The 104,710-nt window shown below is 38.3% G+C and overlaps 8 protein-coding genes and 2 non-coding genes across 17 annotated transcripts in view; 7 read left to right on the top strand and 3 right to left on the bottom strand.

Annotated features, from left to right (window-relative positions):
- The first annotated feature begins 6,783 nt into the window (after positions 1 to 6,783).
- col6a4a (collagen, type VI, alpha 4a) lies at positions 6,784 to 32,588 on the top strand. 4 transcript variants are annotated; one of them, XM_027002631.2, is made up of 41 exons: positions 6,784 to 6,819; positions 10,938 to 11,027; positions 11,174 to 11,782; positions 11,875 to 12,450; positions 12,680 to 13,294; positions 13,703 to 14,320; positions 14,450 to 15,010; positions 15,164 to 15,721; positions 16,202 to 16,777; positions 17,042 to 17,620; positions 17,810 to 18,153; positions 18,402 to 18,480; positions 19,275 to 19,420; positions 19,769 to 19,861; positions 19,954 to 20,007; positions 20,199 to 20,270; positions 20,367 to 20,393; positions 20,826 to 20,870; positions 21,056 to 21,109; positions 21,326 to 21,388; positions 21,714 to 21,779; positions 22,112 to 22,165; positions 22,259 to 22,294; positions 22,669 to 22,731; positions 23,671 to 23,733; positions 23,835 to 23,897; positions 24,432 to 24,494; positions 24,794 to 24,844; positions 24,948 to 24,983; positions 26,139 to 26,201; positions 26,338 to 26,400; positions 26,494 to 26,529; positions 26,616 to 26,652; positions 26,775 to 26,786; positions 26,961 to 27,454; positions 27,560 to 27,656; positions 27,862 to 28,527; positions 28,787 to 28,901; positions 29,966 to 30,114; positions 30,888 to 30,935; positions 31,023 to 32,588. In XM_027002631.2, the coding sequence occupies exons 2-41, from the start codon at positions 10,952 to 10,954 to the stop codon at positions 31,202 to 31,204; spliced, it is 8,202 nt and encodes a 2,733-aa protein (XP_026858432.2). In that variant the 5' UTR covers positions 6,784 to 6,819; positions 10,938 to 10,951; the 3' UTR covers positions 31,205 to 32,588. The 4 variants fall into 4 exon arrangements, with proteins under 4 accessions (XP_026858432.2, XP_026858408.2, XP_026858424.2 ...); XM_027002607.2 differs by having other exon boundaries at positions 11,159 to 11,782; XM_027002623.2 differs by having other exon boundaries at positions 10,938 to 11,033.
- A 22-nt stretch (positions 32,589 to 32,610) lies between these two features.
- On the bottom strand, positions 32,611 to 43,274 carry pik3r4 (phosphoinositide-3-kinase, regulatory subunit 4). The gene is given in 22 exon segments (XM_027002652.2): positions 32,611 to 33,222; positions 33,331 to 33,451; positions 33,829 to 33,917; positions 34,022 to 34,122; positions 34,265 to 34,396; positions 34,513 to 34,724; positions 35,519 to 35,683; positions 35,992 to 36,002; positions 36,004 to 36,158; positions 36,428 to 36,530; positions 36,532 to 36,651; positions 37,606 to 37,703; positions 38,745 to 38,946; positions 39,168 to 39,371; positions 39,513 to 39,658; positions 39,897 to 40,070; positions 40,176 to 40,397; positions 40,596 to 40,730; positions 40,841 to 41,450; positions 41,613 to 41,746; positions 41,829 to 42,591; positions 43,012 to 43,274. Coding segments are annotated over 21 exon segments (4,023 nt in total). The 5' UTR covers positions 42,547 to 42,591; positions 43,012 to 43,274; the 3' UTR covers positions 32,611 to 33,051.
- Positions 43,275 to 43,371: 97 nt separating this feature from the next.
- On the top strand, positions 43,372 to 47,334 carry snrnp48 (small nuclear ribonucleoprotein 48 (U11/U12)). Its single transcript, XM_027002464.2, has 9 exons — positions 43,372 to 43,577; positions 43,927 to 44,040; positions 44,131 to 44,191; positions 44,810 to 44,890; positions 45,646 to 45,831; positions 46,048 to 46,169; positions 46,406 to 46,497; positions 46,838 to 46,978; positions 47,140 to 47,334. The coding sequence occupies exons 1-9, from the start codon at positions 43,431 to 43,433 to the stop codon at positions 47,192 to 47,194; spliced, it is 999 nt and encodes a 332-aa protein (XP_026858265.2). The 5' UTR covers positions 43,372 to 43,430; the 3' UTR covers positions 47,195 to 47,334.
- Positions 47,335 to 47,462: 128 nt separating this feature from the next.
- Positions 47,463 to 62,814, top strand: zgc:113232 (uncharacterized protein LOC541546 homolog). Its single transcript, XM_027002452.2, has 26 exons — positions 47,463 to 47,549; positions 47,910 to 48,170; positions 51,107 to 51,191; positions 51,350 to 51,418; positions 52,493 to 52,764; positions 52,842 to 52,895; positions 52,994 to 53,047; positions 53,137 to 53,190; positions 53,270 to 53,323; positions 54,805 to 54,858; positions 55,262 to 55,315; positions 55,564 to 55,617; positions 55,719 to 55,772; positions 55,871 to 55,915; positions 56,144 to 56,197; positions 56,284 to 56,337; positions 56,492 to 56,545; positions 57,167 to 57,238; positions 58,644 to 58,679; positions 58,904 to 58,948; positions 59,076 to 59,108; positions 59,655 to 59,801; positions 60,729 to 60,905; positions 61,060 to 61,150; positions 61,256 to 61,333; positions 62,202 to 62,814. The coding sequence occupies exons 2-26, from the start codon at positions 48,150 to 48,152 to the stop codon at positions 62,405 to 62,407; spliced, it is 1,971 nt and encodes a 656-aa protein (XP_026858253.2). The 5' UTR covers positions 47,463 to 47,549; positions 47,910 to 48,149; the 3' UTR covers positions 62,408 to 62,814.
- A 5,448-nt stretch (positions 62,815 to 68,262) lies between these two features.
- LOC113573138 (CD83 antigen) lies at positions 68,263 to 70,785 on the top strand. The gene is made up of 5 exons (XM_035531204.1): positions 68,263 to 68,353; positions 68,461 to 68,585; positions 69,214 to 69,445; positions 69,600 to 69,694; positions 69,864 to 70,785. Exons 1-5 carry the CDS (start codon positions 68,317 to 68,319, stop codon positions 69,972 to 69,974), a joined length of 600 nt encoding a protein of 199 aa, XP_035387097.1. The 5' UTR covers positions 68,263 to 68,316; the 3' UTR covers positions 69,975 to 70,785.
- Positions 70,073 to 70,144, top strand: trnae-cuc. Its single transcript has one exon. It is a non-coding gene; the product is annotated as a tRNA-Glu (tRNA).
- Positions 70,442 to 70,523, top strand: trnas-aga. Its single transcript has one exon. It is a non-coding gene; the product is annotated as a tRNA-Ser (tRNA).
- Positions 70,786 to 70,892: 107 nt separating the features above from the next.
- c10h8orf37 (chromosome 10 C8orf37 homolog) lies at positions 70,893 to 75,015 on the top strand. 2 transcript variants are annotated; one of them, XM_027001543.2, is made up of 6 exons: positions 70,893 to 71,159; positions 71,873 to 71,963; positions 72,050 to 72,108; positions 72,306 to 72,371; positions 72,816 to 72,911; positions 74,206 to 75,015. In XM_027001543.2, exons 1-6 carry the CDS (start codon positions 71,149 to 71,151, stop codon positions 74,366 to 74,368), a joined length of 486 nt encoding a protein of 161 aa, XP_026857344.2. In that variant the 5' UTR covers positions 70,893 to 71,148; the 3' UTR covers positions 74,369 to 75,015. The 2 variants fall into 2 exon arrangements, with proteins under 2 accessions (XP_026857344.2, XP_026857336.2); XM_027001535.2 differs by lacking the exon at positions 70,893 to 71,159 and adding an exon at positions 71,173 to 71,554.
- Positions 72,981 to 83,051, bottom strand: LOC113572168 (T-cell differentiation antigen CD6-like). The gene is made up of 16 exons (XM_027001522.2): positions 82,852 to 83,051; positions 81,257 to 81,334; positions 80,270 to 80,560; positions 79,829 to 80,149; positions 79,420 to 79,482; positions 79,101 to 79,244; positions 78,519 to 78,632; positions 78,167 to 78,283; positions 77,629 to 77,712; positions 76,828 to 76,917; positions 76,619 to 76,702; positions 76,447 to 76,524; positions 76,258 to 76,344; positions 76,036 to 76,137; positions 75,501 to 75,627; positions 72,981 to 73,705 (listed from the first exon to the last, which is right to left on the bottom strand). The coding sequence occupies exons 1-16, from the start codon at positions 82,901 to 82,903 to the stop codon at positions 73,693 to 73,695; spliced, it is 1,845 nt and encodes a 614-aa protein (XP_026857323.2). The 5' UTR covers positions 82,904 to 83,051; the 3' UTR covers positions 72,981 to 73,692.
- Positions 83,052 to 91,181: 8,130 nt separating this feature from the next.
- Positions 91,182 to 104,710, bottom strand: part of plekhf2 (pleckstrin homology domain containing, family F (with FYVE domain) member 2) — a 15,922-nt gene continuing 2,393 nt past the window's right edge. For 3 of the 4 annotated variants that reach the window (XM_027002835.2, XM_027002868.2, XM_027002851.2), the window contains one exon: positions 91,182 to 95,897. In XM_027002835.2, coding sequence (XP_026858636.1) covers positions 95,152 to 95,886 — 735 coding nt within the window. In that variant the 5' untranslated portion in view covers positions 95,887 to 95,897 and the 3' untranslated portion in view covers positions 91,182 to 95,151. Of the gene's footprint in view, positions 95,898 to 96,687; positions 96,728 to 104,710 lie in introns of all 4 variants that reach the window. The other variant, XM_027002844.2, reaches the window with a different exon arrangement.

The following is a 104,710-nucleotide window of genomic DNA, read 5'->3' as shown; positions in this document are numbered from 1 at the left end:
ATTCTGTTCTACTTTAGAGTCACATATGGGAAAGTATACATATAGGTAAGACAGATTCCTGGCCAAAGAAAGTTTATATGTAACACTAGTCATCAGAAATTCAGAGTAAACATAAAATGACCATTTACACATGTGTATACCCAATCCTGAATTGGAAAGCATGTCCACAAAATAAATATAGAGATTCTCCTTCACAAATAATTTGCATTTCAATAAGAATGGGCAAAAAGAACAGATTACATTATAATGTATTGCATTATATTTCAAAGCAGTACAAACAGTGAAATGATTGAAACCAGACTGAGAGACAGGTTTATCTGGATGTTGTGGAGCCACTCAGGAAATATGTGTAGAGAAGTGGAAAGAGCTGCATTCAAAGTAGTGGAATGTCTTAGTGTATACAAATAAAGAGAATATATGAGTGCATAAGATGACTAAACTGTCAGAGAAAAGAAGCAGTTCATAAATGTACACAGACATGTGAGTGCTTGCTAAGCTTAAAGAAAAGTACTATCATGCACGTAAATACTGCAGTCCCAAATTCATTAAGTTAACACTACCTTTGTTAGACTTGGAATGTCTAGTTAGGAGGAATGAAACAATCTGCTAGAAGGGTTTCAGATAGTTCTTGGGACGTTCCACAGATTCTACCCAGTCTCTAGAGACTGCTGCAAAGCTCATCTAACTCTCCCTAAAATGTGTTCTAGATGCATGTCTATAGTTACCCCAATTAAAAGGCTCTGCCTCAAAGAAGCATCACCTTTACTACTAGCTCCACCCCTTGGTCACCTCATTATGGAACTTTATTTCAACCCAAAGCTCTACTGGACCTTACCTAGAGTTAACGGATGCTACTTCATCTTTAACCCTTAGTGGTAGGCTCCAGTGCTCGTAATGACCAGCCATGTTTTTCATTAAATATAAAACATATCTATCTACAGTCATGTAATTGTTACGTTTGTTTCCTAGCAAATCCTTTTGCTTATGTGTCTGTTTTCAGATCCTGGTTATAAACCTGTTTTGTATTTGACTGGTTGTGGCCAACTAACCCATATAAAGACAACAAATAAACTCCTTACAAATTACTATTTATGATATCTTCTTGAACAGAAACATCTGTACTGCAAATCCATTTTAGCTTGTTAAGGATCAGAGTAAACTGAAATGGTGATTAGGAAGATACCAAGACTGTGGTATCCGTTTTCTTAATGGTTTCCATAATACATGCACATTGCAGAGAAGTAAAAGATCATTTACAGGCCTTGGCTGAGGTGCTGGCACCGTAGAGCTTTGGCCTGAACTACAGTATGGTGTCATTTTATGCGCAGATTTATATTGAGGTGTGGGAGTCTGGAGCTAAGCACTGAACTGCAAAAACTATGTAAAAAGTCAAAATATCTGTAATGAGTTGGGGAAAAAGGCCAGACATTTAAGTGTAGCCCTGTGAGTGGTTTTTTTCCCCCTTTTTCCTTGGTTGAAATGAGTTCTCACGAATTACCTTTTTGCTAAAGAATATGTGTGCTTTAAACAGTAAATTAGTTTGTTGGTGAAAAAAGTACTAATCCCTTTCCTTTTTGATTTCATTGTATGGGACAGCTTGCTGGATGTCTGTTTAATGTTTTCAGGGGAGCATTTTACTAAAGCTTGGAGTGTAAGGGAAACGAGATAATTAGATAGTAGGTCTAATTACAAGTGGACTATAGTAGAACCACATTATCCCGAGTAGACAGGAGCCTTCATAATCATCATAAATGAAGGCTCCTGTCTAGTAATAAAATAGCCTAAATCACAACATATTTAATGATAATGATAACAGTGCTGACAAAGAAGATGATTTTGATTATATTTACAATTATATCATTTTCTCTGGTGTTTGTAAGATCTTTGCAATTTATCATGAGTGACTTTTTCTGAGACTAGCAATGTTACAATAACCAACAGAAAGTCACTTGTAAATGTATAATGAAGGCAATTCTTTAAATTATCTGGATTAAAACATGCTTAACTCTTCACAACCCTACCCTTTTGTGCCCTATGCAACTCTTCATCAACGGTTGCTCTCTGGTGAGAACAGATATTAAACTGGAGTTATGGCTGAGAGCAAATTTACTATCTGGCACCATGCCATCCAAATGTGAGGGAACTCCAGACCCTAACAAGGAACCAAAATAGGCTTTGGAGTGTTCTGTTACCATATGGTTTATCTTATAGCCTTTCCTGCAAAGTGACATAAAGCATCACTTGCCTTACATTTCATCTTGCAGTAATTCTCCTGTTCCTCTGTGCTGTGTTTCAGACTTTCATTTCAAATTCCATTTGACATGTACCTTTGTCTAGACTAATGCTGTTCTATAAAATGTAATAACGGTGCATAAAATAACATTCTATATGGTTGTCTAAAGATTTTTCTAATAAACACTTCCCTTGAGTATCTACTTATACATGGTGTGACGAGGAGCAATTATGAGGCATTCGCTGAGAAGAGCAAGATTTATTAAGGGCAAATCCAAAATCAAAGTTGTAGGCCTTGTCCAGGGTCATAGAGATAACACGGACAGCATGGAAATGAAAGGGAACACAGAAAAATGGGAAGCAGACTACAACAAATAACTCTAACACAAGCAGAGATATGAACAAACAACAAATACAAGTGATCACAAATGAGGCATGGATTAACAATGACCAGTAACGAGATTGTATAAACACACAGTATATGTACATGTATTAATGAGAATTAAACGAGACAGATGATACAAATGATGGGTGGAGAAAACTAAACTAAGGAAGAACCAAAACAAGACATGAGACAGTGAAACCATGGAGACAGATACGCTAGGGAGGGGACAATCATGACACATGGTGTACCCCGGGCAAGTGAATTGAGCACTGATCAATGTCATCTGAGGCCTGGTGTACTGAGTGCTTGTTCAGGCTGTTTCCTGCTTGTCAGAGACAAACAGGAATCTGCCTGAACAAATCATATAAAGAAAGATATACTTATAAGACACCCATGTCTGCCTCCTGCTTGTTGCTCCCCCTGCAACATGAATAACATGTCCTCCGGCTGCTGCTCCTTGAGGCCACCCCAAAAAATAAGACTATTATGATCTTGTAACTCTACACAGATACACTTGCCCTATCACTGAGTGATCCCTGGTGATCCCTGGCTGGGAGTCCATGATTGGCCTCACTCTCTGGGTAGGTTGGCTGGCTTCAAATCCCCATCCCTCAGCATGGTAGCAACCAATCAGGCTATCTGCTCATCGGTATTATTTGGTGGTTTCATACCACCCCCTACATAAAACATCACATTTTGAATAGTGGTGTAACATGTTTGGCCCGAGTGCCAAAGGGCGAGGAGCAGGACGCACAGGCTCCAGTGATGTGGACGAGCTCCAGTGATGTGCACTCACATGTATTACAAACAAGGAACATGAACATGAAATGGTTAACATTAAAAACAATAGACACAGATACATCTAACAATGACAAGAACAACATTGAAAGCGAGCAGACAGGTGGTCAAGGATTATGTTAAACCTTTGCCTCACTACAGCTTAAAGCATGAACACATGAGAATGGGGAGAGCTGAGCGTGTAACTTTTTTTTTTTTTACTTTTCGGCCCAAAAAAATACTGGGAGTACTTTTCTGCTTGACATACACTTGGGTAACTATTCATAGTCATATAATAAGAACTAACCACAAAAATATCTCTACTATACAAATAATGAGGATATTTGCTATGGTTTATTATAGGGTTTTGAGGCAGTAAGTAGAGTTAATAAAACTGTATGATTAGTTAAATCCATGTACATATCAGGTTACACTTCATGTTTATGCATATGTGTTTATACATATGTGTTTATGCATTAGACTGTTTATTTAGCGTTCCTAGTTGGTGGTCTGAAAATTTGCTTCCCATCATGATGTTTATGCTAAGAAGCAGGTGGTAACAATAAATAACAAGCATTCATATCCACACAGAACACAGGTGTTAACACATTTGCACTTGAGCATATTATAATTACAAAACATTTGGGGAGTTGCTCAGCTTGGTGCCCAGTATTGTAGTACATCTTGATTTAGTGTGATACAGTTGGAGCCCTACAAAACTACACATAGGCTATGGGGTCGCAAGCTAATTTTAAGTTTAATGTTTACTGAAAAAGTCAACGGCATAACGAAGGAAAGGAGGAGAACATATTGCTGTTGTGTGTCAAACTAATATTTTAAGACCTAAAGGCACTGGATTTAACGCTTCAGTGCCTTTAGATAGATCACTGCTTGCATCACTACTTGCAAGCTGATTATAGGTAAGTTCTGTTGCTATGGCATTGAATCTGATGTATACAAATTTTAAAATGTGTGATGAGTTGTCACTGGGGTCTAGATGATATATATTAAAGTAACTAAAAGCACTGCTATCTCTGCGTGGGACTGAATCTACAGCATTCTTTGAGTGAGTGAAATATTTGGAAGACAGTAGCCTGTATGTGCAGATAGATCTAAAAATACCACTGTCAAATCCTAAAAATACCACTATCACAATTTCCAATTCAAGAAAATGCAGGCAATTCACAGTACTAAAAACAAACAATAGATAGGCAAAGGGATTTTTAAAAAGGCATTTAGACACAATAACAAGTCCATCAATGAAAGTGACTCCCATGCAGGTACTGCCATGTGATGGAAACCCTGCAGCAGATATTCCCATGTGTTAGTGAATGAGGATGATTGACATTTTATTATAACATCTCAAAATTACCCTACAGAATGTTTTTCATACAGGTTAAATCCCCATTGAAGGTTATTGGTTTAGTGTTATCCTGCAATAAAAGACAATAAACCAAAACAAGACAATAAACCAAAACAAGTTTTATTCATTCTGGTATTAATGTGCTCACAGTTGTATGAATAAATCCTGGGTTGATTTATTCACTTCTGCAATGTCTTCAGCACTGAGGTTTGATGTTTTGGATTCTGAGCCTAAAGGACCATGAAATACATATAAATCTTGTATGTATAAATCTTATACACATGCCATACACATGTCTATATGTAATAACTGCAGAGACAATACATTTGGAAAGTGCACTGCTCACATCATGCTTACATGCTTACAATAGCCCATGTATGCTCATACTGAATTTTTTCATTTCCTTTCCTACTGCATTTAGCTGCATGTTTGGCTCTACGAATAAATTAAATATAAGAGGATAAAATAAACAAAGAAAAGAAAAGAATGTTCATTGTTGTAAGTTATTAATATTTGCTTTTTATTTCTATGTGAAGAAGAATTGACAGTTCAGGAAACTTAAAGAAGAGTGAAAAGTAAAATGTAGTGTAGATATGTTCTTTTTACATGTGGCTCATTAAAGATTTAAGCAGATAAAGCAATTATTCTCGTGAATTTCTGTGGAACTGCACAAGCTGGAAATCATCAGGCTTTCCTGCTATTTCAATTGTTCTTAGCTTTGGCTAATGTTTCAATGACAGGCTGCTTAATACGACTCTGGCCAACAGTTTCCTTGCTTGTTTTGCTGCTTTATTTTTTGTTGGTGCTGGAAGTTTTCCTGCGTCTCCTGCTGCTTGGCCTGCTGCCTCACCCAATAACCCCACTCAGCCTGGAGACATTTCTCTTGAGGTCCATGTGTAATGTAGAGCAAACGCATAAGCTGAGAAGAGCAACTGCAACTTTTATTGGGAAATAGGCATAGTATTGTTATAGTACCTTCCTCTGCCAGGTGGCTGCAAAGAAAAGTTTTTTTTTTTTTGGGGGGGGGGGGGGGGGGTAGTATCATGTGCAACTACTGGGGCTTGGGGCACGGAGAACATAACACCACCTGGAGCATAGAGGACACCATACCTCCCAAGCTCTGGGAACAGCAACCCCACACATCCCCGGAGCATGCTGGCCATCCTCTTCTCCAGCAGAGGATGTTGCTCCCCCCACCACCATTCCTCCAGACACAGAACATATGTCTACTGCCCAAAAATGACATCATCTACAGACAGTATCTACAAACTCAGCCTCAGTTAGTGGTGGTGAGCCAATGGCTCTTTGCATGTTCAAAGAACTATATACCACCTGTACTGAAAGAAAAAAAAAAATGACGCTGTTTTTCTCATTATCTTTCTTGACCAATGCACATGATATATTTAATGACACTTTAAATGACATAAATTATCCTTCATGCATTCAGAAATGAAATAATAGTTTGCTTGAAAGACTGAGAATGATTCATGTTTCTTTGAAGTACAAAGCAGATTGCAACCTATTATACATTACTATGACCTGAGCACACGTCTACATTTCGACTCAGACCTTAAGATATATTAAATGATGCTAAATTTCAAAAGATACAATATATACTAATATATACGAATAGCGTAGACATCGATGCTGAATAACCTGTTATACTCTTTTTTTAGCCCAGTTTATTTGGCTTGTAATTATCCTAGCGATATCTGGATTAACTACGCTGCTGTGCTATTTGGCTATCGATTCTTCACTTCTGTATATAGTACCTAAACTGTTATGATGAAAAGAGAAATCATAGAAATTTGTGGTTATAGTCTGGAACTACGCACAGAATTTATATGAAAAGGTTCTACATGTTCACAGAAATAACTTAAAATTGTAGAACCTTTTCATATAAATTCTGTGTGTAGTTAAATTCTGTGGGTAAAGAAGGCAAGCTCTTGTCGTGTTTGGAAAGCTTCCAAAAACCATGATTAGAGGAGTGGCTGGTGAAATCAGCAAAGGCGCTAGTGGTGTTCACAGGAGCGAGACTCCGGACTCTGCGCCCTAACTTCATGTAAGTAACCCTTCAATATGCACGGCAATTCATAATCGGTCGTAAGACTTTAACACAGTGAACCCTGGACGGTAATTACACAAAGTTTGCTTAAATTCTCCTTCAAATATATTTTAAGGGACGTATTCAATGAAATAGCTTTGGTAGGCTATATGATACGGAACCTAAAGGATTTATTTTATTCGTTTATTTCTGTATCAAGCGTTTTAAGTAAAAATGTTAAATTGTTTGCGTCAGCACGCTAGATCTTAAATTGTTACACCTCAGTATCTCAAACTGTAGGTGTTATATACATGTTCGGTATGTGACGGTGCTACATTTTGTTTGACTAATGTACATCGATTTAAAGTATAGTATGTGTGAATGGGTATGGTGTGGGTTTGGGTGGGGGAGGTTTAGACTGGTGAACTGATTTAATATTTACTTCAACCATCCCTGTATTTGTTTTTCTATGTTTGGCAGGTTGTATTGCAAATTCTATTGTTTAATCAACTCTTTTACCTTAAATGCACATACCCTAACATGTGTTTACATGGAATGAAGATTTGTCCAATTTTGTGTTTTGTCCAAAAGCCATCCTTGATCTGTTCCTTGGTAATGTGGCTCCATATCAGGACTTGTGGTACTGACTGCATAGTTTACTGTTAATCACCCGGGTTTTGCTTGAGTCTTTAAGAGTGGGGGGGGGATGTTTACAAAAGGTTTATAAACTAAACTGGAGAATGATGTAGAAGTTTCACCCAGCATGATAAACAAAGGGTAAACAGTATTAGTTAAATGTCCATCAGGATAGACCACACTCATTTTCAAAGGCAGATGACAGAAATGTCATGCAGCTGTGAAGAAGTGTGCATTTTGCCTGCATATCTTACTTCTATGTCTAAATATTTATGCCTGTCAATATAGTATTGGCAGGCTCAAATAAAATAAGATCAAAAGTTTTTTAAAAAAGCTTTAAAGCCTTTAAAAGCTTTGCAAAGGTTGTAGAGTGAAATATAAACACTCAGGTCAGTAGAAAAACATGCCAATCTAGTAGCTTTTTAAGTAGAGATGGGTTACCACTTCTCCTCTCTTTGTATTTATCCATTCAATGGTATGCTCCTCTGTACCGATGAGCATAATAATGCATGATGAAGAATTTCCCCCAGAATGATGTCCTGCAGGTAATGGAGATATGGCTGTGTACTGAGGTTGCACAGAACAAAAATATCGATATGCAACACAGTAAAATGATGTCACTTAGTGGTGCATTTTACAAGTATCACAGTGTCTGCCACACTTCCCTCAGTTTTAGCCTACCACCACACATCACCAATGGACCTGGAAGCTCCAGCTCCTTTTAGTCCTCCTATTGTTTTAAGGTGTCTCTGGGAAATTGTTGAATGTCTGCTTGGAGTCTGAGCCTTGTTCTCTGTAGTCCTGTTGTTCGTTTTTTCATATGCTGTTTTTTGAGCTGTCTCTTGGAATTTACCTCTTGTCTACCAAATTTGATCTTTCAAGCCCGAGTTAGCATTATCATGAACTGTTTCCTTGTTTCTGTACCAGTAAAATGTTTTTCCTGCACTACCTTATCATATCAGTCAGTCATATCAGATTGACAAAACCAGTCAGCTCATATATTTATTACATAACAAAATATAATATTTTTACATAATGTTGATCTAATGCAGTAAACCATGTCAGATCACCTAATAAACCAAAGTAATTACACAATAAACCATAGGTGTTGCTTTAAGATGTTTTACAGAATATTTGTAAACTGATGAAGAGTTATCTCATAACATCTGATTTGCAAGTGCTTTTTGCTCTGTACTACTTTATTGTTCTTGTAAATATTTGATTTAAGAATATGCTTTGATGGTTGTCCTTTGAAATGGTTTGAGCTTAATTTGGTTCAAGATTATTTTCTATCCCTGAGCCTCCATCTTTTAAGAACCCTTTGGTTTTTCAGTAATATTGTATACTATCCTACATCGGCTGTCCTGCATTGCAGTGATTATCACATTTAGACACCCACACTGAGATGTAAAAAGTCTTAACTGGGGAAGAATAAGGGTGGAAGAATGTCATGGGTCCCTGATCTGGTTTTTTGTGCATTTAGTATGAGGTGATAGACATGGGTTAAAAGTATAGGAAATTAATGTAAATTCATTAAAGAAAAAAACAGCTGTATTGATACACAAATAAATTATCACAGATATGTCCACAGCCATGCAGAATTTGACAGATTTCCAACAGCTAAACAAAACAAAGAATTTACTGGACTGCTCTAATTAGTCTGAAAATATTTTATTTGGCAAAATTAATTTTGATATCTGTACTCCATTTTATCAAAGGCATAATATATTTCTTCATTTCTCTTGGCCACGGTCAGCTGTAACTATACACAATTCTTCACCTCCTTTGAGACTGGGAGTGAATATTAGCAGCTGTTTGTATCTCCGATGTATAACACATCTTTTGAATGGGCTGTCAGCTCAGGAGACAGGGCTTAAATCTGATCTAAAACAGTTGAGTGTTATTCAGAGCTAGGCACTATTCTTCCATCAGTTTCTAACTATAAAGTAAATGTTGCAGAAATGTTTATAACATTCCACTTCTGAAGATACATCATGTTCAGCTGTTACATTTTTGTGCAAACCACCACCTTATACATGATTGCACTATATGGCTAATAATATGAGAACACCCCTCTTAATTTTCATTTAAAATGTTTCACCAGCACTCATTCCTAAAAGTTGTATAAAATCAAACACATAGATATGCTTGGAATAGATCAAATTTGGCAGTGGAATGTGCAAAATGTATGCCCTGATAGATATGCCCTAGTCTACTGTAAGTGCTAATGTGAAATGACAGCACCTAGGACCAACGGCAAGTCAGCCATGATGCGAAAGACCACACAAATTCACAGAGTAGGGCCGCTGGGTGGTGAAATGTGTTGCACATTAAAAAAAAATTGTCCATCCTCTGTTGCATTACTCACTCTAAGTTTCCAGGCTGCCTCAGTAAGCAATATCAGCACAAGAACTGGGCACTGGGAGCTTCATTGAATGGGTTTCCATGGCTGAAAAGTTGGATGCAAACCTATGCACAATGCCATCTGCAGTGGTAGAAAATATATCACTGGACACAATAGCAGAGGAAACGTGAGCAGTTATACTTGGAGGAATGTGGTTTGGCAGATGCCACGAGACTGCCACCTACCCAGTTAGAGGAGCAGTATAATGGTCTGGGGCTGGTTTTCATGGTTTATGCTAGGCACCTTATTTGAATTAGTCACTGTGAGTTACTAGACTGAGACAATTGCTGTATTTGTCATATTAGCACTTCAGATATACACTATATAGACAAAAGTGTATGCACACCTGGCTTACAGTTGATGTTTCAATTTATCCGGAAGGCGTTCAGTAGAATTAAGGTGAGGAGTTTGTGCTGGCCACTGGAGTTGCTCCACAACAAAATCTTCAAACCATGTCTTTATGGGCCTTGCTTTGTGCACAGAAGTGCAATCATGCTGAAATAGGAAAGGGTCTTCCCTTTCTGTTGCCACAATGCTGGAAACATAAAATTGCCTAAAATATTTTGCAAGCTGTAGCATTAACATTACCCTAATGTAAGACAATACATTTCAAGAGTATGTATAATTAACCACACTTTAGGGCACATTTTGATAGTAAAAGATCAAAAACCCTTTTGTGAACACTGATTGAGGGCAGCTACCATGTTACTGCAGCTTGTTGTTTCAGCTGCAGCTTTTGAAGTTCCACACAAGTTTAGCTCTCAAAGGCATTAGAATAAATGCTGTGAACCCACTGACCAGAGGGAAGGTCATCTAGACAACTGCTCTCAAGTCTGTATTGGAGTCTGTATTTTTAACATCAGTAGTAGTGTTGGAAATCTTAATTACCAAACAATTAACAGAAGCATAGTGAATTTGATATTTAAACATGTTAATTGTTTTGTTATACCAGTTTCTATCCCCTCTTAGGATAATATGCTGGCCTTGTCTAAAATAAAGATTGACATGAGTGCCTGCACACCACATCAAAGGGCTGTAGTTCTCTCCTGTGAGAAGCATGATCTTACACAGTCTTTGTCTGTTTGCCACGCTTTAGGGAACACTGAGGTCATGGAGACAATAAGAGGACTGCTGTTTGTCTGCATTTCTGCATCATGTTTCTTTGCCAGTCAATCACAGAAAACAGGTACAGGTACAGTATTCTTTTAAATTAATGCATGAATTATTAAAAAAAAAAGTTTTAAACTGTCCTTAAGGGGATATTGGGAGTGAACATTTCTGCAAAGTATTCCAAATAATTCATATAATTTCCCCCAGTTATTTCCTTTCCAGTGTGCACACAGGAAGGCTTAGCTGATATTGTCTTCCTTGTGGATGGGTCATGGAGCATTGGCACAGAAAACTTCCAGAAGATGCGGGACTTCCTCATCACTTTAGTACAGAGTTTCGATGTGAGCCCTGACCGGGTTCGAATTGGCCTGGTACAGTATGGCAGCTCACCACACACGGAATTCTACCTTAACAGCTACCAAGACAAGCAGAAGATCCTTGAATCCATCGCAAACCTTCCATACAAAGGCGGTGGCACCAGAATCGGACTGGGACTAGAATTCCTGCTGAGGGAACACTTTGTGGAAGCGGCAGGAAGCCGTGGTAAAGAGGGAGTCCCTCAGATTGGTGTGGTCATCACTGATGGACAGTCCCAGGATGACGTGGAGCCACTTGCACAGGAGATGAAGCAGCAGGGGATTGTCCTCTATGTCATTGGAATCAAACATGCTGACATGCAACAACTAAAGGAGATCGCCACTGAGCCACATGACCATCACATTTACAGTTTGGATGATTTCACAGCCCTGCAGGGGATCTCCCAGAGTTTCATCCAGGTTCTTTGCACCACAGTGGAGGAAGTCAAAGGTCCAGTAGTTCAGGTGCCAGAAGGTAAAATAACACTGTTTAGCAACAGGTAAACATTAGCAGTGTGTTGTGACTTAATCTAATGAAGTAATGTGTTGCATATTTTTAATCTCCAGAATGCAAGGCTAATTTGGCTGACATTGTGTTCCTTGTGGATGGCTCTAGTAGGATCGGTGATGACAACTTTATGCTAGTGAAGAATTTCCTTCTCAAATTTATCATCAGTCGGGATATTAGGCCTAACAAAGTTAAGGTAGGAGTTGTGCAGTTTAGTGATGACCCTCATGGAGAGATTCTACTGGGAGATTATGCAGACAAGAAGGAGCTGCTGGAGAAGGTGAGAAAACTCACCTACCGAAAAGGAGGCCCTGAAACAGGAAAAGCCCTTCGCTTTGTTCAGGATAATTACTTCGCTAAAGGACGGGCCATGCAAAATGTGCCTCAGATTTTGATGGTGATATCAGATGGTGAATCCTCTGATGATATGCAAACACCAGCCAAGAACCTGCGGAGGCAGGGGGTTTTAATCTTCGTCTTTGCGGTACGTAGATCTGAAATCAAAGAGCTGATATCCATTGCCAGCAAACCACATCTACGTTTTGTGGACACATTTGACAACTATGAACACATGCTGGAACTCAGTGCTCAAAGTGTGCTCAAAGTGTGCCACATTATGGAGGACCAACAGCAGGGTAATATTGTGCCCATTAATTTATATTGTTTTAAATGTAAATCCCAACTCATTTCTTGTTTAATATATTTTTAAATTTGGCAGAGGTTTAAGTCAAATAGTGTGCTCCAATGCTTTTTCACTTTATTAGGAAAACATTTTTGTATAATGTTAATCCATTCTTACACTGGCTTTTTTTGGTTATCAATACTGTGTCTAACACTTCCATTTTTGTTTTACCTTTATTTCAGCTCTAGCACCAAAGCTGGCAGATGTGTTTGTCTTAGTAGATAGCTCAGCTAAGCAAACCCAGCAGATAACGGAGATTCTCAGTCAGCTAGCCACACAGCTTAATGTGGGGAGCACATCCAACCAGATGGCTCTGGCTCAGTTTAGTGAGGACGTTTCTGTGGAGTTCCTCTTCAGTGCTTCCAAAAATCGAAATAAGGCTCTTTCACTTATCCACAAATTCCACCCCAGGAGCACTGGGCAGCCACGCAACCTCGGAAAGGCGATGGATTACATCCGTACTCAATTCCTTAATACCAAATCAGGCAGCCGAATCGAACAGGGCTACAAGCAATACCTGCTGGTGCTGAGTTCAGGAGAGTCTGATGACAGTACAGCCAGGGCAGTGCATGCCTTGCAGAATGAAGAAGTGACCATCATCAATATTGACTTACGCAAGGAGACAACTACTGATCTAGATTTTCCATTGGGTGGTCCATCTGGAGCAGATTCTGTGAACAAGACCATCATTACTCCTCCACAAAAAACCTTCTACACTGCAAATAAAACTGTTGCAGAAATAGCAGAAGATGTGAAGACTATAACGGAAACTGGAGATATATTTAACGTAACTGGAGGTTAGTTATTTAAGAAACTACACATTTTTATTAATGAACTACTCACTGAAATGTTCTGTGGAGCCTCTGAAGGGAGATAGTGTAATTTTTTAAAGTAAATATCTAGTGAGCATTTATTACTATATGGTGATCAAATGGTTACTAAATGGTTACTAAGTAGTGAGTATATACAATAGTATATAAAATATATATTGCAACATTAGGCAATTTATAAAATATAACATGTGAGGTAATGTCCATTAAGAATAGAGCAAATTTGGGTGTCGATGTGAAAAATCTGGTCTCTTGGTATTTCTTGATTTCACTGACTGCTTGGTTTGTTCTGAGCCCAGGTTAAACGAGCACTGTGTCTTTCTATTAACACTTCAGATTTTTACAGCTCTTCAAATGTGTTCATTTCTTTCACAGAATGCAGGTCCACACAGTTGGCAGATATTGTATTTATTGTGGATGTGTCAGACAGTATCACTGCACCAAACTACAGGCTGGTGCGCAGTTTCCTGCATCGCATGATCAGTGGCCTGGACATAAAATCCAACGGTGTAAGGGTGGGATTGGTCGAGTACAGTAACTTTTCCAGAGCTGCGTTCTACCTGAACACTTTTGAAGACAAGGAAGAACTCCTGCAGTACATCAGGATTTTGCGTTATTGGGGTGGGTTGCCTTACACTGGCAAGGCCTTGAATTATACAAGAGAGAATGTCTTTAGCGAGAAGCTGGGCAGCCGACGCAACGTTGGGGTGGAGCAGATTGCAATTGTCATCACAGAGGGCACATCCATGGATAATGTCACAACTGAGGCTCTTATGCTTAGGCGCTCTGGGGTCCAGGTCTATGCTTTGGGAGTCACAGGAAGTGATGTAAATCTGCTAAAAGAAATAGCATCTTACCCTCACAGAAAGTTTGTGTTCAGTGTGGAGAGCTTTGCTAAGCTTAACAAAATGGAAAGAATTCTGAGGAAGACTCTGTGTAACAATGTTGTCCAGTCAACTGCTATTAAGACCAGTACATACATCTTAAAGCAAGGTAAGACATTACAATGTCACTGTGATCAGTTAGCAATGTTTAATAAAGTTGACTGTGATTAGTTTGACATTGTTTCATGTAATATGTCAAACAAATCTGTACACTATTTCCACCATGCTGCAATTTTAGGATGTAAACAGACAGAAGAAGCAGACATCTATTTCCTCATCGACCACTCTGGGAGTATTAATCCTGAAGATTTTCAGGACATGAAAAAGTTCATCCTGGAGTTTCTGGTCATGTTCACTATTGGGCCAAAACGAGTCCGTGTGGGTTTGGTCAAGTTTGCCAGTACGCCTACCCTGGAGTTTACTGTGACTAAGTATAAAGACAGAGCTTCCATTGAAAGAGCTGTGAGCAACATTATCCAGTTAGGTGGAGGCACAGATACAGGCAAGGGTCTTACGTTCATGGACCCACTCTTCAAGAAGGCCAAAGAGACACGTGACCATAAAGTTCCTGAGATTCTCATTGTCATCACTGATGGAAAGTCACAGGATGAGGTAAAGGAGCCAGCAGAAGAGCTGAGGAAGCAGGGTGTGTCCATCTATGCCATTGGAGTGAAAAATGCAAATGAGCAAGAGCTCCTGGAAATAGCAGATAACTCTAAGAAGATGTTCTTTGTCACCAGCTTCGATGCACTGAATCCTCTTAAGAAGGATATCATTGCTGATATTTGTTCAGAGGAGGGTAAGGTGTCATATAAGCATTCAATGGTTATGTAGTTTAGTTTTTTGTTTGATATAGCTGATCACAAAGCATTGTCATATACAAAATATTAATTAATCATTTTGTTAGTCATTAATGATTATGATGAGTCTAATTTATTCTTCATTTTCATAGCCTGCAAGGACATGCTGGCAGATATAATCTTTTTGGTTGATGGCTCAGGCAGCATTGCCCCTCAAGACTTCCTAAAGATGAAGAACTTCCTGAATACCTTGGTGTCTGATTTTAAAATTGGAAACAAAAGTGTACAGGTTGGAGTAGTGCAATTCAGCTCAGACCCACATACTATACTTAACCTCAATAACATTTATGACAAACATCAGATACTGGATGCCATTAATGGTATGCAGCAGCTGGGTGGACAGACTATGTTGGGATTGGCACTCAGCTACTTGTTAAGGTCCTTTGATTCAACCATGGGAGGTCGTCCCGGTGCTCCGCAGTTCCTTATTCTGATCACAGATGGCATGGCCCAGGATGAGGTAACCATGCCAGCAAAAGTCCTCAAGGACAGGGGCGTAATCATTTATTCCATTGGTGTGGAAAATGCTGACCATGCTCAGTTGACTGAGATCAGCCAACCTACGGGCCGTGTATATATGGAGAGGGATTTTGATGCCTTGGAGTTCTTACGTGAAGACCTCCAATTAGAGATCTGCATTTCTGCTGATGGTGAGTCATGACAATTTAAGTATAATTGCCTGTATGCAATGTTATAGTTCTTAGGTAGGTAAGCAGGATTTTAGTACACATTAATTACATACACATTTCTTCACAGGTTTAGGGAATTTAATTAGTTGGTAGTTCAAATGACAAATGATGGTCTTGTAGACTATTCCCAGCGACTACCTAGGTTTTTTTGTGTTGAATCATAGTTATATCTGACACATACAGCCTCCCAGTTGCATTTTTCTGATTCGGCTGTTTTAGAGCTGAAATGCCGTGCATTAAATCAAAGATTTTTTATTATATGTTTAAGCAGATTTTATTATTGTTTAAGCAGATTGAAAGCCATATTTCATTGTTAATTTTTTTAATATAAAGCACTTTGAGATGTATTCAGTATATCCAATACATACTTCATATAACCATAAAATGTTAATGTTCCAGGTATAAATCCCCTTTATTTGACACAACTCTTTCCTTATTTAGAGTGTCCAAAATCACAGGTGGCAGATGTTGTCTTCTTAGTGGATGGTTCCTCTAGCATTGCTGACAAAGACTTTGAGAGCATGAAGATCTTCATGAATTCAGTAGTGAAGACCACTCAAGTTGGGCAAGATAATGTCCGTTTTTGTACAATTGTCTATTCAAACACACCTCAAATACATTTCCTCCTTAACCAGTATGACACCACAATACAAGTTCAGAATGCCATCAGTGCTCTGACATCTCCTGGTGGAAACACCAACACAGCCAAGGCTCTGCAGTACTACTTGCAATACTTAGGCCCTGACAGTGGTGGAAGAAGCAAACAAGGTGTTCCACAGTTGCTGTTTGTTATCACAGATGGTGAAGCCACAGACAGTCAAGATTTACCAAAAGTTGCTAATGAGCTTCAGTCTTATGGAGTTAATGTATATGGTATTGGGATAGTCAATGCAAGAAGAAGTGAGCTAGAAATCATCACCAAAGACCCAAACAAGGTTTTCCAGGTTGATGACTATGAAGCTTTGAAAGCCCTGCAGCAGAACATTTCCAAAGTCATCTGCAACACCACAAAAGTGGGTGAGTATATAATGTCATGATTTAAGTCAGTATTAAAACACAAAGCCTTAAAATGGGTTTTTATAAACTTTAAATTTTTTAAACATTGCTTTGTAAAATGTCATTAAAATAAAGCATGCTGCTCCTAATTTGAATCTTTAAGTAGAAAAATGCAACAAGAATTTGCCATGTATGATTATCAAGTATGTATTATATATTCGCCATGTATGATTATGATTACACAATTATCACCTTCTTCATCAGAATGACTTCACTGTTTTACAGAATGCATGAAACAGGCAGCTGATTTGGTTATTTTGATTGACGGGTCTGAAAGCATCAAAAGTGAGCCCTGGAAGATTATGAAAAATTTCTTGCTCAGCCTCATAGACCGTCTTCGAATCAGAGAGGACCTCTTCAGAATTGGTGTAGCTCAGTTCAGTACGGCATACAGAAAGGAGTTTTACTTGAATGACTATAAAGATGCAGAGGCTATAAAGAAGGCCATTCAGAACATTAAGCAGATGAAAGATGGAACATACATTGGAGCTGCTCTCACTAAAGTGCAAGAGTTCTTCCAGGCCGACAAGGGGAGCCGCATGCAAAATGGCATTTCACAGAACCTGCTGCTGATCACTGATGGAGAGTCAACAGACGAAGTCAGAGATGCTGCTGAAAGGTTGAGGGCCAAGGGCATTGGGATACTTGCAGTTGGCATAGGCGAAGTCTCACAAGAACAGCTCCTCCAAATCGCTAAAGACAGGGTGTTTTTATTAAGCAACTTTGACCACTTGAAACTGAACACAACCACGGAGCGGGTGATTGATGTTCTTTGCGAAGAGCCAAAACCTCTTGATCCATCTAGTAAGCATGGAGAAGATTTCATTTCTGAATATAGCTGAACATATATAAAGGTGTAGCCCATTGAATAGTATTAAGATATCTATTAAGTGATACAGTTTCATTGTTATGGTGCGGCATCATTTCCTTCAGCTACACAATATACATTTAATATGTTCCAGTAATTCTTATTGTATGTATTTTTCCTCACAGGTTGCACTATAGAAATTGGCATTGGATTTGATATCTCCCATGTCAGTGCAAGCTCTCAGTACCTCTTCAAAGGCCAACTACAGCTCCGTTTGCCGGAGATCATCGAACACATCTCCAAATTACATAATGTGTGCTGCGTTGCTGAGCACACACTGCATACCCACACAGGCTTTCGATTGGTTGACAGCAATGGGAAGATACTCTATGATACAAACTTTGAGAAATACAGTGACGAAGTGCTGAACAAAGTGATAGCAATGCAAATATCTCAACCACTGGCATTCAACCCACAGCTCCTACAATCTTTTCAGGATAAGTTTGCACACTCCATTGTTGGCACGAAGGTGAGCCATGTCACCAATACTATTAGCGCATGTGAACTATAAAGGTGTTTATGAAACACCATAAAAATCACAAAATCAAATCAAAATCTATCTTCTTTCACAATTTCAAATGAAAATATCAGTTTTCTTCTGTTAAAGGTTAAAACGATTAAAAGCAGCAGTAGATAATGCCTAAACAAATAAAGCAAAATCAAACCACCTAAAGAAAGTCAAATTAAATCTGAATGTACAATCTAAATGGTCCTCAGGTACTGATCATCTTCACTGATGGCCTGGATGCTTCCGTTGAAGACCTAAAACATGCCTCAGAAAATCTCAGGAAGAGTGGTAAGGGAACAAAAGTTTCACAGTGGTATTAACAAAATTTTTATCATTGTATATGAGAAGTTAAAAGGAATTTCTACAGCAATTATTTTGGGGAAGATTAATTTTCCCCCTTTAATGAGTAATATTTAAATATATAGTAATAATTAGAAATAAAATAGTGATAATTTAGTATTTAGTAATGCTTACTTCACGGAAATACTAACATATACTCTGACTCAACTAGGAGCAAGTTATCATATCAAAACACTTGAAATTGTGAAATTGTTTACCCCTGCTGGTAGGCTCCATTATGTGGTGGCAGCTTTGCACATGGCGTTTATGTTCCATCTTGTGTTGCACATTTTTTGTTATGATTTCTCATCACACCTCCATTGGGTGGTGTGTGTGTTATGCCTCATTTGCCACACCACATTATTTTGTTGTGCTTTTTATAAGCCTTTTGTGTTTTGTGACTGTTTGTTGGTCACTGAATGTTATGTTGGCTTCTTTTGTTTCAGTTTATTTTCAGTTTCATTTTTGTTCATTTCATTAAACTGTTCAGTAGGAGACTTGTGTTTGTCTGCATGTTCTATGCCCATGATATTCTGAGTAAACTATAGATTTTTAATGTAACTTTTTTTTAACAAACAGCATACGAGTTGAAGGAAGAGCTGAAGGTTTACTTAATGAACTAAGACAACACACCTGAAAATATTTAAAAGATGCATCTACATTTTACTTCATTGCATATAACTGAGTCACTGTAAATAGTTTCTGTCCACCTCACATTCTTCTCATTGTGATTCACGTGCCAGGAGTCCATGCATTGCTGACTGTAGCTCTAGAGGGGGTCCAGAGCACCTCAGATCTGCTGAAGGTGGAGTTTGGACGAGGATTTGGCTTCGACGAGCCTCTCAGTATTGGAATGCAGAGTGTGGCCAGTGCGGTGCACAAGCAGATTGTGAGTCACTACACTGTCACATGATACATATGAAGGCAGAACCCATATAAATATGATCAGTTTAGATTAAGATTTGTCCTGATTTTCATGTGACTATTTCTTGGTGGGAAAAGAGAATTAACAACAAAAGCAGCTCTTGGGGCACATTACAATCAGCCAACACTAGTACATCAGAAAAACGAAATGAACAGCCAGTGATTATTTGTGTTAGCGATTATCAAATCTGTGCAACTGTTAACAACTTTTTCCCCAGGATGTAATAAATAAAAACTGATTCTGGTTGAAACTTTTCATTATTGCAAATAGAGGATACAAATATTTTACACCCCTCTCTTCATCTGCCTGTAGGACACCGTGGCCTCAAGAGAGTGCTGTAATGTCATGTGTAAATGCACAGGTCATGAGGGGATGAGAGGCTCTCGAGGACCTCCAGGGCCAAAGGTGATGTGCTCATTTTTCAATATCAAACAGGAAGTACAAATATCAAAGCTATGGGACAATTCAAGAAATGTATATTTTTTACATCTAAATAGGGCTCTCCGGGACAAAGAGGATATTCTGGGTTTCCTGGAGAAGAAGGAGGAGCTGTAAGACTTTAACTGGTTTTAAATGCACATCTTACTTCATTCACATTTCCAACAGACACCCAGGTGACTTTGTTTTGAGTCCCCAGCTATGTATGAGTTTGCCTATGCAAAATTTCTTGAGGCAAACTTTCTTTGTGTTTCTGTTTTTTTTTTCTTCCACTTCCACATAAATGTCCAGTGTTGTGTTGCAGGGTGAGAGAGGGCCACCAGGTTTTAATGGCATGCAGGGACATCGGGGCTGCCCTGGAAGAAGAGGCCTAAAGGTACTAGCAGGTTACCTCACTGCATGTGAGTCATTATAATGGAAACATGATCACATTCTTTTGCCTAAAGGATTTTTATCTTAAAATTCTCCACAGGGAGGCAGGGGCTACAGGGGTGATAAGGTGAGCACCTGCAGTTTTTTAACACTATCAATATTTTTTTTCTTTGTCTTTGATAATGTATTTAAGGTCATCAGGTGTGACAGGATCAATGAACATGGTAGGGGCATAGCACTAGACACACACACACACACACACACACACACACACACACACACACACACACACACACACAAACACAAACACTGGGAGGAGCCTAGGAGGAGGGGGCCATGTTGAGACACTCACGTTATATCAAAAGTAAATACTGTACACCAAATAACTTTTCATGGTCATAAAAAAGCAAACACCCAGAGTTGAATGGAAATTATAAGATGAGGTTAAATGAAATGACATTTTAGGTGGACCTTCTGTGAAATATTGCATGCCAATAGTGCACATATCATCATCATAACTTTACTGTATCTGCATGCCTGCTACATCCGTATCTGATAGGGAGAACATGGAGAACATGGTTTGGATGGGGTGAATGGAGAACAGGTAATACCTTTCTGTCTGATTTTAATCACAAAAGATAATAAATCATTTAACATTATCAAGCAGAAGCTAAATAATTTTACTGTAATACCAGTAGCAATTTATTTATCACTATTTAGTCTGTTTTATGATATACAGACATACATAATGGGTCTGATTCACTGATCTTCCGTGTCGGCTGCCTTTAGGGTGAAGCTGGATTAGTGGGACTCCCAGGAGAGCAAGGAGAACCAGGCAGCCCAGTAAAAAAAATTTAAAATTTCTGTCTTGGGTACATGAATGTGCATGTTTTAGTGTATTCCATTAAAGATTTTAGCAATCACAGTCCAGTGTTTGAGTGTATTAAACAGGAATGTATTAAATGAGAATTGTCTAGCTGACATTGTCTAAAATAGTGTAGATTCCATTTGAATCAATTAGCCTTAAGTTTAAGACTAAAGATGAATATTCTGCTAAAGGGCAAGAAGGGGGTCAGAGGAACTCCAGGTATCCCAGGAGAAAAAGGACTGAGAGGAGACCCGGTGAGTGGCCTCTATTAACTTTTATCTATCAGGGAAACTCCTCAACTGAAAGTAGAGAAATGCATAGCAGTAGTGCTTAGCAATATCCTACTGGGCCCTGCCAGGTGCAGGGTTCCACTGCACTACTACAGATCATGCATTCATTGTATGAGAAGCACAGCAAATAGCGTTTCTGAGCTGTATGCCATGACACCAGTTTTTTTTATTTTTGTATTTAACAAATCCCGCAGGTATTACAATGTACAATCTGAATTATTTATTGAAGTGCAAAGCATAAAAATTTGGTTTAGACTGACTGAATATTCTTACACCTTCTTCCATGAAGGGCATTGCAGGTTCTGAGAGCAGCATCCGTGGTCCTAAAGGTGACTATGGAAACCAAGGCCTACAGGTATGTGAATGTGTTCCTCAATAACTCTTCAATGAGTATTTCATTTCTATTCCTGCAGCAGATCTCACTGTATTTAGCTGCCAAAGAAACAGTGTCAGCCAAGAGCCATGCAAATGTATTATGTACATGACTCCATTAATGATCTGATGTACACTGGAATGTGAAGGCTTTATGATAACAGCTGTTTAATGAAGGACATGAAGGCTTTATGATAGCAGCTGTGTAATGTAAAAAACTGTAAATAAACAAATAAATAGATTAAATCACTTTTAGAGTGTCATATGAGGATTTTCACAATAGTATTATAACTCTGTATCTCTCTTCACTGACAGGGGGAGGCAGGGCCAGATGGTAGTCCAGGCACACCTGGAGAAGCTGGCAAGCCTGTACATTTTCAAGAAGCCATTAAGTAACATTATTTAACCATCTGAGACTTCCCTTCACCAAACAAAAACTGTTTCTATGTTTCCTTTTAACAGGGAACAAAAGGTAGACGAGGCCCTGCAGGAATACCGGTATGGAACCTAAATAAAACTGTATCTTTACAAAACTATAAATGTGTATACAGCACACTTAGGAAGTAAAAAATGTTTGAAGGTTCACCCTTCAACCCTTCATATTATTACCATTTTATAGTGCATCGTATTTTTCATATCTTTATTTATTTATTTATTTTGGCTAATATAAATGTAGTTCTTACTAATGAAACTAGTAAAAGTCAATGTTTGCTAGTGAAACATCTGAACCAGCTCAATACAATTTAAAACTAAGCAGTAATGCTACTCAATTAATAAATAAATTATAATAACATGCCATGCAATATGGAATTGGTGAAATATGATTTTATTTTTTTCCCTCAATCAGATGGATGCTTTGGTTTTACTTTCAGGGTGCCAGGGGACCTCCAGGAGCACCGGGATTACAAGGAACCTCTGGGGCTCCAGGGCCAGTGGTACAACTACATTCTGTTTAAAACAAATTGAACCTGACTTTTTAAATTGACATTTTAGGATAATCACAGTATATTGTAATCCTCCTCTGTGTTGGATCTTTGTTTCACTTTACATAAAAATTCACATGCTTTAGTGTAATCTGTATAATTCAAAATAATTTAACAAAAAAAAAAACAGTCGCAAAGGCTTTTTATCATTGATTAATACTGCTGATCTTTGTAAAGAATGTAACATTGTAGACAAGTGTTGACAAGTGCTGAGGTTGTGGAAACAACCATTTTAATAAGGTCTAGGTTAAAAGACAGTGAAGTATCACTGAACAAGTTAAAAGTAAGATTTCTGTGAACTTAGCATTTTGATCCTCATGGGGCACTACCATTAACCTGCTCAGCCCCAAGTCCGCAGACCCAAGTGTTAAAATTCACCAGGTTAACACAACGGCACCATTAAAGAAAAAAAGGGGGGAAACACTCAAAAGACTGACTCTGGGATGTCCACTTGTCTCCCAAGAACACATATTAGCTGTTTTAGGTGTTTTTGACTAGATGTGGTTTTGTGAGCTAATGGCAGAGGGAATCTTTCAAGCACTAGATCATAAAGCAATAAACAGTCTTAAGGTGATTTGAAACTTTCTTGCTTGGTCTAATCCTTCAGGCTCTTAAAACCAAAAAGGTTACAAGACAGCACCTTAAGTAAACTTCATGACCACTCTTTGAAATGACTAAATGGAAACCTAGAGATAGCAGAGATGTCCAAATCCAGTGGAGTTTAAAATTCCAGGAATTACCAGACCATTGCCCTTTACGAACTAGGCATAATAAAACCTTAAACCTAATTAAAACAGGTAAAAAAAAAAAAAAAAAGTGCTATCAGTATCTAAATGTCTTTAGATTTGTACTATAAGTGATCAGAGCATTTACCTCCTTCTTTCTCCTCAGGGGATAATTGGTCCTCCTGGTGGTCCAGGACAGAAAGGGCTTCCTGGTTTACCTGGACCTCAGGTATGCTTCCAAATCCCTACATTGCAGGTACATATACAACAAATATATTTTTCAGTGCCCTAATGCTTTGTTTCCTAATAATGCCATTGACTTACCCTTAGGGAGCCCCTGGCTCTCTGGGAGGAATTGGATCTAAAGGAAGTATAGGACCCAGGGGACCGAAGGTGACTTAGACCACTCTTACATACAGTAGTGTGCACCCCAAGGCACCCCAAGAAATTGTCAGGGGCAATTTTAACAGGGCAGGAAGTGTCTGTTTGCTTTGAAAAAGAGGTCCTCCCATTGTAGATTACTCCCTCCTTTTAACTTGGTTGCTTTGTGTTCTTTACTTCATCCATATGTTCCCCCACAGCTCAATTTTTGTTGAGTGTGGGGTTCTGTTCTGTAAGTCGATACTAACTGTTTTTTAATGTGTTTGTGAATCAAAATGGCAATAAGTTTAAAATTCAGGAAATGGAAATAGCTAGCTGGGTACAACTACTTGTATTCTCTACCTGTACTCTCCATTACAAAACTTCTAAAACTCTAGTTATTTTTATTAGTTATATAATGTCATTATTAACACTTACTGCCCATAAAAATGACTTGGTTATAAATAAATAAATCAATTCATGGGTGACTAAGACTTTTGCACTGTAGATCTGGCTCACAACTAGTACCTTTAAACCACGCCCATGTGAATTCATGTTCCTATGTAGGGTCAGCCTGGGGACCCTGGAAATAAAGGAACTAATGGACCAGCAGGCCCGAGAGGACTTCCAGTAGGTGTCCAGCACACACACACACACACACTCACACACACAAACAACCAAACAAACAGAAACATGATAGTGTTTGTTACATATTTGACAGTAGTCTTGGTTTATTTTTAATGGTTTTATGTGAATATGTATTAAATATGAATTATAATAAAGTGGCTGGTTGGTATAAGTATTTACACAATTTACAGTGGCTTGGTACTTATGAGTAAGGCTAAGAAGAAAATAAGATAAGGCCAAGTTTAATTTATTTGAGTGAATCAATCATCCTATTTCTTGTTTTTGTTTGATCTCCTCAACAGGGCAACGATGGCCCAGATGGATATGGAGCTGCAGGACCTAAAGGACCAAAGGTTTAAGAGGGGCTTATTGTTTTGGTTGCTTTTTCTTTAATTTCTTGATTGTACAGACCGACTTTTTAACTAGATGCTATATTGCTCTTTTGTTCACTCTTAGGGTGACACTGGTTTTCCAGGTTACCCTGGACTTCAGGTAAGTTTTATTTTCATTAAACTACTATTTGGCTCTGTAAGGTTTTCCTCTATCATTGGAGGACTGCAACATTGAATCCTAATGATGCTGTAGGTTGATGATGCCTACATATTAAACTAGTGTCTAATCATGCTGCAGGGTCACCCAGAACTGCAGGGGCTATTGTTACTGTATTTACTTACCCCTACCCCACTTATATACAACAAACACCAGATTAGGTGTCAGTAAAGGGTTAGTGCATGTAAAGCATAATAAATGTGTTTGACTCCAAATTGTAATTACTAATTATGTTGGCAAGTGCACTTTATTGCATAGCCCAGCAAAAATTAAGATAATATGCATAACTAAATATATAAACTTCTTACTTATTTATTGCTAAAATAGTATGCTTTATCAGTGGTTTATCATTCAGCTAGCCTTATTTAGGCTTTACCCAGTAAAAAAGCACAATAGAGACTGGATACTGTACAGGGAAATGGTGTCAGCAATCTATAAAACTATATCTGATTCTTTAATCTAGAGAGAGAGAGAGAGAGAGAGAGAGAGAGAGAGAGAGTGAGTGGTGGAGGATAGAGAGAGAGAGGCAGGCAGCAGGGGAAACAGAAAGAGACAGAGAGAACAAAACTCACTCCTCCAGTTCAGAAGGGAGTTCTCACTCCCCCAGGTCAGAATTCCTTTAGCCTCATTTTAACCTAAGAACTAAGTTTGCCCCTGACCAATAAAAAGTGACAACATACAAGCAGCAAACTGCTCTTTTTGACAGACCACAGATGTGCATAGCTGTGGGGGTAGACGAGAGCATGACTTCAAAGTTTGTCCTGCAATGCCACAGCCATCTGTGGGCAGTGTCTAGTGGAGCATAACTGGCAAGCATGTGTTGCTCCATATACAGTATACACTTGAGCTGAGAAAGAATATATATACACCTCCTTTCTTAGCCACTCCCATCAAAGATGGTAGCTGTAAGTTAGATGGAGTGTTGGAATGGATTTGGAATCGGAAATGACTAAACTGGGAGAAGAATGCCGATTGGTATCACAGTCAAGTCATTACTAGTGCTGATTTTACTGATAAAGTGTATGTAAAAAAGTAGTGAATGCCTTGCTCACTATCAGTGACCCTGTTTGACAAAATTACTTTATTTTTTATGTTCAGGGTGAAACAGGAAATCCTGGCACAAAGGGAGGTCATGGCAAGAAAGGCAACAAGGGAAGAGGGGTAAGATTTATAGTTATCAATGTTATCAATAATGATTAGTAGTTGTTCAAAAAATTTCAATGTCATATATGTAATTAAAATATAATAATTGTAATTCTATTGATTTGCTAATGCTTGTTTTAACATATGTTGACAGGGGAATGCAGGCAGGAGAGGAGAAGAGGGTGATCCTGGCACTGATGGACCAGATGGACACAGGGTTAACAACCATGCATGACACTATCTGAATATTTGGATTAGAAAATATCACAATCAATTTGGTCATCAACAAGACTTCTACTGTCCCTTTTAGGGCCCTAAAGGACCAGGAGGAAGCAGGGGAATGTCTGTAAGCTCCAACCATTCTTTGTTGCTGAATGTTATCATGTTTTCATTTAATGTTTTTCTGGAAAATATTTCCTTGTATTCTTTTAGACTTGTCAACTGATCACCTATGTACGAGACAACTGTGGTAAGGTTTCATAAAACTGAACTGTGTTTGGTTTTTCCATGTCCACTGAAGCAATCATTTATATTTCATAATATGTGTGTGATTCTGTTCTAATTCTAATTTGGCATTTTTCACTCCCACAGCTTGTTGCAAAGGTATGTCTCTTGTTGCCTCTGCTGTAATATATTTTTATATAAATGAACATAACAGTGCAGATAATAGTGTTATGAGACATAGATATGATGCAGTGTTTATGAAAACTTTGAGAGAAAGTCACTCATTAATAGATATGAACATTTCTCTCTCCAATGTCATGGCTATGCTTATAGCTAATACATTGTGCCCTGCTTATCCTACTGAACTGGTGATTGGCTTGGACATGTCCAACGATGTGAGTCCTCTGTTATTCGGGAGGATGCTGTCCACTGTTACTTCCTTGTTGGACAGTATCAACATCGCAGAAAGCAACTGCCCCACAGGCGCCAGAGTGTCTGTAGTCTCGTACAGCTCAAACACCAAGTACCTCATCCGCTTCGCTGACTACCACCAAAAGAAGGACCTGATGGAAGCCGTGAAGAATATTGCTCTGGAACGTACATCTAACCGCCGTGATATTGGTGCAGCCATGCGCTTTGTGGGCAGGAATGTCTTCAAACGTGTGCGACAAGGTGTATTAATGAGGAAGGTGGCAGTCTTCCTCTCTGGTGGACTCTCCAAAGATGTGTCCTCCATAATCACGGCTGTGCTAGAATACAAGGCTCTGGACATCAACCTTGGCGTAATTGGGTTTAAAGATACGGCAAACGTTCGTCGCGCTTTTGAGGTAAAATGGGAACATTTTACCTACAGACAGAGGAGAATTTCACAGGAACTCATGTAGCTACAATGTTACATTTGTGTGGTTTTCTTGTGATGTGTCTGAAAACAGGCTGATGAGACAAGCAGCTTCATTGTGACTGTACTGGAAAGACCACAGGACTCGAGTAGAGCACTACAGAGGATCCAGAATTGTCTCGTCTGCTTTGGTAACACAATTGCCTTCTCATCCATTACCAGTTCTTTCAAGATTTTTCAGGTCTACAACAAATGAATTAATAAATATTATGTGATTTAAAAATACGTGTGTGTTTATGTAATGTAAATAAAAAACAAGACAGACTTAGTGACTGAGAATATATTCATTCTTTCATATATTTTATCTTTTATGCATATCTAACATTCTGTTCTCAGATCCTTGTGAACCAGCTGTGGAATGTCCGAGCACCGGTCAGGCGTCTGTTCCGCAGGAGGTGGATATGGATTTAGCACTACTGGTAGATGGGTCCCAGAGCATACAGGCAGATCAGTATGCTGGTGTGAAGGAGGTCCTGGGTTCTGTGCTAGATCAGCTTGTAGTGAGCAGTGAGCCCAGCAGAGCTGACACTCAGGCTAGAGTATCTCTTTACCAGCAAAGCTCTGCCTACAGTCAAGCCCAGGCACCAGTCAAGCAGGTATTCACCTTCGAGCAGTACCCGGATCGTGAACTGATGAAGCAGAGCATCTTCAAAAACTTAGAGCAGACTGGAGGGTCCTCCAGGCTTGGCCATGCCATGGAATTTGTAGTGATGAGGGGCCTTCTTACTGTCCCCAAGCCTCGCACCAGCAAGATGGTACTCGCTATTATTGGAGAGGAGGATTATTATGACAGAGCAAAGCTGGACCATATCTCCAGAATAGCGAAGTGCCAGGGTGTGGTGCTCTTCACCCTCACAGTTGGGGATCGTTTCAACTGCACTCAGGTGGAGGAGCTTGCCAGCTCTCCTATTGAACAGCACATAGTTAACTTGGGTCATGTGAAGCAAGAAGAACAGGAGTACGCTAAACGCTTTATAAAGACTTTCTTCAACATTCTGAAGAGTAAGAGAGTTTTTGCTACATAAATAATGTATTGGTTTACCATCACATATTCCAGCTCCCAAAGAACTGTACCAATACAAGAACAATGAACACAGGTGCCACAAGTGTGCTGGACACTTGGGTAAAGCTAAAAAATACACACTGTGTGGATGTCCTTGAGGACTTAATAAGGAAACACTGTAAGCTATTGCATGATTAAGCTGAATTAGATGTGTATTACTGTCCTTTTAACACAATGTTAATTTGTTTGCAATTGCAGGACAAATGAATGCTTACCCTCCTCCATCACTCAGAAAACAGTGTAAGTCTAAACAGGAGGAAGGACAAATGAATCATGAGGTCTTTGAGGAAGCTAAACGAATACACATTGAAAGGTAATGATCAATCTAACATAGCCATAATGAATTGTGGGATATCTGTTTAATTAGAGATGGTCACAAATTATTTTGATTGACTATGTCATAATTAGTTAATAAGTTAATCAGGCATTATTTACTCCTTGTATTAACATCTATTCTTAATATTTTGTGAATTTAATCAAGGTAATATCTATTTAAATGTAGGCACTGCATGTGCGTTCAGATGTAATTTCTCAGAGATATTCAGTCTGCCTGCTCCTTTCCAGTTGGTGGAATGCCTGAATTTGTTTAATTCATTCACCTCAAGATCAGCTCTGATCTTAGTTTTGAGATATAATACTGAACTGAAGTATTGAAATACAAAGTTACTCAGAGATCTTGAATATGACTGATTCAGCAGTTACAAGAATGTCCATGTAATCTGGGCTCCTGTCAGTATTGAGAACTACCCCTTTCCCCTTTTCTCAAGAAAGAGTAACTAAGCTGATGGTTCTTCAACTAATGCATCTAGTTCATGCATTTACTGGGTTTAAACTTTAGTAGACAACAGGAAAAGAAAATGACTAAAGATAAACTAAAGATCAAACAAGAAACTAAGTAGATAATAGTTTTTAAAAGCATATCATTCTAGCCAGTGACTACAGTCCAGGTGTTCAGTTTCCTTATTCAGTAAATCCACTGTAGTCTTCTTATTTGTTCAGGTAATATATGTAGAAAATAAAAAGTAAGGCTATTGTAAAACCATCATAACGCAGAGACAGGATGCAATTTAATGCCATATGTAAATGCCTCACAATCTTTTGATACAGTGGTTAAACAAATTGTCATTTTCATTCTTCTCCCAAATGTCATTCTTCTCCCATACAACTTCACATAATATACTTACGTCTTCTGCTGAAAAATCACTAAAATCCACATGTCTGACTCTGGCACTAAGAAGAAAAATCATACTTCATTCTTACAAATTGTCATATCCCAAACATCAACTGCAGATCATCAGTTCAAAACCATGTCTGCTAATTGACCTAAAACTGTCTTGATTTTATTTGGTTTGATTAAATGAGGTGCTTCTTCCTCAGGGTTCCTCTACCACCACTCTCCTACCCAAAGGATGAAGAGGAAGGAGAGGAGGATAAAGTAGAGGTCACAGAGTACACTGATCAGAGAGTGGTGCACCCTGGCTATGAAAATAGCAACCTAGTCCCTGCAGAACAAGGACATTCAAATGGTAAATCAGGCCCAAAATGAAAAATGTCTCAAATACCATGGTGCCCCCCAGTGTACAAAAGTAGAGTCAGTGCAGCCATTAGAACAATGCATTCTCAAAATCTGCCAAAATTCCTTGTGAAGTGCATAAACCATTTTCCAATGTTCTTGTGCTAAAAGAAGTGGACTTCAGCATGTTGGTTAAAAACAGTAAAGATGTGCATGATGCAGTGAGTACTGCAAATATCAGCATTTCTGGTGGATTCCTGCACTCTGCATGCTACCTGCATGTTTCAGCAGTAAATGAGTGTTTTGCTTTCAGCCCAGTGTTTGCTGCATATGGATATTGGCACTGTGTGCTAAGATGGTACTATGATAGTGCAAAAGATGCATGCGCACCCTTCTGTTATGGCGGTTGTGGCGGTAGCAGCAGCCATTTTAACATGAATGCATCAAACGCAGTAAGTTGTCTGTCTTCTATATATCACATAACTGTACTTAAAGCTGTTGATTATGTATTTGGAAAGATGATCATTGCTGCACGGAAGCTGTTAGTGCCTGAGTGCAATGGGTTTTTTTTTTTTTGGTTGTTGTTCCTAAAGTATACTTGCATGATCACTTGCACTGTTTCAGAAGAGACAATCAGGAACTTAAAACACTCCACTTACATTTCTTCAAATATTAAATGTAAACATAATCCTACAACATATTACACCATATAAAAATCCTATTGATTTGTACTCAAAAAGAGAAATATTTGTGTAAAAGTATAGCTTTATGTGAATTTTTCTTTAGGGTCTACAGTTCTAGAGGACACGGAATTTGCAACCAAGGCATATGCAAGTAAAAAAAAATGAAATGTGATTTACAGTATTAGGTGCTAAAACATGTCCTGATTCTTGCTAACTCTCTGTCACATTACACACAAAGATGTCTGTCTCCTGAAGTCTGAAAGAGGGCCCTGCAGAAAGTACATGCTCAAATGGTTCTACGACATGGAGCAAAGTAAATGTTCTCGCTTCTGGTATGGAGGATGTGAAGGAAATGATAACAGGTTTGACACTGAACAGGAGTGCATTTCCCACTGTGGGAGGCTCCGTAAAGCACAGTGAATCTCCAAAACCCTCCCATTAAATACAAGCAAGTTACCCTCCCCTTCCCCCTTTTTTGTAAGCACTCCATTTTTTTCTGTAATAAACCTAGAATTTAGGTAGGTGGCATAATGCTGCTACCACCTCCAGTAAGGTTTGGTTTACCACCACACATGCACATAGAGCAAGTTAAATAGGTTCATCTTTATTAAAGCCTTAAATTCTAATCTTGAAAGTGGTTATGGTAAGCAATTCCTCCAAGGTTAGGCTAGGGAACGCACTCCTAGAAAAGCACTACATACTAAACCAGCAATCTAACTCCCCAATATCCACATTCTTAAAGCCACCACTATAATGCACCATACCACAACCATGTTTAGGGATAAAGCAAAGCTCATAAAGGGTCTGTATACACAGAAATAGCAGCAAACACAAACACCAGAGACCTTTAAATTCTGTTACTTGCATATCTAACCAAACCAATTAGACCTCCCCTCCTGGCAAAACACTACACTCACCACTACCCATCTTTCTCATTGGCAACCCAACCCTTATATACCAACCAGACGTAACTGACAGAGGCCTCATCTCCAATGACTCCAGTCTCTCTGGTGTCTATGGTCTTCCTGGTTTTCATGGTCACTCCTGGCTACACTCACTCCTTTTAAAAGGGAAGTGTTAATTATCCCTCACAGGTGCAACCCCACACTCCACAAATCTGAAGCACTCCCCCTGCTATCTTAGGGCTTTCATGTCCATTCCACCCAAATGACCCATGTCACCTACGTGTTCAGATTTCCTACTTGAATTATTGTTCCATCTTGCACCACATAAAAAGGTTTTAAGACTGTTGTTCATGTATTGGTTAAACATCAACGTAACTGCAAAACTGAACATATGAGCTTGTGGCAAACATGCTTTTCCTGAAAGGGTAAAGGGCTAGTTAATTCTAACTAAAATTAATCAGTTTGTTTTATACTTTAAATATAATAGAACAAATTTTCAGCTTTGGTGCTATAATTTTAAATATGATGCTGTATGTAAAAGGGTCATATGATTTTTTTTTGTTTGTGTTTGGTTTTTTTTAAACCACACTGATTTATTTTTTCTGAAATTAAAATCCCAAAACTTTCAGCATTGCACAAATGTAAAATTATAGCATTGGGTCTACATGTTCTGTTTAAATAATGCTTGTCCATTTAGGATGTGTCTTCCTTTACCACCTATACAGATACCAATGTACATTTTAATATACCTCTGCTTCAGTGCTGTTCTACTAATCATACAAGAATGTGACTATGAAGGTGCTTATGCTTCAAAACCTGTTCAATACCAGATTCCTGTTTAACTGTTTTCCATTCTGTATGTTAATATTTTGTACAAATAAAGCTGGGGACATAATTCACAGTTTGTCTTAAAGTCATGAACATGTTTACTGATCATCTTTATTTCAGAATATCAATGACCAAAACACAATAAATAAATCAGCAGTCCTCAGCTATCCTCTAATCACATCGGTAGACTGTCCTTCCACAGTGCATCTGCTTATTTGCACTTCAGAGAGCTGAAATTCTGATGGCTACCAACCATTCTCTAAACTAAAAGAAGGTCTGTATTTGGTTTACTATGTCTGGCTATGCTGTATATGTCTGGCTATGCTGTATGTCGCAATTACATTTTTCACGTATTCACAAGAAGAAGAAAAAAACATTACACACCTGTATGTAGTAGTATTTGTATTAACTTGCTGCTTCTCCACATGCAAAACTAGTTGGCATCTTGGACAATCCCAATATGATGTGATCTTGAGATGAACATTGCACATTGCACCTTTGAACTCTATGTGACCGGAACATCAGCAGTGCCTCTCACTTCCACACTTTAACTATGCCATCTCTAGAGGAGGTTACTATGAAGCCCTGGGTGGTCTGGAAGGTGGCGATGTCAGTAATGATGTCATGGTGGCCCACAGGCAGAGACTCTGGGCCTCTGCGAGGGGTGTCCTCGGTGGAGCCACTCTTCTGCTTACTATGGATCTCCTGTCAAGGCAGGAGGGGACAAAATGTTAAGTAAAATAATGCCAAATTAACCAGATAAATAGTATAAATGAGGCAGGGAAACCCTTAGAAAATCCAAAGGCATCAAACCTGTACTACTTCTGTTCCCTCAATAATCTTGCGGTTGTAGAACACGGAGGGGCAGTGTAAGGAGTCATTGGCACCACCAGCAACAATGTAGGACCTTTCTGGGTACGCAAGGTCCCAGAATCTGAGGACATCATTCATAAAACAGGATAAATAATCTCAACTGGCATATTAAATGACAAAAAAAAATTTAAAAAAAATCAGCATTTCCCCAGAGCACTTAAGGTAAGATGCTGTATTTCACCTGTCCCAAAGGTGAATGGCCTGTGTTCTAGAAAATGTACAACACTCCACACAAAGACAAACTAGTGTGCCTACCCCAGAGATTATTTCCCAGTCATGCTACCCAACTATGCATCCAACCTACAGCCTCACTTCAAGAAGCGTAACACAAATCATTCCAGTGAAGTGCCCTCTTTTAACTAAAAGCAAATTTTCACTTCAGAATAAGAATCTATTGTGCAATCCACTTCCACTGTTAAAGAGATTAACCCAGCATACCTTATTCTCATGTCTGATCCAGCAGTGAGTAGAAGGGGGTTGCCATCAGCAGGGCTGCAGTATATGCCATGCACGCTGTGAGGTGACGGCTATGAGGGAGGAAGTAGAGTCCAATATGAGCAGCAGGCTAACCTGAACTAAAGTCAATACGAAGAACCTGTGGCATTTGTTAAAGTAAGATTTGACTACATGCCTGCATCTCTGAGAGGGGGGGAGCAGAGCTGGCCCACAGAGTAAACTTTCTGTCTCCTGTCTCCATGTCCCACATGGACACTTCATTGTTCCCTTGGACAGCTGAAGAAAACAGGGAAAACATTATACACTGCAATCATTATTGTCTCTATGGCTATTGCAAAATAGAGGCCTGCTCTTGCTCTCCATTTCAAATTATATAAGTAAGATCAATCATTTAGAACTTTTTTGACCGTTTTGTCACCTGCAATGACAGAGGACTGGTAGAGTGGGTGCATGAGCAGGCGTCTGATTCGAGCTCGGGCTGGATGGGAGTGGTTGGAGATTGGCAGCTGGAACCGCATATCCCAACATGCCATTGTGCCATTACTTGTACCTGTAAATGATTAAGTGTGATTATTTTTTTACCAGGAAAAAAATATGACGGTTAACTGAAAGAAGCCGAGTAGAGCCCTTTAACAGCACTTGGAAGATGCTGGATGGCATACTCACCCACACACAGCCAACACTGGTGCATGTCCACAGCGAAGGAGGTGATGAGGCCGAGGCGCAGGTCATGGCGAAGGGTCCAGGTGTTGGTGTTGCTGCGCAGGTCCCAGCCACACAGGGTGCCATTGACCGTAGCATAGGCCAGCACAGATTGGGCCCCGGAGTTAAAGTGATGCATGTCGACCACACAGCCATCCTCCTTCAGGTCCAGGAACCTGCCAAACACAGACTGGCTTATACACATGACTGTATAAGACAGACAGCTTTGTTTAAAGGTGAGCTAGTTTAAGATTAGATTTTGAGGCATCGTGGCCATCAACAGAGTATTGAGTGGAGTGGACCAGCAGCAGTTTCCACTGCCCGCTCAAAGCATTACCTAATCAGTGCACTCTCACTGTGCTCTGGGTTTTGTAGTTCCCACTCCCCACTTATGTGAGTGAAAACCCTCTCAATGTCTACTGCATAGAAATCTTTCTTCACAAAAATGCTCCTCAATATATGCTTTTGTGTGTGTGTGTGTGTGTGTGTGTGTGTGTTTACTACATGTTTATAGAGGGTTTAACAACTTCTAACATGTTTAACAAACCACTCTTGATGTAGTGCTTAACAGATGCTACCATGCAATTCCAATATGGGCCTTTCTACATGGGCAAAAACACATGCCTTTAGTATGTGTTAAGATCGTGGAATATAGCTGCATCGGAAAGATCTTGGAGAAAGACAGAATACATACTCTATGACTTTCTGAAAAGCCACTCCTCATTCCAGAGCATTCCCCTCTGTTTCATGCATTTGTGACATTATACCAAAAATTAATCATATTATATTCCTCAGATATTTGGAACAAATGTTGGTAATTTAATCCCATTTGATCTATGAAACACTTTTTATTTGATATTTTAAAAACAAATATAAATTAAAAATATACAACTATGAAATGACTATGATATCATTTCACATATGTATGAATTTAACAATGTTAAAAGTATACTTGAAGTAGCAGGCCTACCTGGTCTGACAGGGCTGCACCTTTGGGGATTTGGGCGGTTTGTTGGCCTCGACTGCGAGCAGCTGGATGGAGCCATTGTCTGAAGCGGTAGCAATGTAATGTGATCCCTGACAAAAGGTCAAGGTTTTCACATGACCACCAATACGGGAGTATGTCAGCACTGACCTGAAATGAAAGTTCAGCACACTCCCATTACATTACATAAACCTTTTTTTTCCCCTTGTACAAAAAAAACAAAAACAAACAAATCAAGACATTACTCAATCCTCAGCCCTTGAATAACTGTCATGGAAATATTCCAAATATATTTTTGCCTTGCATATAAAAAAATGAATTACTATGATAAATTACTAAGACTAAAAATTACTAAGAAGCATTTGCTATTTCTTTAAACAAATCAGATTTATTAATGTTACCAAAAAAAAAGTAACCTGATTAAAAAAAAAAAAAAAAATGAGTTTAATTAAGGCTACCGTGTGGTAGTGGGTCTTGCCCTCCATTTTCTGGCTGTCCCAGATCTTCACAGTTCCATCATTAGAGCATGTGGCAAAGATGGAGTGTTCATCAGACACCCGGATTCGGTTCACAGCAGACTTATGCTCATGGAGATGGGCTACTAGCAGACCTTTTGGATGCCATCCTACAAACACAATACTTATGAGCACCACACAGGCAGTAATAAATAACCTTATATGAGACAACTGTAAGAACTGAACTGTGAAATTGTTAATAATACCAACAATAATCATTTTAAAATAAAATTTAATATCTGGAGACATCTACAGCCATAAAAATATAAGCAATTTATTTGTTGGCAGAGAGACTACAATCCATATCTCTTAATCCAGATCAAGATCTTAACTAAACACTCCTAGATGGTAGAAGGCGAGCCCAGTGATAACTGTGAACCTGGCAGTGGAGGTCTGCTTTCCACTCAGCACCTCTCCATCATCTGCTTGGCCATACGCTCGGAGTTACACTGCTCCCTCTTCTGCTGCACCAACTGCTGCAGGCTCCACTTTACATGTGGTCACGCGCCGCTGGTAGGTGGATGCGCCGCTCATCGACTGCACCACCTGAACTGCAGGGAGTGCTATGGGTTTCCAGGGCTGAGGTGCTCCGCTTTCAGGCATCTAAAATAAGGACAGAGGGAGAGGCCTTAGTTTAGTGTTGATCAGGGCTATTTAATTAGATCCTAGGATCCTTCTTTACATGGTTGGCTCAAGAACTTAAGACACAGGGCCTTATAGGAGCTAACTAAAGACAAACTGTACTGTCATTACTGGGCACACTGCAGTCATTGTAGTCGAGACACAGGACAGGACATGTATGGGGGAATTAGGCATGATGTCAAAAACACACTGAGCCAGATGTTCTCAATCTAATGAGCAGCAACAGCCAGATCAGGTTTTTATTCTGTTGCAGCATGTCCTGTATATGAACTGGCCTTGGTATTCAGTAGCTAAACATGCTGCAAAGCATGCCTTGTGGTCACTGAATGCCCTGATGAATGCAGAATGCAGAAGAGAGCATCCTTAGTAGTGGCCCACTCCAGCCCAGGCAGTGGAAGCTGCAGAGCTCTTCATTAGAACTATTATTAAATAATTCAACAATTAAGTTTGCTTTGGAAGCTGAAACAGTAATATGTATGTTGATGGACTGGGGGCTCCATGTCTCAATAGGGAACCTCTGCACTAAGCGGAAAATCAGATTTAATTAGATCTTCAGTACAACTAATGATGCAGCAAGTAAAAGTATTAGAAGGACAATCACTCATTAACGTAGGCTGAAAGCACATGGATGGAGGTAATAAGTGAGCATGAACACACATACACAGCTGTTGGGGGGTGGGGTTTAAAAAGATATAAAAGGATAAAGCAGACACATCAGAATGGAAAGGGATGAGGTGGGTAGTGAGAAGGAGGAGAGGGTGGGGAGAGGGTGCAGTCAGCTCAGCGCTCGACCTGGGCTGAGGATGGAACATGAGGGATGTTAAGAGCTTGTGTGGAACTCTCAGATTTCATGCACCCTCCAGCCAGAGTTCCATCTGTTCGCCCAGCAACACTCAGAACTAGAACTGTAGCTACCATTGCCAGTGATGGCGTCGTGGTAGGCGGGTCCAGGGAACCAAACATGTTCTTCCACTCCTCATTCAGGCTAGAGTCCTGCTTCGTGTGTTTACGGGCTAGTAAAAAACAGATTAAAAATAAATAAATAATCAATTCGAACCAAAAATAAAACTGTTACAAAAATATAACTGAGTCTCTACATATTAAAGCTGATCAACCTCAAATTCCTTTTAATACTTTTCTTTGTTGTTCCGCAAAATAAAACTGAGATTTTACAGTTTAACACATTGTCAAGCAACCAGTATGAAACAATAAACAATGGCCCCTAATCTGATCAGTTCAATTATTCATTGCGTCCAAATGTGATGGTAACCATGGCAAATAAATTATGTAAGCCTTCATATGTACTACAATCTGATGGTAATCATTCCAACTAAACAATGACTAAAATCATTATAAATAGCCAAGCCTGCCTACGCTTTTTTTATAGTTTATGCAGCAATCTTCTTGAAGAATAGAGTGGATATGGGGGCTTCTGAGACAGGATCATACATGATACAGGAGTTAGAGGTTAACCCACTGATTTAATACATAATAAATGTCATTTAACAAGGAATTCAGTGTGAGTAGTGAAATCCAGTACAGACAGGCATCTATAAATAATAAACTCAACAGTGTAGAACTTTATAAACAAACTGAATAAAAGCTCTTACATAGGTCTTGACTGAAAAATACTCATATTTGTTGCACTGTTCAAGAACTTATGCACCAAAATAAGCTTTATGTTTTGAGCTACAACCCACAGAAACTAAACCGCAACTTTAAAAGCAGTCTTTTAAAAAGAGGTTCTGATAGTAATTAGCCTATACTTTAAAAAGAGAAAATCACATGCAAGATTTGGGACAACATCGCATCAGATTGGAGATTTCCATAGCACATCTGTAGGTTTATTGCCAAAACACAATAATAGTGAGTTATTTTTTGTGACAGGATAAAATGATTACTTCAAAGAGAGCCATGCACATCAATATCTAAGTAATACCAGAAACAGCAGAGATGTCTGCAAAGAAGTCTGCAAACAAATGAAGAAACATGATATATTAATCTGCATTCCAAATATAAAAAAATAACTACTCAGCAACTCAAAGGCTGTCTACCTCTCTTGTCCTCAGACTCCTGCTTGGGTCTAACCAGGTCCACCTGTCGGCCGGTGATCCCCAGCGTGGAAAGGTCGATGACTCCACCATGGGCACCATCACTGAGGTGGGTCTGGTCAATGATGGTTGGCCTTGGCCTTGCTGGATTAAGCATGAAGTCCTTCAGGGCTAGAAGCTTGTCCTCCTCAGCCTCCGTCATTCCTAGGAGAGATTCCAGCAGAAGAGGTGTGCTAACACTGGTGCTGACCATGAGAGAACCATAGTAAGACCTAAGGCAAAGGTTGACATCTTTCCAGAGGCCATTAAACTTCTAGTTTGAAAACCTGTTCTATCCAACAGCTGCTAAATAAACCTATGTATAAGACCACCATTTTTTTGTTACAACCCTTCTAGTACAAAGAGGTCAGACAGGACTTCTCTGACCTGCGATAGAAGCTTCTTAAGCAGTTGTGCAATGGCAGGATCCTCAGGAATAGGACACTCAGGAATAGAGCCACCACGTTTCTTTTGACGGAGCAGCAGATGTCGAAAGAGGCTGCTAATGTCTTTGGAGCGGAGTGCATAATCAAAGATAGAACGACTCACAGGCTCTTTAAGCACACTCAGAAGAACTATTTCCTTATCAATCTGTCAAAGAACAAAGAAAATTATTTGTTGCTAAGTAATAAGACTAGAGATTACTCCAGTATAATCATAAATTGGTTTTATTGTAACAATTTGTATTTGTGCATTGATTGATTCATTTTTTGATTGATATGCAAGTCTCACCTGTATAATAGGCTGGGTAATGAAAGGGCTGAGGTGAGGCATGAGCTTGCAGTACACATCAGCAATGTTCAGATGCTGTGCAACCACAGTGATGAAGCCCACAGCTCCATAACGTATCCACAGATTTGGATGGCACAAGAATGGAGCTGGCAGGACAACAGACACAATGTCTCTTTTTTTCTTAATAATTTTAAAAATGTATTTGAATCACAGGGAATTACTTCCCAACCTGGGCTGTCAATTGCACTGCATGCTCACTACTTGTCATAAGTTATAGCCTCATCATCACTGAAATCAGTTCATCCATACATAATTTTGATAGAAATCTACATCTCGCTAATGTCCACTTTATAACTAGTTATGAACATAAACAAGCTCTCTCACCAATGTCACTAACAAACTCATAGATGTGTGGCTTCTGCAGTAGTCCCAGCTGGCACATGCAGGTCAGAGCATTGAGAGCCTTATAGATGACAAACTCCTCCACATCGCTCAGACCCTGCTGTAGCAACGGCTTCAGGATGGATGAGCTTTGCCACCCCACATAGGCAGCTACACCTGCAGCCGAAGTAGACGCTGGAAGTCATATTTGGACTCCTTCCCAGTGTGTGTCTAAGGCCACATTTCAGTAACATCTATCAATAAACATTGATAAAAACTTACCCACAATACTGTCAAAGAAGGCTCCACGCAGATGCCAGTCATTCTTGTCATTAAGAAAGGTGATCATATGAGAGAGGAGCACATCGTTAGCCTTCTGCCTGCCGAAGAACACACAGAGGCGTGTGATGCCGTTCTCCATTAGCGTCTGCTTCACAATGTTCTCAGGGTCGCTGAGGAGTGTCACCACCTTCTGCTGAACCATCTCATGCAATGCCTGCAGCTCTGTGACAAAAGGATAGAGCACATCAATAGCTTTTGTTTGAGAATATTTTAATCTGCAACTGGCTCAGAACTCTTCAGTATAACTGATGTCATTTTTTAATATCACAGGAATGTGAGTAACATGCTCACGTAATGAGAATTATTTAAAATCCTGAAATTTATGTAGATTTAAAAAGTGTCTTCTGAATGGACAGATACCTGAATCATAGTTTTCATTGGGATGAAGAGTTTCCTCAGCATCTTCTCCATTTAGGTCCTGTTCAGAGTTGAGATTATTCTCCTGCACCAGCTCAAGAAAACGCAGTGCTGTCTCAGCCAGGTGGGCGATGTTCTCTAACAGACAAATCATATAAAATCAGTTAAACAATAAAATGGTTGCTCATTTGTTTTAGAAATACAGGATTATGCATTGCATTCATTTCTCTGCCCTAGTTTGCCATTACCTGCATAAGCAAGTCTGACAATAGTGGCCTCATCTTGGGCTAGATGTGCAATGCCAGGCAGTATGTACTCAGGGTAAATGTTGACATCATTGCGGGGAACTTCTTTGACCAGTGCCAGCACTTTGGTCAATGTGCGCACAGCTTCTGCCCTCACACGAGGCACAGAGTCATTGCAGAAATGCAGTAAGTAAGGGGTGATTCGGTCCAGCAGTATCTCCACACTTAGCCGGCTGGCCAAGTGCAGCACCAGCTCCAGCGCTGCCAGCTTGGAGTCACAGGAGCGCAGGGTTTGCAGACAGGAGGTAATGACTGACACAAGAACTACCAGCCCATGTTCTTTGGCAGATCCAAGCTCCTGGGATGCCTTCTCTTGTTTCTCAGCCTTCCCCATGTGCCCTCCTCCACACAGGTTGTGAAGGATATTGTCCAGGTCTTTTCGAACGACTAACACCCGCTCGTCTGCAGACTGGAATGTCTCTTTAGCAAACTGAGCCATATAAGGTTGAAGGAAGGTATAGAAGATATCTGGGAAGGCTTTGCCTCGTTGCTGTTTCAAGTAATCTTCAGCTGTCAAACGTTTTTCAGGTTCTCGTTGCACCATCTGTGCCACCTATGCAGAATGTCATACATACAAACAAACACACAGAAATGTCTGTATATTGATTATGTTAAAAGGTGGCAAAATACTCAAGTTGTTGCATGAAAGGTAGCCGAATTAATAAATGAAAAAAAATGTTAAATATGTGAATGTGAATAAACATATTAAAAGTACCAGTTCTCTAATATTTTGGTCTTCAATTTTCATTAGAACTTGTTCGGTTTGAAAATGTCCCTTGCGATAGGCCAGCAACTGTGACAGATCAAAAAGTGGGACCCCTTCTGTGAACAGTTCAGCGATAACACATCCTAAAAAACAAAAACATAATGAGAAAGCCATACATAGCTTCCAATAAGTAATTAAAGAAATAACTACAAAACTAAATTGTACCAGCAGAGAAAATGTCCATGGGCTGTTTGAGCTCCCCTCTGGTCCTCTGGCTATTACTAGTGAGATCCACAAGCGGAATGGTCTGGTCACTCTCTGTGCCAAACATACTACCATCCACAAACCTCTCTGGTGCTATATAGCATGTCCTCCTCCGGGATGTATCAAAGAAGTAGTTGAAGTCTGCTGGATTGTCCTCAGGTAAATATGTTGGTTTAAAACTAGCAAAGTCTGTAAGCAGCACCCAGTTCCAACTTGTCACCATAACATTCTCTGTCTTAATGTCACCATGCCGCACACCTGATTTATGGGCCTGATCAACAGCATTAAGGATCTGAAATGCAATCCATTTCTTCTCCACATTGTTGAGGAACGGCCGTGTGCTGATTCGATCATATAGGTTGTCACGAACATATTGCCGAAAGAGCATGGCAGCTTTCTCTGTGAGCGTGGCCTTCTGAAAGGGCAAACAGTTTTGACAAGAGTGTAGTCTGATCTTCAGTTCCTCTAGCTCTTGCTTGTAGCTGCTTAAGGGAAGTGAGGGGTCCTGAATGGCAAAGACCTTCACCACCACTAAACCCTCTCTGTGCTTCGCTCTGGCCACCTTGAAAAATCTGGTGCTGCCAAGACTTTTATCATATTCATAATCATGGATGTCTGAGAAGTAGCTGTCAACAGACAATATCTGTGAGGGAGCGATTCCAGCCAACTGATTTCCCATGTTTCTTTTAGGTTTTATATGAATTGTCCAAAGTCGGATCCTAATCTGATGACGAGAAAATGTAAAAACAAACTTTTTATAATTTATTATGATTTCAGACAGAGGTTAGATTCTACTTTAAAATACAAAAAAGGACTATGAAGTCGACTCAACCTTTACAAACGTGAAACGCTGAAATATCTCAATGACTTGCACAGCTTTAAGACCTTCCTGAGCTTCTGAAATCAGCAGGCTAATGGATAGATAGCTATTTAGCTAAATTTATTGTAATGCCTTACCTTCAAAACATAGTCAAGTTCTCTAGCTACGTATGACAAAACGACAACCTGAGAGAACCTGACTCCCTGTTTCTAAACTATAAGCATCTAGTATGTTTATAACATTGCCATTCTGCATGAACATGTTTAACAGCTAGCTAACCAGCTAATGGGAACGTGAGGTCGATAGCCTTGCTCAGTTGTTTACCTTCTTTCAGTTCAGTCCGCAAGATTAGCTAGCTAGCTAGTTAGTTTTGTGATGACGGAGCTGTTATCACCTTGAAAACATAAATTAACGGCTAGACGCTCCCATTTCAACCTAATGCCTGACAAAATATGTCATATCTTAACAAATTTTGAATATTAGATCCAACACACGGGGTGTTGCTTGATGTATTGATATATATAGTCGATAATAGTCGTTGATTGAGCTTCCCCGTCGCTGATCTGAGAATTCTTCAACATACTACCCGTGCTGCTGCATTGGGTCGAATCTTGAAATAAACTGATCCTGGATCTGTACAATAAACCGGAACGCGGAAGTTTAGTTCTTCCGGATCATGCGACGTTCAACGTATCAAAACCGAAACTTTTTGGTTCGTGCTATTGGTTCTGTTCACGGGCGAAATGTGTGAAACGTTTACCACAGAAGCACTAGAGGATCGGTTACGGAGTTTGCACGAGCTGACAGAATTTACGGAAAACTGTCGTACACAACTGGCAGAGCTCTTTAATGCACTGGAATGGAATCCGGATTTGGAGTCATACTCCTTGGTAACGTTAGCTAGCTAACAAGCTAATGCTATCTTACAATGGCAATTGTCGAATGCAGCTAGCTATAGGAATAAATCTAAGTTATGGCTCATATTAGCTAGATTGAAATGTTCTAGATATAGCATCTTATTATGTGTGGAAGAAAATGTACTAATAATGTATTTTTTAAAATTAAACTTAACTCTAGGTTACGTAAGTTAGTAGGTAGCTAGCTAACGCTGCCTTATTAGTTAGATAATCTAGCTACCTAATTAACCAGGTTTGTAATTTTTCATACATTTATTAATTTAGAATACTTAATGTATTGCTTGAAGCAATCTAAAATGTTCCTTTATGGTCTTTGTACCAGGAAAAGATGGAGGTTTGTTCCTACGATACAAATCACACTGTTCGTAGTGGGAGCATGGAAAAACACAAAGCAAACTGTCAGCTCGTCCAGTTAGGATACTCCAAAGAGGAACAGGTAAAATCAACATTTCACTTTGTGTTGCCTGTGTTACGTGCAGACATGTCTCCCCGTCACACTAAATCCTTGCTTCTTGTATGAACACAGGCAGAGATGTACGATCCATCCTTTTGCTATGAGAGGGCAAATGTTCCCAGCATAAATGTAGGTGAGTTGTCCGCTCAAAGGGAGTGACGTTTTAAGGAAGTCTCTCGCTCTTTTTTTTTTTTTTTTTTTCCTCTTGTAATGGAGTAATAAGGGTGGCTGGGACAGAGTGCATTGAGTAAACACACAATGCAATGAACGATACTCTCAAGCAACTTTGACATGTTGATCTGCACAGGCCATCAGCCACCTTATACTCTGTTCTTCACTGGTCGTTTTCTGACAATAAACAGCTGTTACATGGATATTTTTGGGTGGCAGACTATTATCAACATGCTGATATTTTTTTTGCTTGCCCCTAGCTACTGACATGGTGCTATCTTGGTTAGGATTATTTAGCTGTTACAGGTACTGCAGTCTTGCTGGTGTTTTTATGAGTATGTGTCACTGCTGAAATGAGAGCAGTCCACCTCTCAAACACACCAAGCAAGAAGCAGTCCTATGGTCAGAAACTGACCATATATGAAGAGCTACAGGATATCTAATAGACTGTGCCAATAGACTCCAGACCATAACTGTGTACAGACAAGGTATTTCTTATATTGTTAGCGAGTGTATGTTCCAAGTACCAGAGAGAGGTTTACAACCATGCATTGTAATTGTTATTCTAACCTTGTAACAGATAAACATACACAACATGAAGTAATCCTGCAAGCTTGTGCAATTGCCCCTCCCCTTCAGTCTGCAGGAGCATACTGCCAAAGTAAGTTCTAAACCAAGGATCTACTCTGTGATATCTCACTGTGAGCACACAGTTTTTTGGCTACTTACATTTTGAAGTATGAATGTAAATCTACTCTTTTAGGATGAATACAAAAAACCTTACCTCAAAGACCTTTATGATTGTATGACTACAGTTATTCTGGACATGACTGTAGATGAGAGAAACGGCAGGATGCATTTGGAAATTCTGTTGAATGCATGATTTACTGGTTATTGACTTAAGTGATTTTTGAACCTTTTTCAGCCAAATATTTTAGTTGCAGCAGAATTTTTTTTCTAAGACTTTTTGTTTTGCTTTCTCATAGTTAAGGATGTCTTAATCCAGTACTGTTATCATTTATCTGTATTCTGTATTTTTTCTAGTAACAGGGGTGAGTATTAGAGGCTGTCTGGTCAAGACATTTTTCCACTCATACTTGCTGTATCCTTTTGAAAATATCCTTTTTCACATCAGTATTTTTTCCCTGACATTAGGACCATTACAGCTTTATGCTCTCACAAAGGTTGTGAGAATAAGAAAATGTACACACAGATGCAAACAGAGTCCATACTTTTTTGTAAAATCATGATTTGGAGATGCTATTACTTTTTTGTAGTGTTCAGTAAATTATATAATTTTGTGAGCCTTCACTTTGTACATTGCTCATTTGGTGGTTATAGGAAGAAAGTTCTCTGTTCATTTATGAATACTCTCCTTGAAGCCAGTATGTTTAAAACTTCCTGTTTTGTGTTAAGGTGATTACTCCACTGAACCTGTGGAAGTTCCTCAGAACCACAAGCGATCAATATGTGACCTCACTGTTGCTGACCGATTGGCCTTGTATGATCATGTTATACAAGTGGCCATGCAGCAGGGTGCAAAGGCACAATCATCCAGCAATGAGGATCTGTATGTGGATCTTGTTTCTAAGCTTAATAAAGGTATCATTTGAGTGTCTGACCTTTAACACATTAAACTTGATTTCCATGCACATACTGTGAATTTAAATAGTAAACATTTACCAATAACAGACCAAGTACTGAAAAAACTGTCTGAAAGTTTCCTGGGTCTTTGTTTAAAAAAAAAACTGTGGGTTTTATTAAGACATATTCCTGTTTTGTGAAGCCCCCTCTGTAAAATCTCTTTGATAAACATAGATGAGGAGCAAAGTGGCCCAAAGTCTCACCTCGAGGTCTTGGCTGAGATGAGGGACTACAGGAGACGACGCCAGTCATACAGGGCAAAAAATGTTCACATCACCAAGAAATCTTACACTGAGGTCAGAATTCTAGCTCTTCTTTTCCCACCTTGTGGGCCTGATATGCCAAGATACAGCCTGCAAGATCAGTTACATAGTTCATGGCTCGAAAAGTAAGCCAATTAAATGAAGTTTCGTGTTATCAGCCCTGTTTATGTACTTGCAATAAAAATGAGAGTGAGGGAGAAAAAAAGTCTTTGGTACAGCAGAGGTCCATGTAGCAGTCTGTATTCACCTGTGTGCTACTAATTCCACAGGTTATTCGTGAAGTGATTGATGTCCACTCTGGGGAGCTGGCGAGACTGTGGCAGCAGGAAAGAGAGGAAGAGAACAAAATATTACAATATAGGTAACGTGAATTATGCCACACCCTTTCAAAGATAATAATCTTGGTGAAGTAGCCTGAGCTACTTCATTGTCGGATTGTTTTTTGTTTTTTTGTTTTTTTTTAAAGAAGGATTACCACTTTTTTATCCAGTAAAAGTAGCTGCTGCTTCAGCTGTGGTTGTTGTCTGTTCTTAGCAGGCTCTGTGGCAGCAGCCACTACATTAAGTGTAATTGTTACCTGTCCAGCTGTTCCCTGAGCAGGCATTCATGCAAACTGCACACTCCTGCATTGTCCTGTCCTCATAAGATGATGGGTATGCTGTATCCTGTTGGTCACTCAGTTTGACATCTGCGGTATGCAGGAGACCATCAGACGAAGGCCGCGCTGCGTCTGCTGAGTCGCGGGAGTCCCACACAAGCAGCAGGGAGAAGTTCAGCTCCCGCCACAAGCGGAAGCGCAGTCGCCAGCAGAGCCAAGATAAGGAGAGCAGAAACAGGAGGAGGTGAGGCTCAGGGGCCCATCTGCACGTTTAGTTCTTGTCATATATGGAAGCAGCAGTGTTTTTCACTGGTCATTCATTATGTGTCTCTAATCATCTTCCTCATAATGTTATCCCGTGTTGCTAATTTTAATTTCAACCCTTTCCTGTCCTTTTGTATATAGGGGTTCCCGTTCTTCTGAAGAGAGGCATCACAAGAAAAAGAAGAAGAAGAAGTAATGAATTGTGTGTTTGTAATTAGGTCAGAATGCTGGATTTTATTTTTGGTTTTTTTGTGGATCCTGCGTGAACTCTCAATGCAGAAGTTTGAATAAGAATTTCCAGATTATTTGGGTGCATTAAATTAAATCTTAACTGATCTTGTGCTGTTTTTTAAATTTATTTCTCCTCAATTATTCTTATAATTCATATTATATGATGCATGTCATATGACAGTGTTTAGTGTAATCTCTTGGCTGTTGTAGTTGTTTTTACACAATACTAAAGCTCTGGTTTGAATATGTGATGGCACATTTCTCCCAGCCACAAAACCCCTGGTTGAGTGTGCCTGGCCTGGCCATACATATTTTGGGAGGTAAGCCATGGTTACTGGTCCTCCACATTTACATATCTGTCCACTTGCATGTGTGAGATTTTACTTATAGTGGGTGGATTTACTGTCCCATGCTGGCTATGCTGCCTAAAATTAAGTTAATTTTGTTAGCTGATATTGAAAGGAAGAAAAGCTGGTAAAAGCTTTTTCATGAATCATTTTGAATACTGTCCTGTGATTGTGAAAAGTATATCTTAAAAACAAACAAACAAAATACAGATTGGACAATCAGGTTCAATAAGTTACCCTTTTTATCATCAATGTTGAAAATACTATGCATCTCCTGCCCACAGTCTACAAGCATTTCTCATGGGGGCGGGGGGTTTGGTATTTCTCACCCAGCTGAGGAGAGGAGGGAGCCTGGGACACCCTGGTAAGGGCCCAGCAGATCTGCATGGCTGTCTCAGCACAGGGGCACTGGCACCGTGGGTGGGGAGGGAGAATGCTGTGAGAAGCACTGCCAGTCTTACACTCGTGCGCACACAGCCTGAGACTGAGCCTGTGAGCCTGCATTCGGAGTGACAGGCCCCTCTGTGGACCTTGCAGACGTGAGAGAATCCAGAGCAGGAAGGGCCACTGGCCATGGCAAACTCCAGGGTGAAGGTGAGCGAGAGGAGCTCTTCAGTGCATGATCACAAACTGAAGATGTTGCATCAGATTCAAATTCTATTGTTCAAATTAGATGCTTTGCAAGATACGGGATTATTAATTCCACCTTTGCATGTGAAGTGTAGTGTCATGGATTTAACTTTATATGATCTTAAGAGCAAAAACGGAAATGTATGCATGTGCTTGTGTGTACTGTTCATTTAAATTATTCTCACATAATGTTATCAGTGCTAATGTAACAGTGCTTGTCTTATTTTGCCTTAGACAAATTAATGTTATTGTCTGCGTGGAGCGGCATACAAGATCTTGATTGTAAGACATTCAGTACTTTGAGTTCTACTTGTTCCAATACAGGATAAAGTGAAATATTGGCTCAGTCTTTTAAATTAGTTTTTTTTATTCATGGTTTGTCTAATTGCAAAAAGCATCCAGCATGTTCTCAAGAATTGTCTTTTTCTCCAATAATTTTTTACTAGTTTATAGTAGTTGAAGTGTTATATCAGGTTCTGTTGCTGGTTGAATGTATATCGCACAGTTCTGTAAGTGGCTCCTTAGTTTTCAGTAAGGGGTGGTGAGCACTGGCACATAGGTGGAGAACTTAGAGAAGTAAGAGAGTGCATGTATCCCACACTGCACCTCTTTGTCCCAGAGGGCCTGTGGGTTGATGAGAGCCCTTGATGGAGTCCACAATCTCCACCTCTCACTCTAACCTCTTGGACTGACAGGAGTAATGTAACTTAACAGTAATGAATGGACCTCGTAACTTTAAACAGCAAACAAAGGTCTTCATCCTCTACTCTCAACTCAGCTGTTAAATATCAAGAGTTTAAACATAACCTGTCTTTGACTATATGGAAAGATAATATTGGTCAATAATATTTTTTCTTTCAGCAAAAACACCTTTATTGTACATTTTTTTACTCTAAATCCAAATATGTTTTCAAAATTTTTCTATCTCTATTTCTATTAGATTCCCCCCCCCCCCCCCCCCCCCCCCCACTAGTATACTCACATGCCATTATATACTCAATGTAAAGCTTTCCATGAAGCTATGCATGATGGAGCCATACCAAAAACAGTTTTGAGTTGAGTGTAAAAAGCACTGTAAGACATCTATTTTTGTTTGTAAAAGTTCAAATTGTGTTGCCCTGTGTAGTCATCCAGTCTTTGTGCTGCAATGGCTTTCAAATGTTTGTCTGGCAAAACCTCGTTCGCATCTACTATATAATGTAAATGACCCATAGAAACATCAAGAAAATGTAGAACAAATCTTTTGTACATCTCTGTGCACCCAGGAGTGAAAAGCTGTGTGCATGCATGAGAAAGAAAGTGATACTGAAAACAAAAAGTTGTAATGGTGTAGAAATGGGTCCCCAGACATTCTGGTCCGGAATGTAAGAGCAGGCTGAGAATTATTGTAAATCATGAGGGTAGGACTGTAAGACTGCCACTTGGCAGTGATCTAAATGAGATCAGACAAAAATACAAAAGTCTGCCTTTGTTTCTTAACAAAGGAGCATTTTTAAATATTTTAGGCCTGTACTGCATATCTGCTTACTAGTAATGATCTTAATTCTACAAATGGAAAAACTAAAGAAGAGTGTTTCAGTCCTCATTTTCCCCAGTGCTCACATACATAACACTCTTTGTCAATTCTCTGGTGGACTTCCACTCTAAACCTAAATAAAGATGAGCAACATTGTAGGAGGCCATTCATATCACAAACTTCTCTTGGCAAGGCAGTGCATATTACATGTTAGGATACTCATTTTGATGTTATCTGACAGGAATGCATGGAATGACTCAGAGATTAATATTAGCTCTATCCAGTAGGGGGAGACATCCAGTCTTATTTATATCTTCATCCTGCAATGGTCTTTCTTGGAAAAAAAAAAGTCATTCTGGCATTAGTGTTCAAATGAATATTCCAGTATATATTTTCCTCAACCTGTAATTGCTGTTGGATTAAGTTCAGTGGAAGTTGTAGATATCAGTCTAACCAAGAGGTCATTTCCCCAGTTAAATACAGGAATATGTGCCTGTAAATGTCAAAGTGAGCAAATATACACATTACACAGCAATACATTTTACTTACTAATGGCGTAATAGCTGACAATATGATACCATTTGTCAAAATATTGCTCTTATAAGATGTAGTTATATCTGCTGTCAAAATACAGGAAAGCTCTAGTACTGACTTACAGTTACTCTAAGATGAGGCGATATGTTAGCATTTACTCTTCCTAATTATTCCTGCGATAGAATAATATTCAATGAATGTGTCATTTAACGTCATATATATTATACCAACTTTAATTCTACAAATAAACACTATCAGTGTGACAGAATGAAAACAGCTGCATGCATCATTATAGTTGAGTGAGGAAATAGATTCATCAACATTATAATGTTAAAACATTTAACATTTTAGGTCTTGTGGCCAAAATATTGATAAGCTTATTTATAAAATTACACTGTATGATGTGGTTCAGTGTAAGAGCAGTTAATAGGATTAAGCAAGCAATATTTCAAATTAACACTTTTTGTCAACAATGAAAATGGAGACAAATTAATGCATAAATGATTCAATGAAATGAATACAGTATTTACACAGAAGGAACCTTGGTATATCTTATAGCAGCATATAAATGTTTAAAGTGTATAAAATGCCTATGTGCATTATTATATTATATAAAACTATATTAATTAGTCACACATGTAAGTTTTCTGTCTTCTGCTATGTAATGTAGTGGGCATTTTTCTTCTCTCTTTCTGGGGTTTCACATTATAGCTTTGTGTCTTCTGTGGCTGCTCCCAGTTTCCATGTGTCCCAGTTTCCTTAAAACACTGGGTGGGATAGGAGGAGGAGAATGGCCATAGGTGCGTGCTGTGTAAGTTTGATGGTGTCTGTGTTCCTCTGTGGCTGTCAGGTGTGGGCTGTGTCTCTAAGCACAGTGCTACTGCTGTGTGTGCTCCATTGCAAGGCCCAGGATGACTACTCTGGCTACCCCTCAGGTCAGAGTCCACAACAGATAGATCTGCAGAAAATGAGCAAACTAAAGCTTTGTAAACCTGCATAAAATCAAGCTGTATCCACTTAGCATCATTCATCATCATCCTTAACACATGCAATTTAATAAATAAAACCATTATTTCCCCATTGGATTACTTAGGTGATGAACATACATATGAAGGCTCCTTAGTCAATGGATATGATGAACACTCTGGATATACACAGCCTGGTAGGGTCATGCCAACTGTTTGTTTTTGTTTGTTTGTTTTAATCTGCAGAATGTTGGCATAGACATGTGAGTGTTCTAATACTGCATTACAAATAAAATCCATCAACAACTTTACCAGTAGCAATAAATAAATAGCTCAACCATTCTAACATGGCTAACAGTGACTTGTAGCTACTAATAAGCATGTCATTTGAATAATGCTAATAGGCAGCTATTTTTTATTCATCATTTTTAAACTATTAAACTCCTTTAAAGCAGTATTCTCTCACTGCCTGACTATATCTGTTTTAGCCTTTGTTTCAGATGACCAAATATATTTCCATAGCTACTGTTATCATTGCATTTAATATTCCTAATATTTTGTCAAGTTTTGATGAAAATTTGAACTTGATGTGCATAATAAGACACAATGCAGATAGACAACATCCATCAATTCCGAATATATGTCTTGTTTATTGGAATTAGACAACTCTTTCATAAAGGTTCTGTAAAGAAACATAAAAAATCATTCCACAAGGTTAAATTTTATTCACAAACCAAATATTGGGGCATATGTATGTCACATTACCATTTCATCTTAACAAATGAGTATTGAAACTTATTTAAGGCAGCAGCTATTTAGGACTAAATGTATCACAGAAGTCTGTTTTGATTGATGTATATGTTTGTTCTTTGATCAGTGCCAATATTTCAGCTGTATATGTATTCATTTAATTAATTATAGCAAAAAGAAGTTATGATCTCTAGGCTAATATATGCTTTATCATGATGTATGTATTTGAAATCAAAATGTACAGTGTGGGCTATTATTGCAAAGGATTAAAGTATATGGAAACTCCTTTTATCTCCACTCATGATATGGAAGTAGCCTGCACTTGCCTGTTACTCAGTAACAACTGCATCTGTCTCTAAATCTGATGGGTATTGATGCCCACAACTTATTAACTCCTACCCTTCTGTTTATTATTTCACTTGTATTTGTTCTGTATTAATGGACCTAGTAATCTCTTTCTGGAGAGTAATATGAGCCAGCCAGTCTACCAGTCTCACAGTCCCTTTTCAATGCATTTCAAGTGGACTACCCTCCAGAGCCCACACACACCTACGAGGACGAGCAGTCTGCATCTGCATATGACCCCTATGGCCATGCTCCAACAGTGGTCACCATGCTCACAGAGGAGGCCTACCCTTATGCCACTACCACAGACACATATGGCTATGCCAAAGAAGTGACCACCCTGACCACGGAGGTGCCATTTGAAGGGGATGCCTCATTGGTGGAAGGACCCACTGAGTGTGACTGTGAGCCAGGAGAGCCTGGGTTTGCGGGCTTTGCTGGGCCGAAGGTAGGTCATCTCAGTAACAGCAGGTTTGGCAGCTCTGGTTTTGTCTTTATACATTATTAATAGCTTTTTGTTGTTAGGGGTCCAAAGGGCCTCAAGGAAAACAGGGATTCCCAGGGGCTCAAGGAAGAGAGGTAAGTGGTCTGAACTTTGATCTGCTCTGTACATCAGACCCTGATTTAAAAAAAAATCTTTAGTAGCTTCCGATGACTATCCTTTGTCGTGTTGTTAGGGCTACAAAGGAACTAAAGGTGTTCGAGGCCGGGGGGGTGACACAGGCCCCCTGGTGAGCTGCTTACCCTCCATATCCTTTTTTAAGAGTTGAGTCATTTGTAGATACAGGCTTCCTCTCCAATTCCTGCTTTCTCTCTTTAGGGTGACCCTGGGCCTGATGGAGAGGATGGTGAATCTGGTTTCTCTGGTGCAATGGTGAGTGGAGAAGAGTCCAGCACCATAGACTTGTATTCTTTTGGAGTGTCTTACACATGTTCTAATTCCCTTTCTGTAGGGGTTACCTGGGCTGCCTGGAGACCCAGGTGAGAGAGGAGAATCTGGATTAAAGGTAATGCAGTTACCTTGAATCACTCTTGTGAGGAGGTAACCCCATTAGTAAAGCTTGTATGTAAAAAAAATGTATATGTGTTTATGAACACTGGGTGAACATTTATTAGAACACCTACTACATGGCTGTGCCTAATTGATAACCCTACATTGTTACAGTCAATTAAAAATTGTAATCCACCATTTGTATCACTATTGCACTTTAAATTTAGGTGACTGTGCTGTCCTTTTTCAGGAGTGACCTTGATTTGGCCAAAGGGCAAGTGTTAGATTTAAGATTGTAATTGTCCTTATAAATAATGTTTGTGCAAACAGTTATGAATACCGTGGCATTGTTGTTTATGTCAAACAGGCTGGTTTGAGTATTTCAAAAACTACTCATCCTGTAGGAGTTACACAGATAATAGTTTATAAGGTTTATACAAAATGGTGCAAAAAAAAAAAAAAAACATCCACTAAGCTTAAGTTCAGCAGGCAGAAATATGTTGATGAGAGAAGTCAGAAAAGAATGGCCAGACAGAAATGCTGATAGGAAGGCTATGGTAACTCAAATTAACACTGTCTCCAACCCTGGTTAGCAGAAAAGCATCTCAGAACAAATAGTATGTCAAACATTGAGGTGGATGAGTTACAACAGCAGAAGACCAAACCACATTTCACTCATGTCACCTAAGAACAGAAATCTGTTGTTACAGTAGGCACAACCATACCGAAACTGGACAGTTAAAGATCTGAAATACATTGCCTGGCCTGATGAATCTTGATTTCTGCTGTTATATGAAGATGGTGGGGTCAGAATTTAATGTCAACAGCATGAATCCATGGACTCAACTTGCCTTGTATTAACTGTTCAGGCTGCTGGTGGTGTATTGGTATGGGCAATGTTTACTTGGCACACACTGGGCCCTCTAATTTCTAATGAATATAATTTGAATGGCACAGCAGAGTATTGTTGCTGACCATGTGTATCCCTTTATGGCCACAGTTTACTCATCTTATAATGGATAATTCAGCATATAAATGTACCAAGTCACAAACAACAAGTTGTCTCAAACTTGTTCCATAACCATGACAACAAATTGAGTATATTTCACTGGCCAACTCCCTGGCCACCAGCCATAATTCCAATAGAGAACCTTTTGGGGTGTGGTAGATTAGAAGATTTGCAGCATATGTAGCTGGAAGCAGATGAAAGCAGAAAGTAAATGATTTAATTATGCTGTTCTGAGAGAGAATGGTGTTGGTGAGTATATCACCTTCCCTGCTTTCACAACAAGCAACTCACGGGAGAGGTCACAGGAAACATTGCATACATGTGTAGAGAACAAGATAAGTTACCATCGCTTAACTAACATCTCAGTATATACAACTGACTCAAAAAGACAGATAACATATAGGTACAGCCATAGAGTAGTGGTGCCTGATTAAGTGATCACTCGTTATGTGATGAGTAGACTATAAGACTGAGTGTGTCTGTTATAGGGTGATGTAGGCATGGACGGCCCCCGTGGGGGAGTTGGACTTGCAGGAGAGGTGGTGAGTAAACTGAGACATTGAGTCAGAGTGACTCACCCAAGGAATATATGCAGCTTGTTCAGCCTCCAACCATCTCCAATCAGCTGTTTCTCATCAGCATGAACAATGAGGCCAAAATGCCATTTTTATTAAGTGCTTCACTGCCCTATTGATTTTTCTATTTCCTAAAAAACAGAAAATATCACTTAACCAGGACTAGAAAATAAAAATGAACATGGTCTGGGTTGCCACTATATCAAACATACTGTTTAGGGTTTTCTATGAGGGTGCTATTAGTGTTATATCCAACATCCATAACTCTGAACTCTGATATCCCAGCAGTAGTCATAATGATGTGCTTCCCGCTGTCATATACTCCCACTTAGTTCTAAAGTTCACTTCAGTGTTTTCACTTTGATTGTAGGGCCCCGTTGGTCCAATTGGCCCACCAGGAACTGCAGGGGCTAAAGGCATTAAGGTAAACAACTCCCGCATTATTCAGTTTTTTTATTCATGAATAAATTATACCAGTGGAATTCCAAATTATGTCAATTTTTCTAAAGGAAGATTATGCCACATTCATAAGTGTTATTTTTTCCAGAAAAAAGGAACTGAACATACAGATATAAAGATCATGTTGGGATGCTTTCTTGTCCAAAACATGGCTCAAAACTGAAGCAACACTGTATATAAGGAATGATAAACTATACCGAACTACCTTTATAGGGATCCACTGGGAAACCTGGGAAACAGGGACCCCAGGGACGACAAGGACCAAAGGTAGACAGAGTCCTTTTAGATTCTGATTTGATTTGACAATGAACCATATGGTTATGTTGAACCAATCAGTTATGTTGAAATAAATCTTTCTTTCTTTACAGGGTCAGACTGGAGCACCTGGATTTCCTGGAGACATTGGAGAACAGGGTTACATGGTGAGTTAATTGCTATCCTTATCATCTCTTCACACTAACAAATGGGAAATATAACTTTTTTTTAATATGAAACATTCCTTGTTACATGTGTTTTATAGGGCTATCCTGGAATACCAGGGGACAGGGGAGTACACGGACCAAAGGTTATATTTATTTCTTGTTTTTATTATCTCCCAAATCAAAAAATGTAATATTTTTGTCACTGAATAAATAACAAGTATTCAAGTATTAACGCTTAGCTATGATGTTGATAGAAAGCTTTTAAAAATACATTATCCAGTACATACTTTACCAGAAAATAGGAACTGAAATTCAATATTTCAAGAAGAATAACATTTCCTTTCTTCCTTTCTTCACTGTCTCATCTTCAGGGTAGTAAAGGTGTTAGTGGCTTGCCAGGAAGTGATGGAGAACCTGGAGAGGATGTAAGTTTCAGCTTGCAGCTACTATATATTTTATTAAACAGGTCTGGAAGTTTTTAAAATATATTTTCTGGCATGACACCCCCTAGGGACCTCCAGGTGTTCCTGGAATTATTGGGGTTCCTGGGCCAATGGGACCAAAGGTAAAAAATAAAATAAAATAAACATATAGAATCTGAAGTAAAATCTAGCAAACTGATGATCACATTTCATGCCTCTTCAATATTACCTGAAGATCTTTTTTACATGACTTGTGATTTTCTGTGAAGTCTTATTACACCACTCTTCTTTCCTAAGGGCTTGAAAGGAGACCGTGGACAGTGGGGACTTCCCGGCAGAGTAGGCACTAGGGTAGGCCATTCTGCTACGTTCAGCAGGATAAACAGTATAAATGACAGAAAGACTAATACTTGTTTACCATTTGCTTGCTAAATATTTGCTCAGATAGAACACAGACAAAACACATCCAGAAAAACGCATCCAGTTAAAACACATCCAGACACAGAAAATGTCATGTTCTTCTAGTTCTAGCATAAAATCCCCCTATCACATGACATTTGTGAGTATAAGTATGGCACTCTCGGTACTCCCTCTTCCACATACGTGATAAGGGGATTTACAATGTATGAGTGGAAGTGAAACTACCAGCAGTTTCTATTTTTATAGGCCAACATAACTTCCATTTTCAGCAATGTGTGCATGTGTGGGTGTGTGTGGGTGTGTGTGGGCGTGTGTGGAAAGAGAGGGAGAGAGAAAAAGGAAAAGAGAACATTAAGCTTTAGTTTAGAAAATAGTTAATAATCAGTTAAGTAAGTTATAATTTAGTCACAGAAAGAATTCTTTTTTTAATAAAGTTTTTAAAATTAATTGACCTCCCTTTGAAATAAAACGTTATATAAGGAAAAGGTTATAGGGTAGATAAAGATAATCTAAACCTGCTGAACAACTTTTATATTTTTACTGTGGTTTCAGGGTCTACAAGGAGAACCTGGAGATGCTGGAATTCCAGGAAAGCCAGGTCCAAAAGGTCTACAAGGGCAGCCTGTAAGGATCATACCTGACACTTCCTAAAGGAATAACCAATAGTTTCAGTCAGAGTGTACTATAATCTCCAAGATGCATTCCACTCTACAGGGACACTTAGCATTGCCTTTTATTCCCTACATATTAATCACATGAGTTCAGTAAAAGGAACTGTGGTTGATCAAATCCTTTCCTTTTCTTTTTTTCAGTTGGAGAATATGACAGTTTATTTTATTTACTAATGTTGCTAGACTGAACTGTTTCCATGTAAGGTCAATCCTATATTTAGCATATAAAAACAAATATCTGGTTGAAATTGGCTAGACAGCTTGCTATAGATAATATTTACTTCAGGATAACAAACATTAACTAACTAGGTAAAAATTAACAAGCGAAAGTACTTGTCCAGCTAATATGACAACTTTCCTAAAACTCCCACATCATTGATAGTTTTCAGCACAAGTTAAAGTACATTGCAAACTGAAAGTTTTAATTCACTACAGTTTGGAATCTCCCTTAAAATGTTTGAATTTCTTGTGTAGTCCCCTGGAAACTACAATTTAGAATTAGTCATTCAATAATATCATAATTTTACTTATGTTCAGTTGTTCTTATGAGGAAAACAATCTGATATTTATTCATTTATATTTTAGACATTTATTTTTTGTGTGTTGAATTTCATTCTGCTGGTGACAGCACCACCTGGTCATATCACTTTGGTGTTTGCTGTTAGTCACATCTCCCATTTAAAACATTTATTATATTTTTATTTCAGGCTTTCTATCATAAAACGAGAGCAAAAGCATATAACAAATATCAGTTCTTATGTTTATGTATGCATTACAATTGTTGTGGCCTAAACATTTATAATTCTTTCTAATGTGAGAGGGTTGGGGGTTGTATTGGACACTTTTTTTGTTTATTTTTGTTTTGGAGGCTACTTGCACCCGAGTCATTATTTAATTTAACTACTTTGACTTGAGTATCATTTTAGTTTATTACGCCCTTGTTAGCCTATTGAATTATTGTCATGTCTAAACATATCTGAACATTACAATAGACAAATCTCATATTCTATATCACTTTTAGAGCTGTGTGAAATAATATAAGACATTGATAAACTATTTTCCTGATGTACAATTGTATTAAATGATTGTGTAATATATTTTAAATGTTTAATACTAGTCAAATGATTAGCTGAGAAGACACTAATTAATCATCTTATCCTTCTTTTTATATTTCAGTTAAGCTGCCCTCTTATAGACCTGTGATTATTTGTCATTGTGACATGTAGCTGCAGGTCTCTTGTAATTGCTTGACAAAAGTAGAATCTCTAGAGTAATTAAAACATGTATATTTTCTTTAACAATGCTTTGGCTTGGGTACTTGTTAACTTAAATTGACTATCAGAACTCCCATTTTGTAGGGTGCTAAAGGGGAGACTGGACCAGATGGCATTAAGGTAATCTTTAAATTTGCTTTATCTCAGATGCATTTACAGAGGTCATGCTTTATAAGTGTCCTGCCCACACAATTCATAGCACTGGTAAAATTGTGTGACCATGTTTGTGTGATTAGCATGACATTTGAGATGTAGTCAATATCACATGAAACCAGCTGGTTGTTCACATGACATCAGAGATGTCCCATCTTGTGATGAGAATTTCTACTTTTTTTTTTTTCTAGGGAGAAATAGGAAGAAGAGGTGTAAAAGGGCATAAAGGAGAGAGGGTAAGGATGGTGGTATTTGCTTTTTTTCCTGTTGAGATTCGCATCATGTTTTCTCTTCCTGTTTCCATTAGATGTGATGGAGGTTTTGTTTTGTTTTTTTCAACTTTTACTTCCTTTTTCCAAACAGGGAAGTTTAGGCCCCCGTGGTAACAAAGGACAGGTTTGTTGTTTAAGCCTTGTTTATTTAAGTTTTTTTTATGTATTTGCTAACATTGAAACCCTTTTCATCAAATTCTTATTGTGTGTCCAAAAGCTGCAGTCAGTTTGAAATGAGAGCGCAACAGTAGGGTGGTCAGTGTATAAGTAATAGGCCAACATTAAGTCAGTCAGTCTGTAAGAGACAGGCCAACAGTAGGGTGGTCAGTATGTAAATTTAAGCCAACACTAGATTGGTCAGTCTGTAAGTATCTCCTAACAGTAGGGTGTTCAGTCTATAAGTGATAGGCCAACAGTAAGGTGTTCAGTCTGGACGTATAGGCAAACAGTAGGATGGTCAGTCAATAAATGATAGGAAAATAGTAGGGTATTCAGTTTGGTAGTAATAGGGCAGCTGGCATATTCTAGTTCATAAGCTAGTTCTGGAAGGTCATTGGTACTATAAATGTCAGCCATACAACAAAAATATTCTGTATAGTGATTTGCTGTGAATCCTAATTAATAGATAATTTGCTTGTCACTCTGAGTTGTGCAATGTGCATATGTGCAGCAAGGAGAGAAAGGCTACCATGGACCTGCTGGCCATCTTGGTCGGGTGGGACCTCCAGGTGTCCCGGGCCCCAGGGGTGACACTGGTCCTGTTGGTGACCTGGGCGAGAAAGGACACAGTGGACCAAAGGGAGAGCCAGGTGAACCTGTGCGTATCGCAAAGCTCACACATGTCCTTCCTCTGCTGTCAGTCAAGCTCTCCAAGCTTTAAACTAATTATGCAATTATTACATATAAAGAAAGCAGTGACAGTTTTCACAAAAACATTGTAAGACAATGGTAGAGCGAGTATCACCGTATCTCATTTAAAATTAAAGCTACAATGTTTTTGGGAAACAAGGCCCTGAACAAATAATCGAGTGTTGAGCTTTAACACATTTTCAAAATATTCTATATATGTACAATATAAATTATTTGCCCAGTACCCCCATTAGCTCCCAATGCTAATTGCCCTGTAGCGTAATCTAATAAGGTGTTGGTATCTTATATATCTCCCCATCATTTCAAACTGCTGCCCAGACAATGACAGTGTATAGCTCAGCGCTTTTTATGAAGAAAGTTAATCCATCAATTTTGTCTTCCTCACAATTAAAAACTGTATATTGCCAATTAACAGTGGCATGTAGCCAACAACCAACGTGTACTTTAGAACACTAAAAACTGGAGTTTGGGGTGTTTTGAGCAATATTCTAGCAATTTTCAGTTGTCCTAGCAGTTTCAGCAGTCCTAGCAATATCAGATGCACAGGTGACCTTATCAAAGAACAGTTTCTAAATAAGCAGCAATAGAACAAAGAGACCGTTTTAAATGTTGGTAGGGATATGAATATCATGATAAATTATAAATAAAAATAAGATGAAAATACATATATTTCCTTAAACTATAACAGTAATAGTGTAATATGAGCAGTTCTAAGAACCATGCACCTGTTAGTTATTTTATGGCTTGTGTGATGCCTGAGATTCCTGGTCATATTGTGTCAATCAGTAGACAAGATAACAGCTTGGTTGATACAAATAAAACAATTAGTAATTTTCTGGAGTGTCCTGTGTGTTGATCTGCATGTCTTTTGTAGGGTCCTGGACTGACAGATGACCAGGTTTTACAGCTATGTCGAGGTGTGGTCACTGCACAGATCTCCCAGTATGCTGCCTCCATTAGAGCTAAGTGTTCTCAGGGTTGTCCTATCAACAACCGAAGACTAATTGGACCGCCTGGAGCTCAAGGGCTCCCTGGAGATCCAGGCAAATCTGTGAGTGACTAGGCATGCCTAACTTAATACTTAAATGTAACACAGTCAATCAGTCAGTTTTAGAAGTCAAATAAATAAATAAATATCATGTTTGTATTTGGCTTATATTCTATATTTTCCCTAAATGCTTTTTTTCCTTGACATGTCTGCACAGGGCAAAGCTGGCAAACCTGGAGCTAAAGGAGCCAGAGGGCCTCGAGGTGTGACAGGTGTAGAGGGACAGAAAGGAGCAACGGGAGACAGAGGTACTTTCTGATACTAAATCCTTAAGTGTTATAAATACACTGGTGAGCTGACTGACCAGTTTGACCAGTACAACTCTTAAAAATGTGCTCTGATTAATCCTGAAGGTACAAAAGGTCAAAAAGGGCAGCGGGGAAACCCTGGTCAAGGCCTTCCTGGCCATGATGGTCCCCAAGGCCCCAGAGGTAAGATACCTCAAGTTCAAGTTCAAATTCAAAGAGGTTTTATTGTCATTTCAGCTATATACAAGTACACAACAAAAACGAGACAATGTTCCTCCTGGACCATGGTGCAACACAAAACAACAGTACAACAGACAACATGCTACACAAGTGCAAACAGTCCAATATAGTGCAAAAACATTAAACATTAAATAAACAATAATAAATACAGGACAGGACAAATACAAAATGAGTAGACAGTGCAATTAATTAGTCCAATATACAGTACTGGGAATATGTAAAGTGAGTTGTGCATAGGAGTCAGTGAAATGCTATACTGAACTATACAGTCAGTGCTATACAGTCACCGGTAGCAGCCAGAACAGTTCAGAGTACAGTGCTGGTTTAGTACAGTACTCTAGCAGCAAGTAGGATAATGTGCAAGACTGCAACAGGAGTGCATAGTTTATTTGTGTGAGGTTTGACTTCAGCACTAGTCCGATGCAAAACAATGTGTGAGTGTGTGTATGGATATGTATGTATGTGTGTGTGTGTGTGTGTGTGTGTGTGTGTGACTGTGTATAAGTATGTGTGTTTGTATAAAAGTGCCCATTTTTGGAATCTGAATTTGAATTGGAGTTAGCCAGAGTTCAGGAGTCTAACTAATGGCTTCTGGGAAGAAGCTGTTGCACAGTCTGGAGGTGCGGGACCGGATGCTTCATTTTGTGTGTCGTTTGAGCAGCATTTAAATGTCTGTGCTGATGTTTCCTGACATACTATCAGCCATACCTCAGTACATTTTTGTCGCAGAAGGAACTTTTACTTGGAAATACCATGGCATATTTCATGTTCTTATTGATAATTTATGAGTGAACTCTGCTTTTCCACACAGGGCTGCCAGGCCATCCTGCAGAGCCTAGGAATGGACTTGATGGACCTCCTGGCCCTCGTGGGTTCCCAGGTCCTCTGGGTCAGCCAGGTATGGTTGGTGATGCAGGTGTACCAGGAGTGTGTGAGGCACGGGACTGTAGCATTCATGCGCCGGTTGTACGTAAAGAGCAGGGTCTAGTAAAGGGCCCTCTCAGTACCAAGATCTAAGCACATAAAGGCTGCTGGGGCTTGAAGGATGGCAGTTCCAGTGCATAGCAGTGCTATCCCTGTGGTCTGCTCACTGGTAACAAGGCAGAGCTCAAGTGCACTTTTTTGGAAGACATCACAAGGAGGATGAGAAATGCCAGAGAACTTTTTCACTCTCATTTTAACCATCTCATTCTGATATTTCCTGAGCCTTCTCCCAAGCTAAGACAAATAAATATGACTGAAACTAACTAGGACCAAAATGAAAAACATTTGAGTGTATGAATATAGAAAATGACTTGCACCTCAGTTGGTGAGGAATAACATCTGATTTTGTTCTCAGTATCATAAATGATGTGGATTCATTGCAAATAAAGAGGATATGTAAATAATATTGTAATCTTATGTACATGTACTGTGTTCCTAAATATCACTGATAAACAAATTACTTTTTCCAAACTGCGCTGTGACTTATTTAGTAATGAAGCATGTATAAGAGATAAGACCTGTCTACAACTAAAACATCCTCCAAAATCACAGAAGCAAAGGAAGGAAAGAATACAGTTTCATTTTAATCATTTAATCATATAAATTCACAAATATAATCTCTTAATTTTAGCACAAATACAAACAATAATGAAAACAAAAATGAAATGAGGTGTTCTGTTCTAGCACCTTCATGTTCAGATAGTAGAACACTGTCATCTGATAATCTACTAGCTGCATATGATTATGAGATGTATATCATAATCTATTAACTGCAACAACAAACTGCACAACACTAAATACCAACTATTGATGATATCCAAATAAATATAATTTTAATAACAATATAATAAAAATTGCTCTGTTAAAACAAAAATCCAATTCCATGTATACAGAAAATACATAGTTCATTTGGTATACTGACAGTTAGCAGCATGCAGGGGCGGACTGACCATTAGGGCAATGCCCAGCGGGCTGCAGACTCTGGTCTGGCCATGGGCCAGCCGTTTCATGAAATAAATTTTATGTACTGGTTACTGTTTGAAATTAATTTTCTAAACTAGTCTAAACTAATAAACATTATCTGTCCGGTACTGTGATTTATATAGTCCTATATAATATACCATATTACGTCATCAAGTTGGTTCAGTTGTCAATACACAACGTTGCAGCGAAAAAACGTTTTCGGCCTTTTGCCGATTTCTGTTTCGATACCGCTACATTTCAGGTAGTATATACATTATTTCAATTGATTTTATCTCATATCTATTATTTAAATTATCCGGTATTAATAATTAGTGTACATTATGTATTATGCATTTTATTGTTGTCTGGTCATCCGCATGAGCAATAATTTGTGATTTTCAGCTGCGGTTATTAGGAATGTTTGATGTTAGGACCGAACATTTAGAGTTTATCCTTAAGTTAATGGACTATTTCAATCATGTGAGGTTTACATTATAATCTAGGTTATAATTTATTCAATTGTTTTATGAGCAGTTGGATTATCGACTTAAAAATAATTGTTTCATACCTGTAATAACTTACTATACTTTAGGCCTAACCGCCTATATGGGTAATTATTTGGCATTGAATTAAGTTCTATTAACACTCACTCATGACCTCGTCCTCGTTTGAGCTCGTATCATTATCATTCATTTCAGTCATTCAGTGTCTGTTGCCAAATATGAGCCAGATCAGCGTAGAACGCAGACTGATCGGAGTAGGACGCATCACCAACATCTGCGTTCCTCGGTGATCTGTTCCTTGTTCACCTGAGGAACTTTGGTGAAGTTCCACTGGGAACTATGGAAGAGCTGCATAGACATTTGCTCAGATTTGATGATGGCATCACTGCTGAACAACTACAAACAGAAATGCAAAACTTTGGACAGCAGTGGTCAACACTTAAACAATCAGTAGCAGACACATACTGTGAAGGATGACAATGACAGTGATCGTGAAGAAGACGGACAACTGTGTTAACTTGTAAAGACTGTCCTCTCTGCTGCTACAAGGTGTTACTCTGGTTGAACCTCTTAACTGATGCTTAATAGAGCATTGGGCTTGCATACAAGCTACTGCTAACGCTGCCTGTGTCGCAAGTGCAGTGTGAAAGATCATTCTCTGCATTGAAGAGAATTAAAAGCTACCTGAGAAGCAAAATGACGCAAGAACATCTTGAGGTGTTCATGTTGATGTCAGTGGAGAAAAGTATCTTAGTCAAACCTGACACTAACAGTATTGTTGATGATGTGGCTGCTAAAAGCAGCGAACTGCATAAACTACTAGCCTACTAGGGTACTGGCACTTGGACATGACATTGACATTTGACATGTACTTGAATAACAAGTAAGCCGTGTTACTACATTTTTTATTTTTCATTAAATTTTATTTCTAAGCATGTCATCTAATTTTAACTTGTCATCTAATTTTAACTTGTTTAACTAATTTTAACAATAGTGTTCAGATTAGGTTTGACAACAGTTTAGATAGAGATCATATCATAGCAAGGAGCGAGCTGCGAACTCCTTACAAATTTTAAAAAATTTACAATGAATAATGGGCCGAGTAGGTCGACCTTGTCACCTCACTCGTTGAAGGATGCCCGGGCCGGTTTTGAAACCCAGTCCGCCCCTGACAGCATGAGGTTTTTTTGTTTTGTTTTAAACATCTTTAAAATAAACTAAACAAAATAAATTATAAAAAGAAGCTTTTATAATGTCCATGTGGTTTTGAATTCAGGCTGCCTTTTTATAATTAAAGACAAATTAATCCAGTGTGTCTATTTCAATGAAGCTAAAATTTGTAGTACTGGAATATCAGTCCTAGAGCTATGAACACCAGCACAGCAAGACCTGCAAGGATGCCTGAAGAAGAGGCAACAGCAGATGTCAGACATCTATTTATAAATACATGAAGATACCATGTTACAATTCCCACTTTAATATATAATTTATCATTTTCATCTAAAATATAACTGTTTACATTTTGTTATTAATCTGACATTTTATTGTGTCTATATTCACTTTTATATTGCAGGGTTTTTTTCCATTCCTCAAATAAGGGGTTCACCTTATTTGTAACCACGCCCTTTGTAATTGTACGCACCTGCACGGGTTTAATGTCTTGTGTCTTTTGTCTATTTAAATCTCTAGTGTGTGTACTGTGTTGGTCAATGTTAGTCTTCTGTTATATGTGAAACTCGTAAGTAATCTTTGTTCAATGTTGCCATAGTCTGCCATAGTCATAGTTTCGTTAATGTTGTATATGAGTGCCACCACTGTTGTTCGTGTCTTTTGTTAATAAACGTGTCACTTCATCGAGGGAGTCTGTGCGTGCTGCTCTACGCCCTTCGGCAATTGGGCCAGTAGATTCGTTACAAGGACATAAGAAACTTCTAGCATTTTTGATCATATATATTTAATTGAATTGTTCTGTGTTACCAGTGTGAGCTCTCTTTTTTGCATAAATTGGTGGTATAGGGTTGATTATGCCTACAATTAAACAACAAAACAATGATTATATAAATTAATGAATATGTCTTGACTTCATTAAAATAATTGATGATGTGGTCACAAAGACAGACACTTACCATGAAAATGTACTCGATATTCTGACAAATATTCCTATAAAAGTAACAATAAAAATACAGAATGCATGTAAATCAATCATCAATTAAAGGGTAACAAATTAAATTAGTGTAATCAGTGGCCGGTACCTGGAGACATATAACAGTCAGAGTGAGATTATCACAGTTTGTGATGGTAATTCCACCAGAAGTCACCCTGTTGCATGGTTCATGGCATTCCACACTGCCATTCACAAAGGTTCCTATGGGCTGAGGATAAGTGCATCAAGTAAAAGCATCCTTGAATATTCCTTGAAGCCTTTCTGTGGTCTCAGTCATTTTAACTCAGCAGATAATTTAACTATTTTAACATTCTGAATGTAAACATTAATCACAAAACATTAATTATAAAATATCTTTAACCTATTAATCATTAATCAGAAGATATATTTAACCTGTCCATAAGACTGTGAGTGGTCCCCACATGCTTTCAGAAAGCCACTATTGTCCAGTTCCCAATAAATCACCTGTCACCTGCCAAAAATAACTATCATCCTGTTGCACTGAAGTGCTTCAAACAGCTTGTCAAAGCTTACGTTTGCTCTGCACTTCCAGACATATGGACCCTCACCAATTTACATACTGCCCAAACAGATCTCCAGATGATGCCATTGCACTGACAATACATACTGCCCCCACTTGCTTAGACAGGAAAAATACATATTCATATTGTTTATTTTAGTCAACTTGCTGATGTATATTATGTATATTTTGTGTATATTTAGTATATTGTTGTCATTTAGTTATTACTTACATGTATTGATGCCAGAGCTGCTGAAAAAGAGTTACCTATGCCTCACCACAGGCATTTCAATGCATGAATGTCCTGTATGTTTATGCAAATGACAAATAAACTTGACTTGATTTGACATGAGATGGATTCTGCCTTGTTTTACTTACATTGTCCCCAATAGTCCAGATTTGTTCACAGTTTAAGTCTGTGCTTGCACGTGCAGAGTTTATGTCATGTGACCCCTCTCCACAGGTATAATTCTCAAAGGTTTCTGGGACTGAGGCAGATAACACTACAGAGATAAATAAATCAGATGATACTTTCATTCACCATTTACCTCCCACTGTCATTCTTACCTTGCAAGCCATCACTTATCGGGCTATAGCTGCCAGCAAAAGGAGGTATGAGATAACACATGCCTTTATCTTAAGCACATAAAATCATTTACCACATATTCACCACCATAACAGAACATCTGCCATTGTAACAAAGTCTCAGCTTGTTATTCTTATTCTTTTGCTTTTTAGTATTATTAGGTTTATCTCTTTTAGAAATACACAAAGTGTACATACATATAGAACAATAAACATAGAAACATATAACTATATGGACAAGATAGATGCCAATATGACATCATTTCAGTTTGTGAATGTTTCTGATTCCGCTGGCTAAACGATACCAACGTATTCCCCCCCCCAAGTGTCTTCATGTGTGCTGGCAGGCAACAGGTGTTCCAGTAGTAAATAAAACATCTTGAAACACCACAAATATACCCAAAGAGCGAAAACATACATTTTGAACTAAGCTGTAACCGAGAATTCAATTTCAGTTTCCACGAGTAAAAATGACATAAAAGTAAGTCCGAGGAAACGTACGCCTGCTTGGGGATTCCCCGGGAGTTCCCATGACGAGGGGATTTACATAAACGATAAATACGGAAGTAAAATGTGTTTGTAAAACAAGGTTGTAAGAAAATTAAAGCTATTGTATAACAGCAATTTAAAAAACGTAGCATGCAAAGTCGGCTACGTCAATTAGTTATCAGCATTTCAATGAATATTATGTCTAATGCACTAAGAAAAATGTATGTGGTGGAATAATAATAATACGCACGTGATACACGGTATTTCGTACTTCCGAATAATACGTTAGGATATGATCAAGTTTAGATAAGAGATAAAATAGAAAACTATGACTCATATAGTCCTTGCACATTAAACAAAATATCGTAATTTCCAAATCTTTATTTTGGCGCAGGCGACAGATTTCTACGAAGAATCGTATGTGTGGCTTGAAAGAAATACAGTAGCTAAAGCAACGTGGAGACTTAAGATGTCTGAAGTTCGGGCTAGCGATATATCCCTCTAAAATGTATGATAATTACGACTTACCATAGTGATAAAAAATAGCTGTAATTAATATGGAAGTCTTCATCACTTCTGAAGTGTCTAGTAACCCTAAAGCATGAAGCATGAATAGTTATGTGGGCTTTTCTTTTGGGTATTTCCCACTTCACTTTCGATATACGTCATTATAAAAACTGCGGCATCAAGATAATCCTTAATCTGTCTAGTCGTAACAATGTGCAGTGTATTTTGTCTCCGTCTCCTCACATTTGGTAAAAACCGGGACCTATATCTCTTGCTTTCGCTAATACATTTGGTTGTTTACTTTGACAGCAAAGTGATTTGTGATTTAATCCTAAATGCAATTTTGTTTTCGCAGTTGTCATAGCAAATAGCGCCGTTGTGAAATACGAGGTGCTCTCCATCTGTGGCGAGGATGCTGTTTTGAGGTGTCCGGCATCGTCTAAACCCGGTGTTCAGTATCGGTCTGTCATATGGTACAAGGTAAGTTATATTTAATGTTACATTTTATGTTCAGAATGAACAAGCTAAAAGCATATACAAGCGTAATTATTTTATACAGTAATCTTTACTTTAGTAGGCAACAAGCGAGTCTACATATCTACTCCATGTTGATCCTTGTAATAGTTCTGCCTTTCCACAAATAACCTGAGAAATATTGAATAAAACTAAGAAATATTAAATCAAGGAACACGGAGTTGTTGAAAGAAATAAACAACTATAGCACCATAAGAGGGTGTATACGCACGTTCGACATAGTTAAATACTCGGGTCTTGGAGAACTACTGCCATGCCAAGTAATTTTAGCACACCTGGCTAACGTTCAGACACCTTGAATCTGGTGTATAAGGTTACCATGAAAACTCAGGTCTGCATGTTCTCTTACTCCAGAACATAAGTAAAAAACTGGATTTAATACCCATATTCATGTTAATTCATGTTACTTAAATGCTGTTTTCCAACCGTAATTTGCTTTAGGATTTGAAAACAATTTACTTAAAATAGCCCGCTTTGCTTCATAATTCGTCAGTCATAACGCAATAACCGTAGGACGATGTGGGATACTGAACAACTTGAAAATCCAACTGATTTATTGCCTTTAAATTTTCAGATCAGTGAGGCTCCCTCTCGCCAGTTAAATGGTCTAGTAAGAAAGACACTGACACAACCTAACAGCACTATTCAAAAATACAATGGTTCAGTGCGGAACATGGAGTTGAGAGATTCGCAGAGCCTAGTCCTACACAATTTGACTCTGCAAGATACTGGGCGGTACCGCTGCTTTCTTCTTGCACCCCTTGGCCAACAAAACCAGGAAGGAGATGTTCACCTCAGGGTATATAGTAAGTACAAATGCACTTTTTAAATTTGAACATATAAAATTGCTGTGATTCGTTCATGAATTGAATCCAGGATGTTGTAAATATAACATGGCTGTTGAAGTGAGTTTAATATGGAAATGTTCTTATGTTTTGTCTTCCTTATTGCAACCCAAAGATGATGCCAAGGAATCAGATGAAGACGATTCCCTTTATGTAGTGTTGGCAATCAGCCTACTTGTAGTATCATTACTGATGCTCTCTATAAGCTATGTAAGTAACGCTTATTAATGTATTTTGATAACTGCAGGCAAAGAGCAGATAATGTTTTATAATAACCTACAAACGACTGATAAAACTGTAGAGCGAAGAATATAGACACTACACATTATTGCGCTTACCACACTATTAATGTTAATCTTTTTTATTTTTTATTTTACAGATTTGTCTAAGGAATACACTAATAAAACACAAAGATAAGTTCTCAAAAGATGTTCGGTTAAAGAAGACCAATCAAATACAAACAATAATTGTTAGTTTGGATTATGTGTGACACTAAAATGTTCATATACTGGTCTTGATTTTGGGACCTGGTCAAATGCCTAAACAGTCATGGTTATGTACTGTTATGAACGCCACTTCCTTCCGTGATCCCTGGTGGTCTAGTGGTTAGGATTCGGCGCTCTCACCGCCGCGGCCCGGGTTCGATTCCCGGTCAGGGAATAGAGTTTTTGGGTGTTTTCTTACTCCAGAAATACTTGTGTGTTTTACTGGAGAAGCAACGAATCCTGTCACTCGAATCGATCGCCGAATAAAAATAACAGAAAATAATACTTGACCCGTAGGAGTTCATAATATTGGTAATTGTTATCATGTTAGATATGCTAGCCATTCTTTACAATGACATGAATCACCATATTAATTACAGCTAACCCATGGACCCGATTTGAATACCGCAGCTAATACCACAGTTTTATTTCCATATATACTACTGGATAATAATTCAAGCGACTATGGCGTGTTGTCGTGGCCGAGTGGTTAAGGCGATGGACTAGAAATCCATTGGGGTCTCCCCGCGCAGGTTCGAATCCTGCCGACAACGAGGTTCGTTTTGTTCGCAGTTTTTTAAGTGTGCAAGTACTGGAACGTCATGTGCTCATAATCGAATAAGACTTACTGTATATGTACGAGTTTTTAAAATAAGTTGCTTCCTTCGTTTAATCAACGCAACCAACCTTTATTTGATATTAAAACTTAATATGAAAACTACGATGTAATGCCACCAGAAAAATATGTAAGCTAAATTGTTAGTATTATCATTATGTATTTAAAAAATATTATTAAAGTAAGAATTTTCGCATTCATTTGGGTTCTGAATAAATTTCATATTACCAGAAATTTTATAGAGATAAAACGGCTCTGATATTGCTTCTTTCTTTGGTCATGGTCTCTACCGGTATTGTTGACAAGTATCCAAGCTACACAGAAACAAGCGCAACTCAATACACTGGGAGCCTTCCTAAGATCCCCCACAACTTCCCTCGATTCGTCCCCTATACGCAAACAGTGGAGATGTTTATTCATCCCAAATAGACAAATACACGTTTGCAATACCTACCTAATAAACGCAACGTGGAAACTGAAAACAGGAAACTCTTTGCTTTGAAAGTTTGGTCAAGCATAAAACATTGACCAGCAGCCGGATTTTTTTGTGGAAATATTTGAAAATGTCAAGCAGGTATCTACGATAACTAGGTAGTTAACCTAGCTAGCTAGCTAGCTAACGAAAGCTGCGTTTTTCACTTTATGCGTTTGGCTCATGACGTTGTCATTTGTGTTAACTGAAACGCCTGAAGGAACGAACCTCCTGAACATCAGAAATCTTACAAATTATTAAGTTAGAAACTCTCCTTTCCCTTGCGCACACTGACTCGTAGTTTGCATTATTCCTCAAATGAAGTGAAGGGAGCTTAACCGCTTACCAAATAATTGATACAGACCCTCAATCATGGCGGATAGCTTGGACGACTTACTAGACGAGGTTGAAACAAAATTTTGCCGCAGTATTTCCTCGTTTTCTAATCTGCAAGCAAACCAAGGCGGTCAACAAAAAAACGATAACCCTATGCACAGGTATATAACCTAGATAGGTAAATCAATTAGCTAACCGCTCTAGCTAGGATAACGTTTTAACTAACCTAGCTAGCTAGTAACCTAGCTAGCCAGTTATCGGGTTAAGGTTGTTTGCATGAGACCAGTTTACTACTCAGACTGAAGATAATTACAAAAAGAAACTACGATTTTTGGAAAACTGTGATAGTAAAAATGAACCTACATTTGATGATGTTATGCAGCCAGCTAGCTAAAGTTTTATCATTCTGTAGCTAGCTAGTCATATATTCCGTTTTGTTAGTACTAACGTACACGGAGGTGTTCGTTTTTCACCGCTAGGACTTCAAATCAAAAACAATCCGAAGGGAGCGATATTGATGCGGTGCTTCAGGAAATACTCGACGATGACTGGCGGACTATCAGTTCAGACGTGAGTAGGTTCGGTAAATTATCTTAGTGGGGTATAGCTTAGTGATGGTGCGGTGTTGCTAACTAAGTTTAACTGGTTTTACACAGATACCCATTGCAACAAATGCCTGTGCTAAAGATTCTTCTCCTCAAAGAACTTTTAAAAAGTAAGTAAGATAGATGGCAGTGGACGTAAACTAGATTTTATTAAAATCTCATCATCTTTATATTCGATGCAGCATCTTCTATATCTATATGCTTATCTCGGTTCAGTTACGGTCAGTGTGCTGACGCATTTCCTTGAACCGTGACCTTTTTTCTAAGTTCAAAATACAAACGTTAATGGTGCTACTGCATTCTGTAGATGCTGCCCTGTGTTTGTGGGTGGTAGTTCAATAACAAGTGGTATTGGAACAAGCATGTCAAAAAGGTGAGTGTTAAGATGAATCATTTCTACCCACACTACTTGCCCTAGTATTCAAAATTCAAGACTACTCCAGTAAATACGATAATCATATATATATATATATATATATATATATATATATATAGTTTAATTATTTTATTGATACTTAATTTGCATCTTAGAGTTTGTTTTTGACTCTTAGAATATATAAATTTACAGATTGCTCAAGATTTTAGTTTGTTATTTAAGGTCATGGTACCCTCTAGTTCATTAATAAATAAATTGACATTAGACTAATCAAGAATGCTAAATATTAAAGTTCAGCTCCAGTAATGGTGTGTGTTGCATGACTCATAATACGCAGCAAGAGGAAATTATATTTAAGGGGAACAAGGCCATAGTTTTTTTGTTTTTGTTTGCTTGGTTGTTTTTTTTTGTTTGTTTTTTTTGCTTTAACCTTTCTTCTAGGGTGTGTGACCAACTAAGATGTACATCTTGTGACTTCCGTGTAGCCATGTTTGATGATCATGAGTGGGATTCATCGTGTGACTATCTGTTTTTCAGGTATGCTAATAGTGGTTGGAGCATTTTAACTAAGAGAGGGCAGCAGTGGGGTATGCTGGATATCTTGAGCCAATATCCAAAAAAATGGGAAACCACCACTAGGCAGTTATTAATTTTTTTATTAGCCATTTTGTTTAATGTCTGTGCATTACTCTTAGATGATGACATTCTGCTTTCAATTAAGGTAATCGAGTGAGAGGTGTCTGCCATTGCTTTTTTCAAAGAGTAATATTGCAGGGAAGGAAGCAAGAATAAGTATGGTCATGCATAAGAAAGAGGCAATGTCAGATATGTTTATCAGCATTGGTGCAAAGAATAAAGTAATGGGTGGCTAAGTACATTTTTCACACTCTACAGTTTCTGTATTTTAGGCTCAGTGTTTGGGTGCTCTAGATTTGCTTCACCAACAGACAGTGACTAATTTTTCCATATACCTTTATGTTGTAATCTCAATTGTATTTATTTTGCACAGCATTTTTTTTTTTAGATCACATGTTCAAGCTAAGCCAGAATCTTTGCTTCATGGTGATTTTCTTATACTTTGTCAGTGTCCAGTACAAGGCACTATGAGGAGAACTTGATGGACTGTTACTCTTAACAGCTTTGAGAAAAGGTGTCCTTAGAGCCAAACATTTAGGCCAGTAGTATTCAAATTGGTATTTAATTTCAGAGTGTCTTTAGAGCCAAACCTTTAGGTCAGATGTATTCAAATCTGGTCCTGGATTTTGTAATCCCTTGTAGTTGGTTAAATGATTCATGTAACTGGTTGGCCACTGTGTCGTCACACCTGACTCCTAGATAAAGGGAAGGTAGAAAACTTGTAAGACCTGGACCTTAAGGACTGAGATTTGAATATCTCTGATATAGGTGCATAGATTACATTAGATTTTCAGCATTATATATGACAAATGGCCTGCAGTTTGCTAGCTAAGTAAATGTCACCTCAATATTACTCAATATTTCATTTTGAGTGTTTTCCTACAGCAAATTTGGTTTTAAGTAGAAAATCATTTGTGAATTTTAGTTTAGGACAGAGCTGAATCTCTAGAAAGAACCCTGTAAGGTCAAGTAGCAACCTGTGTTTGAAGAAGAAGAAAAGTACAAGCAGCAGATTTAGAATGCCAATAAAATAAATGTTTGAGTAATCAAAAATAGACCTTCAGGGTTAATTACTTCTAATGGTATGCATAGATGTGTTAGAAGTTCAATCAGAGATAGTGATGTGGGGGGGGGAGTGTTTTTATAATCAAATTTAAAAAAAAAAACAATCTTGTCTTAACCTCTTTCCTCATAGAAACAACATGCCAGACTCTACCAAGTTGCAAGCCAAGTTAAAGAGGAGGCAAGGTGTGCGAGCATATGCCTGCCAGTGCAGCTGGCACTCAGCCTTCAGCCTCTCTGAACTGAGACATATACAGCAACTCAAGTGGGTCTGCGGCCAACACAAAGATTGCTAATCATATTTATCTGGTTCCCATGTTGCACCAAAGAGCTCAGTTTCACACTGTTCACAAGTGAAGATAAGTAGATATGTTTCCTACTTGTAGACGCAGGCCATTTTCCTTAATTATTCCTCTCATTTTTATTTTAGGATGGAGAAATATTAATAAGGTAGACTGTGTTTAATATATGATTAGCTTGTGTGGTATTATTTGCATTTCAACTTTGTACATCTTTCAAACATTCTTTAATTTTTAAAATTCAAATGCTGAAATATTAAAAGGTTTCATCAAGGTTTCCCTACCCAGTCCTCTGCGATCCAAAGGCCATTCACATGTCTGTAATGTTTCTCCTTACAGTACAACTGAAACAGTTAATTGTCATCATAATTGCTTGGCTTAGGTGTATTAAGTGCAGGGATTTCACAGATAAGGGTCCCTGGGGACTGGGTTTGGAAGTGTTGCTTTAAGCAACCTATTTTCTTTTAAAATGCAGTTTCTTTCATGCCAGCCACAAAGTACATGGTTTGTGTAAAAATGTGTTAATCAGTGAAGCTAAGACCACTTAATAACAGAATAACTAATTGGTTCTGTGTTAAACTGGCCCCCTGGGAAATCTATACTCAGATTTAATCAGTAAAGGTTTTATATATTGAGAGTGTTCATAGAACTGAATAAGGCAAGAGTAATCAGATGAGATTTTTGTACTGTGAATGTTGACAGGTTGCTGGGAGTTCATGTTTTGCAAATCATAATATTCCTTACTGAGACACAGGTGAAAAGTGATCTCATAATGTGTGTGATATATATATATATATATATATATATATATATATATATATATATATATATATATATATATATATATATATATATATATATATATATATATATATATATATAAAGACATAGGCATATTTACACCTGAGTATAATTTAAACATGTATATTGTTGTAAATCCTTGTTTTGTTCTGATAAAATGTACAGAAAATAATGGGGTGTATAGAATGTATTTAAATAAAAATAGTTTTTAAAATGCAGCAGTTCATCACTACCTAGGCCAGAGATGGAATAAATAGCACGGTATTCTTGGGGAACTGATTTGATTGAGGTTTGTAGAACCTTCATTAGTGATAAGCATTTCATTCACCAGTTTGCAACATCATCATAGTCACTGTCTGAAGAGGACTGGGTTTGTTGTTCGCTTGCACCAAGGCCACTCATATTGTCTATTGGGACATTTTCATATGCTTCCTCAGATGATGTGCTGCTGTCACCTACAGAGAAAAGGAAAGAGCAATTATATTCTATGCTATGTACTTCTGAAATGAATGAGTAGACCTATCTTCTTGATCACCATTTGTAAGCCCCTTTACCCTTTTACAGAAGTCACATTACACAGGTCACACTGGCACAACACCAGTCCACACGATGGTCTTTATTTTACATAATTATTGTCATTTTTGTCATTGGAATCCTACAGATCCAAAACACAGCCGCCCACAGGGTATCTTCCTAGTTTTCCCAATTACTCACTCAGGCACTGGTATGACCGTGATTATCACTCCTGACACTGGTATAACAACCTGATTTTCTGCTAGAGTGAACTATAGACTGAACTGACAACCAAATAATTTGAGGCAAGAGGGACCTTTGATTAGAGATGGTGATGCATTTAAGAATACCTTCGGTTGGGGATCTTGGTTGGGGAAGACTGCAGTCTCCTGTCAGCTGAGGTGTGTGGTGGCACAGGAGGGGCTGCACAAGCAGTGATGGGCTTCGCTCCACTTTTGGAGATAAATGAGAGAACATGTTTGTCATTATAGAATGCACTACACAACACCAAGGCTACAATGGGTTACACATACACTAACATTTTTTTTTTCTCACTTAACATTTGCACTCACATGTCTCAAGAAGGTTTGCAGCGTCAATCCCTGTGTTTTCATAGCATTCGCCAGAAGATGTACTATCTGAATCATTTGAGTCCACTACTGCACAGAGGAAAGCCGGTTTATGTATATGTTCATGGTTCTTACATTTCATCCATATATTACCAACTTAATAAAATAAGTGAATAGACTAGTTTAGCTTACATTCTCTTTTGGCTTGTTCACTGGTACTGTGCAAAGGTAGCATCTGCAGTGAGTGCTCAAGGTAAATCTTGTTAACACCTTTAATGGAGATAAAGGTTGCACAATCATCTAGAATATAATACCAGAATATAATACAAGTTTGATATTTAGAGTGACAATTAGTTCAACTGACCTGGATTCCCAAGGTCCTCCCCTTCAGTTGGTGGGTTTTCGTAACATTCCCCTGAAGATGTGCTCTCTGAATCAAGGACACTACCTATACACCACAATAAAAAGTGTCATTAGTTTTGACCTCCACAGAACATTATTGAATGTAGTGACATTAACATACATGTGAAGTGACTATAACAACCCCAAAGGTGTAAATTTGAAGTAGCTTACAACTTCTTGTGCTTTCCAGAGCATTTCCCTCTGTGCAGAGTTTTCCTTGTGCTTGAAAGCACTTACCAACCACAGCTGCATCATCTAAGGCTACAAAATTGAAAGTTGTCAGTGTGTGTTTGGTGTGATTGTTATTGTCTTGCTAATCTGATAATCACAGCACTGACTTATGAATTATAATAATCAATTATCAACTATTTAGTGTTATAATTTCTGGAATTCCATTGGATTTTCAACATGCATAACTGATTATTGATAAGTTCATAGTCATGCAGAGCGATTTGAAGTTTAAAGACTCAGAGTCCATTGAATTGTTTCGAATAGGAACCAGGGTTTGCAACATCTACAACACAAAGATAATTTTTTGTGACACAAAATCTCAACATGAAATATTGCAAAACTTTCTGTGAAGTAGCTTTTAGAGTTTTGGAAAGCTTCAAACAATCATAAAAGTAAACAATTCTTACACAGTACAGTTCTTTGGTGTGTTTTTCATCAAAACAATCTGAATTACTTTTTTTTTCTCAAAAAGTGAATTATGTAGAAATTCTGAAATCTTGAAGTTCCATTTAATTTTATGGTGCCCTCAGAGTGAAACAAACAAATGGATACATTGTTTTACATTTTGTAACTAATCATAGTTTGTCAGTAGGCACTTGTGACTTGTTCATTGATACTGTGCCATGCTGTCCCTATCAGTGTTCAAGGTATAACCGGTTAACATTTTAAAATAAAGAGATAAAGGCATTACACATTGGTTAATATAAGTTTGCTGTTTGATAGACAATTATATCAGCTGACCTTCATCGAAAAGTTTCTGCCTTTCAGTTTGTGAGTTTTCATATCCTTCCCCCGAAGATGTGCTCTTTGAATCAAGCACATCACCTATATATCATAGTGAAACAGGTCATCAGAACTTTGACTTCTCTATTGTCCCATGTAATGACATTACAGTACATAGTACATGCAGATTAACTGAAATGACTTCAAAAGTGCAAATATGATGTATACAATTTGTGTGTTTCAAAGCGTTTCCCTCAGTGTAGATGTTTTTGTGTGCTTGATAGCCCTCACCAAGCACATCTGCATTACCTAGGATTGCAAAATCTACATTTTTTGTCAATGTGCATTGAAGGTGATATTTCCTTGCCAATCTGATAATAATTGACAATTGTTTATGAAATACACTCAGCACCTGTCAGTTGTTTAGTTTTGCATTGAATACTATGATGAATGGGACTCTGCAGATTTAAACTGAACCTATATGGAACATGATTTAACAAATAGGTGATGTTTTGAAAATCAGGCTTTTTTATGCAGAAGATATTTAACAGCTTACTAGAGAAGTTCACAGCAACAGGTGGCTGGATATTACAGTGGTAATAATGTTCATAATCTAAGTCACTTGAGGTGTCAGAACTGTCATTCTGTGAGGATCTCCTGACTGCAAGTCCTCCTGTGGAAAAAATCATAAGTAAGGCTGATGTTGCCTGTTGCCACAAATAATAAACAAGCAAACAAACAAAGCCATAGGTAAGGAACATAAAGCACTAGGTGAGCTAAACATGCCCAGAGTAAACATCAGCTCAGCAGAGAGTGTCACAGTTCCTACAAGTTTATTCTCAAATAGAGCTGTTTCAAAACTGCTTTCTGGGGAGCTTCAGGTACTGAATAGAATTGAGGCCACAGACCATCCTCAGCCATTTGTGCAGTGACAGCATGCAGACTGTTGCTGTTTCTCGGCTCTCCTCTCTGGAGCCCCACAGATGTGTGGGAGTTAGATTGTCTTTCGTAAATTAAAAATTCTGTAAGCACAGAGGGTGAAAACAATTATCATACTTTTCATTGTGTTTTTTGTGCACTATGTAGAATACATTTTTTTAACAACAACCTGATCTTCCATTATTGCTCTTTTCAAGGAAAAATTGTATACCAAATAATTGCTTTTAATGCAGTTGGACCAGTCTGAAAATCAAACAAGCTAGTTGCTGTGATATTAAATTAGCTCTTGTCAAGAATGTGTCTAGGCTTGTAGTGCAGTATCATACTGATTCAAAATGTCCAATATAGATATATTTCTTTTTCTTTGGAAACCTTCTAGACTTTGTGCACTACACTGAAATTTTTACTATCTATGTATACACATTAAATGTGATCCTAATCTTTGTGCAACAGCTGTGTGCACCACAAAGTGAATTGTTGTTTGGAGGCTTACTCATAACAGACCAAAATGCTAACTGAACCAAATATTTAAGGAAGTTTAATGTACTTACCATTATTTCTTCCTCTGTAATATGTGCAAGTACCAATGTTTGAAATCAACAGTAACAGCAGAGCAATGGACAGACCAATACAGCTCAATGCTAGAGCTGAAAACCTGCTTCTGTGGTCCTTAGCAGCCACCTCCATTAGAAACTCTACACAGAAACAGTGTGCATCTGTCATATCACCTTGTGCATCTGTGAATCTACACAGAGATGCACAGCGAGAGATCTCTTCACACTCACAATCCAGTAATTTTTTCTTTTCATTGTTAAATGAAAAATTATAGTATTTCATTGTTTCATATTTTAGATAGAAAGAAAACCTCACCTGTTGTCCAGTTTGTTTTACTTAATTCAATTGGTGTCAGGGTCACTGGTACATTAACACTTTCTGTTTAAAATTAAATGCTTAGGATTAGTTTAATTGTCCCAGTTGAATACAGCTAAATACAACTCAGAAGCTTTCTTTTGCTTTTGAACTTTCAGAGCCAGTGGGACTGACATTTTGGTCTGCAAAGTAAATTTCTGGGTAAACCTCACCATTCAGAGAGTAGCACTTCATCCATAAAAAGTAACAACACAAGAAGACACAGTATGGAAGGCTAAGGACAAAGCAAGTCTTCGTAGGGAGTGTTTTAGATCTTTCTTATCTATATCTTATTCATTTAGCTAATCAATGAATGGGAAAAACAACTCAATTGTTGTACTGGCATTGCTGCTTCGAGAATGTGCGGTACCTGAACACACTACTCCAGCATCCTCCTTATGGCCACAGAAGTCCCTGTGGGAGGGCTTCTGCGTGCTGCACTGCCACAGGTTGTTCTCTGTCCCAGTGCAGTTCAGCTTGTTGATGTTAATGGGGCCTGTCCCTGGGCCAAATGCAACAGCCTCAACTGTCACTATCACGGCAGTACCACAGCCCAACTGGGCACACACCACATTTCCTTCTCTCAAATCCCAATCATCATCACACACTGAGCCCCACTGCCCGCCATGTCGCAGCTCCACCCGCCCAGCACACCTGTCATTGCCTGCAGCCAACCGGATTGCTTGGTGCTCTGAGGGAGATCCAGTTCATTATTTCAGAAAGGTTCAGACAAGTCTGGCACACTAATAAGGACGTAACTGTTGCTAAGAGTAGAAGTCTACAATGTCTGCATGAGCTGCGGTTAACTTACCGCAGACTACCTCTACTGTTTGCACACACTCGCTCAGTGGATCTTCTGTGCAGTTGTGCACTGTGGAGTTTCTGATGATGCAGTCAGTCAGGCAGGAGTTACTGGGTGCTGTCCCATTATCCGTGACACTGAAGAATCCCCCACAGCCCAGGTTCTCACAGGCTTGATGGGCCAAAGGTCTAATGTCTTCAGTGCTCAGACGTTTAAGGCTTAAAGCTATCCACCTGCCTTGGTGAAGAGTCCCCAGAGTTCCAGAGCAAGCCTGAGAGAGGCTGAGAATGTAGGACCCACCTTCGATGAATAAGGAGAAATGTTTAAATGGACTATTGGTTATAGTAGCTAATTTCTATTATTATATTGCTTTTTCATATTGGGTTTTGTGTCAGATTTGAATGTTGGATTTGCTTTTCAGTTTGCATTTGCTATATATCAGTCAACAGGCTTTTGTTAAGGCTCATACAGTAGAGTTAATGTGTACGCTATGTTGCAAGAGCTCAAGGTAAACTACACACACAGCCACATCCCGTGAGTCACTTCCTGTGGAAATGTCAAACTGTGGCATGGAGGACACTGGGGAAAACTTGTTTTGTTTTTTTTAAGGCAAAAAACAATACAACTGCGGTTACTGGTTATGAAATTTTAGAGGTAGAGAGGCAGCTGTGGAATAGTGGAGGAATATTGGTACGAATTGCAAACTGATATTCTTGAAAAAGCGAGGAGACTCTATAAGGTCAGAAGTTACTGTTTTAGATGGAATACCATGAATTAATATATTTCTGTAGAGCTGGAAATCCACAAAGGAGTTGTGAAACAACTGTTCTCAGACTTGTGCTGATTGCTCCTTGTGTTTTCAGAGTGAACTGATTCTGAAGCAACATTGTTCTGGGGTGGCTTACATCTGCTTTGACAGAGGACTGATTTAAATATGATGAAGGCAGTGATAAGGACTTTAAATCATCAAACAAAATAACAATCTAAAAGACTCACTGTGCTTGAATACAGGCTTGTCACTCATGACAGGTTCTGTCCTGTTGCCATTAGAAGAATCAGGTGCACCCTGGAGTCCTGAAGATAAACAGTGGATAGAAAGAACATTGGCCTACATCTTGACTGCAGGCTGTAACGATCGGTTCAGAAAGAGGGTATAGCGTTTTTCATTTTAAGAATTTAGAATTATTGTGTGTTTATCAAGCTTTTCGAATTTGATTCTTTGCTAGAATGGCAATATATAAATGTGATCCACTTCAGTGAGAAAAAAGGTACCATTTATCCCCCATGATATGTCTCAGATGTGTATCAGACAATTATGAGGGGTATCTGTATGAGCGGATTACGGTGTAGCTGTGAGATGTCAGAGATATGTTTTTGCCCCAACACAAATGCCTTGAGGTTTCTTTTCGCATACACATCCTGTGATTCACATTTTTAGATTGTATCTGTTTGTATAGAGCTCAGCACAATTGGTCACAATGGGTTAATGTGTTAATAGAGGCATTAAAGGAAGTGTTTAACAACAATATCAAACCTAGTAAGGATTTCCTTATTTACATATTTCAGTTTACAGCTCCAGAAATGTAAATTAAAATTTAGAAATGTTGAATGGAAATAGTACAATAAAAAAATAACTAATCGAATAAAATCCCAGGGGTTGGGGGACAGTGTAAAAATGGCTACTGTACTTAGTATTGTCATTTAATCTTTTAGAATATGGGTTACTATGGATATTCTTTTTATGTTAGATTGCAGCGCATAACAATTATTTGGAAAGAGCTATTTATTGAAATTGTAGATGGTACTGAAAATCCTCAACCTTTTATTTTCTTTATATTTTTTCTTTAGAAAGAACAGCAGTGACGTACACTTAAGGCCACATTGGTAAAATTGTAAAAACCTGATAAAACTTTAAGCAACATAGCAAGGTTTTCACAGAAAGGTGTTTTTTTTTATTTTACAATGAACATCTTCTAGACTAATAAGCCTTTTTAATGGCATTCTCAGACTAAAATTCAAGTGTTTGTAAATTTGGTAAACGTGTTTAGAAAGCCTGTACTTTTCTGAAACATAAAAATTAGCATATACTATTGTTAGGCATATTTACATAAACCGCTGCTAGAATTTATGCTATTTTTCTGCAATTAATGTTTTTCCCAGTGCGATTTTTACTCCCCCCTTTTCTCATTGCAATCTTTAACTAGTACCACCTGCTAACTATGGAGACTAAAGAATGTCTTTACACAGGAAAGCCTTTGTATGAAGACCAAAGCTTTAAATTCTAATGTCTTCAAATGTGGACACCGGGTCTTACAAGAACAGTGCAACAAAGCATCTGTATGTTTACCAACTTACAAAGACTTGTTTCTCATGTATCTGCCTTTTAAGTTGCATAAGATGGCTGAAGAATCTACACAATTAACCATCACTAAATACAAAAAGGGAACAACTGAAAACATGTTCCTGGATCCTTTTCTGGAATATTTTATGTTATTCAAAGAGATAATCACTGTAGATATGATGTTTTGAATCATATACACTAAACATAAATCTTAGTCTACCAGACAGACGTCAAACAGGGACTGTTTTACCTTGACACAAACACAGAGCGTGGAGAGCAGCCACCATGAGCACAGGTTCCATTTCACAGCAGACAAATGGATAGCTACAAATCTCTTGGGTCTTTGTGGAATATTGCTCTGAGAGCTCTGGCAAACAGTCTTTTGTATTTGATCTAAAATAGTATCAGCAGCAAATGCGTGACCCAGCACGTTCAAACAGCATCTGCACACTTGCAACATGCGGTTTCCACTGTGAGACTGAGATGCGCTCTGTGCCTTACACATGCCTTGCTTGCATTCTGTATGGGTCAAGAGTACATTCGTAACTTGCTGTTAGACTGCTTCCCCTGACGAGCCTTTAACTTTTTGTTTTTAAAAAAAAAAGCTAATTTCTGAATATTTATTAGTTTGGGGGATGATTTTAGTAACTAAGATTTGTATTTCTTGTATGTTTTTAAACTTAAAAGTATTCCTTTTTAATGAAAGATTGGGTCAGGTCACTGACAATAAATCTTACATTACAAAACACGGGAATTGTAAAGTAGTTCTGAGTTAATTGATGTCAATGTCAATGTAGAATACTGCATGACTGTTCAGAGAGAAAGCTATCATCAGACCATCTATAGATAATTTTGTATTGCTCTTCACAGTGGCTCTAACAACAGCAGTATTGATCCCTCATCAGATTTTTCTCTGCATACAGTGCTGTGTACCACAAGAGGCAACCACCTTAAAGTAACACGTGTTGTGAATACTGGTGTTTTACAAACGAAAATGAAGAGTGATCCTGTCATCTTACTTGTCAATAATCTTGTTTAACCAACACATCACACTGTGTAATAAAATCATCCCCAGTGCCACAGGTTTCATTTAAGATGAAATCATAAATTTAAGTTGAAATTAGCATTTTGCTAATGAAATTTTGCAATTGAAAAATTTGCTAATTAAATGTACTGCTTTCCTTTTTCAAGCAGGCTGGCATGGAAGGCTTGGGGTCATTTCAGGGTGGGCTTAGCAATGAACAACATGTGAATGATCTCAACTAACAAAAGATTTTGGATTTCTCTATTTTGACTTCTCAGTGCTCTGTTATATGGTATCTATTTCTGTATACATTAGAAATCACAATAGAAGGTTGCAGGGTGGTTGATCACCTCCTCTCCCACCAAGGCTTATATGTACAAGGTCTGAGTGTGTCACGGATCCCAGGAACCACGCTGGTCTCAGCACTGCCACGCCCCCCTTTTCCCACCATCGTCTCCGATCTGGTTCACCACAATACAAATTATATACCTGTAGTTTATTCTCTCCATTAACTATTCTCCTATTTAAGTTCCCCTTCTCTTTCTCATTGCAAAGTATTGCCTCTCATGTCGCATACCAAGCCTTCCTTGTATGTGTTTGTCTTCCGGGTTTCCGAATTCGCCTGTTTTCCAGACCTTGTCTCCTGCTTGATCCTTGGACCGCTAGATAGATTACCAGCTAACCCCCTCTTACCTGACTTGAAATGCTCAAGGCCTAGAAACCTCTCCCTTCAGTTACTACCTGCTTCATAAATTGAACAAAACCTCTTGCAATTGGATCCTTTCCTTTGTGTGTGTGTGCCTTCTTTAAAGAGTGCAGATGTGTTACAACATGTTTGGAAAGTACCATTTCATGCTAAAATGTACATTTTCCTCAAAAATCACATGTATTAGCCTCTGCAACACGTGTAGGCAAGATTAACTACTTGTAATTACTGCTATGTTGGGTATTGTAATTAATTTGGTTAATTTGTTATTGACAAACAACAAGGAGAAAGAAAGTTGGGGTGGAAATTACTGTCAGAGCTACACCACAGATTCTGAAGTCATAAACAATTACCATCTTCTAATTATGGTTTAAATTTGAATTATTGATGATATCAAATGTGTTTGAATTAATGAAATTAAACAAATCATTTGAATAATTCTAATTCTATTTCTTGCATGGATATCCCACTGTCTGGGTTGAGGTTTACTGAAAACAAAGGAGAAATTGGTATCTATAGGCTGTTTCCATTTAAGTGATTTTTACAAAATTTCCTTTAGCACTTAAAATATTTGTATATATAGGTAATGAAAATGGAAATTGTTGGTAAAAATCTATCTTAAAACATTACAAAAGCTATATCATTAGCTGATATCGACAAACATTTTAAGCACTTCAGCGATTTTCATTAAAAATATACTTCAATGATTGATATAAACTGGATTTAAACCAGCCCTGTAAGGCTCATTTATAGTCTGAGGGAGAAATGTTATATTAGACAACCTCATACCCCAACTCAAACAGCTTACACAATGCCAGAGGAGCGCAAGATACACATCACATGCACGTCACCAAAGTGATCTATAAACACAGACCAACTGGCCTTCAGCACCTGAGCTGACTCAGAAGGCATCATTCACATGCTCTGCATTAAAGCAGAAACATGAACTCTCAACATGTGGCATATAAAAACAATCAGAAATTCTGCTTTGGCCTCTTCATATTTGAAGGCCTATTCTGCAGTTTGGATGCAGCAGATGACACTGAGGAGGGAACATGAGTACATAAGCTGCTGGATGAGGAGGTTGAAAGTGCAGGGTCAGAGAAGTCGCAGAAGATAACCCAAATCACCCTCTCTCCACTCATATCTGAAGGGAAACATCACATGGGTGTTAACATGGCAGACATTTGTGGGTAATCGTGCCACCTTTGCTCTGAGAAGCATGAGAGAGAATGAAAGAGAATGGTCACTTTGCTCCATATAGATGTAAAACATGTAATATATTATAATATGTGTGTGTGTGTATATATATATATATATATATATATATATATATATATATATATATATATATATATATATATATATATATATATATATATATATATATATGTGTGTGTGTGTGTGTGTGTGTGTGAAGAAAATTATAAGGAACATAGGACAGGGGTCCGTCATCATCTGTGGATGCAAAATGTATGTAACCACATTATGTTTAAAAGTATACAATACTTAAGGATGTATATACACACAATCAAATATATGCAGTATTGGTTTATTGCATTGCTGTGATCTTAAATCTGCCACCTGATAATGCTAGGGGCACGGCAGCAGTACAATAGCATGATGCTTTTTGTTTTGATTTGTGGTCTCCTCTCACCCCCTTAAGGACTCAAAATATATTTCTGGCCTAAATAATAATAATAAAAATAATAATAATAATAAAAATCTAAAAAGTCTTGTTGTTGATTTTATAGTCGCATAGTCCTTTATATATAAAAATTCAATAAATAACACACACACAAACACACACACACACACACACACACACACACACACACACACACACACACACACATACATACATACATATATATATATATATATATATATATATATATATATATATATATATATATATATATATATATATATATATATTTGATTTTTTAAAAGGTTTTTGCATTGTTTTATTTATTTATTTATTTAGGCCCTAATAAACTATGTATAGGCCAGGCTAAACAACTTCTTTTATCTGGATTTAAAGTACCTATAGACTATGCATTCCTAATATTGTCTGGAACACTTTAACATTAAGCCAGTCTCAGCTGAAGGAAGTGGTGAGGATGGGCTGTAATATTTTAAAACATCAACAAACCTTTATATCATTAATACAGTCTTCTGTTTTCTAAAGCTGACCAAACTGATAACTGAACTGTTGTCAGGATCAGCATAAAAATGAAAGCCAGCAACATGATTGTGAATTACATATCCAAGAGGGGTAGGGGGAACATGGGTCTAAAACAGAACCTTCTGTTGTACCATATTACATTTATTACACTCTAAAATATCTGTTTACACTAACAAATTGGTAACTATCTATAAAGTAACATTGATACTAGGCAAGGAAACAGTATTTTCAAGCCTGTCCATTAATATACAGTCAGTGTTGTAAAATGATCAAGCCCAACAGTATCAGAAGAAACATGCAGAATATCTACAATCCACAGCAATCAGTAGGTCACAGGTCACTCATGTGAACACAGATTCTGTACTGTGATGCTTCCAAAAATCAGACAGAAATACTTTCTATGTGTTATTCCTGTTTGAATAAGAGTAGAAGAGTAGATAGCTATGGGTCTCAGGCTCTTTAAGTATTTTTAATGTGGTTTACTTCTTCAGGAAGGTTAACTTCTTTTCTTAATCTCAATAACTGTCTAGTAGGCATTCCCCTGGATTTGTTTTAATGAGCCAACAAGCAAGCTTACATCACTGTGCCAAACCTCAAGGGATTTGCAGGTTTAAGGTGGATAAATCATTCAGTCTGCAGGTTCTTCTCTCAAGTTGCATGTGGTTTAGCCATCTATCTGGTATAACTTATCACAGGGACACAGTTGCCCAACATGAAGCAATATAATGTTGTGCTTTAGACTATTGAATTTTTACTCCTTGCAAAAGGAAAGGATGAGCTTGAAGTCTTTGGATGTTCCTGTTTCCACAGCAACTGCATACACCACACTTTAGCTCATCCTTAATACTAAAAAACATATTTAAAAAATCACATAAATAATAGAAATTCGAAAACCAAAAATGAGAAGCATGATGGTTTTCTATACATCATAACTGTGATTGTTAAATAGCAGCGTAGCAGGATGAGAGATTTGACTGACCACCAACCACACCCACCCACTAGAACCACGGGTGGAGCTCTATCTCTTCCAAACTGGGTCAGCCTGCTGCCTAAGGACTCAAACACCAGTGGATCACCTGATAACACTCTGTTATACGACATTCATTTAACAATCAACAAAATGCAACCTACATCATGGCAAATAATATAAAAATAATATAAAATTACTCCTATACTATGCTGTCTTCGGACCACCATACAATAAAGACTCCTCGCAAGTTTTCGGAAAGTATTCTGAGTTTGTAGTACCTTCCTAAACAGCCTTTTAAGTTTTCTTGGATGGTTTTGAAAGACAGAAAGCCACACATTAAACTGAACATTGTTATGCCCAGACCAGAAAATGGCTAGGTCTGCCAGATACTGCCACTGCAGAAACCACTCTGGAGGATGTTATGAACCTCCATCTAGGCTTGGAGGCTGCAACAAAGGACATGGGAATTGAAACTGTGACGTGGTGAATAATGATAGGGAATGAAAACCAGACAAGACAACGGAAGAGAATTCAACTAGTATAATGGTGTATGGTACAAATATATAACTATACACTATATATATATATACACACACACACACACACACACACACACACACACACACACACACACACACACACACAATATTTACAAGAGACACACACAATATTTACAAGAGCAATATTTAAAAGAGATTTTACCAATTAATCTTATCGTGGCAGGAAATTCTGTTAATAATTGCTACAAAGAGAACCTCTTAGTCATTAGCACTTAAACTGAACACATTCTTTAAAGATTGCTTAAGACCTTTAGTGAACTAGTTTACAGTGAGTGTAGAGTTGACATAGAGTAGTCTTACTGGTGCTCCATCTGCTCTGTGTGTCCCAGCAAACACAGTAAACATCCACTCTTGGCCAGGAGTTGCCCCTTCTCATAAAGTGTCTCCATACAGGCTGTAACACACTCCAAACATCAGTTCATTACTCACAGACAGTTCCATTACTTCTCACTCACTTTAGCTATGAGCTTGTCTTCACCTTTGCGAGTGCGTATAGCAGGTCAGTTATATGAAATAGAGGAGCTAGCTTTCACGTGTGCCTTCTGAGAGTTCTCCTCCCCTGGCTTCTTCTGCAGAAGCCCATCCTTTTCTCTCAGCTTACTGGAACTCTCTTGGCCCCTGTTGCCTGGGCTGTGTCTGCTTTACTGCCTGATGCTGCCTGCACTGCTGAGCTCCAGGATATGCAGCCCCCCTTACCTTTCCCATGGCTCTAGAAGGTGAAGCTATGCTTCTTGGTGTGGCTTGCAGCTGACCCGGGCAGGAGGCTCTTGGTGAAGGTCGGGCTGGGGAGGAAAAGAAGGTGCTGGAGCTGCGGCTCTGTTCCTTCAGACTACCTGAATGGAAGTGATAGGAGCTGTTGGGCTGTTTTCTTTTCCTACTCCCTGTATTCCTTCCCCCATTCCACTGGGTGCTTGTTGAGGCTAAATAATGCCAATGGCTAAGGGTAACTTTGCAGCTTTTTCAGTAAAATTGTTAGTTTCCAGCTATACAATTGACTTGATTATGTGGAATTGTAATAACCTGGCACTACAAGAACAGAAAGAACAGATACAGTACAGAATACCTGTGGTTTTCTTGCTTTATTTATTTTGTGTATTTGTGTTTGTTTATATATGCAAATTTAAGCAATTATATTGTAAAACTGTTATTGTTAATTATCCATGAGTAGTGTTATGACACATCCTGTTAAATAAGGCAGGTTTTTTACAGCATGATACTAGAATACATGACTACATAATTTAACTCATTGAAGAGATTTGTATGTTTTATAGATTTGAATAGATCCCTCTTTTTTTTATTATTAGAAAACGGTCATCTAATTAACTAAGACTACAGTATGTAGTCTAATAAATGTTCTAACAAAGTTCCTAGTGATGTGGCTGGTGTTGCTCGTTACTCATGCTTATCACAGTATTCACCAAAGTCGACTCAATACGGTTTTTTTTTAAGGAGAAACTGTGTGGCTTTCAAGATATCCCAGTAAGGGGCGCTGAAACAAACGTTTGTTCTCAATCTCAGAAAACCCACCCGATTTTTTGCGAAAGCGCATTCTTATGCCCAGTCTCCTGCAAATGGAGACCAATATGATTATTCCTAAATTTGACACATCTTAGAAACAATTGAGTATTTATGAAGTAGCCTAGACCCACTGCCAATTTTTAAAGTTGCGTCTCTCGATTAGTTGAAACGTTCTACTCAACGTTTTTGGCACTGAAGTCTCAAACTTTATGTCAGGAGTTATAGTCCATTTGGCAGAATTCTGGTATGTGCACAAGGATTAGAGGCATAGGCATCCCACAAGAACATTAGTAGCGTGCTAATTATAACGTTTCGTGTTTTATTTTAAAACTAATAAGATTATATTTTATGTAAATTAGTTGTAAATTGGCTACACTGTTCTAATGACAACGAAAAACGTTCACGACAAAATGTCTCTGCCTGTAGGTAATTTAAGTTTCCCTTTCCTTGACTGTTCTAAACACTGAACAGACTCAGCCCAGCGTGCGTTTATTAGCATGTTAGAGCAACAGGGAAAAGGAGCTGTGTACTGGTAGTCTACTCGAGGAAACGCATGGGTAATTCTGGCTGGAAATAAGGATTTGATGCATATTTTAGCAAAAGCCTTATTTACGCAGGTGATAACGACAAAACATTTGAATAAAAAGGAAAGTTCCTAAACATAACATACTGGAGTAAGTTACAGGTAGGACCGTTTCAACAAATAAATATGTGTAGCCTAACTTTTGTGCGTGCGTGTTTAAGGTGGTAGGGTGCATGTCCCAGCATGAATATGTAGCTTGCATCTCCAGAGTATATTCATAAGAGGAGAAAGCAATGTGTTTCGTGGTGTCGGACCAAATAAAGATTTATCGTTCCGAGAGCTCTCATTGCACGCACCAGTTTCATACTCTATTCTTCTCACTGGGGTTGTTTGAAAGACTGTAAATGCAATCTAAATATCATATCATTATCTCCATGGTCAACGTGGCATCCATTGTCTTCCAGCTTCTATAATGTACTATTAGTCTGAGAAGCAACCTTGACCATAGTAGACAGAATGTTGACTTGCTGCATCAATTCGTATGGTAATTTTGACCTTGCCCCTGTATTTTTAATGTAATTAAGGACTTTTTATTCTCATCAGACTAGTAAACGTGGTACTAATAACCAACTCTCTCAGGGTACATTGTAATCTCTTTTTTTTAAACCTTTGTGTTTTGGTGTATTTCAGCTACTTTCAGCAGACATACAAAAAGAAAAGTATATGAGACAGAATTCATCTCTCCTCTCATAGTCAGTCAGTACAAAATAAATGCTAATTCCAGTATTTCAGTGTCAAATGGAACTCTTTCTAACGACTTGTGCATAGATTTGCAGTGAATGTTTGCTGCTCACATATTTAAGTTAAAAAATTTTTTTTTACTTTTAGTATAATAATCAGCAATAACAGACAAGCATGTTGGAATTACATGTATTAGAATAACATTACTGTTAATGCTATACACTATACTATATATATATATTACTATTATGCACTGTTTATAAAATTTTAACCCAAGTTTCAACACTGCTACTGTTCCCTAGAAGAGTCATCTATGATCTTAACATCTTATCTCAATATATATGGGTGTGCCTGCAAAATGGACAGAACGCTCCATCTATAATCCTCGGATAAAGGAAATAAAACTCCGTGTTCTTTAATGAACAAAACAGAAAGACTGGTGGGCAAATACAGTAATGACACAGTGATGTGGGCACAATATACAGTAGAGGACGCATATTACTGTAGCACCCGTGGCATTAGAAATATATAGCATTCAGCCATTACTTTTATTTCATTTGTTTCTCTGACTTATAATAAAGTACATAAATGTGTAATTTTTTCACTCTCACATCAGTTCTTTGCAAAGGTCAATCTTCTCAGTGATAGTTAAAATTTGATTTCAAGTTCCCAAGGTTTTCATTTCTTTAACAAATTCATTTTCTTCCAAATAGAATTATTCTAGTCTAATAGAGGCCAATTTGAAACAAGCTACTCTTTACCTTGGTAAGTTATAAACATGATTATGTGATAATACAAATACTATGCCTGAAATCAGCACTTTCCTGGGGGAACTAGTAGCTCACAATAGACTGGCATTCTAAACAAGACTGTGCTATGTTTCAGGCATTTATAGGTTGCCAGCCTTAAGCATAATTTTTATGACAAAGGTGGCTCTGTATTTAAAAAGGTTATGATATTCAAGATTAGGTTTTTAATACCTAGTTAGTTATAACAACTATAGAAATGTAACTATATGGTAGCCAACCATGGGACTTATTCCTGGTAGTTACTGAAACAGCAATGTGAGCTAAATGCTATAGCACAACTTCACAAAGTGTCCAAGAAAAAGTCCTATAATGTGGCTGAATAGATTTGGTTAAAAAAAGGATTTCATTAGTCTGATAAATGCTCATGAATTTCAGTCTAACCATTACTGACTATTTAAAAACTGAAAGAAAATAAAAAAATTAAGAAATTTGTTTCAGCTTTAATCGACCCTTTACCCTTTTTTCCTTTTAAATGTGTCATTTTGGCCAATTCTGTATAGACCAATTTAGGCAAAAATAAGATTGTTTACCATAACACAAGAGGCAAGGTAATGTTAAACATTAGACTAATCCTCAACCTAAAATCAAAGAAAGAGACTGTACTCTATAATCTTTATCTGGCCACTGTGTGTAAAGCACAGGATTATACACACACAGACACACACACACACACACACGATATGCTGGTGGAGTTCGTTTGTTTCACAAAGACAGTTGCTGACCGATTAGCAGTCACAGTGATGGGCTCACCAAACTGGCTGAAGGTTGCCCTACCCTCAGGTAGCTCCTCCCTGCCTTCCCCATTTGCCCTTTATACACCACTAGGTTATATCTGCTGCCTGCCTATTTGTCAATCTGTGTGGTATTAAAGACAAGAGACAGTTTTTAATCAATTGAGATATATTCTTTTTGTAAATTAGTATCTAACAATGATATGATGGATTACATTCAGCTTTGAGCCCTTTCAGAGTTTTAAATAAGAGTTAAAATGACAAGATGGTAGGATGTCAAAAAAAAGTGGGGATTGGTGAAAAAAGTCCAAATAATATGAACAAAGGGGTGAGGAGGGTGTTGATTCAGTGAGTAATCATGTCAACCTTTTCCCTCTGTGTTTTTTATGTCTGATACTGTAGCTCATCTTGCTTTGTGCACTTGTCGCATACACCACCACATGATTGTTATGCAAGTGCTGAAGTGGCAAAGGAAGTGTTTCAAATGGAGCAGCCAGTCAGCACAGTGAAGCTGCATCTTCTGGAAGACATGCTGCTCTCACTGTGTGTTTAAAGTAAGATGGGTGGCACAGGGCCGTAGACGTGAGCCACCTCCATTACACTGGCCTGTGGTGGGGGATCCAACAGGTGCACACTGCTGTTCCTCTCCTGGAGCCTCATCAGTATAGATGGCCTTAACACTGCAGTCATGGCTCTGTGTGCAGCACCTCCCCCTCATCCGTACTAACAGAGGGAGGACCAAGTGCTGGAAGCTAGTCTGGAGCTGGTCAGCAAACACACGCACACAGTCACAGACATGCAGAACAGCATCAGCTCAATACTATTCATGAAGAAAAACAAACCCACACACATGTACATACACACCCCAAAATGTACAGCACAGGCAGGATTAAATTCTCAGTATTACAGTTGCACTGAAAGGGAACAGTACACTTCTGGACCTCCAGAAGTTTACTGTTATTCATAATAAAAAAAATAAAAAAAAATAAAATAAAAACAAAAAACCAAACATACATTGCTAAGAAAATGCACAACAAATGGGGGGTGTAATTGATCACACTTCTCAGGAATTTCATATATGAACATCATAAGAAATTGCTTGGCATTTTAAGCTCACATCACATGTTAATTAAATGATTGAGCATCGTTGGGACCCTTTACTAGATCCAAGTTCATATAATTTCCCTTTTGAATGTCAGTTCCATAGATGAATACAAACATAACCTCTTCAAAAAGATAAATCAACCATGTCTTTATGGAGATGCAGAGTTCACAAAATTTACAAAAACAGATTTATCCTGTATGCTCAAGAACAGTAAACCTCACCTGAATAGCGGTCAGTGAATCATTAGCATAGCTAGATCATGACAGTCTTGCAATATTATAAATGAAACAAAACCAAAGTGTTAGTGCATTTAATCATGTGTGATTCAAAACACAGAACAAGGCAAGGCCATGTGGTTACTTCCTCATAATGCTCCACATCTCAATTCTCATTCTGAGACCTGTGGGAATGACCACCAAGGTTGTACATGTAGCCACTGTAATACAAAGCCCTCCTTCAGCAATAGCTAAAAGGGGAGGATGGTCTTCGTCCCTGCAGATGGACAGTGCTCGTAACCTGAAAGCTACATGCAGAGCCAGTACTCCCTCAGGATTGCTCTGGACTATGGCTGCAAAGGGTGGAACCAACATCTACACTCTCAGGACACCAAAAAATATTGACTGTGCATAGCAATATCTGGACTGTACTAAAGTATATTTTGCATTTGGGCTAAGTGAAAAATAACTAATAAAAATAAAGTTTTAAACACATCTATATACATGTTAAAGACATCAGACTGCTATATCCATTTTCTTTGTCAGCTCTACCAGTTAGTCACTGAAAAGTCAGAGCTGGTAAGGAAGTCATTTCTAAACGCTGATAAGTTCAATAATTTTCTACAGAAAATATTTAAGAAGGCACTATGGCAAGAAAGGCCTTTGTCAGATGACATCTGGGACTGACTATTCCACATTATATACACTTAAGAGCTAAACAATTCAAAAAGCTTCCAACTGATTTGTCATTAGCAGGAATCTGAAGGGGTCCACTGACCAAGATAACTTTTACATATATACCTAACAAAATATGCATCCATTTGTTATTTGTTCATCATCATCCCCACTGCGTGAAATATGGGTCCTTTCAAGAGTATGAATAGAAAAATACAGTTCCCAAAATCCTCATAACATGCACCAGATGGTTTTACCTGAAAGATTTTTCAGTCAGTACACATACAATCAGCACTGACATAGCTGAGCACTTTTCCCTGCAGAAATAGCAATGTCATTGCAGACATGCTCTATGTAAAGATTCATTGGTAACATAATACAAAAAGAAACTAAGAAATACATTGCAAAGAAAAAACAATAAAAGCAGCTAGAGGGTGAAATTAGCAAATAGGGTTAATATGTTAATGCATCCATTTTCTCCTGTAGTGGGCTATCACAATGATGTGCCAAATGGAGTCTGCAAAATGTAGAGTAAACCTGCAAGTTATGTTTATGTGTACACAGGAATTCTGCATTCCTATTGTTCATTTCATCCAAGTTCACATAAAAGTAACTTTATAAAATGTTACTTCATCAGTATTGTAGCCTAATGAATAAAATCACAGCAAAGGATTATGAAATCTTTGCTAATTTCAAACTCTTATGTAAAGTGGAGATACTAATGCACTGGGCCTAAACAGAAGATAGGAAATATTCCTAAATGGACAAGGCTATGTTCACTGGTCTCAGTCACTGCTGTCATCTTCATCATCGTCATCAGACACGTTGGTGCTGCAGGGTTGCCGGCTGTAGGAGTTCGAACGAGGGGGCAGGGTTGCCCCCGTGGAGAGCTGCTCATAGCAGAACTCACACACGCGCACTGGCTTGGACGACTGGCTGGGCAGCAGGAACTTCTTCTCAGAGCAGGGCCCACACACAACAAAGCCGCATTTCCTGCAGTGGTGGCGCCTGCTAACAGGCGTGAACTTCACCTTCTGGCATCGCATGCACACAGACGCCTCCGAATCAGGCACCCACACAGCAGCATGCTCGCCACTGGGCGCCTTCCCACTCTTCTCCAGCAGGTCTGACACACACTTGTTAATGTGGCTCATCCACTCGGACTTCTCTGTGGCTGTGGCAGCGTACACGGCGAAGGATTTGGTGGGTGTCTTGATGAGCCATCCATTGCGCAGGTCGCCCTCGTCAGCCACAGTGTCGATGGTGACACTCTCCAATGGGATGATGTGCTGCTTGTTGTACTTCTTCTTCTGGATGACGATGTTGCCATACACAAGGATGTCGTTGAAGAGGAAGAACTGCCGGGCTTTGGGCTTTTTACGGCACAGCTTGGTGAGCACACCCTCGCCGATGAGCACACGGCCTGGGATGGCTAGGGGCTGTCCAGCCGTGCCAAAGCAGCTCTCCACCACTGCAATGCGCTTGGAGTTGGCTTCGCTGTTTGCCAAGCGGTCCACCATGTTTCAGTAACCTGGGAAATTGAGAAAAAAAGAGGAAAAATTAGGTTACCAACCATGAGGTCTATACCTGGAACTTTCTACCTCAAACACGTTTTTTTTCCCTTTATTTAATGTACGAGTTACTGTCATTAAGCAGTTTTACAAGAATTTAGATCCCAACACTGAAGAGAGAACTGAAGAGAGCATCTCCAATTTGGGGAAGGGAAACTTCAAGCAAATAAGCAAAGCCTTCTGCCAACAATAATCAGATTCACAGCACAGTTAAAATAAAACTAAATCCAGACATCTTACTGAAACACAAGACAGAATTAATGCTATGATAATATGAAATAACTTCAGTAAAACAACTACCCTTTGAAATAGATGAAACCTGCTTTCAGCTTACTATGTTTACCCAATACCACTTACATTTAAGACTGATCAATTAATAAATCTTCAGATTCATATACCAAATAGGCACAGGTTACATAATTTTATAAATTATTTTATAAATGATTCCATACATTTTATAATTTACTCCAATCATCATCATCATCATCCAGGAAGTCTCCATTTGCTTACGTGCATGCATGGACACACTTGTGACACATAAATGTATATGCAAATCTCTTATATGCCCCTGCCTAAGACTTTATAAACATTCTTTATTTTTTAAATTAAAAGTGGCCAACACCACAAATCATGGAAAAGGGGATCTTGCCATTTTCAGTGCAGTAGAGGGAGACAGATCCAGAAAAACAAATTCTCTACTAGTAGAAGACAAAAGCAGTACATTTTACAGAGCAGTAACATTCACCATACCTCAAGAAAAAGCAGCACGCTGGCCAAACAGGTCCATGCACTGTAGTGTGGGAGACAAAGTAAATCTGTGTGGAATCACTTATAGCAGCCCTTCAAATCACTTCACCACTATGGCAAAAGTAATTTCCATATGGCATGGTCCAGTTTATCTTAACCACTCTTTAAATGATTGGCTTATCCATTGCAGCCAAGGAAAATATTCCAAGATTAACTTTGTAGGAGCCTTGAAACAGTAGCATACACACATTCCAGTTAAAGCTTCCAATACACCATAAAACAAAAACTGTTTATGGTGACTTGTTAGCCGGTCAACAGCTTCAACCACGCCTTTTGAAAAAGACCCAAGGTCTCTTTAAACACAAGCCAACTAATCTAATATTAATTTAAACATGAATTAAAAAAAAAAAACATTTAATAAATTAAAACAGCATGATGTAAACAGCAGTTAGTTTGCCTTTTTTCCATGAGAAATTAACTTAAATCATAACAGAAAACCTAGCTAAGTCAAACACATACAGAAAAACATTTTCCATCTTAGATTCTCCAGCTACTGCTACCAAATCAGGGAAGCTGTGCAGCTTACTTGAAAAAACAAAACATGTGGTAAAAAGAGCCCTTACTACAGAGTTAGCCTTGTGACTCACTTCCTACTTTCATTTATTTAGAGAGAAAATCACACAATATACCAGTCAGGAGGAGGCAAGAGAACTGGACAAAACCAAGAGCATACAGTTTTGCAAAACTTCAAGGATCTTGTGCAAGTAGTGATTGTGGCGAGCAAGTAGTGATTGAAACCTATCCATCTGCTGCGTTTGTTCTCAACTAACCTACATCTCATTTACGAAATTTACAAACAGCTAGAGAAACAGATTTTTCTGAAATAGCATAATTTCTTGTGGTTGTGTGACTTTGCTTAAAGCATTATTGTAATACTCGTCTCATGAAGGGATGCAAGGATTTGACGCATGGATGTGTCGGAAGCTTCATACTGGCCATATTTATCTAAACCTATATGTTGTTTTAGTAACTTATATAAGTAAATGCACATTTTAAACTTAGCTTGCAACGTAGCTATATAGTCGCATTCCAAAAGCACATTATAAGCAGGTCACCAGGCATATTATCTAGCTATACACGAATGATTTCTCAGACACAAAAAACACCTGTCAAAATACTGTCGACATGATTACATACATATTCAGTTTCACTACTTCCACTAATGCAAATACACAGTAGTACCACTTATGCAAAGTACACAGGTGTATCAACTTGTAAAAGCACAGCAACTATACCATATTTTTGAACAATAGCACGATATTTTTGTTGTATGATGAAAAGAGACAAGATACCATTAACAAACTAGACAAGCTCATTATGAGACAGCTTATACTAACAAAGTATTCCTACTTTTTATGATCAATGCAAGACAAGTGTATTTATATAGCACTTCATGCACAGCGGCATTTCAAACTGTAAAAAAAAGAGGATGTTACACAGATTAATAAAACTTTGCAAGTAGCAACATGAAAATGAAGGACAAAAGGCAGAGGGTTCTAAACCCAAAGGGCATCATAACGGATTTAAACTGGTGAAAAACAGAAAAAAAAAAAAAAAAGACAGCAAACTGTCTTTACATGCTGATGGAAATAAGTAAAATAATCCTGGTAAAGAAAACATTGCTGTGTCTTGGGCTCTGTAACGAGCATGATAAAATGTCAGTGTCAAATGCCTGGTTGTGGCTACTTACCAAACAGGAAACTTCCCTACAAGGAGGTCCTCCCTGCATGTCAATTAATTATCATGTGCCAAAAACACAAAATCAATTGCAGCAGCTTTAAAATGACAATACAGAGAGGACAAAACCAGCAAGAGAGAGAGGCAGTGTAAATGGAACTGGCTCTTCCATTATACCACACTAGAGCTTTCTAAAGCTGTAAACAATGTTTATCTTTCTTCCAGGTGAGAGGAATACATGTTCAAAAGAAGTAAACACCTCCGAAACACCGATACCACTTCTGCGAGGACCACCTTTACTTTGTTTGAATTGGTGCTTAGCATTCAATCTCCTGGGAACATACACTCAGAAAAATGTTACATTCACTGGTTATGCTCACTCTCCAAGAACAGTTCTGTGATGATCATCAAAAAGGGCTAGACAGCCATGCTGGGAACTCATCACCATTAATGCATAATGAAACAAAGATAAATTTCCAAAAGATAAAATACATTACATTTCACCCTCAATAATGAATGCATATCATTTAGAGGTTCTAATTGCAATTGCTCACTGGTATGCACAAATCTAAATAAGATGCTTCTAATGAATGGCATTTAGAAGATGATGAGCTGCCAGCAGTGAGTGAGCTGAAAGAATGGCACCGAATCCTCAGGTGGGTGAGGTCCTTGTTGAGCAATAATACTGATTCTTTCACAATGATGTAAAAGAGTAAACATGTATTTCTCTACCACTAGATAACAGAAACTGTAAACCCTCTGCAACCTCCATCTCAGATCTCAAATACCAGAACGCCTTTTCCTCAATACATAAACAGGAAGTACAGTTCATTGGTCACAAATTTTGTTGTTGGAATTTCCTATATTTTCTACAACACACTAGTTCCTTTATCAAGAGTTTGTTTGTTTTAAACTTTCTCTGCTTCTCACTTTCTGTTCAAGGACCTAGATTTCTGTGGAGTGACATGGCCTGGAAGAGTAAGGGGGCTGAAACTGAGGAAGTAGTGTGAACAATTCTCTCTATGTGTGAGTATTTCTCAGTATGAGTTGCATAATCTCACTGGCTCTCTTGATGCATCAAATCTTGCCAAACTAGTCTAACCCCATTAAAAAAAAAGACCACAAACACACACCGAAAGCACATTAGTGGAAGAATTACCTGCACATAGTTAGAACCTGATTTCACACATTAAAACCAACAGAAGGTACCACAAGGCGTAAGTGAAGCACTACTGTCTTGGAGCTTTAGGGTCTGCATGTGGAGCCCAACATTCAGAGCCATGTGTGAGAGCAGACCTCCCTCTCCACGTAGAATGCTGCTGATTCACTGTTTTATTATAATGAAAAAGAAGGCATGAGCAAATATGTTGGGATCTCCTTTGACAATTGCAGCATTTAATAAGATATTCATCGGTGAAATATCTCAGCTACATGAAACAGATGAAGTCAGATAACTGAGTAAGAACATGACACAGCTTAGATCCTCCCACACACATGGAAGGCGTGCATAATTCTGTGGGGCTGGAGAGACAGAGACCGGGCTTGGCACTCCTAGACTCCCAGCTCAGGTTGAGGTGCTGGGATATTAAAACTAGAGTTAGGATACACCCATGATTTCTGATGAAAGTGACATTCTTGCCTTTACATGTCTGGTTGCTGTCTAAAGAAAAATAAGCTTGAGGGAAAAAAAGGAAGGAAGGCTTTTTTCAAAATATCTTAAAACACTACTACCTGCAAGTGAAGATAGAATGCATTTATTCAGCAATTTAAATTGTTCTCTAATGTCTATATGTAGCAGGTATGCAACATTGTTCAGGGGTGGAAAATGCCCAGATGCAGTTTTACACTCCCATTTACAAAACTAATCTGGCTCGGAATGAAACAACCTATTTCTCTTTTTTTGATGGGAGCCTGAATAATTTGATGAGCTCTGGCCTGACTGGCTGGTTTACCATCACCCAACCCAACTAGAAGTGAATTACATATAGAGTGGATATGTCTAAGCAAACAAACTTGTTAGCTAGCTACCGAGTTATGTTAATTATATATAAATTAGAAAATTTACTTCACAAAGGGATTGCTATAGATATATCTAATAATGTAGATTTATATGACAACACAGGCTATACAGCTTAGAAAGAAGAAACACACCAAACTGACACTGAATAACTGTGTGGGACTGATGATTTAACACACTAATACACCGTCAACAACATGAACAACACACAGATACATTCTGTACCTGTTCAATCACCAAAAAAATATATCATAAGGCAACCATTGCTTCTCCAAGGTGCATGCTTCTTATAACAAATATGCTGAATACCGAGTAACCCACACCTCTAAAATTGGATACGTTAACATTAAGGTAATGGCCATCGTTTCATTCACAATACCTGCAGAATTGTTGAAATTTCAGGTGTGCAGGTCCATGTTATTGCCTGGACTAAAAAGTGGGCTGGTGTATGCAAATTGTGGGGTTGTAAATATTAATGAGTCAAGACTGTTAATTGACAGTTTATGATTTTGGAATTGGTCGATCGTACCACCCTGTTTTGTTGGGATTTGCATTTGAATACACAATGGTGTTTGATGTTCTTGGTATGTCTGTTCCATGGGAAAGAAAGCTCTATTTATGCAACTATGCCAACGTAAATACAGGCATTCATTGGAGGTTATGATCATCAAAACTCACAGAGCAGAAGTCAGTGGGTGCACTCAGATGTAAGAACAGAGCTGTGGGATACTTTTATATGATATCTAACCTATATACTCAATATACAAGTGCACATAAAATAGTCACACTGGTGCAAGTGCAAGCAAAAACTCAAGAAAGTCTACAGGCGAATGAGCCTAAACACAACTTGAATACAAAAGGCTTGGCAACAGCCTGCAAATTTATTTCTTTGCAACCTTTTTCTGACAAATTTAATGTTAACTTGTTATTTTAGATAGTAATAAGACAGTGTGAAAATATACATATATTTATTTGATATAGGTACAGATTGCAGAGATGTTCATAAGTTGCTTCATGCAAGTCTAAAAGAAAAATTTAGTTTAGAAAATGTCAAAACACACCTTTAATTTTTTTGGGGGGGTGGGGTGTTATAATGTTTTCAGTCATGCTCTACATTTCCTGATTCACCAGGGTCTTGTCAAATAAAGTGAACAATTTTGAGCACATACATGAAATTACTCAGGGACTACACAGTATTTTCCACTAGGTGTGTTTACTCCAAAGTGCCAAAAAAAACACTCCAAATTCACAGTCACTATACATTTTGTTTTTAGCTAAAACATCACAACAATGTTTAACAACTTACAAAAAGACAATTAAGCTTCCTTATAGCTTCACTGCTAAAGGCTAAACAATATTAGCTTCATTGCGATTAAGCTAAAAGGTTATGCTGGGGAAAATACTGTAATACTGTACATGCTGGAAAACTGTAAAGAAACAGTATGTTCTCATTTATACTATGAATTTTTCCAGCATTGAATGGAAATATCCAGTGATTTGCAATGCAAACATCATAGCTAGCACTGAACCATCTCAACTTCCAGCTCATAACTGCACTCCACACAAACTTCAGTTAAAATATGCCTCTTCCTTTCCATGATGTCCAAAAGGTTTTGTAGGAGGTTAATCTCCTGTTTCAATGTATAAATTCAAACATCATTTAAGTTGCTTGTCTGTGAGATCTGTGTTTTGCTCTGCAGCAATTTGAGTAAGTGATTAAGTTTTAGCTGTGAATAAATAAAAATAGTATTAACAGAATTATATTTTAATGTGTTCTATAAATTACAACCAAAGTAACTGGGTATAAAACACAGAATTTGGAATTTATATTACCTACTTTTTTAAAGTACTTTTGCAATAATCAGGGGGTTAAATAAATATATGTAGACACTAAACAGATTGTACACTGCAGCTTTTACGTACAATTGTTTAAATTTCACTCAATAAACAAGGATAAAATCCACCCCCAAAAAAGTGGCTGCAAGTTATTGCCTCAATTTTGGGGTAAAATCTATAGGTATTTTTCCAATTAGGCCAATATAATTAGTCATCTCTGCCTGCTTCACTTTACTTTTTAGAAATAAAAAGAAAAATCTCTCTAAACCACAACATGAGGTGTAGGGATGGTTACATGTAGGAATAACATAAGCTGTTAAGGTGTTGAAATTAAAAAAAAAATAATAATCTACTGGATGGGCCAAAACTTCCTGCAGTAAAAATAAAACACAGATCATAATATTCGGTAACAGCCATAAGAGGCACAGACTTTGTGGACTCAGTTATTTACGGCATTTAACTGACACTTTTACCCAAAGCAACTTATAATTCTGACTGAACACAACTTGAGCAATTGAGGGTTAAGGGCCTTGCTCAGGGGTCCAACAGTGTCACCCTGGCTCTGGTGGAGATTGAACTGGCAACAAACAAACAAACAAAAACAAACAAACTTTGATTCAACATACAGCTGCCAGAGTTCTCAATAGAAGCATCACCCCCATTCTTAAGTTCATAAACTGGCTACCAGTATATTAGAGTTGACTTTAAAGCATTATTGGTCTATAAATCTCTTAAATGGTACAAGACAAGCTTATCTATATGATTTGCTGCAGCAGTATGAGCCAGACAGAATTCTTACATCAGTAGGAACTAGTCAGTTGGTCCTGCCCAAGGTAAAGACTAAGACTATGTTTTTAAATGTAAACTAAAAATGTTCTTATTTGGCTAGGTTTTCAGCTCAGTTTAAACACCTTTACTTTCTGACTTTCAAACAAAACATGCATGTTTAATCACACAACTGTCCTATTCCATTCTAGTGTAAAAGCAGAAAGTGGGGGGGGGGGGGGGAAGTGGTCAAACAAAATTAAAATTAAAAATGGCTATTTAGTGTAAATCAGTCAGTACAACATTCTAAGTCTCTTGTAGAGCAATGTATTTTAAGCAGATAAACATTAATACTTAAAAAACTACTAGGCAGCATGTCTATCTTCAACTAAAGCCTTCAAACAAGAACATGCAGGCAATACTGTCCTATTGGATGTAGACATACTGAACTTTGCCTGAAGTAAAACTAACCGATCAATGAAATTCAAATACCTAAACACCTAAATGCTGTGTGTTTTGAGAGAGATTATTTCAAACCACCTAGCTTCTAAACTCACTCAGCTCATAAACTCACTTCTACTCATAAGGCATCCTATTTAGCAACACTAACTGACTGAAGCTAAACAGGCCATAAATGTATTTAAAAAAAGGTAACTGAGGCTGATATTGTAAATCAAAATAGCAGTGAGCCTTGTTTCATAGCACTGTCAGTAGCAAAATAAATTCTCACTGAGTGTCCAAATAAAGTGCTAAGTCTTTGAGTCCACAAAATTATATGAAGCAAGCTCTTGCATGCATGCAGTCTCATCAAACATCCTGTTAAACTAGCACATCCCACTAAACAAGAGATAAGATCACCTTTGGCATTTTAACACAGTTGTGGGATGCCCTGCAACCTACACTGGCTATAATACCAGTGTAGTACATTTGTAAAAGTGTCCATCCTGACACAGGAAAATTGTGGCAACTTGTCCAAGATTAGAATTAACATTAGCATAGTAGTTATGGCAATTAATGAGACAGACTTTATAATTATTTAGTTGATATGCACTTAAAATACTGGGAAGTATTTTTAAAAAAGGTTTATTCAGTCATCTTCTAAATCACTGATCCAAGTCAGGGTCGCAGGGTGCTGGAGTCTATACTGGCAGTACAGGGTGCAAAGAAGGAACCAGGAGACACCCCCCCCCCTTTTTTTTTTGTAATTGTAATATTCACTTTTATTAGTTAGAAGTAATTTTTTCCCCCTGAAATAATGCAACAGTCTTGCATCACTGATACATTAAATAAGTTGAGGTACTTGTATGACAGGTACACACACTTCTATCACAATTATACACAGGGGTGCACCTACACTATTATCATCAACATCAAAATCCGGTGTGAGATTCAGTATGACCAGATTAGAGATAATAAACCAACAGAGCTAACAGAAACAAGCCATACTCCTTTTGGTGCTTCTGGTTTTCTGACATCTAAATGTTAACTTCTGACTAACCATTAATCGCAGACTAATAATCTATTTTATGATTAACTGACATTTTCCCTGACATTTCTGTTATATAGAAAACACTACTGAACTTAATGCATAAAATTCATGAAGCCACACGGGTGATGCCACTAGAAAAGCTAGTCAGAGGAATGCATTTCAACATCTGTTTCCCTCATTCA

This window comes from Electrophorus electricus, chromosome 10 (assembly GCF_013358815.1).
Source record: "Electrophorus electricus isolate fEleEle1 chromosome 10, fEleEle1.pri, whole genome shotgun sequence".
Lineage (NCBI taxonomy): Eukaryota > Metazoa > Chordata > Actinopteri > Gymnotiformes > Gymnotidae > Electrophorus > Electrophorus electricus.
Note: the sequence above shows the minus strand (reverse complement) of the source record. Positions and strands in the feature narration are given on the sequence as shown.

Excerpts from the sequence above, each read along its gene's own strand:
- col6a4a (XM_027002607.2), top strand. The coding sequence starts at position 10,952 with ATGGAGACAATAAGAGGACTGCTGTTTGTCTGCATTTCTGCATCATGT. Across the intron at positions 11,783-11,874 it reads AGTAGTTCAGGTGCCAGAAG|AATGCAAGGCTAATTTGGCT; the intron begins GTAAAATAACAC and ends TTTAATCTCCAG. Across the intron at positions 26,530-26,615 it reads GAGGAAGCAGGGGAATGTCT|ACTTGTCAACTGATCACCTA; the intron begins GTAAGCTCCAAC and ends GTATTCTTTTAG.
- snrnp48 (XM_027002464.2), top strand. The coding sequence starts at position 43,431 with ATGTGTGAAACGTTTACCACAGAAGCACTAGAGGATCGGTTACGGAGT. Across the intron at positions 45,832-46,047 it reads TGTTTCTAAGCTTAATAAAG|ATGAGGAGCAAAGTGGCCCA; the intron begins GTATCATTTGAG and ends TGATAAACATAG. Across the intron at positions 46,170-46,405 it reads CCAAGAAATCTTACACTGAG|GTTATTCGTGAAGTGATTGA; the intron begins GTCAGAATTCTA and ends CTAATTCCACAG.
- zgc:113232 (XM_027002452.2), top strand. The coding sequence starts at position 48,150 with ATGGCAAACTCCAGGGTGAAG. Across the intron at positions 54,859-55,261 it reads TTGGACTTGCAGGAGAGGTG|GGCCCCGTTGGTCCAATTGG; the intron begins GTGAGTAAACTG and ends CTTTGATTGTAG. Across the intron at positions 56,198-56,283 it reads ATGGAGAACCTGGAGAGGAT|GGACCTCCAGGTGTTCCTGG; the intron begins GTAAGTTTCAGC and ends GACACCCCCTAG.
- LOC113573138 (XM_035531204.1), top strand. The coding sequence starts at position 68,317 with ATGTGCAGTGTATTTTGTCTCCGTCTCCTCACATTTG. Across the intron at positions 68,586-69,213 it reads GGTCTGTCATATGGTACAAG|ATCAGTGAGGCTCCCTCTCG; the intron begins GTAAGTTATATT and ends TTAAATTTTCAG. Across the intron at positions 69,695-69,863 it reads TGATGCTCTCTATAAGCTAT|ATTTGTCTAAGGAATACACT; the intron begins GTAAGTAACGCT and ends TTTATTTTACAG.
- c10h8orf37 (XM_027001535.2), top strand. The coding sequence starts at position 71,430 with ATGGCGGATAGCTTGGACGACTTACTAGACGAGGTTGAAACAAAATTT. Across the intron at positions 71,555-71,872 it reads AACGATAACCCTATGCACAG|GACTTCAAATCAAAAACAAT; the intron begins GTATATAACCTA and ends TTTCACCGCTAG. Across the intron at positions 72,912-74,205 it reads TGTGACTATCTGTTTTTCAG|AAACAACATGCCAGACTCTA; the intron begins GTATGCTAATAG and ends CTTTCCTCATAG.
- LOC113572168 (XM_027001522.2), bottom strand. The coding sequence starts at position 82,903 with ATGGAACCTGTGCTCATGGTGGCTGCTCTCCACGCTCTGTGTTTGTGT. Across the intron at positions 78,284-78,518 it reads TGCACAAATGGCTGAGGATG|GAGGACTTGCAGTCAGGAGA; the intron begins GTCTGTGGCCTC and ends TTTTTTCCACAG. Across the intron at positions 77,713-78,166 it reads TGTTGCTGTGAACTTCTCTA|GTGATGTGCTTGATTCAAAG; the intron begins GTAAGCTGTTAA and ends TATGATATATAG.